Source organism: Kogia breviceps, chromosome 10, assembly GCF_026419965.1.
Source record: "Kogia breviceps isolate mKogBre1 chromosome 10, mKogBre1 haplotype 1, whole genome shotgun sequence".
NCBI lineage: Eukaryota > Metazoa > Chordata > Mammalia > Artiodactyla > Physeteridae > Kogia > Kogia breviceps.
In genome coordinates, this window is record NC_081319.1 from 43493989 (window position 1) to 43610248 (window position 116260).

Consider the following 116260-nt stretch of genomic DNA (forward strand, 5'->3'; position numbering starts at 1 on the left):
CTATGGCCAGCAACACAAGATCTTATAATCATGCCTTGGAGAGTAGAAGAAACTGGTTTCTGTCCCAAGCTAATAATGGTGGAGGAAAAGCAGGGAGGTTGGAAACAAGTGGTGTGCTGGAGCCAGCTTATACTGACCCAGGTCGACATCTCTTCCCAAATCCGCCTTCAGGTATGTCACATTGATAGCTTGACATGGGCCATGGTGGGAGTATTTACATCAGATAAATCAGAATATGCTACAAATAAGGGATTTCTTTTTTCTTGTGAAGAGCTAACTGTTAAACTATTTACCAGCATACTGACGATTGGAAATATAGAGATAGAGGTAAGAATGGGAGCTGGGAGAAGCCTTACACTCTCCCCTCCTCCCACACTCACTCAAGGGATCCTGTCCCTGTACTCTTACAGGGCAAAGGAGATATTACTCCAATTTAAAGAGCTGTCCAGTGGAATACAGACTGGGGTAGGGACAGGTAAGCTGTGCCTCTATACCGAAGCCAATTCTTTTTTTTTTTTTTAAACAATATTTCTGTATGGTGGCTGCCTGAGGCCAGGATGCAGGCAATTCAGCTAGGGTTGAAGGAGGGCAAATCATCTATTGCTAAAAGGCACTAATATCCAGTCCCGATTCTAGATTGAAGGACCATAACCTGACAAGATCTAATGAGTTGATAAAATGCGAGAGGTAGAAATCATACTAGTGTTTCAAGGGAGTTGTATTGCCACAGAAACTTCAGTCCAGGGAAATAAGAGCCCAAGATTGCTCAAACCCAAAAACAGTTTCCAGGGCTCACTGGTAACCAACAGAAAGTACAATAAGCTGTTCATTCCTTAGAAGAAATTGCTTCCCAGTGCTCCTGTCTCATGAGGGAGTAAGACAGTGGATGAGGAATGCTCCCAGAAGCAGGACCAAGAAATCCTTCCACTGTCAAGGCCAGCAGTACATACTCTCAGGTATACTGTGGACTGGCACTTCTGGATGTGGTTTTTCTTTTTCTAAATGTTTTTGTTGTTTTGGCCGTGCCACGCAGCTTGTGGGATTTTAATTCCCTGACCAGGGATTGAACCCAGGCCCTTTGTAGTGAGAGCTCAGAGTCCTAGCCACTAGACCACCAGGAATTCCTCTTTTTCTAAATAGAGATTTTTATTGAAGTTAACATGTTTATCTTATGCTATTGTCTATGGGATGGCTGGCCTTTGGGTACTGGGCCATGAGGAGCTAACTTTGGACAGATTAAGAAGAAAAAATTAGCCAAGTATCGTGAATTTAACTTTGACTTTGTTTTTGGTGCTGGGGATACATCTGTGAGCAAGTAGAGTCCATGCTCTCACAGGGCTTACGTTCTAGTGGGGAAGACAGGCAACGAGCAAGTACATATATAACATAGCAGAGCACGGTAATTGCTGGATGGGGCTGGTAATTAGATAGGTTGGTAAGGGAAGAACTGAAGAAAATGTGGGAGTGACCTATGTGGATATAATGGCTGAAGAAAAAGCAAGTTCCAAGGGCCTTTGCCCTGAGGCAAGAGCATGCCTGGTGTGTGTAAGGAACAGCAAGGAAGACAGTGTGGCTGAAGCACAGAGAGTTGGGGTGAAGATGAGGTCAGAGAGGAGTAAGGGCTAAATTATGTAAAACCATGGTAATAACGTCTACTTGGAGTACATAGAAGCCACAGGTGGATTTTGAGCTCTGGCTGCTGTTTGAGAATAGACTGCAGGGGACAAGAGTAGAAATGGGGGCAAACTGTAAGGGTACTGAAATAATACTTGTGAGAGATGATGGTTATTGAATAAGGTTGATAGTCGAAAGTTCCCTTTCTCTAGAATTTCCTTTTCTGTTATCTATGATAGAACCCCTAATCCTTTTACAACTCAGCTCAGATAATCCAAGTCCAAGACAGAAACACCACAATTCAAAGCAGCAGATAGTAACTACTTCTGTGAAGAGGGAGGAGACTCTAACCTAAGCTATTCAAAAATTTTAACTTGTGAGCTATAACACACACACAGAAAACTGCAATTAGATATATATGCTTAGCTTAACACATCGGTATAAAGACAGCACTTATAAAGAGAACCACCTAGGTGGGAAATTCGAACATTGCCAAAGACCTAGTCACAATGCCTCCTTCCGCCTATTACTAACCTCTACCCTGACTTTAATGGACAAATCCCTGCTTCTCTTTATGCATCCCTAAACAGTATATTTAATTTTGCCTGATTTTGAACCTCATAAAATCATATAGTATATATAGTTTGGTGACTGGCTTCTTTCACTCAATATTATGTTTTTAAGATGCATCCATAAACTTGTACAAGGCTATATCTCATTCTCATTACCACATAAAATTACATTTTAAAAATGTACCACAATTTATTAATTTATTCTACTGCTGATGGACATTAGTTTGTTTCTAATTTGGGCCTATTATGAACAATGATAATATGAAATCTTGTTCATGTCTCCTAGAGCACGTGTGCATGGATTTCTCTAGGTTTCATACCTACCAGTGGAAAACTCAAGTCACGAGTATATGTAAAGAGTTTAAGTAAAGTTAAACTGTTTTGCAAAATGGTTGTACCAATTTACACGCTCCAGCAGTGTAAATTAAACTTCCTGTTGCTCTACATCTTTGCCAGCAGTTGATATTTGTTAGATTCTAAAACTTTTATAAATCTGATAGGTGTGTAGTGATATTTCACTATGGTTTTAATTTGAATTTCCCTGATTACTAATTAGGTTGTGTGCTCTTTCATATGCTTATTGATTATTCAGGTTTCCTCCTTTGTGATGTGCCTTTTCAAATCTCTTGCCATTTTTCCTACTGTGTTGTCTATTTTGCATTGATTTATAGATGTTAATAAAAATCTCCTCTGAATATTTGACTTTTGTTGGATGTGTTTTATATATTTTATCCACTTGACAGCTTGCCTTTTCATTCTTTTTAATGATCTATCTTCATGAATTTATGTTCTAAATTTTAATGTAGTCAAGTTTATCAGCCTTTTTAAAATTTCATGGTCACATAGTTTCTTGTATTATCTTCTAAAACATTTATAGATTTGCCTTTCAAATATAGATACCTCTGGAGCTGGTTTTAAGTATAAGTAAGGTCAGATTCCTAGGTACCATACAGTTATAGGTAGGGGTCTTTATCTTTTTGGGGGGGACACAATTCAACTCACAACCTGGGACAAAATATGTAAAAAGAATATCTTTGAGAATAATATCATTTACTTAATAAAAGTAGTCTGATGGTTGGGTACATTTAATTCTTCCACAAAACACTGTAAAAGTAAGCCAGTCCCCAAGCTTTCTGTCCACCCAGCTGTCTTAAAAACACTTGGGCAAGCATCCTCTCCGAGGGCATTTTTATCGGCTGCATGAGATTTAGCTGTTGAGGTAGCTGCATGGTGAGTATGTGTGCTCTCTGGCCCAGTGCCATTTGGTTGCACTCATCTTTTAGATACAAACCAAGCATCCAGAGAACAGCTGATCTGTACTGGGTCAGCCTGTGCCCTCAGCTATTCTATCATCATCTTATTAACCTGCTTCTGTGGGTGCTTGCAAATCCCAACAAGCATTTTGAAAGTCTCTTTGGCCTCTGCTGGGCCAACTGTGATAGAGAAAGGATAGATTTTTCTGTGAGGCCCCAGAAAAATCTGTGTCCATGAAGCCTGTAAGGGGGACCAGTCTTTAGTCTTTGTCATTGAGTAAATGGGAAATCTTATGAAGCGATAAAATACATATCAATGAATTGACCTGATCCTTGTAATCACGGCACGGAATGTCCCAAGAGTTAATAGACGATCATGGCTCTCATTAAGACCCTTTATGTCTTATGCTATCACACGAACTTCTTAATCTCCTTCATCTCAAGACCTGCCATGTGACTTTGGCCTGAATATCATCCCTTGACAACCCTTCCTCCATTCACTACATAAATCCAGTGAATCTTTTGGGCTTAACTCTCATTATGTCTTGTGCTTAGAGCAGTGCCTGTCATATAATAGGTACTTAAAAACATATGTAGGATGTATTAAAGAAAGTATTGGCCTTACCTTTTGTCTCCCAGATCATCTTTCTCAAAATGTCTCTTTATTTTTGATTATACTAATTATGGAGTCCTGGTCCGAGGGGAATGTGAAAACCTCCATCCTTAAAGTCTATGAGATGTGAAACAGGCTCTAGAATATATTCAAAAGCTGTCTTTTGACCATACAGCAGAAAGGTGTGGCCATTGCCGCTTCAGGGGAGAATATTTTCGTCATCTAAATTGGGACAGGGCATCACTGAGTTCTACAACATGAAATGCAAAGGCTGCAAAGACTGTCCATTCTGCCCCCCGCCACCGTGGGGAAGTGGTTCAGAGGGGAATGAGTTTGGCCCAGGTCAGCCAGGCAAGCAGTGGGAGAGTTAGTTAGGATGAGAACAGGCTCCCAGGACAGTGCTCCTTCCTGCCTACACAGCCTGAACCCAAACTGCAAAATATCAGGAACTCTGAAAGTGAAGAAGTGATTTATGACGTGTCAGTGTCATATAATTTTTTTAAATGATGCTTTAGGATATAACATTGGTTTTGACATACCTTTAAAAATATTAATTTTTTTTTTTTTTTTTTTGTGCTACGCGGGCCTCTCTCTGTTGTGGCCTCTCCCGTTGCGGAGCACAGGCTCCGGACGCGCAGGCTCAGCGGCCATGGCTCACGGGCCCAGCCGCTCCGCGGCATGTGGGATCTTCCCGGACCGGGGCACGAACCCGTGTCCCCTGCATCGGCAGACGGATTCTCAACCACTGCGCCACCAGGGAAGCCCCAAAAATATTAATTTTAATGGGTATCTCAGAGGCCTTTCATGACATAGACCACAGGTATTACCCTGGGCTGGAGCAGCTGTCTGGCAGCTCTCAGCATGCAGTCATGCAAAATCCTAAATAACACTGCCAATCTCTATGTGGTGTTTCACAGAGGATGACCTTGGACCTTTAGCAACATCCTTGCCATATATCTTTGGAAGTTCTGGTCCTGAGGTGTTTGTCTTGGTAAATATAAGCTCTGGTCACCATCAAAATAAAAGGACCAGGGACATTTTCTGGAAAGTAAGGGAACCCATCATCTGATATTGAAAATTAAAAGGGAAGTCACAGTAGAGATGCCCTTGGCTTCTGACTCCTGTTGGTGTGTGAGGGTTTCTCCAAAGGTGAGTACCAACTGTATTCCCTGCTCCATTCTGACATTGTGACCAGTGGCATGCCTTGGCGAGGCAGTGGTGGTAAGTTGTCACAGAGCAGAAGGACACATCAGAGCTGAACATGCCCATGCTGGAGGGTCCTCACTAGGGCTCAGTGGCTTCCTTAGTGGCAGCCTCCCCTTCGTTTTGTATCGAGCTAGATGTCCTTAAGTTGACTTGATCACTACGGCCTCTAGTGACACTGTCGTAGGATGGTGGGAAAGATGTGGCAGAGGCAGTTTCAGATTTGTCTGGGAGCACACAGTTTTCATTTGCCACAAATGCAACAAAGCTTTCATCTGGGAGTGGCACAGCCTCCTCCTCAGCCCTGGGCACAGGCGGGGGATTGGCGATCGTCATGGAGCGCTGCAGCATGTAGCTGCGATAAGCCTTTTGGATGACAGTGGCTGAAATGTCTTCTTGCTTCCACCGGAGGGTGGTTGCTATTGGTTCATAGGATGCTTTTGAAAGATTAGTTGTCATAAATTTCTCCTCCATATTTGCCTTCAGAGAATCCAACTCCCCAGATTCTCCCAGAACATTCTTGGTGAAGGTAAACAGGATGTCCAAACAATGGATCTTATCTCCAGAGACCAAGGGCAAGTCCATCTGGATTAATATATTCCCATTGGGTTTTGGGATTCGCAGGGGGCCAGAGAGCATGTCTGCAAAGTCTGAGAGGGCAGAGAAGGTAATGAACTGGGTGGCCTCCGGGTCGAACTTTTCCCAAGTCTCATAGAACATGTCAAAGTCATCCTCGCTCAGGGGCTCTGTACTCTGCTCTGTGGCCACACTGAAGTTTTCCAGAATCACTGCGATGTACATGTTGACCACAATGAGGAAGGAGATGATGATGTAGGTGGTGAAGAAGAGGATGCCCACAACGGGGTTCCCACAGTCCCCTCTGGTGCCGTTGCTGTTGGGCAGGTTGGGGTCGCAGTAGGGAGGCCCCGTGTTGAGGATGGGGCTGAGGAGCCCGTCCCAGCCTGCCGACGTGGTGATCTGGAAGAGGCACAGCATGCTGTTGGCGAAGGTCTGGAAGTTGAACATGTCATCAATGCCAGCCTCCCACTTGACGTAGGCGAAGTTGGCCATGCCGAAGATGGAGTAGATGAACATGACCAGGAAGAGCAGCAGCCCAATGTTGAAGAGGGCGGGCAGGGACATCATGAGTGCAAAGAGCAGTGTGCGGATGCCCCTGGCCCCGCGGACCAGCCTGAGGATGCGGCCGATCCGGGCCAGGCGGATGACTCGGAAAAGCGTTGGGGAGAATAAATTTCCAAGTGATGTAAGAATTGCAGAAAACACCAGGCCTTTAAAAGTGAGGGGAAATGATCTAATTAGTACTTCCAACCACGAGCCCTGACAAAGTTGGCTGGATCACACCCCCTCTTCTCTGCCTGGTATGGACCTCCAAATGAGCATTCATATTCAGGGACTCTGGACCCTCTGAGCCTGGCACAGTGGATGGCATAAGGTAGGGGCTCAGTAAGTGTCCATTGCATAAGTCCTGTCTCCCTCGAATAAGTCTCACCTTTCCCACCATGTTCTTATCTTTCCCTCCAACCAGATACATTCTTAGTCAACCTACATGGTCAAAACCCAACTTCTGCAGCCTAGTTCAGCTGGAAGTGACTGCACCCTGTTCCACACACTCACAGTCCTTTGTCTGTTTCTGTCTGTAACACAGACCCGGCTCTTCCCTGCGAATACAGCCTTTGGGTCATGCCTTTACTTCCACCTTGGTTCTGTGCTCTGTGAAGGCTGGGACCCACTGTGATTCATCTCCCTATCTCCTACTGCGAAGATTGACTCAGTTCCTGGCACATGGTCCTGTGGATAATTGTACAGAGCCTAGTGTTAATTATAAGGGGCCTGAGGACTTGGGCAACTTGCTGACAGCTAAAACAGAATTGTTTTGAATGGCCAGCTGTCTGCATAATAGATTTTATTTGTTTCTTTCATTTCCAGCTGTATTTGAACTCCATGTTAGGGCCTAGAAATGGGCTGGTTTAAGGTCATTTATAGCTCCCTAACCTGAACTATGAAAAACAGTGTGTATATCTCCCTATGTGATATCTAACTTGAAGATTTGTGAAGCTTGGTCTTGGGGACCTGTGGAGGCCTGTTAAGACCACCAAAGATTAGGCAAGGCCTTTAGGTCAAACAGGATTCAGAACCTCTCAGGAGAAATGGTGAGGGGTATGACAGAAGCTCTCTCTCCTTGCCAGGATGCCCTTGATCCCATTCTCCTATTTGCCTTTTGTCCTATGAATATGGGTGGTCACAGTATTGTGTTGGAAGGAGGAAGGAAATGGAGAATTGGGATAATTATAATTTTGTATTATGAAATCTTTATGAAAGCCCCCCTCTTATAGTCCAGTTTAACTGGGGCATTTTCCCATAGTGTGAGATACATATGTGTTTTTATAATCTACTAAGATTCTGCCAGCCAACTAGCCTACCTTTACAAGGGAGAATGAGTCTTCACACTTGTAACAATTAGACAATCAATACATGTCTTACAGGTGGAAAGGAAGACGGGGAGAGGGAGGGAGAGTAGAAGAATGGCTAGTGGGTTCTTGCACTTGTTTTCGAGCTGTCGTTATGAGTGATTTCTGTCCAGTGATGGGTGTTGCTGTGTAGGTCATAGGAACTGGTAGTTAAGGTGTCCCCATGATAGAATGGAGTACTCAGTATATTTTATTTCTATAGTACTGATATGGGAAGCCACATAAGCTAGCTCCCTTCTCTAATATAAAATTTTAAATGGTCTTTAGAGTCTCTCACTTTGGAAGACAAACAAACAAAACAAACCTCCCCCGCCCCGCCCCTGGAAAACCCAGCATCAATAGGAAAATAAAACAAAACAAAAAACAAAAAAAAATTTAAACTCCCCAAACAAACACAACCCAAGGCTGTGTTTCAGCCCCAGGATAGAGAGATTAAGTGCTGCTGAGTTGTATTCAGATGCTAATAGCTCTTGATGGTAAATCAATGGAAAATAAAATCTACAGCTTTGCCTTAGACATGAAAAGTAAGCAGGTCATGATATAGTAGGTCAGGATATATTTACAATGCAAAGTAAACCTAAAAACAAAAAAGAAAAACAAAGTAAACCTGGCATGCTGGGATTTGGCCTTTATAGGATCCAACTTTGGCTAAACCACACGAAGGCCAGGAACAGTATCTTGGTTGGTAGGAGGCTGTTAGTTTATTGAAAAGAACATTAGCATGGTCTAAATTCAGCTCCACCCTTTACAAACTATATATGACCTTGCATAGCTTTCTTAATCTCTGAGGCTCCATATTAAATGTATAAAATGAGTATAGTAACACTCCTTCCCAGGGCTGCTGTGGAGATCCGTGGATCCCAGCCCAGTGCTCAGAACTCAGCAAGCACTCAATTATGGTGGCTCCAATCCCCACTTTAACCTCTGACTCCATTCATTTTCTCTGAACACCGTTGGCCCCCAAATACTGAGCCTGTCATTCAACAACACCCAAACTAGGTCATAATAGCATTGATCTCTTGGCATTGTTCCCTTGACTTTTCTGTCACTCATATTCCCTAAGTGGACAGTTATACAGAGATTTAATTCCAGACCCTTGACTTAAGAATCTCCTTTGAACAACCTCCTCCTAGTCTTTCCTCACTCTTCTGGCAACCACCTCCTTTTCCAGAAAGTATTTTATGACTCACCTCACACCACTCTGCTTTGAAGGCCATAAAGATAAGACCCATTGGAAACTCCACCATCTTAGGTTTTCTTGTGAGTGATTGTTCCCTATCGGCTCCCAAATTTCTGGCAATGGCTGCACACACAGTAGGTGCCTCAATACCCTTCATGGCAGCATGGAGAAGGCTAGTGGAACCTCTGCATTTCACTGAGAGGCCCGGGACATTTTAAATCTGCTGCTCTTGCAAAGCAGCAAATACTGGGCTCCTCTAACATACAACGTAGGTTTTTAAAAGTTTGTTAGCTGTCCCCTTGGTTTTGAAAGAGCAGCCAAAACAAGCCCAAGCAGAGGCTGGGTGTCCCCACATGTGATGCCCACTTACTTCCAATGGAGAGGACCACAACAATGAAGTCAAACACATTCCAGCCATTGGTGAAGTAGTAATGCCTCAAGGCAAACATCTTCATGACACACTCTCCCGTGAAGACGGCCACAAAGAACTGGTTGATTTTGTTTAGGATTTTTGTCTTTTCTTTACTCTGCTCATCAGTCTCCACCATCATGGTGATCATGTTGAGGCAGATGAGGACCATGATGATGATGTCGAAAGTTTGCCTGGTCACGATGTCAAAGACAAAGCCCTGGTACTTGTTCTGAGAAAACAAGAGATGGTACATCAGGCCTTTTGGCAACATAAACCAGGCATCTGGAGAGGCTGTGTTCTTCACAGATGGGTTTTTAAAGTGTGTCTCTTTTGTCTCCCTCACACTCCACATCCCAACAGAAGCAGAGTCCTAACCCTCCAAAATCTCACTCTTAGTTGTTTCTACCTCATTGCCTCTCCTGGCCCCATGAAGTCACTAGGCACTTTGTCCTTGTCCATGCTCTTCCCTCCCTCCACTTGCAATGTCCCTCCAGTCCTTTCTCTTGATCATCTAAATCCCCATAGCCTTGAAGCTGCTGCATATCACAGGGAGATAATCTCAGTGCTTTGTGATGACCTAGAGGGGTGGTATAGGGAGGATGGGAGGGAGGCTCAAGATGGAAGAGATATGGGGATATATGTATACATATAGCTGATTCATTTTGTTGTCCAGCAGAAACTAATACAACATTGTAAAGCAAGTATACTCCAATAAAGATGTAAAATCAATCAATCAATCCCCATAGCCTTGAGTGATCCATCTCTCTTAAGCCCTACTTCCTCCAGGGAATCTTCCTCAATCACCTCACACTGCCTTGCTCTGTCCCTTCTTTGGGCTCCCACAACCTTTACAGTCAGTCTTGAGTTCTAGTGTTTCACGTATACTTCTCTTTTCTACTAGACAACGAGCTCTTTGAGCATAGAGCCATGTCTTATTAAATTTTGTGTTCCTGTAGTGCCCTGCATAGAGTGAGAGTTCAAGAACTGCTTGAAAAAGTATTTATTTGAGGGTAAAGTCAAGTGTAGTGGTGCAACTGATTCCTGCAAATGTTCTTTTTATTCCTGGGCTGTGCAGATGTCGAAGCAGGTCTTGGTTGTTTGCATTCTTGGAGAGAGGCAGAGTGGCCTGGACAACCAAGAGATCATTTTTAGGGGGCTATTTTTATGGTGTTTAAAAAATTCTTCCTGGTGTGGCCCTCTAGACTTTCCTGTGCTGTTAACATCTTACTGGTCTGTGAGCTCTTGATTCCAACCTCATCCTCCACCCTCACCTTCTCAGACACTTCTGAGCTCTGTGGAACTCACCTGCCTTGATCTGCAAACTTCTCCTCCTACTCAGTGGCTGCTCACTCTCCTCACACCATGGACCCCAGAGCTGGGGGCAGAGCTGAGGTCCCTCTTGTTCCCCATTGTCACTCCCAGACCTTTGCTCCTCCTGTGTCTTGTAAAACCCTTCCTCCTCTGATGCCTGTGTCTTCAAGTTAGCCTTCCTTTGCCCCCTCTTCATTGCTACCACTTAATGACCTCCTGGTCCCTCTGCTTCATTACTGATGAGTGAGACTCTTGGCCACACTTGCCCATTCTTGGTTATTAGCTCTCAGTTCCTTACCTAAATCTCTAATGACCTAGTTTTTCCTAACTTAGAGAAAAATCTTCCTGAATCTCACATCTCTCTCCAGCTACCAGCCTACTTCTCTCTTCACTTTCACAGTTAAATTTCTTGAAGGAGTTGTGTGCAATCACTGCTTCCCATTCACGCCTCAGCCTACTCCAACATAGGTTATGTCCCCATCCTGCCATTGAAACGGTGCTTGTTAAGATCACTTGTAACGTCCAAAATACTAGTTTGGCATCGCTTACCACCCCCTCCACCTTGAAACTCTCTTTTCTTGGCTCCCAGAGGCCTTACTTCCCTGGTTCTTTTCTTGCCTTTCTGTCTGCTCTTTTTTGAGTCTTCTTTACTCAACCTTTAGATATTAGAGTTCCTCAAGGCTTAGTCCTATGTATCCTTTGCTCTTCACCCCATTCTTTCTCCCTTGGCAATTTCTCCAGCCTGTGAATTAATATGTGTGTGATTTTTACTAATTGTTTTCCTGTGTCACTGGACTGTCATCTCTGTGAGGGCAGGAACATCTCACTGCCCTAACCCCAGTGTCTGCATAGTATCTGGAATGCAATAGATATCAATAGGCAGATGAATGAATGGATGACAGAATGGACAGCTCTGAATTACACACACTTCAAACTGAATTATAAAGCCACTCCACTAGGTTGATTACATTTAATTCTGTACAAAAGGCACTTCCTGAATGTGAACTATGTACAGGGCTCTGCATGAGTGGCTGTGAGGGAGAAAGGAACCTGTTGTGAGTCTCACCAGGGAGCTCCCAGGAGCCACAAAGGGGAGAAGGGCTGTGACAGAGGCTGGTTCCTGCTTTCTGCTTCATGGTGGGGATGGGTTGCTACCCTGCAGGATTTGAGCAAAGAATCAGAGTGGGTCTGGCTCCAGGCATAGCTGCTGGCTCATGTCTTTTCTGGGATGCTGAGCAACTTACAGTTTTCATTTCATCACAGAAAATGGCAAAAAAAAAAAAAAAGAGGCCCATTCATGACTTCTAATTAAACAGAGCAGGGAGCATTACTAAGTTCTGGGCATCAAGTTTGCCCTGGATATTCAGCTGCTGGGGAGTGGAGCAGCTTTCTAGCTGCTCTTGGCTTAGCTTGTAGGCAGGGATCACTTCTTTGCAATCCTCAGGGCTCTCAGAGATGATGAAGTGGGTGACTGATGATGTGATATTCTGGAGCCTATTATTTTCCTATAAAGTGGAAGATGTGAAATCTGCTTTTAGTGATTTCTATAGTAGGGAATGTTATAGAATAAAATTTCCCAGTCTTGTGGAAGCCTTAGTCTCTGCTATGGATGAAGCATAAGATTTAGAACTTGGGCTTCATGTGTGGCAAGGAGTAGTATGTACATGCCTGTGTTGGAGGTCCCTATGTCATCCGAGGCTGGCCCTGCCATGAACTGGCACCCATGCACCTGCGAAGCAGAGTCCTGTGCCAATGCTCAGCTTACCTGACCAGCTCAACCTGTTGGGACCCCTCAGGGAAGAAGATGGCCCTTCCAGTGCCAATAATCTAGTGAGGAGGAAACTGGAGCTGGGAAGGTGAGTCTTAGGTGGGAGTGGGCATTTCTCTTATTGCTTGGGCTTCTTTCTTGGCTCTGGACTTTGTGGAGGGCAGATGATCAGGCTTGTCCCACTGTGGGGTGGGTGCCAAGACGTTGCCTGCCATGTGGATGCCGTCCAGGAGCTAGGATGGGCCAAGGCTCGTAGGCCCTGGAGAGCAGCCAGATGCAATTGCTGCCTGGACCCTGATCTGCTAGTTTCCCTTTTGGTATCCCTAAACCTCAAAGTCTTGTTTAAATGTTCCAGCCTTGCCTCAGCTATGCTAAAAGGAACAAAGGAAATAATGTTTGCTATGCCTGGACCAGAATATTAAGGAGAGAGCCATGTTCCTCCACTAAAGCTATTATAGTGTAGATAGTTAGTTAGTAATATACACCCCCTCCCATCCAAAGGGATGGCTAATGTCAGGAACACAGCTGGGCTATGAGGTCTTGCTTCACTTATCCATATGGAAGACCTCCTCCAGTGCCAACCTTGGAGGATCTTGGGGATGGCTTGATTAGGAGACATGATGATTTTGTTGTAGGTCTTCCTGCCCAACCACTGACTTCCACTCCTATTGCAGTGCCTGGAATTTCAGCATTAGGTTCCTACCTTTATATTAAGATAGTGTCCTTTCCACGGTCCCTTTTGGAAATGCAGCTCACCCTGTCCCAAGGAAATTGTCCCAAGGAAATTGTCTTCCTTGAGAGGAGGAAGCTATGGTGGCCTGTGGGATTGGCTGATGAGAGGGGAGAAGCTGAGATGTTATAGAGAGATGGAGCAAGTATGTAGGGAAGGGTACTCCAAACTGTCATGATTTTGCCAAGGGTTGACCCCAGCACAGAACACCTTGGTGTCTGTTCAAATGTGGATTCAACATCAGTCCAGCCACCAGAAAAGGTCAGCAGGGACCTAACTGCTTGCTTCTCATTAGGTCTTAGGATCCTTTTCCCGTAACCCCTGCTTGACTCTGATTGGCTGGGTTTAGCCTTTCACCTACATCTTCTAATTTTGAGCCTGTTCCTGCCCACTGGACATTGGAGGGATACTCCCTGAGCCTTAGGGACTCTCCCTCAGGCTAACTCAACTCCAGTTATCTTCATCTTATGAGGTATTTGGAAGAACACCTCTGCCCCTACAGAGGTCTGAACATCTTATCACTCCCCATTGTAACACTTCTTATCAAAATGGAGAATAGTAATATGTTTGTGATCACTGTTTCCAAGTAAAGCATGTGAAAGGTCATAGCATTTTCTTTTTCTCCTGTAAATGTTTTTAAGACTTTGTGCTCATGAAGTTTTTAGTATCTCATGCAAACCCCATGCTTTGATTTAGAAATTCTAATGTCTTGGACAACAGAATGTATGTCTCCCTGATTCATTTAGGGGAAGGCCGGTACCTTTGCTGAAGGTCCTTAGGTTTTGCCCTTGTGTGGGGAAGGGCTAATGGGATTGTGTCATGGAACTCTGTGAATAAAGGAATCACAATGGAGTATGCCTCTAAGTTTTGGTCAATCTTTAAACACTAGAGTAGGACAATTTTTGGTTCCTATTGTGTCACCTGACCATGACCATGACTGGGCCCAGGATCCCAGGATGGTTGGGTTTGGCCATTTCCTCTCTGCCTTCCTGTAGGCATGGGGTAGAATGTGGGGTGAGGCTGGCAATCCTTTGCAACCTACATCAAAATGCATAACCATAAATGTTTCATCTCAGGGCTCTAACCATCCTTACTATCATTTAGCCTAATCTGTTCCTGATCTGGTGCTGGAAATTTAAGCCTGTTGGGCAACTCAAGTACTTCCCTAGACAGGTCTGTCTGGAACACCTGCAGGAGTATGGTCACTCCAGAAGATCAGAGTTGCTTCTTGCAGACTTTTCTTCCTTGGGCCTGGGAACTCTCATTACCTCATCCTCAAACTCAACCCAGATCTCCTCCTCCACAGAGAGCATTGGCCAGACGCCTACCAGCACAGGCATGGGCTGTCAGGTTGGATTTCCAGACACTCTCTGCTAGAGAGTTGAGCTCTGGGGCTCACCAGGGGCCGTGGGATGGGCTTCTGGGGCTTCTTGGAGCCCAGCTTTTTCAAGGCGTTGTAGTACTTCTTCTGCTCCTCTGTCATGAAGATGTCCTGGCCCCCTAAGTGCAGAGAGACAGGATAACACACACCACTGTTATTGCCCCCAGATGGCAGCCTTCAGCCCTCTCTGGGCCCAGACCCCAGACAGGGGTGAAGCCTGCAATCAGGGTGCAAAGGTAGGTGTTGGTGCTAAAGGCCAAGATTGGGCTCCTGGTCAGGCATGGGGGCTGTGACTAGTGTTGCTTCAGTCATGAGGCCTGGGGACCGACAGTAAGTCTAAGACTCATCACTACCACAGAAACGCCTAAGCCCCACTTATCTTTTTTTTCTGTTGGTTGAAGTTGTCAATGATGACCCCAACGAAGAGATTGAGTGTGAAGAAGCCGCCAAAAATGATGAAGATGATGAAGTACAAGTACATGTACACGTTGTCCTCCCACTTGGGCTGCATGTTCACCTGTGAGCAGACAAGTGGGGGCATGGGGACAAGGGGGCATCATCTTAGCTTGTGTTTACCCCAAAGAACCCTGAGAGAAGGACCTGGCTGCAGGTGGCTTATTTTGGAGGTGATCCCAGGAAGCAGAAGTGAGAGAGGGGGAGGCTGGAACAGGATAAAGGCAGCACCACTACCATGGGCAACAGGCACTCCATGCTCTAAGGACTGTAGAACACACTTCAGAATTGTACCTCCAAGAGACAGGGAAGTGAGAGCTTTTATCTACAGACCCCCAGAGCTTATCTGTGAGGGTTGCCCCTGTAGACTGGAAGTCCTCTGCCCTTGGGGGAAGAGCTGCTGAGCCAGCTCTGAGGCACTGAAGAAAATCAAATCTCAGACAGAATAAGAAACAAAGGATGAGAGTGAACTTAGAGGTGGGTTGAGGGGATATGGGGCAGGGCATCAGCGGTGTCTTGTGCCCCAGCAGGAAAGGGTCCTTCCCCAACAGCACCCATCTCTTCCACCTGGCTGCCGTGACAGTACCTGAAATTCCACTGTTCTAGCTAGCCACTGCCCTCGTCCCTGCCTCTGCCCAGGGAGTGCCCTCATGCACAGTCCTTTAGATGTTATCTGATAATTTCCTCAATGGTGAACAGAGGAAGAACTTGAGAAGCCTAGGAGACTAGGTCAGCTTAAATATCCAACAGAAGGCCAGCTGGACACTGCTCCAGGGGGGATAGTGCCAGACTGCAGGGTGATCGCCTCTTCCAGCACCAAGGCCACCTTAACCCCATTTCAAATAGACTAATGTGGGTGGGAGGCACAGAGGAGGAGGTGGTAGGCACCACAAGCTGAGACTCACTTCCCGGGAATCGACAGCTGCATACATGATGTCCATCCAGCCTTTAAAGGTTGCCTGGAAACAAGGAACAGAGGCCACTCAGTGTCTGCCCATCCATCTACATTGGCTTCTGTTTTGATTCACTTATTTGTCTGTTTTTCTCATAGAGCATTGGCTCCCCTGGAGCCAGTTCTGACATGTCTCTGATTTCAGTGCCTGGCACACCATAGCTACTCAGGGACTAGTTGTTGAACGAATGCATGAACAAAGGGTGGAGTGCAGGAAGTTGTGGGTAACTGCATGACAAATGTATAAGCAACTGCATTAACACTGAATGAACAAGTGGATGAAGGCAAAAGATGAATGAATGGAAGCATGAATGTTATCGACTGTCATCATCACAAGCATTATCTATTATTACAATAGACTGGAACATAATTTATTACCCTCTAGAAGACGATCTGCAATAGAAGACTGTTCAGTCTGTGTGGCTATACCAGGTCTATTTTGTACAAGTAGTGAATTCTAAGTCATCACCTGATATAGCCCCATGGCAGGCCGATCCTTTTATTCTATTCTATTAGCCCAAATTGGTCTAATTGCACTACTGGGAGATCACACTCATTGGTAGGGCCCTCTAGCCTCATGGTGCAGTCTGTAGGAACAGGGAATAATCTCACTTCACACTGAGTGCTACCCCTTGCAAAGTCTCCACATAGCATCTTCTGGGAGACCCCAGGCCCTCCACTTTATCGAGCAGCCAAAGGAAGAGACATGGTTGATCTCAGGACTCACCACCTGCAGAAGTGCGAGGTAGCCCATTGCAACATTATCAAAGTTGACCTTCACATTGACCCAAAAGAAGCTTCCAGTGTGGTTTTGACGTTCACATTCAGACATGTTATTCACAGTAGTCCAAGGCACAAGAAGAAAGCCTTCACTGGTCTTGTTGATGCATTTCTGAAACTTCCCTGCGAAGAGGTTCACACCCATGATGCTGAAGATGAGCCAGAAGATGAGGCAGACGAAGAGGACATTCAGGATGGAGGGGATGGCGCCCACCAGGGCATCTACCACCACCTGGGGGGAAAGGCAGAAAGACCTGGAACCCCACCGATGCCACACCCTTCCTGCCCGATCCCAGTTCTTTCTACCCTCACTCGGGCTGCTTCATGAGCCAGTGGAAGCAAGAGAAGTGGGTTAATTAGAGCCATAATTCAGACTCAGAAGACAGAGACACTGGGCAGTGAGGATGGGTTTATACATTCTCTCTAAAGTTCATTCAGGGCAGGTTTCAGTGTCTCTCCTTAGGATTGAGGAGATGGACACATTTACAAGCACATACATACTCATTTAGGGGTGCCAGTGTGTGTTTTGTACTTGCACATACAGACTTCTAGAACTTTGCTTTATTTTATAAACTATATGTTTATAAAATACAGTTTATAGTATGCTTTGGTCAAGAATCAGTGAAAACCCAAATCCATATTCACAAACTTGCTTATTTGTAAATTAGCAACCTGGAGATAAAATAAAATAAACATCAAAGTATTTCAATCATAAGCTCCTAGTGTTTGTAAAGATACAAGTTAATTTTAAAAGTCCACTTTTGTTTTGAAGGCACGATGTCTTCTTTGAGATAGTAGTGGAGGAAGAAAGCAAACCTTGCTTTCTGTACCAGAATACATTCATAATTATGTGGAAGGGGAGGGGAGAAAATGAGCAGTCCCTCATCTGCCATAAGACAAGGGCCAGACTTGTGAGCATTCCATCCTGAGGAAGACAGTGAGGGCGAGGTGGCGGCTGAAAGCCTTGGATGAGGAGAGGAATGGATGAAAGGAGAGAATCCATAGGACCAAATGACTGTGCTGGGTTGGAGAGAAGATGCATTCTAGTGGGTGGTGACTGAGCTGCTGAGCTGCTGATGTCACTGCATTTAAATGGAGTGTCAGAGGCAAGGCTCATTTGTCATGGAAAGATGAAGAGCTTGGGGTGTTCCGGAGATTTTGGCAATAAGGACAAAAGGCAGGGTGGGGAGATTGAGGTAAGAGATGCTTGTGACGCCGTGAAGCAGGATTACCTCACTAAGAGCAGGAGAGAGTGAGGTCTGAGTCCTTGTAGATGTGGTATTTGAGGTGAGAAGGGAAGAGGGCTTACAGAGGGACTTGAAGGAGAACTAGGAGAGTTAGGATACTGCAGCACCACCAACGTGACAGCAGAAAGTGGGGACCCCTGAGCTGACCTGTGGGGGTAGGGCCTGGAGCTCAGGGTCAGTAGTATGGAGGGTGTAAAGGGGGAATGGGTACAAAATGCTGCAGACCAGAGCAGTTAGGATATAGGTCTTACCCGCATGCCTTCAAATCGAGACAGGGCCCGCAGTGGCCGCAGGGCACGGAGCGTCCGAAGGGCTTTGATGGATGCCATATCAGAATACTGCAGCACCTTCGCTATAAGGCTTGTCAGTGAGATCTGAGTGCGGGCAGAGAGCAAAAGCATCACCCTAGGGTTCCAGAAAGTTGACCCTGGTGGATGGAGACAGGAAATCCCTCCCATTCCCTACTCTGTCAGAGCCATCATCCTGGCTCCCACCTTATTCTGAACTCCAATGAGATGTATAGTGAGAGTCCAATCTCTTCTCTTTCATTAAAGATTTCATTCATCATTTATCTGAACTTCTGGCCAAGAAAACCTCAGTCTCCCACATTGCCACCCCCTTGTACGTAGGTGATCAAGCTCCCATTGTAGTAAATCAGCCTTCCCTTTCCTCTCTAGAGGCACCAGCCAGGTCCCAACAGCCTTTAAAATTTGATTGACTTTCAGAGACTTGGAGAGATGCTGGCCCTTCATGGGGGTTAAGTCTATCTTGAGGAATATAAAGTGAGTCTCGATTGTACATTCTGAGAAAAGTGAGGAAGAAAGAGTCCTGGGCTGGGTGGGGTCTAGTTCCCTCTCAACCCTGATATTTTTGTGACCTTTGTAAAATGAGGAATCAGAGTAAGAGAACTCCAAGCCCCTCACAGCTCTGCAGTTTTTCAGGAAGAGTGACTGGCAATGGGGCCAGGAGATTCAGCTTTGACAGGCAGCTGAGATATAATGACTGAGTTGTGAGTCCCTGTTGGTTGGTCAGTTTTGCATTTTTTTTATTTATTTTTTTTTTTTGGTGGTATGAGGGCCTCTCACTGTTGTGGCCTCTCCCGTTGCGGAGCACAGGCTCCAGAGGCGCAGGCTCAGCGGCCATGGCTCATGGGCCCAGCCGCTCCGCGGCATGTGGGATCTTCCCGGACCGGGGCATGAACCCGTGTGCCCTGCATTGGCAGGCGGATTCTCAACCACTGCGCCACCAGGGAAGCCCCTAGTTTTGCATTTTTTTAAGTGTTGGACCAACGACTGCAAAGGCACAAACTTACATGGAAAAATGGTCACACCTTCCAGGAACTTTGAAGGTGCCAGGGAGATACCCTATGCATTGGCTTGAGCTTGCCAGAGACTGTGACCCAATCCTGGGAGACCCCCAACTGCACCACGACTGGTGGGCTGAATTCAGGCTCAGCTTATCTTGACAGCTAGGAGGGGATGTCAGAAAGGGAAGGGTTTACATTTGGGTACTAGAGCCCCAAACAATGCCTGTTCTCTGAATGGTGGCTTATTCCACCAGGACAGAAAACTGGAATGGAAACAACCCCCTTGCTCCAACCAGGCAAGGCTCCAGACACCAGCAGGTGGCACCCAGCTGCCTGGCTAAGTGAGAGCAGGAGGTTTGGGGCCAGTTCCATGCTGGGCCCTGTTAAGTCTTTTGCTCAGCCCCCGGGAAGGCTGCCGCGTGTGCAAAATCTGCAGTTGGGGCAATTAGGAGCTGGGGCCTCTCCAACAAAGCCCTCCCATCCAAGGCCAGCTCCATTTCCACTGCTCAGGCCACAAGCCTCCCAAGTGGTCTCTAGGCTCCCGTATTGCATCCATCCCATCCATTCTCCTCTGCAAATTTGATTGTGATCATGTTTCTCTCTTACTCCCAACCTTCCCTGATGCTTTATCATCTCAGGATAAGCTCCAGACTCCTTAGCCTGTATTATATGGCCACAGCCTGCTTTTCCAGTCATATTTCACCCACGTATTCTACCCAAGTCAAGTTGGTCCCTAAATGTACCTGTGTCTGTGCCTTTGCCCAGGGTCATTCTTTAATTAAGATTGACCACCCCCAGTCCTTTTTGCACTTTGTTGCTCCTGCTTATTTTAAGCCTTATATCTAATGCCACCTCCTATATGAAGCCTGCCCAGCTACCCCACCCCCAGAGTGGAAGCAGGTTCATGTCTCTGTGTCCCTAAGACACTATTTCCAGCAGTGCTCACCACATCCTCCCTCATCATATGTTTATTTCTCTCTGTTGTCCTATCTGCTGGAAGAGTAAAGTATAAACTCCTGGAGATAGGGAATTTTTATTTCTTGGCTTCTATTCCCCCCCCCCAGAGCACTTCATAAAACAATCCTATATGCAGTAGTTATTGATATAAATAAGCATTTGATAAATTGAAAAAATAGAGAGAGGCATGTTGGGATGGATGGATGGAAGGAAGGAAAGAAAGAAGGAATAAATCTTGATGGAAAGTTGAATGATGGTTGGATAGAAGAATGGACTAAATGATACAAAGATGGATATAAGAGTTGAAAGGAAGAATAGAAGAAAGAAAGCAAAAAAGAAAGATAAAATATAAAATCATGGATAGTGGATGAATGGGATGGATGAATTGAAGAAGGATGGATGGCTGGATAAATGATGGATGAATGAAAAGATAGAGAGATGGAGAGAGGAATGGAAGAGATTAGAGAATGATGGAAGGTTGACTGGATGGAAGAATGGGTGGGTGGATGGATGAATGGAAGAAAAAGAGATGAGTGGACAGATGGGTGGAAGAAAGGAAGGATAGATGGATGAGGTAAAGGAAGAATAGAAAGATGGAAAATGTGTGAACAGAAGGAAAATTGGATGGAAGGTGCTTGAATTAGTGAATAGAAGGTTAGATGACTGGATAGTTCAATAGAAAGACAAATCAAAAGACAGAAAGATAGAAGGGTTAAGGACAAACTGATAGAGGGATGGAAGGAAGGTTAGGATGAATAGATGGGCAGAAGGGAGGAGGGAAAAGAGGAGTGAGAATAGATGGATGGAAGGAGAGGACTGACAGGATAAACAGAAGAAGTAAACATGAATGGATGTTTGGAAGGAAGGAAAAAGGAAGGGTGAATGGTTGGATAGATGGAAGGAGGGATGGATGGTCAGAAGGAAGAAATAGTAGGCAGATGGATGGATGGATGAGTGGGTGACATCAGGGGATCAGGATTGAAACTAGTGAGACCTACTTAGGAGTGACTGCCCCTAACAAGAGTGGGTAGCTGTACTAAAATTTTCCTTTCATTTATGAATAATTATATGATATGCACAAAATTATCACCTGTGACTCAGATTGCAGGCCTCACACCTAATCCCTGTGGTACAGTGGCCTGATGCTGCTAGCGCATTGGTATCAGGAAAGAAGAGAATTGGGTGCACAGACCTGCTGTGGAGGACCTGCCAACACAGGAGGCTGGACAGAATGTTCTGAACTGGACGCCATCCAGCTTCAGGAGGCAAGCACCAAATACAGACACATTTCCTAACACCTCTGATGTGCAGACCTTGGCACCGGTGGCTGTGGGAGTGTGGGAAGCAGAGGCAAACATAGCACGTGCCTCCCCCACCTGCAGGGACCCTCAGATGTGCAGCAGTGAACAAATAGCTCAGGCAGCCATCCTGAAAAGCCAAGGCTGCAAGGGCCTGGATAGATAGAGGACTGTATGGTTAAGAGGAGGAGGAGCTCACACCAGGCTTTGGGGGCTAGGAGAGCTCTTAGGAGAATTTATTGAGGACCTCTCCTCACACCCTTGAGGAATCTCAAGTTTAATGTGTGGGAAGCACTTGGTAAATCCCCTAATGCAGGGCTAGTGGCCACAGGTTCCTCTGAACACATGAGCTCCAGCTCATCACTTCTCCAAAGGGACCCTTTTCCCCTTTTAGTGCCACTGGGGAGACACCAATGGTTTAAGCTCAGTGGTTCTCAATCCTGTCTACCCATTGGACATGCCCAGGGGCTTTTACAAAATACTGATGCATGGACTCCACCCAGGACCAGTAAGACCCCAGTCTCTGGGAAGAGCAGTGTTTGTTCACTGTGTTCTTAAGAGTTGCCCAAGAAATTCTAAAGTGCAGCCAGGGCTGGGGATCATTGAGTCAGTGGGAGGGCAGGTTCTCTGTGCCAGGAAGTCCTCAGCATCCCTAGGTCTAGAAGCCCTGACAATGGATGCAAGGTCATGTGCCATCTTGCTTTGGATGTAAAATACAGAGGTAGTAAGTGGTCTTTCTGGATGGAAACCTAGGAACTGAAGACTCACCTGAGTGTCACTGTTGTGTTGGAATCATGCACTGCCTGGATGTTACCTGGATCACAGGTATGCAAGGTTATTCTCAGACCCCTTGCTAAGACTTCTCTTTGGAGTCACCCTTGAAGGCCAGGCCTCCAAGCTTCGTTTGCACTAGTTGCAGCCATCAGCAAGGGGAAAAGACCCCAAACTCCCACCAGTGCCCACTGAGACACTCACATTCACAATGAGGAAGTCCAGCCAGCACCAGGCATTGGTGAAGTAATTTTTAAAGCCATAGGCCACCCATTTGAGCAGCATCTCAAACACAAAGATAAACGTGAACATCCTGTCGGTGTACTCCAGCAAGGCCTTCACCGTGGGCTTCTGGTCAAGGTAGAAATCTTCAAAGGCCTGGAAGGAAAGGAGCAAAATGGTAGGTGGCCTAGACCCAGAGCACTGGGGCCCAGGGACAGGGAAGGACCCAGTCAGCCCCTAAGAGAGCTTTGGTAACCAGTTTGCCTGCATCACTTTTTTTCCTCTGCTCTGGGAGGTAGGGTGGGGTAGTGGAGGAGGCCCTGCGAGGTACAAACGAGGACTTCCTCGGAGCCAACAAGGACACACAGCCCTGCTTATACTTTGCAGGGGAGCTAAACATAAGTGAGAAAGGAAACCTTCTCTAATTGGAATTTGGAAGTGAACCAAAGGGATTGCTAACAGTGACTTAGTTTAAAAATAAAAAGCAACAAAGGATGTTCAAGAAAATGAAAGTAAGACTCACCAGTGAACTCTGAAAAAGAATGCTGCATTTCATTGGTAATCAAGGAAATTCAAACGAAGAGAAGATGCCATTTTTCTTTTATCAGATTGATGAAGAGGAAAGGGCATGGGTGGGAGTGGATGGTGCGGGGGAACCGCGCAGTCAGTTTGGCTGTGGGGAATCAGCTACTCTCATATACAGCTGGGTGGAGTGAAAACTGGTTCCGTTTTTGGGACCCCAACTTGGTAATATGACACAAAGCTTTTAGAAATCCAGCAATTCTGCCTTCAAGAATGTATCCAAGGACACTAGATGTTGTTGGTGTCCCACCTAGATCCTGTTTAAGGAGCCAGTATGACCATCCCCAGCTGCTGTGAACGTTGGTTGCTAAAGGCTGGTGAATGCCCCTGTTGTCTGAGGACACGTCTCTGGGCTGAAGGGAAGTGCCTCCACCTTAGGAGACTATATCACCCCTCTGGGGGCAGCCGAAGCCAGTGTCTGACCATCCCCTTGCCTCAAGGTGGGACAGTCCCGTGAGGCCCTTTATGCTTCAGAGTTCCTGTGGGATCAGGCTGAGGCTGGGCTTCATGGGAACCCATGTCTTTTCCCACCTCCATTCCCTGTTCTGTCCTACTTCCTTCACATGCTCCAGCTCAAACAAACTGCACAAGAATTCCTGCTCCTGGTTCTACTTCTAAAGCTAGACCTAAGATGGGAAATAAGCCAACGTTTCCAAAGGAGTGTGCCTAGGATATTCGACGCTTATTAGGAGTGAGCTTGGGGGTTAGTTACATTGCAGCCATTTAATGAGGTAGGAAGACCATATTACTGAGAAAATTTACTGAGAAATTACAGAATGCACAAATGTGGTTTCTGTTTTGGAATATTTATGTATTACATGCATAAGAAAGATGGGAAGGAAATGCACCAAAATGTTTTCAAAGTGAGATTCTCTTTGAGTGATAGGAAAATGGGTGACATTTTTTTCTTTGCATTTTCCCATAATTTCCAAGTAATTTTTTTTCTCTTTACTTTGTCAGATAAAAACTCATGCTATTTTTTTTTTTAAACGTACTCAAAGTAAAAGCATAAGGAAGACTAAATTTGGTGCCAGCCAGTTCAGTCCCTTGGCGAAGGAGATGGGGAGGGGAGGGAGAGCACTGGGGTGGGGCCAGCAGCTGGTTTAGGATGTGAGCTTCCTGCCAGAACGGGAGCACAGGGAAGCAGCAGGGGTGTGTGGAGAAGGGGAGTAGAGAGACAAGGGAAGGAGGTGATGAAGAAAGCACTTAGTCCTCATCAAATGATTGAGGTTATCATTTGCAGGATAAAGGGAAGGGCAGGTGTGGAGAATGCACTGCCCAGCCTCCCTTTGCCCCGCAGTGTGGCCTCCGCGCTCAGGACTGTGCTGAGACTGCTATTCTAGGGGCGTCGTCACCACCCTGTGCCAGGGCAGTGGGCACCATCAGACGCTGCCACCCCCTCTCCAAGATGGCAGGCCAGCCTGCTCCGTGAGACTCTTCTCCCTCAGCTTTGTGCCCTTGCTGGCCTAGCTTTCCTTCCACCTCTCAGATCAAACCTTCTCACCTGCCTTTGCTCCTCCCTAAGGCTGAGACAACACCCTGAGCAGTTTGGGCTCCCTTCCTGGGAAATATGGCATTTAAGTGGGTACCCAGATGGTCAGTAGATTGTTTTCAGGGAGTAAATGGCACACAGGGAGCAAGACAAGTGGAAACACTGGGAACCATGAATCAAGAGAGTGGGATGTTAGTCCTCCCTTTAACTAATGAGCTGGGAGCCTGGGCAGGTCCCTCCATGTCTTTGGGCTGTGACATCCTCATCCATAAAATGTGGACAGCCAAGGATGAGTCCCTTCCTGTGTCTACGTCTACCTTGGTTCATTGGGAAAATTAGTTTAGACTGTGTAGTGAGCCTACGCCATGGTGCAGAGAGAACATCCTCCTTGTCCTACAAAGCTCGACACCCAGCAAGGGGCTTAGGAAGTGTCTCTTAACTCAGAATCTAGAGGACTGTAAGGCCTTTTTTTTCAAAGTGTGGCCTGTGGACCAGTGTCAGCATCACATGGGAGCTTGTTAGAAATGCAAATTCTCAGGCCCCATCACAGATCTACTGAATCAGAATCTGCATTTTAACAAGTTCCCCGGGTGATTAAATTTTGAGAAGTGCCCTTGTAATGATTTGCCATGCACTTTAAGTGAGTGATAGCAGTACTTGCAAGCGGCTTGATAGGGCAGGGAAGGATGATCCTCTTCGTACTGGACCCTCAGAAAAGGGCAGTGTGTTGGGAGGTCAGAAGGTGGAAAATCAGGGACTTTGGGATCAAATGAAGGCAAAGTTAGGTTTTCCTACTGACAAGCTGGGTAACCTTGGACAAGACCCATAAACCCTTTGAGTGTCGGTTTCCCCAACAATAAAGTAGGATGTATACACTCACTGCTTGAAATCCAAGCAACCAGGTGTAACAGGCCATGACATGGGCCCCTCAAGCACCTACCATGCCCTCCTGCTAAGAGGAGTCCTCTTGCTGGGCTGCAGCTCGCCTTCCAGCCACACGTTGGGGACTTTCAGCCCAGGAATCAGGGGAGCCCACTGCTGCAGTTCCAGGGCCTTTGGATGGTGGAGACTCCACCTGGAGGGCTTTGTGGTATGGAACCCCTACCTCCACTTACCAGTGCTCCACTGCTGAGCAGGATCATGAAGATGATAAAGCTCTCAAACCAGCTGTGCTCCACGATGAGGTAGCAGGTCTTGCGCACCTGCCAGCCCATGGTCCATGGAAACTTGGAGCTGTTCACTTTGCAGCAGGGACAGTGGCGAATGCAGCCTGTGGGGAGAGGGGACTGATGGTGAGTGATGTCCCACTGGTAAAGGAGGCGTGTTTTGACTCCAGCCCTGAAGGGAAACCACTCTGCAGGGAAACCCACTTGCCGCTATATTGGAAAAAAAATCTTTCCTGGAATATGAGAGAAGTGGGGTCCCTTTCAGGTGGTCTCTCCATCGTGCCCTTCAGGTGTCCCTCTCCACCACTGGTCTTGCCCACTCTCACCTCCTCCCAAGCATCTTCCTCCCTACAAATGATAGCATAGTCCTTATCCTTATCCCACCCTCTCTGGAGCTTTGACAAGACATGGGGCCTGAGCCTGGGGGTGTCTGAGGGGCTATGCCTTGAGCCTGTGCTGAACTGAGGGTCTCCATGTGGCTGGAATGGGGCCTGGGGGCAGCCCAGCTCAGGGTCACGTGAAAGTGGAAACTCAATTAAGTGTTTGTTTGTTTGTTTAATTATTTAGGCCACACTTACTTTCATAGTATGAACTATATGTTTATTCACTTATTGCACAAATATCTATTGAGAATATAACAGGCTTCACTGTTCTAAACATTGAGGAAAAAGAAGAGTAAGATGCAGGTTCTGCCTTTAAGAGTCACATAGGAGATGCAGGGACACAGATGCATCATGGCCCTCCTCTGGGTCCTTTTATGTACCAAGTCAAGAGTTTATGGTGGTGGCTACCTTTTCCCTTTCAACCTCAAGAGGGCTGGTTTATAACTCAGTGAGGTGTTTTCAAGGGTGATGACGAAGGCACAGCATCTGTTTGCCATGTCTGATGTGGCATGAGATGCAGATCCCACCACTCAGCTACTGCGAGTCTGGCATTTGTGTTTGATGCTGGGCCCTCAAGCTTGGGAGTGAGGAGCAAGGGGCACTGCTTGCCTGTCTCCCCTGGACCCCAGGCCAGAACCCTGGACACAGAGGTGACCAGATGAGTACTTGTTGAGCTGGATTCTGGCCCTAATGAATGTCAAGTGGAGGAGGTCTGTGGCTGCCACTCTACCTTCTGTGAAGCAGTCTTCTGGTTCATCGAGGTCATCCGCCAGCTCAGGGATCTTCCTCAGGATCTCCTCAGGATCCAGGCAGTCCACGGTGCTGCCTTCTGAGGAGCTCATGTCGTCCACTCCCTGCAGGGCAGAAGCCCCGGCAGTGAACCCAGCTCTCTGAGGGGCCCAGTGAATCTGCACACTGTCACCACAGGTCCGACTGGCTCAGAGCTCCGAGATGCAGAGAGAGCCCCTCAGGGCTGGACCCATCACGGCATCCCTTCTGTTTCGGTGCCTTGCCAGCTGAGCCCCAGAAGAGTCATGCTCTCTGAAGAGCCCCAGAGGTTCAGCTGTGTGAGGATTTAAACCTCCAGGCCCCTGATGGAGGGCTGGGGATGGCCCGAGACATGGTAATTACACCCATAAAGACTCTCAGCCTTTACTGGGCTTGAATATTTAATCATGGAGCAATTCTGCAGGGGCCCTGCTGCCCTCCTGGCAGCTTCAGCCCTGTAATGTCTCCAGATGAATTCAATTAGGAGCTGAAGCTGCTCTCATATTAGTAAACCTGATCGCTTGGCTAATGGACCCAAATGGTGGGGTGGGTCCCCATCTGTCACTGTCAGACCCTCTCTGCCTGGCCAGGGTCATGGACAAAATCAAAACAAAAACAAAAACAATCCCCAGTGGTAGTGTACTGAAAACAGCAAGTAGAGAAAACTAGCCAGGGGAGTCCTTCAAATGCTCAGCAGAAACATGTTCTCCATGTGTAGAAGATGGCAACCCTCACCCAACTGGAACCAAGAGGCTGGTGTTCACCCAGAGCCCTCAAATCCCTTCTCATCCCACCCTCTTCTCTCACCCCGCTGGGTCAGCCTTGCCCAGAGGCACACAGCCAGTGGCTGGCACTCCTCAAGCTGATGGGCTTGATTACTTTGGGATGAATTATGTCTTCCTTATCTTTGCTTACCCGGTGCCTGTCACCATCGGCACTCAGTGGCTAGGTGTCAAGTTAAATTCTTGCATTTAATACAGTGCTATTACAGATGCTAAATCTTTAGAGATACCTCTTTCAATGTAGCTTGTTTTCTTTAAAGATTTGTAATGAAACCACCAAGTTTATTTTTACCTCTTATAAGATCTTCTTCCTGCTCAGCCTATGTAAGTCTGTCAGTACAGCACTCAGTACAGATAGCCTCTCCCCGGCACCAGTCTGCTTTGGGCCCGAGAAGACAGTGTGGACAACAGAAAGCGGGGGTGGGAGGTGGGAGATGGTCACAGGGAAGACTTCCTCACCCACAGCAACTCCCACTTTTATCTGCTGTCTCTGAAAGATACTTAACTTTCTCTGTGCACTGTCTTTTGTTTCCTTTTTTCTTGGCTGTCAGTTTCTGGGCACTTATTCCATTTCAGGCAGGAGCTAAACATTTGACAAGCAGCATCTCATGAAGCTTCAAAAGAATTCTACCAAGTAACCATTACCACTCAGCTTCCCAGATGGAGACATGGAGGCGCAGAGGTTGAGGAACAGGTCCTCCATCCCCCAGTCTATGGAACCTCATTCTTCCCGGTGAAATCATGCTAATTAGCCCAGAGGTTTGGAAGGACTTTAAAAATTCCCAAGATGAGACATGAGGCTCTGCGGTTGAGTGTAGTCTGGAATACCCCACGCCCAGCCCTATCCTCCAGTCCCCTCCATCCCACTGGTCATTGTCCGGCAGGCTGTTTAACCTCTCCAGGAAGCTCACATACCTACCTCTGTAAGGCCCTGAGCAGGAGCCTCGTCTTTCCACTTCTCACCTAGGTATAGAGCCAGGTCCTCAGAGGACATTCCAGAACCTGAGCTCCTGGGTGGCAGGTGGTCCTCATATCTCCCAACTTGTTGCAGCTGCTCCTGCTAGTGAGAGAAAGTCCCAACTTGGGTACCTGGGCCCACCCTCAGCTAACCAATTCTAACTTTGAAGAGATGTTGCACATCATCATCTGCCAGAGCCAAGGACCTAACATATGCAACAAACATACATACATACAGCCAGATAGATCTGTGTGTAATGTTTGGCGTCATTACTTACAAGTTGTGTGACATTAGGCAAGTTATTTAACCTCTCTTATTTTCATTTTTCCCATCTGCAAACTTGAGAAGGCAAGATCTACTTCATTTGGTTATTTTGATGACTAAATATGTTCATACTTGTGAAGCACTTCACAAGCAGTGCTTGGCTCCATAGATGTTAGCCATGACCATTATCACTTGTCCAGGGGTCAGAGTAGTAGTGAACTTTGCCCTTTGGAGACCCCAAGAACCCCCAAAGTAATTGAAAATGACTCTCAGTGGAGACAGCGTCACAGAGTTTATGTCCTTTACTCTGGGGATGGTGATGCCCTGCCCTCGGCTGTCACCCAGGCAAAGGCATGTAAAATATGGCAGCTGATAACAGCAGCTGCTGGAACACAAGAGCAGTGACAGCTGCAAGGGACAGAGGCTAGGGGAGAGCTACAGACTCAAAGCACAGCTGTCTGAGGCCACTTAGTGGCCTGGCCCGCAGCGCTGTGTCCCTGGGTCCCACAGGTACCCCTGCCTTCCTACATTGTGGAGATGTGCATGCCCTGAGTTGCTGAGAAGAGGTTAACGAGGGTTGATTTATCAGCTTAAGGTAGAAAGGAACTATGAGAAGCATTTAAAAATATATGTATTACCCGAAAATATGTTCAAATTCTTTGGTGCCAAAGGAACAAGTGTCATTTCCCTGTGACATCCCCTGTCAGGAAAAGCTGGATGAATGAGTCACATAATGATTAGGAATTTTTAGGCTGCTGGTGAAGATGAGACGAGACTTGCTCTTGGACAACATCCTGTTCTTAGAGCAATCTTATTAGCACCTCCTGCACAGAGCCTGGGTTGGGTGGAGCAAATGGGGCAGCTATGTGAAAGACAATTTCAAGCAACTCCAAGTGGCCTGGGGCTCAAGCAGTGCCCCTGCTCCCTGCTTGCCTGGTGAATTCTGACCCTTTCCTTCCAGGCCCTGATTAAATGTCACCTCCTCCAGAAAGCTTGGCATAGCCTGTGCTTCCTTATATGAAGTGGTCTCATGCCAGGCTTGCCTGGGGCTCTTCAAGGCTGTGCCAGCCCTGAGGTTGGAAAACCTCTTTATCAAAATTTCCCTACTGCCCCTTGTCACTCCAGCCCTAAGTCCCCTCCCTGCTTCCTGTGGCTGTCCCGTGGGAGAACTCTCACCTTCCCTTGGGGGATCACTTCCTGCTGGGTGCTCTGAGCATCTTCCTCATCATCATCCTCCATGTCATCGAGGTCAGACTCGCCCTCGGCAATGGGCACAGAGACCCATATGTTAGGATTGGTGATGAAGTCACTGTGGTCATCCCTGGGGCCTCTGGGAGTCAGGAGCCCTCCAGGGCTCCCCGCAGCAGTGTCAGCAGTAATGTGGTTCTCAGCTTTGGAGGTGGAGAGTGGGAGTTTCACCACCAGCTGGGGCTCTGCCTTGGGCCGGGGGAGCAAGAAGGGCCAGTTGAGGAAGCTGCAAAGGGCCTTCTTGGTGCGCCAGCCTAAAACCTGGATCCTCGCCAGGGCCACCTGCAGGTTGTTCACCTCCCCATCTTCCTCTGGAGCTGTGAGGTTGTCGGTGCTGAAGGAGTTCAGCAGCAGGGCAATGAACAGGTTAAGCACCTGGAGAGAAGGCGTGGAAAGGAAGATCACTCAATCAATGAGCTGACCCCCCTCCGTGGCCCACCAGGTCAGCAGCTGAGTGGCAAGACAGCCACACTGGGGCCTCTCCCTGCCCACCCAAGATGCTTTCCTTCTTGGGGGAACAGACATTCTGACAGCAACTGAGAGGAACCTCGGGGATGCCCCAAGCAACTTGCTTCACATGGATAAGGCTTGGCAGCACATTCTCCACCATAGAGGAGGGTCACCCCTGCTGAGCAAAGGGACATTCAGGGACAACAGAGAGAAGCAGGCATGGGCCTGCCCAGGACCACCCTCATTAGCCATATCCTGGGTTCTACTGCCCACTCTGGAATCCTGGGCACATCTCCTCGCTGCTTCCGACTTCGTGTCCTTCCCCCTTAAGCAGGGAGTGGGGACCCCCTACCTGTCAGAGTGGCTGTGAAGAGGAAATGGCACAAGGATGTAAAAGTGCTCGGAGAGGCAAACTTCCTGCCTCAGGGTCAGGGGCCTCTGTGACACTGAAGGGATGGGGAGCTCAGCCTGGAAGAAAGGAGTTTTGTCCAGCCCCCTACTCAGGAGAGCAGGCAAAAGGCACCTTTGGCTCAGGGACCCTGTTGGGAAAGACTTTGAAGAGTCTGGATTTGTTTTTTCATCCTCTCTCTTGGTTTAGCTTTCTCTTATCTGTAAAATTCTTACGGGAAAAGAATTCAAGTTGGTTGACTTCCAGAGCAATAAGAAAGGGGCTCCTGCAAGACATGGAAGTAACCCAAGTGCCCATCAATAGATGACTAGCTTAAGAAGATGTGGTCTATATATACAATGGAATATTACTCAGCCATAAAAAAGAATGAAATACTGCCATTTGCAACAACATGGATGGACCTAGAGAATATAATGCTTAGTGAAATAAGTCAGACAGAGAAAGAAAATTACTATATGATATCACTTATATGTGGAATCTAAAAAATAATACAAATGAATTTATATACAAAACAGAAACAGAATAGACTCACAGACATAGAAAACAAACTTATGGTTACCGAAGGGGAAAGGTAGGGTGGAGGGATAAATTAGGAGTATGGGATTAACAGATACAAACTACTATACATAAAATAGATAAGCAACAAAGATTTACAGTATAGCACATGGAATTATACTCAACATCTTGTAATCATCTATAATGGAAAAAAACCAAATCGCTATTCTGTACATCTGAAACCCAATATAGTCTACCATATTACTCCATCTTCTGATATTCTTCACAAGTTCGAGGCCCATTTCATCACCAAGTGGTGACCTCCTCAGTAGAGGGCAGATATTAGACTTACCTTGCATTCTATTCCAAAAGTAAAGCATCCTCAGAGATAACACGATATTGTAAATCAACTATACCTCAACTAAAAAAAAAAGAAAGGGGTTCCTAAAAATAACACCCTCCCCTCACCCTGGTCAAGGCTGGGAGAGCAAAGGCACCCAGAACTTGAGGGAGTGGAGACAACTGAGGACAAGAAGCCAGACTGGGCCAGAGAAGGGGTGCTGGGGCCAACTGGGAGAAAGGCCTCCAGAGGTGCTCCCCCCAAACCTGAGAGTGGATTTTGTTATTGTCATGGCGTTGTATGTTGTCCATGATCCAGCTCCTCTCCTTCCTCTTGTCCCATTGTGCCTCCCCTCCTGCTCCTAGCTAGAACCTATGTAACTCTACTCCCCCTCCCACAGAAATACCTTCTGAGAACCCTAGAATGGGGAAGGGAAATTTTCCTTCAACAACTTCTTTGGCCCAGAAACTGCACTAGGCAATTTGTGTATGTTGTTCCTGTAATTTAATTCTCCCAGTAAGCCCATAAGTAAGAACTATTTTCTTGATTTTAACGAAATTAAAGCTTGGGAGATTGTCTCTTGTGCTGGGTCACCCAACTTTACTAGAGGTGGAGCTGGGATTCTACATCAGGTCTTTCCTACTCTGTCATATGGGCTTATTCCAGCTGCTTCCCAACAGATAGTTCTTATGTGTCCCACACAGCTTGGAAAAGTGTGAAGACTTTTCAGTCAGGAAGGTACAATGTGGGCAAGACATGTGCAATGTCAAACTTTCTAGGATAACATGGAAGTCTCCTGCATTGCCCATGCACTCACCACCAGGTTGCCCAGCACCATAACCGTCAAGAAAAGGATGAGGCAGATGGACTTCTGGCCGACTTCCATGCAAGCCCACATGTTCTCAATCCACTCTCCACAGAGGATCCGGAAGACGATGAGGAAGGAGTGGAAGAAGTCGTGCATGTGCCAGCGTGGCCATTCTTCATTGGGTGCTGAGATTTTGCGCCGGTTGTCACGGAAGTTGTCCCCAAGGAGCTGCTTGCCAATCAGAGCAAAGACGAAGACAATGATGGCCAAGATGAAGGTGAGGTTCCCCAGAGCCCCCACCGAGTTGCCGATGATCTTGATGAGCATGTTTAAGGTCGGCCATGACTTGGCCAGCTTGAAGACCCGCAGCTGCAGAGAAACAGAGACTGTGTCAGGTCCTGGTGGCTGCTTCCATCACCGTTCATCTCAAGTCTTGGCCAGAAACAAAAAAAGCACAAGGTAGCTCATTCCATTAACATGGGTTGATCCCGGGAAGCTGCTTTCAAAGACCTTTCTTCGTATGTCACCAGTTACTCAAAAATATGACCAACCCTCTATGGTCCCTATGTACTACTAATGTGCTCCACTGACTGTGGCAAAGTCAGGGGTCTCATATTGGGGTGTTGGTCATGTGACATGTACTCTCTTCTATAGCCACAAGCCTCCTGAATGTAGATCTATTCTGTGCAGTGGAATGGGGTATGATGGAGCTCATAAATGTGTGAGAAGAGCCCACCTTTGACCTGAAGAGAGGCTAGCTTCCTGCAGGTAGGGCACAACCCACTGCATTTGAGAGGTATTGACTACCCATCATCTTGGGGCACTTCTCATCCTGAGGCCTTGGACAACATCTTTTACCCCCACCATCTCTGAAATGGCAAGTATCTGTGATTTCATGAACCTGGGATTCATATGCTTATTTAGTTGACCAACCAAACTACCTACTTTGTTGGACACCAGCCACGCACATACATAGCACTGTACTAGCCTGTGAGGTATATGGAGAGAAGTCTGTGGACTCCTGTCCTCATGGAACTAACGGTTTAGTTGCAGAGATAAGGCAAAGACCCAGAAAGTCTTCACTGTCAACCCAAATGTGCTAAGTCCCACAGGAGTACAAAAGCACCATGCATAAAGATGTCTAAACATTTAAAAAATACATTTGTGTGGTTCTCTAATTTGTTAGAAAGAAATATGTGAGCTCAGCTGTCATGGGATATTTATGGAGCCCTTACTAAGAGCCAGGCTCTGGCCACGGAGCTGGGATGCTGTGCTGGACACAGTAGCAGCAGTTTTATCACCCAACACAGCAATAAGTCCCAAGGTTTAATCCTCTCATGCAGGAAGCTCCATAAGTATTTTTCTTTGTGATGGGGGTGGTCTATATCCACCTTAGATCTAATCTGGAACTTATTTTCATGAGGATGCTTTACTTTTGGAATAGAATGCGAGGTAAGTCTAATATCTGACCTCTACTGAGGAGGTCACCACTTGGTGATGAAATGGGCCTCGAACTTGTGAAGAATATCAGAAGATGGAGTAATATGGTAGACTATATTGGGTCCCCCTTGGGTTCCCCTTTCCATCAAAAAGTTACTAAAAATGCTAGATAATAAAATCTTAAGTGCATTAATGATCTGTCAATAAAGTAAGTAATTCTTTAGCCAAAAATTAAATAACTATGGGAATTCAGAGATATAAACAGATTGCTGAAGTCAGCTTTTCTCTGAAGACATTTGCAAAACTGATGAATCTGAGCATAAGTTTTAATGGTCTCATGAGGCACAGCAAGCAGGAAACACATCCCAGGGCTGCCTAAGGTAGACAGTATAACAGGAATTTCTCGCACCATTAAGGCAAGATACCATAAGAAATATCTCTCAAGACAAGGGCATGGGACTTCCCTGGTGGTGCAGTGGTTAAGACTCTGTGCTCCCAATGCAGGGGGCCTGGGTTCGATCCCTGGTCAGGAAACCAAATCCCACATGCATGCCACAACCAAGGAGCCAGCGAGCAGCAACTAAGGAGCCCTCCTGCTGGCACAACCAAATTCAAAAGAAAAAAAAGACAAGGGCAAATTGAATGGCAAATTTTAGATAAAACTGAGAGAGGTTACTGACAGAAGGCACTCACTGAAAGAGATTCTAAATGATGTACTTCAGGCGGAAAGAAAGTGATCCCAGAAGGAACGTATTATGAGCAAGAATGGATAAACAGCAAGGAAGTGCTAAGTATGAGAGTGAATCTAAACAAACATTGAATGGACACAACAGTAAAGTTTCACGGGGTAGGGCAGAGACTGGCTATATGGTCACCATTCACTTTTACTCCTCTCAGACACAAAGGAAGACTGTTTTCCCACTTTACTTGCAAATAGTTGAGGTCATATTATTGGGTTCTGGCTGATGAAATGGAGATGGAGACAGAAGTAATGTACAGTACTTTCAGGCAGAGCCATAAAACATCATGCACTTTCTCTTCCCCTCCCATGGCCACCATGGAGGCCACCCATTGAAGATGGTGGTGACATCACACCATCCTGAGTCACTGAGTCACTACTTGGAGCAGACAAACCAGGAGAGTTTCCTAACCAGCACTGAATATGCTGTAAACATAAACCTCTATTATGTTAACTCACAGATTTAGAGATTGTCATTACAACTAGTTGTACTTCTCTTGAGTAATGTAGAAATTGGTACATTGCAGAGAGCCATTTCAACACATCGGATATGTGGCACTGGCTTAGCGATCACGTGGTATACAACAAGAAAACTGATAGAAGAATCCTTGCAAAGTGTTGATCTGTGTTGCAGGGGGAAAATGATTGTCTGCAATAATTCTGGGGCAGATCATGAGCCAGTAGCGCTAGGCAAAGGGTCTGTAAAAAGAACCTTAGGTATCATGTGTCAGTCGTAGTTGGTTACGTTTGTCAAGACATTACAAGAAAGAGATGAGTTCAGGGAATATTTGGTTGATTGATAAGAAATAAAAGGAAATAGAAACCAGAAGTTTAATGTATAACTGAGTCACTTTGCTGTACAGCAGAAATTAACACAACATTCCAAATCAACTATACTTAAATAAAATAAAATAATCCAGAAGTTTAGAGTCTTGAAGGTTTAGGGAAGTACATTGCTTTAGATCTCAAAGACTGAGCAATGGGATTACGTCTTTATGTGTTCAAGACCAGCTAAATTTTTCAGTGAAATGAAGCACATCTTAGCAAAGATGCTATTAATGGTGTAGCCACCATTTGAGGCAGAGAGAGGCAGGGGGACAAGAGAGCAAAGAAACAAAGTGGAACTGAGAACTTTGTCAAAGAAAGCACTCTGGATGTATAACACACACAGAGGTCTGAAACCATCTAAGTTTTGAAGGAATTGTATTGCAAAAGAAACCATGAGCCCTGACTAAAAAAGCTTTTGACTGTGTAAACTTTGCCATCTTTCCACAAGCAGGAGGCAAGATTTGAGGTTGTACAGGCCTTCAGATATGGCACAGTCACTTCTAGAAGGAGTCCCACCTAGAGCTGACTGGCTTGCATCAGACTATGACATGAGTGAGGAAAAAACCTGTATTGGGCTAAGCTACTGAATCTTCAGTAGTGTATGTATAAATCTGGAATTATTTATCATCAATTAAGTCATAGAGCTTTTTAAAAAGATAAAAAGATAAAATTAAAATAATTAACACGATAGTAAGTTGGGAAGGGGTAACTGGAATAAAAAGTTGTCTTGAAAAGTAAAGATTTTAGCTAACTTTTGACTTTAAGTTAAAAATACATGCTGTCATTTCTAAGGTAACCACTCAAAGAATAAAAACAGAGTATTTAGTTTCCAAACCAATAAAGGAGGAAAATGGAACAAGGAAAAACAAACAGTTCAAAATAAATCAAGAAGAGAGAGAACAAAAATGCTAGAACAGAGGAAACAAATAGAAAACCGAGAATATAATGATAGATACACATCCAAATATATCAGTATTCATAATAAAATAAGTAGATTAAATGCTTTAGTTAGAAGACAAAGAGTGGATTGAATAAGAATCCAAAATCTGACTGCATACTATTTACAGTAGACATATAACAACCTTAAAGATATGCAAAGGCTGGAAGTAAAAGGATAGATAAAGATATATCAGGCAAATTCCAAACTAAAAGAAAACAGAGTTGTTTAATTACCATCAGGCAAAAGAGATTTTTAAGGCAAAAAGCATTTCTAGGGATAAACAAGGTCAATTCTCACTGATAAAAGTTTTGCTCCACTGGGAAGATATTAATAACTTAAAATATGTATGCATTTAATAACAGAGCCTCCAGATAGAACCATAAAGAAAAACATCATGCCGTAATCATGGTGAAAGATATTTTTACACACTACCATCTCAGTAATTGCTAAAACAAGCAGACAAAAATAAGCAGGGATATAGAATATCTGGACTACACAATGAACTTTCTCTACCCAATGGATATATATGCAGAGTATTGCACCCTACAACTGCAGAAGATGCATTCTTTTCAAGTGCATAAGGAACATTTTCACTATGCTGAGCCAAAATGAGATTATTAATAAATTTCAAAGCATTAAAATCATACAGTGTATATTTTCTGAGTATAATACAATTAAGCTAGAACTCAACGGCATAAAGATAACTAGAAATATCACATACATTTCAAAATAAAGAACCATGCTTCTAATTAGCCTTTGAGTCAAAGGATAAATCAAATTTGAAATAAGGAAATATTTAGAACCAAACAATAAGGACAATTCTGGGCCTTCCCTGGTGGCACAGTGGTTAAGCATCCGCCTACCAATGCCGGGGACACGGGCTCGAGTCCTGGTCCAGGAGGATCCCACATGCCGTGGAGTAACTAAGCCCGTGTGCCACAACTACCGAGCCGGTGCTCTAGAGCCCACGAGCCACAACTACTGAGCTCACACACCTAGAGCCCGTGCTCCACAAGAGAAGCCACCACAATGAGAAGCCCGTGCACCACGACGAAGAGTAGCCCCCACTTGCCGCAACTAGAGAAAGCCTGCGCATAGCAACAGACCCAATTCAGCCAAAAATAAATAAATAAATTTATTTAAAAATAAATAAATAAAATAAGGAAAAATCTACATATTAAAGCAGTTCTTAGAAGGAAGTTGAAGTCTTCAATGAATATATTGGAAAAGGAAATAGGCTGAAAATTCCGTCCTAAGAAGTTAGTAAAGAATAAAATATGTGGAACGGAAGCTGCAATTAAGATGCAGGATTAATTGAAATAGAAAACATCAATGAAGTAGAGAGGATCAACAAGCTAATAGATGGTTCTTTGAAAAGACATTAAATTGATGATCTTTGGCGAGACTAATAAAAATAGATAAAAGAAAGCACAAATCACTATTTTTAAAGAAAGAAAAGGATAACATAAGTACATGTGATATGGAGCATTAAAATGTAACAACATAGCATATACAACTTAATGTCAATAAAATTAAAAATTTAGATAAGGAGGAAATTTTTTTAGAAAAATATAACTTACCAAAACCAATTTGAGAAATTGAAAATCTGAGTAGTTTCACAGCCATTAAGAAAATTAAATCAGTAATGAAAAATCTTGACTTACAGATGGCTTAATTAGTGAATTCTACCAAACTTACAAGAAACAATAATTCCAGTCTTACCCAAAGATTGGGTGTAGAAGAATAGGAATATTCCTCACTTCTTTTTACAGAGATTAGCATAACCTTGATGCCTAGATACTAAAACCTAGCAAGGACAATGCAAGTAAGGAAAATTACAGGCCAAATATTACTGATCAATATGGAGGCAAAAATTATTAAAAATTATTAGCAAACTGAATCTTCCAATGTATAAAAAATGTATCATGATCAAGTTGGATTTATCCCAGGAATGCAAAGTTTATTTAACATTAGAAAATCAATTAGCATAATTCACCGCTTTAACAGATTAGAGAAAATCATGTGATTATCTTAATCATGCAGAACAATTGTCTGATAAAATTAAACATCCATTTATGATTAATATTCTTAACAAAAGAGAACTTCCTAAACTGATAAATTAGTTTTAAAAAACATCTTCTTAAAAATCCTGCCACAAATATCAGACTTGCTGAAATACTGAAAACATTTTCTTTGAGATCAGGAAAACAGCAAAAATGTGTGCTATTAACATATCTTTTCTACAGTGGACTGGATGTCCTAACCAGCACAGAAATGTAATAAAAAGAACCAAATTGTATAAGGATTAGAAAAGAAGCAACAAAACTCATCATTTGCAAATGATATGATTCTGTTAACAAATTTAAAAGATTGCATAGATAAATCATGAGAATTAATAACAGAGCTATCTGGATCCAAAAATATTACATAGCAAAGTGCTAGCAAAAAAAATAATAATAATAACCCAAACCCCAGAAAAGAACATTTAAAAAGAGGTTTCATTTGAACTAGCGTAATGAACTAGGGAAGATCTAGGAATAAATCTAGCAAAAGATATGCAGGAAGTCCCTTATGGAGAAATTATAAAACTATTGAAAGACTGAAATAAATAGATTGTGTGCCATTTTGTGGATCAGAAGACTACATACATAAAGGTTATATTTCTTCCCAAACTGATCTATAAATTACTGCAGTCCTAATAGAAAAAAAAAAACCCAAACCCAACAATTTTGTGTGTATGTGGGTATGTAACTTGGCAAGTTGATTCTAAAATGAAGTGCAGGGGCCACAATATTCTTGAAGAAATAAAACAAGGTGGGTGACTTGCCTTACAGACACAGACATCAGGGGGACATCTCTTTTGTTAAGAATAAGGGAACCCATTCTGCAGAAGGAGTCCTGGAGCTGAGTTGGGAGAAGAGCCAGGACGGGAGGCTAGTAGGAGGCTCCCCTGCAACAGCAGGCGGACCCTCAACCACTGCGCCACCAGGGAAGCCCAGGGGGCAGTTTTTGAGTTGGGTGAGACATTGGGGCTGTGATTTGGGGACCAAGGGAATCAGAGGATGATCAGAGCTGGGACTCTGGAGTCAAGCAACCTGGCTTTGAAGTGCAGGTCTGAGGCTCACTCAGCAGCAGGGAGACTTTGGGCCACCATTTAACCACTCTGTCTCAGTTTCCCTCATCTATCTGTGGGGATAGTAAAAGCAACTCTCTCAGGGTGATGTAAGCATAAAATGAGATATGTTATGTCAAGGGTTTAGCTCTGTGCTTCATGGATTGTCAGAACTCAAGAAACAGTGGTTGTTATGATTATCATTTACTGTTACTTGGTAAGAGAACAAGAGGGTGCTAGGAAGTCTCCTCTTAGTGCAGATGAGGGGACCCAGGCCCAGAGAGGAAAGGGCACACCCCCACTTTGAGTAAGTGCATAGCACCACATCTCTGGCTCCCAGGAGCCATGCCCTGCCTCCTCCCACAGGGAACGAAGAGGAAGAGGGAGCTGGCTGGTGGGGTCCCCAAAGGACAGAGTCCATTTCCAGTGGGGAGCCTCCTTGGATGTCCTCGTGGAGGTTCCCCAAGTTGCCAAGAGAGTACATTACCAGGCGGAAGGTCCGCAGCACCGTCAGGCTTCCCTTCCTGACCGCACCCAGCTCTATCAGGCTCACTGTGACGATGATGCAGTCAAAGATGTTCCACTTCTTCTGGAAGTAATAGTAGGGATCGAATGCTATGATTTTGAAGACCATTTCAGCAGTAAAAAACACGGTAAAGACCTGCGGACAGAAACAGATCCATCTCAGCAGGGTCTGTGGGGTCGGGGTACAATGACAAATAGAGCAGGGGGAAAATGTGTTTATAAAGTGGCAAATCCCTTTACCTCGTTTTTATTCTGTTTCTATATTATCTGCAGGCTCCTGATGGATTGGGGATGGGAACACTCAGTGTGGCAGCAGAGAGAAATCTCTGGACCAGTGCTCAGGGAATACATGTTAGTGTTTCCATGCTTCAGTGTTTCCGTTTGAATGGTGTTGGACACGGAGTAAGTGGGTAATCATTAGGATAATAATTATTATATAATTATGTAAATGAGAAGTCAGTCTGGTTCAGTAGTTTAAAAGCAGGGATCATGGGGCAACACAGACCCAGAGAAAAATGTCAACTCAACCATTCCTAGCTTGTATAAGCTTGGACAAGGAGTGCATCCTCTCTACCTCAATTTCCTCATCTGTATAATGGGCTTTAAGTGAGATAATGCATACACAATTCTTAGCAAAGGTCCTGGCAGACAGTACTTCATTAACCAATAATAGCTATTAGTAAGAACAATAATAATACATTGTCTCTAAGATTCTTTCAGCTCTGAGTATCTTTAATGGTCTTAAACAGGATAGAATTCTGGCATTGAGAGAAGTCAGGGCCAGTCTTGGGTCACACAACAACCAGCAGGGAAGGGTGACAGGTAAGGAAGAAACCAAAGACCAGAGCCAGGTGTTTTTCTCTCATTTGTTCTCATCAGAGCTTCTCGCCAGCCTGGGAAACAGAGGTAGTTACATCCCTTTTACAGAGAAGGAAGTGGCTAAGAGTTTAAGGGACTTGACTGATGCCACAAGACGGCAACTGTGAGATGCAAAGAGCATCTACTGAGTGCCCTTTGTAGGCAAGTCAGCATGGTGTGGGGGTGGGGCGGTGAGGTCCTGTGCCCTAGAGAGACCTGGGTCACCTCTGGCTCCACCTTCCCCACCTGTGCTACCTTGGGCAGGACACTGAACCTCTCTGAGTCTTAAGGCTCTCTTTTGTGCTGCGAGGGTGGTGATAACCTCATGGTGCGTTGTGATGCTGAGATAACACTTATAAAGCACCTGACTCATCAAAAGCACCACACAGTGCCTGCCTTTCTTTCTTTTTAAAAAATGGCACTGGGCTCTGTCACAGTGGTAAAGGCCTTTGGTCTTTCTTGCCTCAACTTCTCCAACTGTAAAACAAGGTGCGGGCTCACAGGTCTCTTCCATTGGACCCTTTGGGATCTATGACGACTTCTTGGCCATAAGCTCTCCCTTCTCTTTCCATTTCCCCTTTTCATATCAACTTTACATAGAATGTGTCCTCTTAGCCTAGGTGCTGCTGAAACGTAAGGCATGCTAGCTCCACAGTATCCCAGAACCTACTGGCATCATTTTCACATCCCTGGATTCTGGGAAAGGGGGAGATTTCTAGAGAAGAGCAGTCACATTTCCTCTGGGACCCCTCCTTCCACCTAAGTCTGAAGCCTACAAGGAGTTAGAAGAGCTGTATGGTCCTGGTGGACCTAGTAAGCCACCTACAGTGGAGTGGACAGTGGTGTGGACATGGAGGCAGGACCCTGACCTTCACAGCTTCTGCTTTTCTTGTGTGCATGTGCACACACACACACACACACGCATGTGCACACACACACACACACACACACACACTCTAGCAGGTCCTGTGATGGGGTTTAGCACCCAGGAGTTGAGAGGTGTGAGCTTCAGAGCCAGTTGGCCTGGGTTCAAATCTCGATGTTGTCACTTACTCACCTCTAGGACCCTGGGCAAATTAGTTAACCTCCCGTGCCTCCGTTTTTCCATCTGTGAAAGGGGATAATAATAGTACCTACCATATCAGGGTTTTGTGACAATACCATGAGATAACCCATGAGAAGCATATCTGGTCTTGAGTAGGTGATCAAATAAAGTTGGCTATCGTCACTGTTCCTGTGGGGCATAGGCTGAGGACAGTTCTCCTCTGAGTCTGACACTTTACTCAGCATGTAGGGAAATCCAGTATGGACTCTGTCTTGTTCAAAAAAATTATACTACAAAGTTATAGAGGAAAATTTAAAGGAAAGTCCTGTCTGAACCAGATTTTTTAAAAAGTTCTGACTCCCTGACACTTTTGTGATAACAGCAAGCATGATCCCAGGTTCCCTCTCTCTCATTATCTTCCCCTCCCTCCCTCACCCTTCTGCACTTAAATGACAGCATTGAAAAACCATAGACATTGTGTTTTGCAGTCACAAAAGCAATAAAATTGGAAGGAAATTTGCAAGTCCATAGGTTGTCTTTAGATGGGAAAGTGGCATTTATCATCATTTCGAGGTAGTGGCAGCTGCAATGCTGAGAATTCAGGTGGCTGTCCTAAGCTCCGTAAAGGCGGGGCTAGCTGCCCCTAGGTCAGGGCTCTCTCTCTCTACTTCCCTGTGCTCGTTCATCCCAAAGCAATTCCCAGCCTCTCAGCCTGGTCCTCCAGACTTGACTTCCTGCACTCAGTGTCTACACATCTCCCACACTGCTCTCTGTCAGCAAGATCAACACTCCAGTGAATGAGGGCATGCTGCTACCCCACCCAGAGCCCCACAGCTCTGACAGCACAGGCAGTGGCTGCCAGGGCACTCACAATGTTGCCAATCTGGAGCATGGCTTCGAAAGTGGGACTCATGCCGTAGTGCTCCATGGCCATGAAGATGGTGTTCACCACAATGCACAGGGTGATTGTGAGCTCTGCAAAGGGGTCCGTCACAATCGCGAAGAGAAGGGTCTTAAGCTTCACCCACATGTGGCAGCAATCCCAGATCAGATATTTCTGAGCCAAGCTGGTCAAGCAGGGTGGGCACATCTGTTTAGACTCCTCGAGTTCTGCATCACAGGTGTGGTCAATGACAGCTGTCAGCCGGGCATGGACTCAGACCCCCACCCCATGGCCAGCCTCTAGACCTTGTCATTACTTATAACTACCACCTCCCATCTCCACTTCAGCCCTCACCCTTTTCCTCCTTTTGGAGCCCCTGTAGTCTAGCAACTGCAACCCAACCTCTGTCCCCATTCAGTCCTCCAAACCATGGACCGTACACTTTTTAACCATCCATCGCATAGGTCATGTCTTTGCTTCTCAACTTACCCAGCTTACATTTCATGTCCACCCCCTTGATACTCCCTTGCAGACACCTCAGTTCCCTTGCCCTCTCCCCCCTCCATTGTACTTGCCTGGCACAACCCCAACTCTGAATAAACCCAACATGGAGATGACTCTGTACCTGCACCCAACCAACTGAACCTGGTTGGAAAAAACCCACAACCACGCTGACTGGTCCCAGCTTGTCACTGCCCAGAAATCCTGCCATGTTTCTCCATTTCACTTCTTCAATCTTCCAGACCAGCATTTCTCTCTACCTTCCCTCTCCTCCAACCTCTCCCTCCTCCTCCACCTCTCTAATCCTCACTCTCTGCTGATGAGTAATTATTAAATAGTTATCCATGAGCAAAAATAACAAACAATACTGTTGTTACTAGAATAGGTACACATTTCTCAAAACACAAACTCAGTTATGCAAGAAATGTAGCTTACGGGGTTTTTTCTCCCGTAACTGAATTAAATTTATACTTCAAGTCTCCAACCAGGGGACTTTGTTTTGGTTAATTCAACGTCTGCTACTACTTCATTATCTGAAGTTGTGTCTGAGTTCTGGGGAGCTGAAGGTTGGTGGAGGGTTGAGCTGGTCCTAAGTCATTGCCAAGTGTATTTCACTTGAGTCATCAATGTTCCCATCTGGTCATTGGTGGTGGGAGAGCCATGGAGATGGCTGTTGCATCTTTGCCTCTCACTCATCTCCTCTGCAGCCTTCAGTGGGAACAAGGTGATCATCCAGATACTCTCCTGTCATGCTGGGGCCAAAGGGCACCCTTTGAGGCTGCCTCAGTTCTTCTCTACCCAGGTACATTACTGGCCCATTCTACCCTACAGTTTCTGTGTCATGCTAGGCATGAGGGTCTCTGTCTAAGACTTGCCGCCTCCGGCTTCACCTAGAAAGTAAGGTACAGATTGGCTCTGTTTTCAAATCCCTCAAATATTTTGTTGTTGTTGTTGTCTGTTGTCCACCATGCCCTCCCCTGCAGTTAGAATTCAGCCCAGGGCTGGGAGGAGAGCACACAGGGCCCCTTCTCAGGGACACACCATCCATACTCCTTTCTCCATCCTCCAGCTCAGGATATTTTAAATTTGTCCAAAGGAGATGAATAACTGGATATAACTAAGGCCATGTTTTCCATGCCCTGAGGCAAAAGAAAGCCTGGATAAGAAGACAGGTCTTATACTCAGGGTGAGAAGGATATAGCCGTGCTCTTTGGTACTTGAGTGCCAGGTGTCCATTCTCTTCCTCCACCCTGTGGCTTGGTGTAAGCAGTTAGAATTTAGTTCCATCCCTGGGGAGGCTGAGTGGATTCCCACCTGATTGATGGAACCCTGAATTGACAAGGATTTAGTTAAACTGAAGGATTAATTTACTTAAGTTGCCTTCTAATGTTCAGCATGAGCTTGAGACAGAAAGTAAGTTATAACCATAAAAGTCACTGCCATGAAACACATGGGAACAATTATTCCATGTTTGAAAATTAAAGACTGTTAAATTTCTTGCATACCTGAGTGGTAGCTTGAAATTCTCTGTGCCTGCTGGATCACTTTTTAAAATCTAGTTTTGTGAATACATATGAAACAGATGTTAATTTGAACAAGAAATGAACTAGAGCATTTCATTCATTGGATTCTATCATTTTTGAAAATTTATCCACATTTTAAAAACCACACTGATAAAGGGTAATGGGGACAAAGGCATAAAAATGAGGAGTATCCCAGGACACAGAGATGGGTGCCCTTTGACACAGGTTTGGGGCATCGCATCTCTGCTCATATGGGGACTCCTCATGGCACAGTGAATGGAAGTTCCAATGAGCAATACTTACCCTCGAGGACAGAGGTCATGGTACTGACAACACTCATTGCCCTTTGGGCTCGGAAAGGTTTGTTCAAGTATTCTGCTGTCAAGTAAGTCTTCTGTCCTGCGTCAGATGCCTGCTGGGACACAAACAGGGTCAAGACATTCCCCTAAAGTCTTCAATGGCAAAAACAGATCACTCAGCCTCTTATTGGCCTGTCTCGGGTGGTTGCAAGCTGCCCAGTGAAGCTACGGTCCTCTGCAGTCATGCTTGGAGTAAAGGGGCTACTCCATGAACTTGGGGTAAGAGCTCAGATGTGAGGAACAGTGTGACACGGAGCTGGGGTGCAACCAGAGCCTGAGTTCGTAGCTAACAGATGACCTGGCCTCACCTGAGGCTTTGCAGAGTCCTTCCCTAAGACAGTTTCCTGGGCACCAGGGTGGGGAGGAGGCTGTCTCAAGGGTCTCTGAGGTTTCTACCAAAGGGTAGTGGGAGTTGCAGGAGCATCAGGCCAGGCAGTCATTATTGGACTTCTGCCAGGCTGCGCATATGACATTTACAGAGAATTTCTACTCCACGATAGGCTTCCGTGACCTCCCTCCTAAGATGCCCATTTCTCTCCCCAACATATGACCCAGTTCCAATTCCACATGGTCTCTCTCTTTCGGAGGGAATATTTGTGTGTCTTGATTGTTCAATTCTTAGTTTCTGACACAATCCTTTTGACTCTTCTCTCTCTGGGTCTTTATTGGAAGTTCTGTCTGGGTTCTGTGCCAGGGCCCTAACTCTAGTCACACATTTACCCTGGATGTGGGGAGTCCCAGGCCCATTGTAGCTGACTCAGCACTGCATTAACCATTCAGAATCCAAATTCATCAAGCTTTTATTGAGCATTTGCTGTAGGTGAAGCTCACAGGTATACAGTACATATGAAGAAAGTTTAGAAATTTCTCAACCATGAGGACTCAACAAAAGGTTCTAGCATCTACTGCTGTTATTAATCAGATGTGTACATAAATGAAGGCACTTTGTAATTCCATTTAACCCTTCAGCCATTTAGAAACCTTTTTATAAGGTCTTTATAAGGGGAGACATGGAGGCTTGAAGAATTTAAGGGACTTGCTAAAGGTGACTCACTTGGTAAATGGCTGTGACTGATGTTCAGGTCCATGTGACATGGAAGGGATTAAAGAGTTAATCTTGCACTAGCCAGATAATTTCACTAAAATGAATCAAGGCTGGAATATCCAGGAAAGTGGTAATCCACAGAGCAATAACACAGTTTCCTGAATGAGGCATTTTCTAGAGTTAAAGTACCTCCAAGAGGACCCTGAAGCCTGGCTTTGACTTGAGGACTTTGGGTTGGTGATTCTCTTGGTAGGTCTTGGAGAGCTACCCTCTACTATCTCTGCCCTGCTCTGTACCCATGGAGGGTGACCTGAGCAAACTGCATCACCCTCACCCTCTGGTTCTGGTCAGGTTTGGCCAGTGGGAGGCACAGACAGGAGGTCAGAGGCTGGGAGGAAAGAGGAGCTGGCTATCTGCCAGCTGGCTTCTTCCCTGCTGGGCTGTGGCTGGGCCACCTTCCATCAGGCTGCCTCTCACATAAAGGGGCAGGTCTTGCTGGGCTCTGGTCCTTCCCCTCACCCCTTCAGCCTAGGCTTATTACAGCTTCCCACTGTGGCTAGTTCCTCAGTGCCTCACTGCCCCTTCTTAGTTCCTGAGCCCAACGCACATCTCTGTAAATACTTCCATAAACCCTCTCCACTTGCCCACTGCAGTGGTTCATCTGTTTCTTGCTGGGACCCTGAACCCCATGCATCCAGTCAGAGATGGAGCTAAGGTAACACTGTAAGACTTATCCAAGTCACTAGAGCCATATAATGGTCAGCTCACAAGTCAGTTTGTAAACCACTGTGTGTCCTGGGCTGGCCAGAGGGCGAAAAACAACAACAACAACAACAAAAAAACAAAATGAAAAAACACTAGAAGCATCATTACTGAAGCTGGAGGGAGAGCTTAAATTAAATCACAGCTTCAATCCAATGAGGAGTCCCTGATTTGCCATTACACACTGTGATTATTCTATTAAGAGTGCTGGCCAGTTCGTCACTGTTGCCTAATTTGTGCATTTTGGCAAGTTATTGCTTCTCCAACTAAAGTCAAGGATATTTTGCTTCTGCTAAGATCTGTCCGGGGCCTCTCCCCGGATTTATCTGAGTCTTAATTGTCAAGCCCAAGGTAGTTTGCACAGAGTCACAGGCAAGAAGAGAAGAACCTTTCATTTTTTTTCACACTCATCCAGGAAGCAAACAGGCCTATTTCTAAAGCAGTGATAGTGAGTAGGGACAGAGAAACTCTGGGGGAAAAAATGATATCAGTTGGAAAATAGTCTGTATCACCGTCCTGCAGAGTAAACCAGAAAACCTGTTTGATCTCAGTTAAACCCAATCTCTCCCTCTGGGTCTCACCTGCCTTGTCTGTAAAATGGGGTAGATGGGAGGTGCTGGGCAGAGTGATGTCTAAAGGATCCTTCCATGGGTGACACTCAGGGCTTCTTGGCCTGAGGCCTCTAGCTGGAGAGCAGCCCCAAAGAGTCTGGAGCATTCACAAACTCACCGAGACTTTGATGGCTCCAGAGGCAAGCTCACCAGTGGGCAATGTGGGGAGTCCATCTTCTCCATGCCTTAAGCCAGGGTTGGGAGTTTGAGGCAGTGGACTCCTAAGGAGGGGGTCTTGCTGGCTTGCATCCCTACCCAGCAGCAGGGAGCCCCGATGGCTTTCACGGTCTCCAGGAAAGACTCCATCATCTGTGACCCCATCAGGGAATGAGATGTCTCGGCCAGAGGCCTGGAAATGGAACACACTGCCAAGGCTAGCCTGGTGTCTCCCAGAGGTGAGGCCTAGGAAAGACTGGGCATTGCCCCAAAAGAGCAAGAAAGAAGGCAGGCTGGAAGATCATCCTGCAGGCAAATCTGGAGCCCAGCACTTCCCCACTACCCACCCCCACTCCCACCTCCCTGCCCTCAGCCTCGTGACCTTCCCATGGAAAATTAAAGACACAGACCTATGGGGTATTCTAGGTATACATGGGGAGAAAAGAGAGGAAAAGAATATTCTTGACACAGCCTGGGAAAGGTCCAAGATCAAAAAGAGATTACAAGGTGCTCAAGATCAGCAAATAGATCATCATGGCCAAGGATGTGTCAGAGGACAACCCTGTCACCCAGATGGGTCAGTTGTTTGCCAGCCTTTGGCCATGGTGCTGGACAAAGGTATCTTAAGTTCCCTGCTTCAATGCAAAGTTGTGACTTCAGCAGACAGTTATGTACACCAGTACAGGAACAAGCTTAGTAAAGGGTTGTTGAACAAACAAGTGCTCTTATTTTCTGAAAATTAGGTTCGACAATTCATTAGATCCAGCCTATATGCGTGTGAGAGTTTGTTTTGCAAAGGAGGAGATAAGAGCTTTGTAATATAATGAGCTTCTAGGATCCCTGGAGGCAAACTTTGAACAGTCAAGAATGGGGAGATTGAAGGGAGAGTTGCAGACTAATTTCCTGGAGGAATAGTGCCATTCCTCCAAATCAATAAACATTTCCCATCACAATCTTCCTCCCAGGGAACTGTGTGGCATACAGTTGCCAGAGGAAAGGAGCTAATTCAGAGGCCCAGAGCCCCTGGAGAGTTAGTGTGCTGGGTTGGCTAGTTCCCACGACCATGATCTTGACCAGACAAGTTATCAATTCTGTCCTCAGCTCATAGAAAGTGTTTCTAAAATCTAAATACTGACTTCCTATCAAACTCTGATCATAATGCTGAATTTTTCCCCCTTCCTTAATTCCTTTTATTTACTAAATTACTAAAGTTGGGACACTTTGTCAATTAAAGCTCTCCTGACCTATCCCCCTCTCCCACAGAAGTGAAATTTGCTTTCTTGATCATTTGGAGCCCAGTCCTGTTCAACAACCATCACTGTAATTCAGTATTAAAGTTCCCCACAGCACTAGGGACTTCCCTGGTGGCACAGTGGTTAACAATCCTCCTGCCAATGCAGGGGACACGGGTTCCATCCCTGGTCCAGGAAGATCCCAGATGCCACGGGGCAACTAAGCCCGTGCGCCACAACTACTGAGCCTGCACTCTGGAGTTTGCGAACCACAACTACTGAAGTCCGCGTGCCTAGAGCCTGTGCTCCGCAACAAGAGAAGCCCACGCACCGCAACGAACAGTAGCCCCCACTCACTGCAACTAGAGAAAGCCCCTGCACAGCAACAAAGACCCAACACAGCCAAAAATTAAATTAATTAATTAATTAATTTAAAAAACAAAAAACACAGCGCTTTTTGCCTAGAATATATGTCCAAGGACATTGAACTCATAAAAATCCACGAATCCTTAGTAGTTTTGAAACAAAGGAACAGAATTGGCATATCCTTATTAAACATGGGACAACTGAGTTATAGGCACTTGGGCACTAAGCAAACCAAGAAACTAAGAAGAAAATTTTGGTCCCGTATTTGACAAGCAGTGCCTCCTTGGCCACCAACTAATATTTCACAATTAACCTATTTGACAAATGGTGGACAATGAGCTCTGAATCTAAGTATCGGACGTGCCTTAAAATGCATCCTCCAAGCAAACCAACTGGTTTCCTGTGTGTTCCCTGAAACCCCTGCTGTGTCTCCCTGCTAAGTGCTACCCCCAACCTCTCTCTCATTACTGCTGGTCAGAAAATGGCTTTTTATTAAAACTTCCTATGGTCTATTTACTACAATAACACACCTGGGAAAGAAGGAAGATGATGCCTTACTGAATGGACTCCAGTCAATCAGTTAGTATTAAGGAAATACCCAAACAATGCCTCCCTGTCTTTGCATAAACATATCTCCTTCCTGCCTGGAAAATATTCCTCCCCAAACCCTCCAAGTCCTCAATTACTGGAGGACCCCCCCTACTCACTATTTACTATTCACTTAAATTATCCCCTCCTCCATGAAGCCTTTCCTGATACAATCTCACCCTCATAAGAGTAGATGTTTCCTCTTCTATTCCCCCAAACACCATCTATGTGTCCCTAATAAAGCACTCAACACAGCTCAACAGTTATTTTTATATCTTCCTCCTCCACCCAAATGGAAGTCCTTGGGAAATGGACTGTGTTTTAGTCAACTCTTTATAACAAGCACCTAGTGCTGTTGAATTAACAAAACATGGTTCCTCTTTTTCCTTTTGAAGGTAAACCTAGCTGGAGACACAAGCACACAGACACACACCAGACAACTATTGGACATCCAAGTGCTAATCTGTGTGAGGCTGACTGAATCGGAGAAATTAAAGCCCAATTCAGAGTGTCACTGACATGTCCACGGAAGCTGTGATTCATCCTGTTCCATGGTTGTCAGAGCCCTAGTCAAATACCCTTTGAAACAGCTTCTGAACTATGCATTGTCCATATCAGGTGCTGCTCAAAAGAGGCAGTGCAGGGAAGGGAAGGGCACAGACTGTGATAAATGCTGAAGTGTCGGTGTCACTGAGGTCAGCGTGCATGGGAGTGTGTCTGTGTATGTCCATGAACACGGAAGTCTGGGGGTTGTAGAGATCCTATTCCAAAAAGTAGGACATCCTTCAGAGGAGCACAAGGAAAAGAGATCAGGAGGGAAGTGAGCATCAGCAGCCTTGAAAAATAGCCATGTTGATCCCCTTTCCCATACTGTTATTGTGGGATCTACTCTACCACAAAGGGGTTATTATCTCTCAGGCCTGTGGAAAGGGTATATTTGGGGTACATAGGACTTTCAAGGGAGAAGGAGCTGGTGGAAGGAAACTTGGTGAGTACAGGGAATCTTGGAGTAGGAGGTAGCGGGTCTTCATGGTGGGGAGAATTGCTACAGGGTCTGAAGTGAGGTACTGAAGTTATTCCCAGGCTGGATTGTTATCACAGAGACAGGTGCTGGGATCTCCTGTGCCAACAATGGGTGAGAATTTGAGCTGCAGGGGCTGAGGCGTGAGGTCAGAAAAAAGCTTGTAAATGATTTCAGCACCACGAACAAGGGCCCCACTCCTGCTTCAGAACTGCAGATCAGAGTGTCAGAAGGAAGCTGACCTTGATGTTCACAGGTCCACAGACACCTCAAGGTCAGCATGTTCAAGGTCACCTATAATCCAGGGTTCTTCTCCAGTGCTACTGCCTTCGAATCACCACCTACCTAAATGCCCAGTCGGGAAACCTGGGAGGCATTTTGGACTTCTCCCTTCTTTTTCAACATTCCACAGTCCCAATCTTGTTTATTCCCTCGAGTCCCCATAAAAGTCTTTATAATCCACCCTTTTCCCCATCTATGATGCCCCTGTCCTAGTTTAGGCCACCATTGGTTGGGGGGGCGTGGCAGGCAGGGTCTGGATTATCAAAACATCCTCCTAGTCTCTGTGCCTCCAGATATCTCTCTGCTACAAACCTCTTCCCACTTCAGCATATTGTCCATGGCAGCTGGAAAGGTGGGTCACCTTTAAGGCACAAACCTGAGCCCCTTACCATTCTGTGTTCATTGTAAGACTCAGTCTGGGGTGACTTGTTGTCGTCTGTGGAGCCCTCTGACACGCTTGGCTTCATTCTGTGCCTTCTCACACTGGCATTTTTGGAGGCAAAAGGGGATCCATTGTGGGAGTGGAGAGAGGCTGTGTCAACCCCCAGGGCTGCCAGCACCTGAAAGGAGAGAACAGCAGTATCTGGATGAGGTTAGCATAAATGTGTGTCCCCCAGACATGCGGTGTCACACAGGTGATGGCATCTAAACCAGAGGAGATCAGGATTAGGACCTGGGTGGTGGTTGGATTAAGACATGGCAGGAAGAGTCACCTCTGGGTCACCTCCTTCATTCACACCCTGTAGTAAACGCTGTTGATGCCCTGTCCAGATCTCTTTTACCAGGTCAGTACCCTCATCTCAAGCTGCTTGAATGTTAGTTACTAATGGGTTACAGCTGCAGGATTTGCAGAAAACTTTCTTTGACTATACATTTGGCTGGAGCAAGTATGGAGGTACAGAGGGCCAGCATTCTTGCGTCCAGGTAGGGATAACCCTGTGGAACAAGTCATGCTCTGGAGCTTCCCATGGAATCAGGCCAAAGGTAGTATCTAGCTGAGGCCACTTCCTTGTTTAATTCTTCCCCTGTCCCATCCTGCTTCCTTCAGTCTCCTCCTAAGAGCACCCCTCAGTGAATCACTTGCACAGGCTCTTCATTCATATTTTTTTTGAGAAAATCTAACCTAAGATGGTCCCTGAGATAAGATGAATTTTCCTATGGTTCCCTAAAATGACAGTCTTACTCTAAGAGGCTAGTCCAGATATCTGCCCAACAATGTACAACCTGCAACAGATTTCACAAAGATCCACCCCTCACTGACCTCCTGCTCTGTCCGGAGCATCTCAAGGGCCTCCTGGAACTTCTTCTCCTTGGCTTCAATTTCATCAATGGTTGCCTGGCGCTGCTCCTCATATGCCATGGTGACCACAGCCAAGATCAAATTGACCAGGTAGAAAGACCCCAGGAAGATAACAAGCACGAAAAAAAACAAATAGATTTTCCCAGAAGCCCTCAGGGTCTGCAGATTCAAAAGAAAGAAGAGAGACTTGTACCTAGAGAACTTGGGCCCCTGACATGGTCAGGGTCCTCCAGGAAGAATGTAGCCATGCAGCCAATGCCCCAGCCTCCAACCGAGTCTGTATGGGGACATGCAGATCAATACCTGCTGGTAGAGGCGTTCCCAGGAATCCTGTGTCATGAGGCGGAACAGTGAGAGGAAAGCCCAAGCAAAGGAGTCAAAGCTGGTATAGTTAAAATCTGGGTTGTCAGATGTTTTAAGGCAGAAATAACCTTCAGGGCAGTGGCTGCAGCAAGAATAGAGAAGGTTGTCAATTGCACAGCCTCCCACTTACTGGGGGCTAGACAGTCCAGGGCTGTGGGAAAACCTGAGGGTTTGAAGTCAAAGACTGGAGTTCAAGGCCTAGCCTACCTCTTATTAGCTGAGTGACCTTGGACATTCAGTCTCTTTAGGTCTCAGTTTCTCTTGCCTATTAAATGGGGACGATAATGTTAGGGAATTACTGACTGAAACCACCCATCCTGGCCAGGTTAGAACTGCTTACGTGAGTTGTCTCACAACAAGAGGTCTCAATAAGGAACACAGAACCGACAAGCTGCTGCCAAAACCAACCAGAAGAATTTGGGAGGGGAAAAAAGGACGGAGGAGGCGCCAACCCATAACAGTCCTGCAAACCTCCCAGAAACCCTCGTGATGGAAACTGTCGTGACTGAGAGAAGTGTATGCAGCCAGGAAGGGCCCTGAGTCAGACCAAATATGGGCACAAGCAAAATGATTGGCCAGAGACAACCCAGAAAGCTAACTCCACCTCCATAAATCCTGAGACCGGGAGCCACGAGGCAGAGCAGTTCTCCTGGGTTCCCTACCCTGCTGCTGTCTGCTCAAGCACTCATTTACAAAAAAGTGTTTTATTTTGTCAATATGCACATATTTCCTCAGACGATTCTTTTTTTTTTTTTTTTGGCTGCGTTGGGTCTTCGTTGCTGCACACGGGCTCTTCTCCAGTGGCGAGCAGGGGCTACTCTTCGTTGTGGTGCACAGGCTTCTCATTGCAGTGGCTTCTCTTGTTGTGGAGCATAGGCTCTAGGCGCGCGGGCTTCAGTAGTTGTGGTACGTAGGCTCAGCAGTTGTGGCTCACGGGCTCTAGAGCGCAGGCTCAGTAGTTGTGGCACACGAGATTAGTTGCCACGTAGCATCTGGGATCTTCCCGGACCAGGGATCGAACCCGTGTCCCCTGCATTGGCAGGTGGGTTCTTAACCACTGTGCTACCAGGGAAGTCCCTATGATTTATTTCTGAGTGTTAGACAAGAGCTCATCTCAGGGCCTAGAAGAGGCACCCCCCCGACCCCCCCCCCCCACCCTGGTAACATAATACCTTCACGTCAGAGTTTCATGCAAAGAGAAATGGTCTGGAGAAGGCTAGCTGGCTGCCCAGACATGACCCCATAAGATGATGAGCTCTTTGCAGATTGACATCAGGGGAGGCAGAGTCAGTAAAACCTGAGCCAATTGGCATCACCTGCAGAGCTGTCTTTCAAAGGAGGACTCACAATTAGCCAAGCTCACTGACCAATTACATGCAACAATCAAAACACCACTTTCCAATAACTGAGCACGTACTGTGTGCCTCTCTCTCTCCTAAGTGCTTTAAAACTGCTACAATTTAATCATCTCAATAATCCTTTTTTTAAAAACAGATGTGGAAGCTGGGGTTCAGAGAGGAGAAGTCAGCTGTCTAAAAGCACACAGATGCCAATGGATTTATTTAAAAGGAGAAATATAACTGTCAAGTAGTTTATGAAGAGTGACCTATGAAGGAAGGCCAAATTGAAGATGACTGCCTGGTGACCACTGGAATGGGGAGGGCTGCACTGCCCTCTCTCTCATAATAAGAGGGTGAGTTGGTATCGGGAAGCATCTCTAAGCTTGAGGCATGTGAGTGCTCCCCTGCACACCAGTGAGATGACCTGGTTGAGGAGACGGTAACGCCTTTTTTGTAGTTCGGGATTCTACTTCAGGATTCCTCCACCAACACCAACCCTGGGGGGTCTTCTTATTCCAGACATCCATACAAACACACATCCAGGAACCCACACAATTGATTAGGGCTTGACAACCTTATTATAACTAAATCCCAATTCTGTCTCCAACCTTGGTTGGAGATTTGAGAGTTTCCAGACTCTGTAGACCCACATATAAAGACAGTCTCTTGGTTCTGCTCTCCCAAGGAGCTAGTTAACCCATTACCTGTAGGTTTGCTAGTTAACACTAAGGGCAGCCTATTTCTATGTCTGCCGTAGAACACCACTATAGCTGCTACACATCAACAGCTAACTGCTCAGATAATTAAATGAGACCACAGTGTAAAGGCTCTTGCAAGATGCCTTCAGCATAGCAAATATTGTATGTAAAATGCAGAAATAAATTTCTTGGTGTTTTTAATCTGAAGCTACCAAAAAGATGGACTAGAATAATGTATGTGAAAGATGCTGAAAATCATCAAATATTTCCTGGTACTTGTTCTCCACTTTGAGACCCTGGACTTTCTCCCTGCAGTGTCACTGGTCAGTGTGTGCTTTTGCTCAGGGCTCTGGCTTCTCTGCAGCTCAGCACAGAACCCAGGTTCGGTGTCCACAGCATGCCTCTCAGGGCTCACTCTGCCCATCATCTAAGCTGGCCTCTACTTAACATCCCAGCCCTATCCACTCCTTCCCTGCCTGGCCAGGACCTATGCAGCAGGATAGCTGGTCTCTCTCAGAGTTGGAGGGGGCTCCCATGGATGGACCCCACAGCTTTACCACAGTCAGTGCGTGGGCACTGTAGAACCATCCTCATGAGAAATGCCATTATCCAGACAGAAGGAGGACACTGACGGGTCCTCGGTTTCAATTTAAGTCAAAGGCAAATGAAAACTGACATCAGGACAACCCTCTTCCTGAACTCAAGAACCAAATGCCAAGTGCATTTGTGAAGAAAGAGGCCAAGGGGTCTGTGTTGCTCAAATTCTCCTATTAGTCCCACCTCTCATCTCTAGCTGAGATTGTTTTCCGGGGGAGCTGATGAAGGCAGAACTCCATAAAGTTCCCACCCAACTCCACTTGTGCAATATAGGGCTGTTAGCCACTCAGGGAGGGGGTTGTGTGGGCTCGGGGTTCCAGACCCCCTCGCCATGGAGATGGGAGGGATGAGTCTTTCTGATCTCTTTCTGCTCACACCTGTTCCTGTGGTCAAAGCAGCAGGCAGACCTGAGCGGCCCCCTTCCCCTTTGCTTTGTCTCACTTTCTGTTCTGCCATCTAAAGGCTCCATCCGGGCTTCCCTGGTGGCACAGTGGTTAAGAACCCGCCTGCCAATGCAGGGGACACGGGTTCGAGCCCTGGTCTGGGAAGATCCCACATGCCGTGGAGCAACTAAGCCCGTAAGCCACAACTACTGAGCCTGCGCATCTAGAGCCTGTGCTCTACAACAAGAGAAGCCATGACGATGAGAAGCCCGTGCACCGCGATGAAGAGTAGCCCCTGCTCGCCGCAGCTAGAGAAAGCCTGCACACAGAAACGAAGACCCAACACAGCCAAAAATAAATAAATAAATAAATAATTTTTTTAAGAATAAAAAAATAAAGACTCCATCCAAACCATCTCTTGTCCATCCAGCCTGGAGACATCCTGTTTGTCCTTCAATCTCATCTCAGTCACCACCTCTAGGAAACCTTCCCTGACATCCTCCCTGCCTCACACCATCACCTCACTGTATTTCCCCAGCCCAGGGAGCCTCTAGGACAGCACTGGTACTTCACAGCATAGCATCTTTATGTATATGCATCAGAGCTCACAAACTGGCAGATTGCTAGCTGAATTTGCATTGCTGAAATATTTTGTTTGGCCCACAATATGTAGACATTTTCTGAAACTGGTAGCCAATGTTTATAGTTAAGAGAGTTTACATAAAAATTGAAATTTTCTGTCTCTCTTTTAAAAACTTGTACGTTCTGGAAACAGTGGACCCACATTTCCACATGACAACCAAAAGCTGAACTGAGAAGTGGCTACCCCTTTAGATGGGGCATGAACTCTCATGATCATGGTTCCCACCCAGCCTACTCCTCACATTTGTTGTTATGTGTCTGGCCTCTGTTAGAATTTGAAACTGCAAAGTCTGATACATGTGTTTCTTCCTCTGCTATGTGAGGATAATGAAACCCATGTGATAGAGTTGTAATTAAATGTAGAGCATTTGACATAAAACATATTTAATAAATATTTGTTCCTTCCTGGGGCAGATTGTTTGCAAAAATGACCACAATTATTCCCATCCCTGTCTCCACACCCCTTTTAATATGATGTCGCAGGTTCTCCCAGCAACAGGTGGAGTCTATTCCCCCATTCCTTGGATTTGGACTGGCCTGTGCCTTGCTTTAGTCAACAGGATGCAATAGAAGTGACATTATGCCAGTTCTAAGCCTAGGCCTCAAGAGACCTGGAACACTTCCACTCTTCTCTTGGAATTCTGCCTCCACTAGAATCTGGGCTAGTCTGATGGGGGGTGAGAGATCACACGGAGCAGAGACAAAACACCCCAGCTGAGGCCATCCTAGATCAGCCAGACCCCTGCTAATCTGTCCACTGTCTGCAGATGCATGAATGAGCCCAGTCAATATCAGAAGAACAGTAGACTGATCTCAGCTCAATGTGCAGATCTGCAGAATCCTGAGCTAAGTAAATGGCTGGTGTTTTAGGCCACAAAATCTTGGGGTTGTTTGTTACACAGCAAGAGCTAATTCATACACTCCCTCCTCATGAGCCTGGGATGGCAGAGGCCATGACTTATTAATTTCTACATCTTCCTCAGGACTTGCAACCCAGGCTTCACCAGAAAAAGCTGATGACAAGAAGGAGAAAGGGCTGCTGGGCATTGGTGCTATGTCATGGCTTGGGCACTCACCCTGAATCAGATCCATTGCCACACAGTAAGGGATCAGAAGTGCCTGGTTTGTTGGTGTAGAAATCTGCAAAATAAAGGAAGAAGTGAAAGCCTCACATGGATCTCAACCCTTGACTTAAGCCTTGAGTGGTGAAATCAACACCTGTTGAGTCTTCTGCCAGAGTGAGTAGAGAGCCCTTGGCCACATGCCCTCATTGGATATGCTGGGACGCCTGGAAGGGGAAATGTCTCATCTGGGAAGAGAAAAGCTGAGCAGTGGCTTCAGCTTTGAGCTTCCTCCAGCAGAGGCAGAATGACCTGCCTCTGGATTTATAGCTCATTTCCTTGTAAAAGGAAATTTGGCAACAGAGAATGGAGGGCCCAAAAGTAAAACACAACTCATGGGAAGCATTTCAGCAGAAAAGAGGAATCAAAATATATGTCTATACAGGTATGCAGAGGCTTCACACCCCCTGCCAACCAGACCTGGGTCCCTATGACAGAAATTCCACTCCCGTTTTTCATGAGAAGAGTAATTGGCCGTCTCGTTGACAACTGTGCAATTCTTGACACATTTGTTCTTGAGGTTGCCCTTGAAGAGCTGCAGGCCCACCAGGGCAAAGACACTCAGGCAGAAGATGGTGAGGATGGTCACATCAGCCAGCTTCCTCACCGAGTGGATCAGGGCTCCCACGATGACCTTCAGCCCTATGGGAAGATGACACTGATACTCTCACGTGGATGAGGTTCCACACGCAGAACACACACGTGTGCCTAGCACGCTTGCATCTTAGCCATCCTACCCTCTCACTACACACAGGTGTGAGGTATTTTACGAACTCTAGGGCAGTTCCAAGCCCAGTTTCTCATCTGAACCTTGCAATAAGCCTGAGAGGCAGGCAGAGATTATTGTCCCATTGTAAAGATGAAGCAGCTGAGATCCAGGCAATGCATTTCATCTTAAAGCTAATAAATTCTGGAGAGTAGCAATTCAATTTAAAAAATAATTGATGAGTACCTGCTATGTTCCAGGCACTACACTAGGCATAAGGCTACTAACTTCATTCCAGTCATTTGGTATCTGTTTTTCTGTCCTTATCTCAGTCCTGGGAGGCAGCTCGAGGCTGGGGACACACGTACGTCAGTGTGTGTGAGTGTGTGTGTGTGAGTAAGTGAAAGAGAAAGAGAAAAGAAGGAGGAGGAGGAAGAAAGGAGGGAGGGAGGGGAGAGAGAGACATGCAAGGGAGATAGAATGAGACAGAGATACAAAGACACAGAGACGGGCTTCCCTTGTGGCGCAGTGGTTGAGAGTCCGCCTGTCGATGCAGGGGACACGGGTTCATGCCCCGGTCTGGGAGGATCCCACGTGCCGCGGAGCGGCTGGGCCCGTGAGCCATGGCCGCTGAGCCTGTGCGTCCGGAGCCTGTGCTCCGCAATGGGAGAGGCCACAGCAGTGAGAGGCCCGCGTACCCCCCCCAAAAAAAAACAAAAAACAAAGACACAGAGACGAACATAACAGTGTGAAGCCATGAGAGACACTGAGAGTCACTGAGGAAGAAACAAAGAATCTGAGAAGAAGCACAGCGCAGTAAAGATGGGGCCCCTGCTTGTTTAAGGAAAGATGATTTGTTGCTCTGGCAAAGGAAAACACCTTCTTCTGGAAAGCAGCTTCCCAAGTAGCAGAAAGAGCTCTAACCAGCGAAGCAGACTGCGATCTAGGCTTGCATTGTCATTTTGGTCAACAAATAACCCATTGAGCACCCCCTGCCCCATGTGGTCCCCTCTGGGAGCCGAGCAATGGTTAAGGCACTGGCCTGTGGTGGGGCTGTCTGATGAGTGAGGGAAAACTCCACAGCATTATTGAGCAGGTGGGCACACAGAGGAACAGCCCCTCACAGAAGCCTGGGAGTGGGGGTAGGATGGGGTGGAGGGTGGGGAAGATGGGAGGGACCAGGGAGTCTCCTTGAGGAGATCAGAGCATGGCAGAGCCCTGAGGATGCCCATGAGTTGAGTGAAGAGATGAGGAGGGATTTCCTGACAGAGGAGCAGCATGGCCCAGGGCTGGGCAATGAGCAAAAGCTTTGAGTGTCTGTGGAACCACAGGCAGATTCTGGAATGTGGTGTGAGGTGGGTACAGGAGAGAGATGAGGCAGGGAGAGGAGGAGGGTCAGGACAGACCAGGTCTTGTAGACAAGACTCAGGGTCTTCCTGGCTGGGAGTAGGTGAGAGAGGTACCAAGCAGCAGAACTGACTACTTATTGCCGTGATTTTCTTCATGAAGAAGCTTGTCCAGTGGAAGTTAGCAAAGACTTTTCAGCCGTTCCCTGCAGAACCAGTCACAGAACTGTGGAAAAGGACTTCCACTCTAGCGTGAGTATTTCTATTTCCCAGATGAGGGCATGGGTTCTCAGAGGTGAGGGAGGGGAGATAACACATCATGCCACAAGGGAGACGCATTGAGTCCCATCTCAGGGCTGTTACCTGGTCTCTGGCCTCACTATCTCCTCCATCAGCCCAGTGGGAGATGAGGAGTATCACTGGGCTACTTACTGGAGGCCCGGTAAGATAAGCCCTGGTACACTATTTTTGTTTCTGAATGGTCTGTAATCAAGAATTGTCTAATTATTTTCTCTTCTGTGGGTCCAAAGAGAGGGCTGAGGCCCAAATTTTCAGAACCATGGAAATGGGGAAGATACTCACCAGAGCCTAGGACTGTCTTTTTCCTTCTTCACTGTTTCCAAGTTTACATTTTGGTTTAAAGTATAAATGAGAATCTGACTGGAGGCTTGCCTGAACCCCACAATGAGAACATAAAACGAGGACTTGACCTTCTTGTCCTTTACGGACACCATGGGGTACTCTGGACAGAGTGCTGGCTGAGAATCAGGACATGAGGTTTCCAGGTCACAAATGCCTCTAGTGATGAGGATTTGGGATAGTGTTTTCTACTCTCTGGGCCTCAGTTTCTTTGTCTCTTAAATGGGGACTGTAGTCCATGTCCCAGAAATTTATAGGGCTCTTGTGAAAATCAAAGTGGGACATTAGGCTGTGGAAACCAACATAAGCTCTATGAGTAAATGTGCTGGTTAAAGCAGCTCACCTGGAATCACAGACACTGTTTTTAAAGCTCTAAGGACTCTGAACGTCCGCAGGCCTGAGATCCCTTGGAGATCTATGGCTTCACCAACATACCTGTAGGACCAGAAGTCAGTCAGTGTCTCTGCAAGAAGAGGTACTTGGGAATTCATGCAGCATAAATAAGGACAATTTGGGGTAACACCAGCCTAGAAAGGACCCAGGGCAGACACTGAGAATCTACTAGCACTTCCACTTATAGACTGACATGAACACTGATTTAACTAAGGCAGTATTGTCCAGAATGGCCCCTTTAAGAAGATGCACTGTGATCTAGAAGGCTCCGTGTGCTACATGTGTGGATGGATACTCAAGCATGTGGGTGTGGCCAACCCATCTTCTCAGGCACTGGTTCTCAGGTAAAGACTTTCATATCTGGTAGGTACAAGGCTGAGCCTTGTCTGATCCACTTTGACAAGCCAGTTATCAGCTCAGATCTGAGGTCTCCAACTTCTCCCTGAGTGTATGGGACTAACCCTAGAAAATGACTCCCAAAGCAACAGTCTTTGGCAAAGAAACCCTAGGCCACACAGTCCCGAATGAGGAAGCTGGACAGAGATAAGGAAACATCCCCAGAGTGGCAGCCTGGAACACCTACAAGCCCTACACAGATGCACGTACAAGTCAGTGTGGAGAAATACTCACGCCAGGGTGATGACACTAAAATCCAGCCAGTTCCAAGGATCTCGCAGGTAAGTGAACTCATTTAGACAAAATCCTCTTGCCAGTATCTTTATCAAGGCTTCAAAGGTATAAATGACAGTGAAGACATACCTGGGAGGGAAGGTGGAAAGGGAGTATTAATTGTGACTTGGAGAGAGCTCAGAGGCACAGCGGCTGTGATTGTTCCAAAGGAGAATGTGCAAAGATCATCGACAAGGTGGGGAAGGGGAAGAACGGAAGGTAGGGAGATGAGACGCAGACGGAGGAACTCAGAGGAGTCACACATACGGGTGGGGTGGGATGATCGGCAGCCTCTGCTGCTCTGAAGGTAGGCAGAGGGCAATGGCAGGTGAAAACCTCTGGCACCATGAGGTTCAGAACAGAGTTCCTCCTGTTCCATGAGGCTCCCCGAGGATTTCTGCCCTGAGGGAAGCTGGCAACTCCTCTCTCAACTTGTTGATGGCTGAAAATATGGAAGAGGGAGGAGGCCCAACTACATCCCTCCTCTCCAAACTTCTCTACTTCTGACTCTTTTCTTCTCATACCGTGCCTGGTCTCCCAGCATTTCTGGCCTCAGGGACCCCGGTCTGTTTACTGTCTAAGGCAGTAAACAACTAGGTGTCGGTGTCATGGAAGAAAAAAGCATCTGAGTTCACACACATTTTCTCAGGAGGATGGATCCTGTTAGAGGAAGTCATTTCAAAACAGCCACTCTGCTGGGCACTTTGTGGGTTTGGATTTGAAGAGATGGATCTGAAGCTTAGGTTGAGAGTAGGGTAGTGTTTCTCGAGTGTTCAGAATCCCTCCATCACCATCAGCAGTGGTTCTCAGACTCTAGCACGCATCTGACCCCCTGGAGAGCTTGTTCAAGCATCTGATTTCTGGGCTGCATTTCCAGAGTTTCTGACTCGGTAAGTCTAGGGTAGGGCCCAAGAATTTGCATTTCTCACAAGTTCCCAGCAGAGCCTAATGCTGATGGCCTGAGGAACTACGCTTTTAGAACCACTGACCAAAGGGATTCAGATGCATGCATAAATCACACCTAATTTTGGATACATTACATTTTAAAAATTATAAAATTCTAAAGGTAAACCCTGGTATGAAAAATGAAAAGACTTTTGATTAAATATGGCAGATTGAAGACATGTATTTACCTCCAACCTTTTGGAAATCCTTCTTAAATGATAGTAAAAAGAATTTTTTAAAAAGCATAAGTTCACTAGGGCAATGATAATGGAGAACATAACAGCACTCTGGAAATTACAGTGAAGACAGATGAGTGGTAACTGACAGAGCAGACCCTAGAAAGCTAAAACCTTAGCTGGAAGTAGGGAGTTCCCAGAAGCAAGCCAACCCGCATGGCAGAGCTGCTTAGGACTTAGGGATGCTAAATACCTCTGAAAGTGGGGCCTGGGGAGACAGTGGCAAGAGGGGCTGAAAGGGCAGTTTGAAAATCTTTACAAGAAGCAGTTGGGCTTTCTAAATCCCACGGCACACCAACCATTCAGGGAGGAACTGTCTTCTCTGATCTGGAAATAGACTGGATTGAACAAGAGGGAGAGAGTTGCATCCTGAAACAGGGGTATAAAGGAAAAATTTACATATGTACTAAAAGGCAGACAACCTTCCCACCCACCCACTTCTTCCCCTCAGTAAGTTCCTAGAAGCCTGTCAGTCAGGTTAACAGCTCAAGATGTTGCTGCACTTTTAATATGGACAGCCAGCCAATGAGCATCAGGAATCTGAAGGCTACTTCTACACCAAAGACTAAAAGAACTAAACAGGAAAGAAAGAAAAAGAAAAAAAGACAAGGCAGACAGAAGAAGAGTCAGGGAAAAACCCTTAATAGTTTTAGAGAGTTAAGAGATGAGAAGATACTGGATACATATAGAAGGCTATAACAAGAATATTCAAAGAACAAAAGAGAACTTTTGAAAACAAAAATATGATAGCAAAAGTAAAACATTAATAGAAGGGCTAGAAATAAAGTTGAGGAAATCTCACAGAAAGTAGAACAAAAAGAAATAAATAAGGGGTGATTAAAAATATGAAAATTAGAGAATTAGACTAATAGGTACAATGTCTGATTAACAGGAAATCTAGGGATTTCCCTGGAGGTCCAGTGGTTAAGACTCCACTCTCTCAGTGCAGGGGGCGTGGGTTCTATCCCTGGTCGGGGGACTAAGATCCCACATGCCATGCAATGGCCAAAAAAAAAAAAAAAAAAAAAGGACATCTAGAAAGAAATAGAGAAGGAAATAGAAAGGAGAAAATTACCTAAGAAATAATATAAGAAAATTTCCCTAAACTGAAGGATCTAAATATTTAGCTGAAATACCCACGAGTGTTCAGGAAAATGAATGAAAAAGGTTCATATCAAGGCACAACATCACAAAATTTGAGAACACTGTACACAAACAGAAGAGCCTAACTTTTTCTGAAGGAGTGAAAATCACAGGTCACATACAAAAGACTGAGAATCAAAATACCATCAGATTTCTTAATAGCAAAATTGTAGGTTATAAGACAGTGGAACAATGTCTTCAAAATTTTGAGGAAAATAATTTCTAATTTAGAGTTGCTTCCCCAGCTAAACTGTTTAGATGAGGCTAGTATAAAGATATGCCAAGTCTCAGAAAATTTATTTCCCACCTACCCATCTAAGAAAGTTACCAGAGGCTATGCTCCACCAAAACAAGGAAGTAAACAATAACGAGGAAAATATGGGATGCAGGGGAGTGACAAATGGAATCCAAAAGAGGATGGAGAAGGAAAAATCTCTGGAAAAGAGCAGTACATCAGGCCTAGGGAACATCTAGACCAGATTGAGGCAGCAGTTGAGGGACTCTAAGAAGGATTTCCCCAAGAAAAATGGAAACTGATGGATAATCTGATTCATTCAAGTAAATTTAAGCAATAATTAAACCTCTGGAGAAGAGTTCAGTGATAAAAATATAGAAATTAGTGATAAATATACAGAAAACTGAGCAAATGAAGAAATGAAATTCTTATTAACTCCAGAGAAAGCAAAAAGGAAATGTAACCAAACTATACTGCATGATACAGTTGTGAATAGTATTTCATTAGCAATACTATTATATAATCATATATGTAGTCAATGTACATATTGACTGAAATAATCATATATGTAGACAATGTACATATTGTCTGATTATCTAACCAAAAATTATGATATAACTATAATGGGAAAAGGAGTGTGAGAGAAAATGAGTGTTTGTATGTGGATCTAATCCCTTTTTTTTTCCATAACAGAAAGTTAATATCTAATGTGGAAAAATTTTAAAAAATAGTAGTCTGAGTATATTTTTAGAGCTAGAGAGGTATCATAAGAAAGCAGTAAACAAATGGTGAGAGTGATTGCCTCTGGAAATATGGAATTAGGGGTGAGGAGATGATAAACATGAAATTGCTGTTTTTGTTATAATCTTTATGGAGCTATATGACCTTTTAAACCATGGATCTGTATATCTTAAATAAAAGTAAAAATCAGATTTAAAAGTGCATAGCAGTAATGTTTCTTTCCTATCTGTGAGAGGAGAAATAGTGTTTGAAATCATTCACAAAGAAATCTATATCTGGCTGGGTAGCTTCTTGAGCTGTCAGCTGCCATAGCTTGTCGGGTTTCTCCCCACTCTTTATGTTTTCTAAATTAGAAAATCTTAACTCAGAATTATAGGTTGTTGGGAAGCTTTGACAGATATTTTGGCCTTTCAGGTCAAATGCAGATCCAGAAATTATGGAGAGAGTTCTCTCCAAAGACTATTCTCAGTGTTTCACCAGAGGACAGGTGTCCCAGCTTAGTGCTGCTGAAAGCTAGAAGGTTAAAGGTCTCGGCTTGGGAGACAGCAGCTGATGGAGTCACATCCTCTCTCTGGTGACATTTGGCTCACAAGGTATTTCTGCATGTTCAGTTGTAGCATTTGGATGTGATTTTTAATATGCAAAGACATATCTTAAGTGTTTTTCCTAATGAATGAAGAAAATCATTGGTACTGGGGAAAAGTCAAACTCTCAGCCACTGAGCCATTTGCACCACTGTTCAGTTTTAAGAAGTCATGATGTCTAATCATTTAAAAATTCTGATATTCAGACCCTGAAGTCAAAGATCCAGACTATTCAAAATCCTAAATGTATAACTGAGACATGCCATGTGTATTCACAGAAATAGTCATTTTAAAAGATTTAATTCCTTGCTGGAAAACACTGCAAACCTTTTCTTGCTTGCCAGCCAGAGCAATTCAGGTAGAAAAGCATCCTGTACTCACTTGTTTCAGCCCTGTAGGCTGAAGAAACATATAATAAGTGGCCACGATCAGTTTGTAATCACAACTTCCATGATGTCCCTCAACAGCGAATCAGGGTCTGGAAGTATGCTATGGACCCTTGCTATTTTCACAAATAATGTACATACCACATTGGAAGCAACATCTTCCATTGGTACAGCAATGCCCTTCCTTGCTGACCATCTAGCTGGAGCTTCTTCAATATCAATTCAACTATCTTTTTAACTGTGGTAAAATACATATAAAATTTACACTTTACCCACTTTTAAGTATACAAGTCAGTGGCAATAAGTGCATTCACAAAATTGTGCAACCATAACAACTATCCATCTCCAGAACTTTTTCATCATCCCAAACAGAAACTCTGTACTCATTAAACAACTACTCCCCATTCCTCCCTCCCCTGCTCCCTGGCAACCTCTGTTCTACTTTCTGTCTCCATAAATTTGCCTATTCTAGGTACCTCACATAAGTGGAATCATACAATATTAGTCCTTTTTGTGTCTGGCTAATTTTACTTAGCATAATTTTTTTTTTTTTTTTTTTTTTTTTTTTTTTTTTTTTTTTTTGCGGTACGCGGGCCTCTCACTGTTGGGGCCTCTCCCATTGCGGAGCACAGGCTCCGGACACGCAGGCTCAGCGGCCATGGCTCAAGGGCCCAGCCGCTCCGCGGCATGTGGGATCTTCCCGGACCGGGGCACAAACCCGTGTGCCCTGCATCAGCAGGCGGATTCTCAACCACTGCACCACCAGGGAAGCCCTTAGCATAATATTTTAAAGGTTCATCCATGTTGTGGCATATATCGGAATCTCATTCATTTTTAAAGCTGAATATTCTGTTCTATGCACATACCACATTTTGTTTATCCATTTATCTGTTGATGGACATTTATCCATTTATCTGTTGATGGGACATTTGGAAACAACCTTTTAACTACAGTGAATAATACTGCTATGAACATTGGTGTAGAAGCTAACACCCCTTTTTAACTCTTGTTTCATAGTTTACAAACTAATCTTTAATTAAACCAGAAATCTCGGCTTTTAAAATCAGTTTCATGATAAATAGGACAAAAAGTCATTGACCACTTCTCCCTCACATATATGGTGAAACTATACTGACAACTGATTTATTCACAATTTTATTCAACTATAAAGTACAATGTCTGCTTGTTTTCATTCGTAACAGTCATTGATTTTTAAATGCCAGTCACATTATAAGAAATCCAGTATTTCTGATGAAGGAATTCTATTGATTATTTCTTGCTTTTTTTCCAACTACAATATTTGTCATTGATTTTGAAGCTGGTTTCATCTCTTACTGGCAAGGGTATAATTGTGCTTGTTTTTGCTATGAGGGCAAATGATGACTCTATAGTTTTCATGTCTTTCAACTTTTAACATTGAATTTTTACAATTTTGTACTGGAAATCCTTATTTTATATTTGTACTAGAGACAGTCAGTTGGTTTAAAAGTGAGGTTGATAAACTTTATTAGAAAATAATATGGAAGTTTTGGTAGCTTTCTATTATTACTTGATAAAATGTTGAGATAATAACTTAGGTACTAGAACAAAAGGCTCATTGATCCAATAAAATTTAATTATCATTATTCATTGTCATGCTCCCTGTTTATTTATTTACTTTTTATCTGCTTTTGTGAGATTATCCACATCCATTGTCCACTTGTCTCATGACATATAGATTCAAGCTTTATGTTTGTGACAGAGTCCATTCACTACTTATAGGATTTATTTTTCTATTTTCATCAATATTGTTAATTTCTGCAAACCACTTTTGAAATGATGGGTTCATTTTCTGAATTGTAATATTATGTAGTGGTAAAGATGAGAAATGCAAGTTTAACAAATGTAAATGTAATGTCATAGGACAATAAAATATGTTAGTTACGATAAAGTACCCATGATTAATTCCATGTTAACCAGTATGAACTGTCAGTCCTTGAAGTTCATACACTGCTCTAAAGAACACAAAAGTTAGAAATTCTATGTAAATTACAAATAATGTTACATTTCAGATTTTTTAATTACCTGTGCATAAAATGATTGCATTGCTTTTTCTTCTGAATCTGTCAAATGTTTTAGAGGCCACTGAGAGACTTCTAGTGACCAGTTGAGATCCTTCTATCACATATTGAGAGACGCTGCAGGGGATAGAGAGCTGAATTGCTCTGCAGAACAGAGTGAGAATTTGGAGTTCTCGGGGACAATAGAGAAAGAAGACAGTGAGGCAGAGAGATGGAAAAGCAACCCAAAGGGACAGCTTATGAGAGAAGATTATAAGTCAGCCTCATTCACCAAGATGGGTCAAATGAAGTGCTGGCAAACCGAATCTAGCATTGATTAAGCTAGAACCATTAAAAGAGATTAGCAAATTTATTAATGTAACCTACTATATTAACAGATAAAAGACTATTGATAATCTTAATAAATATAGAAATATTGATAAAAACCAACACTCATTCAAAATGAAACTCTTAAACCAGAAGTGAAAAGAAATTCCCATAACTTGATAAGGAGTAATTATGAGAATCCCATAGTTATCATGATAATAGTAAAATATTAGATGCATATTATTTAGAATCAAGAACAAAAGAAATATGCTCACTATTATAGCTTCAATTCAGCATTGTGATGAAAGTCCTGGCCAGTTCCATAAGACAGGAAAAATAAACAAGTGGTATAAGAATCATAAAGGAAGAAACAAGTTCATCATTATTTGCAGATGATATACTTGTTTAAATAGGAATTGTTAAAGAGTTCTGCAGGGTTGCTGAACGCAAAACCAATGTACAGAAATTTAATAACATTAATTTACTTTAGCAATAAAAATAAATATTCAAAAGGGAAAGCAAAATGATAATGTACCTAGAGATAGGATATGTAAGAACTTTATAGAAGATGTCAAATGTTATGGAGGAATATAAAAGGAGGCATATATATATTGGGAGATACAATTATATATGTCAATGTGGCAGTTCTTCCTGTGGTAATAGATAAATTCAATGCATTTACAATCAAAGTTTCAACAGAGTTGTAAGACAAGAACTTGAAAATCTGACCCTTAAATTGATATGGAAAAGTAAAGAAACAGGAAGATAATTTTAAAGAAGACAAATAAGGAGGGGTGCTATGATCAACCAGGTCAAATCTTATTATAAAGCTTTTAGATTGTATGGTGTTGACTCAAGGAGTGACAAATAGCTTACTAGGAAAACAGTATGCATGGGAATCTGGTGCATGACAGAGGTAGTAGAAGGAATCACTAGAGAAATGATAATCTATTAAAATTGATGTTGGAATAATCTTTATGGAAAAATATGAGAAGCCTATTACATATCATACACATACACACAAAAGTCTGGGAGGATGAATTATCTAAATGTAGAAAGAAATATGACTTTTAGAAGGAAATACAGGAGAATATATTATGGAATGTTAAATAGCAGTAAAATATATACGAAATGGATACATACATACATAGTGTTTTTTCTGGACACGCAGGCTCAGCGGCCAGGGCTCACAAGCCCAACCGCTCCGCGACACGTGTGATCTTCGCGGACCGGGGAACGAACCCGTGGCCGCTGCATCGGCAGGCGGACTCCTAACCACTGCGCCACCAGGGAAGCCCATACATAGTGTTTTAAAAAACGTTTTTCTTCCCTAGAAATTCTATAATTTTAGTTTGGTATTTTTTTTTTCCATCTAACAGTTCTCTAAACGAGGTTTTAAAAATTATTAAGTGGAGGGCTTCCCTGGTGGCACAGTGGTTGGGAGTCTGCCTGCCGATGCAGGGGACGAGGGTTCGTGCCCCGGTCCGGGAGGATCCCGCTTGCCGTGGAGCGGCCGGGCCCGTGAGCCATGGCTGCTGAGCCTGTGTGTCCGGAGCCTGTGCTCCGCAGCGGGAAAGGCCACAGCAGTGAGTGGCCCGCATACCGAAAAAAAAAAAAAATTATCAAGTGGAAAGGTCTCCTTTTTTTTTTTCTAATTATGTTATTATTTTCTCATTTTATTGTAGTGTGCTCAGAGAATATTTTCTTTATTATTTTACTTTTTGGATCTTGTTAAGGTTTTGTTGTTTAATATTGGTCAATTTGTACAGTTATTTTTCAGGGAATATAGTTTGAAAGATATTAATTAGATCTATCTTACTATGTTACTCCAGTTATCTGTATCTTTTTTTTTTTTTTTTTTTGCGGTACGCGGGCCTCTCACTGTTGTGGCCTCTCCCGTCGCGGAGCACAGGCTCCAGACGTGCAGGCTCAGAGGCCATGGCTCACGCGCCCAGTGTGGGATCTTCCCGGACCGGGGCACGAACCCGTGTCCCCTGCATCGGCAGGCGGACTCTCAACCACTGCGCCACCAGGGAAGCCCCAGGGAAGCCCCAGGGAAGCCCCATTATCTGTATCTTTACATACTTTTTTACACATTTGATCTGTCATAGGGCTGAAAGAAATTAATTACATTTCCCTATGCCTACAATATTCTTGTCTATTTTTGTCTATTTTATTCTTGTCTTGTATATAATTTTTGGTTTAAAAACATTGTTGCCACATTATTTGTTGCAAAAATATACATTACTGTTTATGGATTATTTAGCATTACAAAGTGTCATTTTTGTCCTGTTTAATAATCTTTGACCTAAATTCTACCTTCTCTGATGTTAAGATCATGCCTCTTGCTCTGTTTGTCTTTGCCTATATCTTTGCCCATTCTTTAATTTTGACCGTTCTGTATCACTTTGAGTGTTATATTTTTTAGTCAACATAGAGTTCAATACTGCTTTGTTATATAACGACTTTTTTTTAAACAGGTGAGTCAAATCCATTTATATTTATTGACATGATAGATTTATTTGATTTTTGTTTATATTACTTTGTGTTATGGTTTTTAAAAATTTATTTATTTTTGGCTGCATTGGATCTTCATTGCTACGTGCAGGCTTTCTCTAGTTGTGGCGAGCGGGAGCTATTCTTCGTTGCAGTGCGGTGGCTTCTCTTGTTGCGGAGCATGGGCTCTAGGCGAGCGGGCTTCAGTAGTTGCACCTCACGGGTTCTAGAGCGCAGGCTCAGTAGTTGTGGCTCATGAGCTTATAGTTGCTTCATGGCATGTGGGATCTTCCCAGATGAGGGTTCGAACCTGTGTCTCCTGCATTGGCAGGCGGATTCTTAACCACTGTGCCACCAGGGAAGTCCTTGTGTTATGTTTTTAATAGTTTTAAAAATATTTCATTGTCTGATATTTTTTATTTGCTTTATTTTTTTCTGTATGATTCTGAATTTAGAAGAGTTTTTATTTTAGTTCTGGTAGTTGCCTTAAAATATACATTTATAATTCTAATCAAAACTATGTAATACATTGCCTTTACTATGCTATCTCTTTAAATAATATCTCTTATTTCCATTAATTCTCTTTCCTTTTCCCTCTGTTTTATCCATCATCTGATTGTATTAATAATATCTTTTTCCTGCTTACCTTTGTACTGTTAAATGTAATTATTTTTCATTCCTTGAGGTATCAACTTTAAAGAACGCTCTTTAATTTGTTGCTACTGTAGAAGCGACAATAAGTGAACATCCTCTGCTCCCATGTTCTTCCCTCTTTCTAGTCCCAGTTTTTGCTATTTGTACCATGTCAACATTTTCAGGGCCTCTGGAGTTTTAGGGGGTAAAATGCCTTGATCCTCATTTTTATCCCTCTCTGCAGGCACTGTCATTTAACAAGCCCTCGTCTGCTGAGTCATTTACCGTCCTCCACCCACTTTCGGTCTTCTGAGATTGTTTTGACATCTTTTGTCCTCTGTGCTTTCCTATTTCTCTTTGTTCTTGTATATTTATACTGTTCTTATTCCCATGCTGTCATTTCACTGGCATTTTGAGAGGGTTGGGGTAAAACATATTCATGCTATCTTCCATATTTAACCAGAATCCCCAAATAACTCTTACTTTTGATAGCAAATGCTTTGCATTACAAGTTAAAAGGGATAGAAATTTTACATACTATATCATGTGTGTGTATATATATAGAGAGAGACAGAGAGAGAGACAGAGAGAGACAGAAGCAGAGACAGAGAGAGAATAAACTACAATTCTAACAGCAATTTATCTACATAGTTACTGTCTTCTGACATATTTTTCAGTATTCTGTATATTCTGTATTTAATGCAATGGTCATTTATTTTAAATTTATTTTGTTTTAAAGCTTTTCATTATGATATGTAACATACATAATGAAAATGCACACAAAACAAAAATTAGTTGTAAAATGAATGCTTGTGTATTAGTCAGCTTAGGCTGCCATAACAAAATACCATAGATTGAGTAGTTAAACAACAAATATTTATTTTCTTACAGTTCTAGGGGCTGGTGCCAGTGTGGTCAGGTTCTGGTGAGAGCCCTCTTCCTGGCTTGCTAACGGCTATTTCTGGTTGTGTCCTCACATGGTAGAGAGATAGTTCTGGTGTCCACTCCTCTCTTATAAAGGTATCAGGTCTACTGGGTCACAGTTCTGCCCTTATGACCTTATTTAACCTTTATCACTTCCTTAAAGGCCCCTTCTCCTGTACAGTCACATGGGGGGCAATTAGGGCTTCAACACATGAATTTGGGGGGACACTATTCAGTCCAGAGCAGCTGTGTGACAACTAGTCATGTCACAAAAAGGAACATTTTGAACACCCATAACCTCCTGCCCTAGAGGTTACTACTATCCTAATTTTTGATATTTTTTTGCCTTTTTAATTTATATTTTTACCTCCTGAGTATGCATTCCTAAACAAAATAGTTAAGTTTTGCTTGTTTTTGAATTTTCATATGAATGGAATTATATTTTTGTAATCTTTTGTGTCTGGCTTTTTTTGTTCAATATTATGTTCTTAAGACTCATTCTTGGTGTTGTGTGGATGTATAGTTTATTCATATTCATTGCTATACATTATCTCCCTTTAAGAATATAACAGATATTTAATATATCCAAAAATGTATGGACATTTTGGTTGTTCCCAATTTTTTACTTTTATGGGGAATGTTCATGAACTTTTTGCAGCTGTATCCTGGTGCCCATAACTACATATTTCTGTTGAGTGTATGTACCTAACAGTATAATTAAAAGATCACAGTGTGTGTGTGTTTTCACCTTTATTTGATAATATTAACTGCTTTCCAAAGAGATTGTACAGATTTACATTCCCACCAGCAAGATATGAGTTTCTGTTGCTCCATATCTTTCTCAATATTTGGCACTGTCACAATTTAGAATTTTCCTCATCTGATGAGGGTATAATAATCTCTCAGTGTGATTTTATTCACATCTCCCTGATTAAGACAAAGGTTAAGAATATTTTCATATCTTTATTGACTATTTGGATTTCTACTTTTATGAAATATCTATTTAATTTTTTGCTCATTTTCCAGTTGGTTGCTCTGACACATTTCTAATCGATTTGTAGGGGCTCATTATTCCAGATGTAAACACTTTTGAGGTATATGTGTTGCAAATATCTTCTACTCAGTAGGCTTACTTTTTCACTCTCATAAAGTGGTCTTCTGATGAACAGAAATTCTTAATTTTAATATCCTAAAATGTATCAGTGTTTTCCTCTGTAGTTAGTGCTTCTTATATAATATGTAATAAATCTTTCCCTAACCTGAGGTCATGAGACTTCTCTGTGGTTTTTGTTGTTTGTTTTTGTTTTTTTAGTTTTTTTTTTTAAACCTTCAAAAAGCTTGATGTCTTTGTCTTTCACAAAGAAATTTAGATCTTAATCCACCTAGAACTGATTTTTGTGTTTGGTGTAAAGTTGGATGTTCAATGTAATTTTTCTGTTGGGATTCCTAATTCTTCAGCATCATTTACTGAAGACTGCCCTTTCCCTATTCTGCAGTGCCACTTTTGTCACCAATTCAAGGTCTGTATGTGCATTGGCCTGTTTATGGGCCAACTATTCTGTTCCACTGGTCTGACTAACCTTACACCAATGGCATACTGTTTCAATCATTAGAGCTTATAGTAAATCTTGATATCCAGTAGAGCACATTATTTTCTCCTACCTTGTTTTTCTGTCTCAAAAGTGTCTTGGCTATAATTGGCTCTTTGCATTTTCATATAAATCTTAGAGTCAGTTTGTCAAGTTATATAAAAAAAAGGCTGTTGGGATTTTGATTGGAATCATGTTAAATTTATTAGTCATTTTGGGGAGCCTTACAATATTGTGACTTTGAATCTAAAAATACAATATATCTCTCCATTTATTGGGTTTTCTGTAATATTACTTAATATTTTTATAATTTTCTTTGTAGGGATTTTACTCATACTTTGATAGTCTTATTTCTAGAAACTTGATATTTTTAACTGCCAGTGTAAATGGTATTATTAAAAACGATTTTATTTTCTGTTTGTTGCTAGTATATATACAATTGATTTATGTATATTAATTTGTACCTAGCTACTTTTCTATACTCTCTTATTAATTCTAATAGTTTACCTCTAGATTACATTGGCTATTTTATGTACACAATTATATTAACTATAAATCACGGCATCTTTGGTACTTCTTTTCTTATTTTTTTCTTTGAATTTTATTTTTTTATACAGCAGGTTCTTATTAGTTATCTATTTTATACATATTTCTTTTCTTATTCTTATACCTTTTATTTCTTTTCCTTGCTTTACTACAGTGGCTAGGATCTCCTTTACAAAGCTGAATACAACTGATGTAACAGAGATCTTTGTTTTTTTTCCTTCTGATCTCAAAGAGAAAGCTTGCTGTATCTCACAATTAAGTATGATGTTGACTTCTTTCTTGAAAATGGTTACGCTTTGTCAGAGTACAGCAATTCCCTTCTACTTCTACTTTTCTAAGAGTTTTTAATCATAAACAGATATCAAACTTTATCAAATGACTTTTCAGCATCAATTAATAGGACCACTTGATTTTTCTTCTTTAATTTATTAAAAGAAATGGAACATATTTTCTATTGTAGCATGTATTAATTTATAGTCAGCAAAAGACAAAAATTAAAAAGTTGGAAAAAGAGAAAGCTCTATAAAGCTCCTGTTATTATACCAAAAATATGCCCTGCTTGAGCTGAGCAGGGGGCAACCGTCCCAGATGGGTTGGTGAAGAATGTTTTTGGAAAGGCCTCACAGTCTGAAACTACAGAGATTCTATCATTAACCCAGAGAGATAGAATAATCACAGGAATTTTATGGTCACTTTGAGGTATACAAGCCAACAGCTTCATTCATGGGTTATTTTCTGAATATGTTCCAGGACCATTTGCTCTTAGTTCTGCATTTCTTTCTCTTTCTGAGTAGGACTTCCCTCAACTGCATTCAGGTGTGCACCTAACAGGTGAGTGTGGGGGTGGGGGAGGCAGGGGGTTCATCTGCCCTGGCCACCCCAGACCAATGAAATCAGACCCTCTGGCTGGGACCCAGGCATCAATATTTTTTAAATCTCCCCAGGGGATTCCAATGGGCAGCCAAGGTTGAGAACCACTCATCTACAGCATTTTTTTTTTTTTTTTTTTTTTTTGGTACACAGGCCTCTCACTGTTGTGGCCACTCCCGTTGCGGAGCACAGGCTCCAGAGCGCAGGCTCAGCAACCATGGCTCACGGGCCTAGCCGCTCTGCAGCATGTGGGATCATCCCGGACTGGGGCATGAACCCGTGTCCCCTGTATTGGCAGGCGGACTCTCAACCACTGCACCACCAGGGAAGCCCTATCTATAGCTCTTTGAATCTGAATATCATATGTGTGTTTATGAAACAAAGTCCACAGAGAAGATATCTAAGCATTGCAAAGTCAGATAGGCAATAGGATTCCACATTACCCAAATGAGACCCAGCAGGATGAATAGAGATAAAAGTCACCCAGTGAAGGAACAGAAGGAGAGGACAAAAGGAAAGGCACAAGAATGACAGCAAATCTACTCACTCCATTTTCTCTGGAAGTTCGGTTTGGGTCATGCCCACACAATTGACCAAAATAGTGATGGTTATAAATAAACTGAACCACCTGAGAGGCCTGTGTTAAGGAAAAGCTGAGAGTCACCAAGTTTTCCTGAGGTCACCTCTGATCACCTTGATGCTGAACTGATTGAATCCATAACTCTTTAGCTAGGATCAACTTTATGTTCTTGTCACATAATAACAGCTGACACTGAGTGCCTACCCTCGGCTGAATACTTCATCCACATTATTTCTAATACAGCTAACCTACAGGTGGATATTATTACCTACACTTTGGAGCTAAGCAAACAGGCTGACAAAGCTTAAATATTTTTCCAAGGTCATATACCTAGTCAACCATGGTGCTGAGATGTGGCCTCAGATTGTCTGAAAACAGAACCCCGAGAAAGATGAAAGGAAATAGAATCCCTTTTCCAAAATGTCCTTCTGCCCTGACACCTGTATTTCACTATACAATATGGCCTGAAATTTCATCCTGCAAATGTCTTTTTTCCTAAAAGACAAGGAGAATGCAGTAGCACCTCCCTTATCCATGGTTTCATTTTCTGCAGTTTCAGTTACCCGTGGTCAATGGTGGTCTGAAAATAAGCTTTAAATTATCCACCATTCTGAGTTAATGTGATGACATCTCAGCCTTCCCACTCCCTCCCACCAGGGATCCCCAACCATCAACATTGTTTGCTTCTGACACCCAACCATCGACATCGTAATGGCTCCATGATCCAGGGTCACCCAAAGCACATGCTCCTCCCTCTGACTTATCATCAGGAGGTCAATAGTAGCCTAATGTCCTGTCACAATGGCTACATCACTCGCCTCACTTCATCTCATCACGTGGGCATTTTATCATGTCACATCATCACAAGAAGAGGAAGAGTGCATACAGTACAATAAAGAGAGAGACCACATTCACCTAACTTTCATTACAGTATTTTGCTGTAATTGTTCTGTTTTATTATTGTTGTTGTTAATCTCATACCTAATTTAATCTCTTGCTTAATTTATAAATCAAATTTTATCATAGGTAGGTATGTATAGGGAAAAACATATAGGGTTCAGTACTGTCTGTGGTTTCAGGCATCCACTGGGGGTCTTGGAATGTATCTCCCATGGATAAGGGGGGACTACTATAATCCTAGGAAGTTAGAGATAAGGGGAGGGCTACACGCTTTCATGGCAATCAGGTTCGTCAGATTGTTTTTCCAATTTAGCTGAGATCAAGCACACTGAGGAAATGGACATCTGGTTAGGAATGGAGGCAGGCACAGGGGAGTAAAATGCCGGCTCAAGGAGAAGATTCCAAACAGGATTAGGCTGTTGAGGAGAACTCTGAATAGCAAGAGGGGAGAATCTTAAAGGAGAGGTTGGGGGCAAATGGATTACAAGAAGGGGATAGAGACACTGAAAAGTAAGGTGAGTGGAATGGGGTAAACAGATGGGGCAGAAATGTTGGTGGCGAAGTCCAAAGATAGATTTCCCCCATTGGACATTTTTCTGAATTCCTAACAATTACTTCCTAAAGAAAAAGCCTGAAGATATAAGCTTGACCTACAGAGTGAACCACTCATCTTTCATAATTTCAATTTGAGCAGAAGTATCTATTTTAGTTTTCTGTAAATGCCTTTAATGTGCCCTGTTTTACAGTTACTTAGGAACCCATCTATTTTGAAAAGGGAAATTCTACTAAATAAACCACATTTTCCTGTTGACTTGCAGTTAAATTAAGAAATGTGTTTAGGTGGGGGGGGAAATGTTAACCCAAGGATTAAATTAAAATCACATCTCCAACTCCACAAACCTTTAAAGAATTATGATATATTCTGATAATATTACTTGTGAAAACATTCAGAGCAAATTTGATTAGAATTATAATTTTGGTGAAATATTAATAATAGGAGATTGAGAATTCCATACCTTGAATAATACGTGGGGGGCTGGAGCTACCAAGTTCATGAGATTTAAATATATAAATGCAGACTTTTGTGAGAAGGAGACCCTTAACAGCTTTTCTGTCCAGCTGTGACTCCACCCAGCAATTATTTATTCATCAAATCTCAAGATAAAAAGAATATTTACTGGTTACTTGGTTCTTTAAAGGGATTTTATTTCTAATTAGTTGTTTCTTACTTAACTAGATGTAATTCAACCAGGATGGAAGAAAAGGAGTTTGTATATTTGCTGTTTTTCTTTATTTGTAATTTTTATGTAATTGTATATTAAAAAAAAAAACCTATGTAGAGATGACATACTTAGAGAAAAAATTACCCTAATTCATTTCCATTAACTGCCTACTTCCTTATTGCTGATACTGCCCTAAGCAGGACGCAGGCTGGACCTTTTAACTAGCTGTGTGACCTTGGGCAATTAATTTAATGCCTCTGAGTAACAGTTTCATCATATGTAAGCTGGAGGTGCTAATCCCTTCTTCAAGGGTTTCTGTACCTATGACAGTGTTGATGCTTAGGAGGTATTTAGCAAATAGGAGCCTATTATTATTATTAAATACTCTCCTACAGCATTAGGAAAGCCGAGATTGAATTAAGAAAATATGATTCCCACTGGTTGGCCATAAAGGTAAAACATGTAAAGGGAAAAATGTAATGTAGTGAGCTACCAGCTCACTGAGTGCTGTCCAGCAATCCAACAGTCTACCCCAGAGTGCGAGGCAAGAGCTCTTTTACTAGACACCCGCTAAGAGGCTGGTTACCATCTGCCAGGCAGCCGAGGCAAGGCTGGTCTTGCAAATCAACCTCCTAGAAGCCAAGGCTGAATTTGTTATTAGGAACTTCCAGTTTGGACAGTCGCTAGGGAAGATCCTTGGAAACCAAGCCAAAGTCTCTTGTTTGTCCTAGTTTGGCTTGTCTTAAACAAAAAAAAAAAAAAAAAAAAAAGAAGAAGAAGAGAAAAGTTCAAGGCAGCTTCTGAAGCTACATAAAGCAATTAATTTAATACAGACATTTGACCAACGTATTTCTAACCATTACTACATTCCTCAATGGCATGAACTTTAGACTACTGACATTTTTAACCTGCCAGTAGTTTGGGGGTAACATGCTGTAGGCAGTACCCCATGACCAGTGGGGTCCCATTGAGACACTCTTCACTCTGCCCGTTGCAGTCTGTTCTCTTTGCCTTCTCAAGAGTTGCTTTTTTGCCAAAGAAGCAATCACTCTCCAGCATGGTTAGGGCACAGAATATCAACCCACACCTATCATATCTGCCCAAAGAAGCCTAGGGACCCTCTTACTGGTTATTATGTTGTGGGAAGAGCAGGCCACATATGATGAGAATGTACCTGGGTGTATCAGCAATCTCCCCTTTTCAAGTTGTGCATCCACACATGTATCCAGACTGGTCTAGTTGAATCCCACACCAGGTGTGGGTTGCATGAACACCTCCTCTGTCTTGGGACTGCTTTTGGGTGTTGAACACATTAAAAACACAAACTTTTTTTTTCAATTTGATGATCTCGTTGTTTTAGCATTCAGTTGGAGGAAGGCTCTATTGTTAACCCCCAAAGAAGGTATGTGACACAATGGGCACCGCCTGATTCTAACATGTGGAAGGAGCAACTGTGCAAAGGATATGAGTGGACGGACACTTTGATGGCTGTTCTTCTGATCAGGTTGAAAGGACTGAATAACCACAGGGCCCGAGTGGCACTAAACCGGGAAATGGTCCTCCCTTTGTTCAGCACCATAAATGTCTAAAACAAAACACAACATAAAGCTGATTCACTTTGTTGTACAGCAGAAACTAACACAACATTGTAAAGCAATTATAATCCAATCAAGATGTAAAAAACAAAAAACCACAACAGAGGGTGGATCTCCAGTGAGAAACATGCATCCTCCTCCAGCCATGGGTTTGAGCATAAGTGAGATCATCTCAGGCTCAGGAGTAAGTAGGGCTCTGGGAACCACGGGTCAATGAGAGGCAAATGGAGGGGCAGAGAGTTAGGGAGGCTCAGGGGCTAAAAGCCATATCCTCACCCTTCTAGCAAGACCCCAGGCCCCGCGGCTGACTGTGCATCAAGATGGGCCTCTGAGATTGCCCAGTGAACAGGCAGCTGACCCAGGGTTGGTGAGATACATCATGCCCAGGGAGAGCATTCTGGCAGCAGGGGGGTGAAGTTCTGGTTGCATTTAATTCCTCTCCTGATTAGTGGATCACCCCTGTTCTGTGATGGTCCTTCTGTTCTCCACCTCCTAGGTCTCCCTTTTTAAACCCTCTACTGGTTCCTTCCTCTGAGCATTTTGGGGGATAACGGCTCTTGGCAGGTGAGAGGAGAGAGAAAGCCATTCCAGTGCCTTTTTTATTTTCTCTACAAACCATATTTGAGACGGCTGATTCCTGCCCCTCCCAACCCCCAAACATGCACATACCACTTTTTCAGCTGTATAGAACATCCAAGATAAAATACAAACAGGATAATTGTCATGAAACTGTTTAAACTGGTGGTTCTCAAACTTTGATTTTAGGACCCTTTTGTACTCTTGAAAATTACTGAGGACCTTAATGATCTCTTGTTAATGTTTATACCTTTTTGCATATACCATGTGTGTGTGTATGTATATATATGTGTATATATATGCATGTATATATATGTTTGTACATATGTGTGTATATATATATATATATATATAATATTAGAAATAAAAAAAGATAGGACCTTTTAAAACACAGGAGTATACAAACATACATTCCAGTAGCTGTTAGACAGATGTGATCCTCCATCAATTGCCTCTATGTTAACTATTGTATGTTCAAAAAAGAATGTGAGTAAAAAAGACAAATGACATCTAAGTATTACTAAGAAATAGTTATGAACTCCTGAACCCACTAAAAGGGTTTTGGGAACCCCAGGGTTTTGAGATCATACTTTGAGGACCACTGGTTTAAATCATCCTGATTTCGGTTCCCCTTCCCTATTCTACCCTCCTCCCAGCCTCAAGATCTCTGCTCCCCACTTGCATAGAAAGCCAACACCTCTGGAGATCTGAGGCCAGAACTCATCCAAGGGAATAGCCAACTTCCTCTGAAAACTCCACAGCAGTTGTCACTGCTTTTGAGGATTTGGATTTAATTAACCTCCACCATGAATACCATAGAGATTCAAAGAGAGTATGGAGGAGGTGAATTACATATATTTTTCACTAACCGAGTCCAGCTGACAGCCACATCACCCAGGGTGCAGGAGGAATCCTGGGCTGGGTGGGACAGAGGTTTCCTCTCCCAGAGCTGAGAATGGCCATTCCGGCCAGTAGCCCTTACCCGGTGTGTGCTGTAGAAGGGGTCCAGATCCTCCAGTGGCTCTCCGACCAGCTCTGCTGGGAGCTTGCCATAGAACTTGGGCAGCTGGTTGTACGCTTTTAAGTCAAGCTGGGGCCGAGGCTTCTCTTCCTGGTCCTTCTGTTTCTTGGACTTCTCTTTGGCTTTCTTTGCCTCCTGCTTAGCAGCAATTCGTTTTTCAATCTCCACCAGAGACTCTGGGGTGAATCGATGGAAGTTGGTAGTTTCCAGAGACCCAAAGGGGAATTCCATCTTCTCATTCTTCTTCAGGAAGAATTTATACTCTTATGAGAGTGGACATAACCACAGAGAGGTAACAGCCTGCCTGCTGGCTCTCTCCCTCCCACCTTGCTTGCTAGAACTGCTTCCCCCCCGATCCCCCACCTCTCCAGTTCCTTTCTTAATTCACACTGAGCTTCCCCAGGACCCCACTGCCCTGCAGCATTCTTGAGGGAGGCTGGTTAGTTCATCTTACTCCACGTACCTCAGGGTGGTATCTATGCTGTCCATGAGCTTCTAGTCTTTGTTCCTTCATATTTTTGTACCCCCTGCCCCCCACCAGATCCAGACATACTGCCCTCTCTCCTCATTTCTATGACCACTGAGTAGCAGGCACTTTCCTGCATTCAGCAAAGACGTTGGTTCATGATCTACTTTATCTTGGGTCTCCTCCTACTTTCTGATCACAACCTTTTATTTATTGACATTTTCAATGCTTCTCCCCCTCTCTGAACTCCATTTGCATTCCCCAGGCTTCTTTCTCTTTGTCTGTGGCTGAACACTTCTTTCCATATCCAGATCAGATCCTGTGGCCCACCATTTTGACCACTCCCTTGTCCTTAACCTAAATACCCAGCCTAGGTCAATCTAGATGAGTCTAACTCAGGTTTCTCTGAATCTGTACTGTTGAGGGGTGATGAGGAACATCAATGCCACTTAGGAATCATATGGTTTCCCTAGGCAGCAGTTTCTTCTAGTCTGATATTTCAAATACTGTTTGTCTTTCCTGACTGCTATTCCCCATTTCCCCTTCCAATAAGACAATGACCACATTGCCTACCTCATGAAGAAAACACAGTTCCTTCAACTTCATGTCCCCAAACCTCCAACTTACCTGCAATCTACACCCTTCTATCTCCTGTCACAACCGGGAGAACATCACCCCTCATTCTGGCTAAGGTCAATCTTTTCCTTCTGTTTTGGACCTTATCCCCTCCCTCATTTCTCTTTCCTGACTTGTCTGCTGGTTCCCTCCTATCGGCATTTAGAGATGCTCAAGTATCCTTCAACTTAAAAAATTTTTACTTAGTACATAGCCCATCCAGTTCTTCCCTCTTCTCTCCTCCCATTCTCTGCTGAGCTTCATAAAGGACTCATTTCCACTCACTGTCTCTGGTCATTCTTCAGTTTTAGCAGCTTCACATTTGTGTCCACTATCTCACTAAAATGCCTCCTTGCAAGGGCAGCAGAGACCTTCTTGTGCTTAAATTCAGGGAGAATTCAGTTCTTATCTTGATGGTGTTATTGGTTATTTTGACTACTTCCTCCTTCTTGAAATACAGTCTCTCCTCAACTGCTCTGACACACTCAATCTCCTTTTCCTCACTTTCTCCCATATGTGACTATGACTCTAGGGGATCTAAATTATTCTTTTTAAAATTCTGCATAATGATAATAATAACATCGATAGCACTGATAATAACATTTACAGAGATTCACTATATTCCAGATTCTGGATTGAGCAATTTGCATGCATTAACATATTAACCATCACTGTACCCTATGAGGTATTATCTCTAATATATAAATGAGAAACCAGAGTGGCAAAGTTAACTTTCCCAAGATCACATAGCTAATAAGTGGCAGGACAGGTACTCTCAATCCCAGGTCTGTCTGACACCACCTCCTGAGAGCGTCTCATCCATTCTCGTGTCTTCAGTTCTCATCTATATGCAGATGACTCCCGAGTCTTTATCTCCAGCTCTTATTATGCCCATGGGGATCAGGCCCAAATTTGGCATCTCCACTTGAATGTCTACTGGGCATCTCAAACTCAACATGCCCCGAACTGTACTTATTACCATCTCTCCACCCCTTTCTAGTACCTGCCTCTCCTCTAAGACTCTCTCCCTCTGTGAATGGCCCCCAATAGCCTATTTCTGTGCTTGTCCATAACCTAGCTATCATCATGATGTCCTTTCTATTTCATTCCCACATCCAATAAGACATCCAGTGCTGTTGATTCCATCTCCTTAGTATCTTCTCTCCATGTCTCTTTAGCTTCTCCATCATACTGGTTGTTAAATCACTGTCATCCAATGACTCCCTATGTATATTTGCTTCCCCTTTAGTCCTTTTTCATCTATTCTCCAACTGTAACCAAATGATCTTTCTAAAACGCAAATCTGGTTATATTATATTATTATTTAAAATCCTTCTATAGCTCCCCACAGTCCTCAAGATAACCCAAACTGTGTGCTTACCTCTCCAGCACTGTTTACCAGGCATACCATTTTTATTAGTTTCTCCTTGAGTCTGACCCATTCTTTTTTATGTTAAGAACTTTCCATGTTCTATTTCCTTTGCCTGAAATTACTCCCCCACCTTGCTTTGCCTGATTAATCCCCTCTCATTCTTTAACTGTTGGTTTTCAGATAACTCCTCCATTTCTGACCCCATATGAAGTCTCTGTTAGGCTTCCCATTTTGTGCTGCTGTAACTCACTGCATTTTCTCTATAAACCTCTGATTTGTAATTGCTGTTTGCTGTTTGCTACTTCTCTCACTAAATTGTAAGCTCAGTGAGGGAATACATTTATCCTGTTCAGCACTGATTCTCCAAGCCATACCACAGTGTCTGGCATTTAGTATATACTCGGCAGATATTTATTAAATGAATAGTCGTTTTGAGTTTTAGAAAAAAAGGAAGAGAAAGCACTGGTACTTGGATTGTGAGACCAGGGCGGGAAGAAACTGACCATATTCCAAGTTACTGGGGGAAAAATGTGGTTTCTGTTCACTAACAACTTAAGGCCGGTGTTCCTAAAATCCACCCTGATTTGGATAAAATTTGTTCTTCAAGGTGGAAGAAGAACAGTGAGGGCTGAAACCTGGAGGTCTATGGGGGTGAAGAGGTGTTGAACATTACAGAGATGCTATAGCCAGAAAGGAAGAAGAACAAAATCTGTCAGTGTCACAGAAGAGCAGGAAGAGAAGTTTTAAGAACTGCTGAGCCTTATTCTATGGGTGGGAATGGTTTTAGTCATGGGGATTCAGGGGAGCATGAGTAAGTACCATGGGGTGGAAAGGATGTGACTAGATTGCTTGATTTGCTAAAAGAGAGTGGTTGGGTACGGGTGTAACTACAAACATGATTAATCTAGTTATGAGAGCTACCCAAAAAGTAGAACCAGATAATAAGCTGCTTCAGATTCTGCTTCCATGACTTGGATGCCTGGTGGAACAGCAAGCATATTATCAGGATATCACTAGGACTGAGAATGTGGTTGGACATTTCATGGGTGGATTGTGAATGTGACTAAGCTGGTGCTGAGAAACAGTAACCAAGCCATTGACACATCTGAGTGAAACTGTATTGTGCATGGTGCTGAGAGTGTGGTTTGGCTCTTTAGTTAGTGTAATGAGCAACCTAGCTAGCTTTAGCACTAGGGATATTGCTGGGGTCTCTATGCTAACGGGAATATGGAATTAACTGTCCCTGTTTTGAGGGATGTGGCCATATTAGTGAAGACTTAGAGCAGTCCCTAAAGTGTCAGCATTTTAGATAGCTGGTGATACTGATATGTGTCTATCTGAGCTGTCCATTGCCCTGAAAATTTTAATTGTTAGGCATCTGATTGGAGCAACAGGGAAACTGGACATGTGACTATGCTATCCAGAGAAGAGATAGAATTTGAAGTAGTGATGGCACTGAGAAAGTGCAATAAGCTGTTTCTGGGGATGAAAGTGAGACCACATTATCCATGCTCCTGCCCAGTAGTCAAAGATTGAGCCTCAGCTATGTGGGACAACAGAAAGATATCACTGAGTTGTCTTTGAAGTTGAATAGTCCTGAGTTGTCCCTGGTGCTAAAGGAATGGGGCTATGGGAATCTTTGCTGAGTATAATTTACCTCCGAATGATTCAGAGATAATAGCTAGCTGATCTGTTGTCCAGGGATGGAGTACAACAAAAAGTATTTACAGTGTGGAGAAAACGACATACACCAACAGTCTTGATGAAAGAGCAAGGCAATGCCTAGTATGCCCTTGAGCTGTCCATGGTGCTGAACAAGAACTGTGGGGATGGGTGAGAGAACTGAGTGGGAATGGCTTTCTACCAGGCTTGGTGAGTAACGGCTGTAGGGTTCAATGAGTGTGTCAGGCTATAGTGCTGAGAATAATCAAATTTCTGTGGGAGATAAAGTGGAAGAAAGGAGTAATTCAAGGAAAAAAGAAATGTGAAAGTTTGGGAGAAAGTGCCTAACAAGCATTTAATCAAAATATCTCTGCCCAACAGAACAGAGATCCAAATGAAGCTGAAGAGGAGAAAAATATTCTTTTCTTAAGGGTCTTTGTCACACAACCTCAACCCATTGAAAACAGAATCAGAATGAAGGAAAATATTTTTGTCAGTAAGGAAGAAATCAAGTTCCTCATCTCCTGATCTGGAGTGTTATGGACCCAGAAACTCAGGATGGTGGATTGAGTCAGTTCTAGAGACTTCAAGTTATAATTAATCAAACAAAAACAAAACAGAGAGGTAGTGTGGTTTTGTTAAAATATGACAAACCCACAGCCAACATCGTCCTCAATGGTGAAAAACTGAAACCATTTCCACTGAGATCAGGAACAAGACAAGGTTGCCCACTCTCACCACTCTTATTCAACATAGTTTTGGAAGTTCTAGCCACAGCAATCAGAGAAGAAAAAGAAATAAAAGGGATACAAATTGGAAAAGAAGAAGTAAAGCTGTCACTGTTTGCAGATGACATGATACTATACATAGAGAATCCTAAACATGCTACCAGAAAACTACTAGAGCTAATCAATGAATTTGGTAAAGTAGCAGGATACAAAATTAATGCACAGAAATCTCTGGCATTCTTATACACTAATGATGAAAAATCTGAGAGTGAAATTAAGAAAACACTCTCATTTACCATTGCAACAAAAAGAATAAAATATCTAGGAATAAACCTACCTAAGGAGACAAAAGACCTGTATGCAGAAAATTATAAGACACTGATGAAAGAAATTAAAGATGATACAAATAGATGGAGAGATATACCATGTTCTTGGATTGGAAGAATCAACATTGTGAAAATGACTCTACTACCCAAAGCAATCTACAGATTCAATGCAATCCCTATCAAACTACCACTGGCATTTTTTACAGAACTAGAACAAAAAATTTCACAATTTGTATGGAAACACAAAAGACCCCGAATAGCCAAAGCCATCTTGAGAACGAAAAATGGAGCTGGAGGAATCAGGCTCCCGGACTTCAGACTAACACTACAAAGCTACAGTAATCAAGACAGTATGGTACTGGCACAAAAACAGAAATATAGATCAATGAAACAGGATAGAAAGCCCAGAGATAAATCTACACACATATGGTCACCTTATCTTTGACAAAGGAGGCAAGAATATACAGTGGAGAAAAGACAGCCTCTTCAGTAAGTGGTGCTGGGAAAACTGGACAGCTACCTGTAGCAGTATGAAATTAGAACACTGCCTAACACCACACACAAAAATAAACTCAAAATGGGTTAAAGACCTAAATGTAAGGCCAGACACTATCAAACTCTTAGAGGAAAACATAGGCAGAACACTCTATGACATAAATCAAAGCAAGATCCTTTTTGACCCACCTCCTAGAGAAACGGAAATGAAAACAAAAATAAACAAATGGGACCTAATGAAACTTAAAAGCTTTCGCACAGCAAAGGATACCATAAACAAGACCAAAAGACAACCCTCAGAATGGGAGAAAATAGTTGCAAATGAAGCAACTGACAAAGGATTAATCTCCAAAATTTATAAGCAACTCATACAGCTCAATAACAAAAAAACAAACAACCCAATCCAAAAATGGGCAGAAGAACTAAATAGACATTTCTCCAAAGAAGATATACAGATTGCCAACAAACACATGAAAGAATGCTCAACATCATTAACCATTAGAGAAATGCAAATCAACACTACAATGAGATATCATCTCACACCAGTCAGATTGGCCATCATCAAAAAATCTACAAACAATAAATGCTGGAGAGGGTGTGGAGAAAAGGGAACCCTCTTGCACTGTTGTTGGGAATGTAAATTGATACAGCCACTAAGGAGAACAGTATGGAGGTTCCTTAAAAAACTACAAATAGAACTACCATACGACCCAGCAATCCCACTACTGGGCATATACCCTGAGAAAAACCAGAATTCAAAAAGAGTCATGTATCAAAATGTTCATTGCAGCTCTATTTACAATAGCCAGGACATGGAAGCAACCTAAGTGTCCATCAACAGATGAATGGATAAAGAAGATGTGGCACATATATACAATGGAATATTACTCAGCCATTAAAAGAAATGAAACTGTGTTATTTGTAGTGAGGTGGATGGACCTGGAGTCTGTCATACACAGCGAAGTAAGTCAGAAGGAGAAAAACAAATACTGTATGCTAACACATATATATGGAATCTAAGAAAAAACAAATGTCATGAAGAGACTAGGGGTAGGATGGGAATAAAACACAGACCTACTAGAGCGTGGACTTGAGGATATGGGGAGGGGGAAGGGTAAGCTGGGATGAAGTGAGAGAGTGGCATGGACATACATACACTACCAAATGTAGGGTGGGTAGCTAGTGGGAAGCAGCCACATGGCACAGGGAGATCAGCTAGGTGGTTTGTGACCACCTAGAGGGGTGGGATAGGGAGGGTCGGAGGGAGGGAGATGCAAGAGGGAAGAGATATGGGATCATATGTATATGTATAACTGATTCACTTTGTTGTAAAGCAGAAACTAACACACCATTGTAAAGCAATTATACTCCAATAAAGATGTTTAAAAAATTAACATTGGTAAATAAACTTTAAAAAGAAAAATAAAATAGCACTGGAATTGGAGAGAGGAAGCTTGGGTTCTGACACTAACTAGGTTTTTTTGAATTTTCTTACCCTCATTTGTATGATTCGTGAACTGGAGATGCTAACATCCGCCCTGCCAATCTGACACTGTTGTTGGGAGAATCGTGTAATGTATGTGAAAGCATTTTGTAAGCTAAGTGCTGTGCAAAGGCACAATGTAACTTTAAAATTTCCCATTATACATGTGATTTAATAGCCAATAGCCATTTAGCCTATTTCTATTCCACACCACTAGTTCTCAGCATACAAACTAAATAAACATTTGAGATCATTTACAATTAAACACAATATGAAAAACTCATAATGTTTCCACTTTATTTCTCCATCCCCCAGCTTTAGTGTACGAATACTTTTTAATATGGTTCAGCTGCCCAAAATAAAAGTGTTTCTTTAATGAGATAATACAAATTACAGTATACTCAAGAATTTGAAGGGAATTCATGCTGTGGATAAGAGTTTTTATTAAAAACATATAGAATCTTTCTTCTTTCTCCTACTCCTATTACCCTCCCCAACAGAATTCCTATCCTCTTCAACAGGTCCCTATCAGAGTATATCATTAACAGACCTTCAGAATTCTTCGGTGAGGGAGGTTGACAAGCACTGTGAATTCTTATAGTTTTTAAAGCATGTCCAGGTATATTTAAGTAAGCTAGAGATTTCATGAGTGCTGGTGTCTTATGAATCTGGAAGTAATGCGATGGCTTTGACTCATTTTGAGGGTGATCTTGTGAGGAAACTAAGGTTTTGTCTAGTTAAGGACAGGTTGACTTTGCTGTAGGAAACATCAGGATTGGGTTTGATCATGCACCTGGCAGAAGTATTTCTCCCTGATATGATTGATGTGTTCAGTTTCCTTCTCGATGCAACTCCTGGAGGAATAAGAGGATTGCCTTTCATATTTATTTTGTTTCTTGACTCTCTAGGGAATGAGGCAACAGATCTGTGTTCTCTTGGCTACAGTCAAATATGAACATGGCCTTGTGCCTTTAAGGTTCAGAGGTTCTCGTCAAACTGCCATAGCCTGGAAGTGTTCAGCTGAGCTGCTGAAGGGTGAGTCAGGAAGACTTAGCTCTTTCTCATTTTGTCAAATATTCAGAAATTCTTCCATTCTTAGTAGTCACTAAAGGCTTAATGTCCATTTAGCTCTTTGAGATGTTGTGGAAGATGAGGTGGTGAGGAGGAAAGAGCACTGGGCCAAAAGTTAGAAGACTGGAACCGCAGCCACAGGTCTATAATAAACCTTGCTCAGTCATTGCATATTATCTTTATCTGGATTTCAGTTTTCTCATCTGTACAATGAGGGAATTGATCTAGGTATACACTGAGGCCCTTCCATCTTGACAAAAAGCCATGTTTCTTGCTCTGGGGGCCTTTCAGACTCCTTGGGGAGAAAAGAATCCTAACAATTAGGAAATAATTGCAAAAAAATAAGGGCTAAATCATGTAGTTCTGGCCATGGAGTTTTTAAGCCATAAAGACAAGTGCCTGAAAGTTTTGAAGAAGAGCAGGACCAACCTAGATGAGAGAAACTGGTGAAGGCTTACTGTTTTTAAAGTGTTTTTATGACTGTATGTATCATAATATGGATGTCACATACTCTAGCTGGGAGAGGCACAAGTGCACTGTGGGCTAAGAGACCCTAAAGAATAGGCAAATTCACACCCAGGCTGATGGCTCCCACTGGAGTATTTTCTCTCTTTGTCTGGCCTTGGCTGAACACCTCCTGAAAGCAGTGGCACCTATATGAGGCCCCTTCCATGAGGCAATTCTATGGCTGTTAATATTCTTCTTAAACATTAATTATTTTAGAGTCAAACATGTTTCTCATGAATAATAATCCCCCTTTTTCTTTGCTAGGTTTCTAAAGAAAATATATGCAAATTCTGACAGGTAGAAATGGGTTTTGGACAAGTTTCTAAGGCAAGAGCACTGTGAATATTATGTAAATGCCAACCAATATAATGTAGCCCATCAGTTTATTCCAGGGAAGCAAAAGGTATTCAGAAAGTCTGGTGCTGCTGCATGGCTCTTGGCATTGAAGGAATCTTTTTTCCACAAATCACATTCTGATTTGGTCCTCAGATTCTGCTTTCAAATGGCAAATTCTGACAAAAATAGTATGTCTCCTTTTAGGCCACTGATTAAATGTCACTTCCTCAGGGAGGCCTTCCTTGATCTTGCCTTTCTAAATTAGGTACCTTCAAGATGATGTCCCCAAGAATCCTTTCCTTTCCTGACACTTATCACAGTTTATAATTAAATTTGTGTGTTTGTTTAATACCTGTCTGCCTCAGTCAATTGTAAGTCCTGTGAGGGCAGAAACAAATTTATTCTGTCCACAGCTCCGTGGACCCCAGTGCCTGGCACGGTGTAAAGCATGAAGTACTGTCACTGGGTAAAAATGGGGTCTCAGTGAAACTGTCACATTTTAAAACCTATATGGTGCATGCTTAGTGTTTCAGATCTTTAAAATGCACTATGTGATTTCATCTAATATTTGATTTCTCTAAAACTTTTTAACACATTTTTACCTCTCCCTCAATATAATGAAATATTTTCCATTGGTTAAGAAACCGGTATGTAGAGAGGCAACGTGTAATGGTTAAGTTCTTGGATTCTGGAGCCAGACTATCTGGGTTTAAATCTCTACTCTACAAAATTACTAACTGTGGGACCTTGGGGAGTTTACTTAACTCCTCTGTCCTCAGTTTTCTCATCTATAAAGCAGGCATAATAAGAGCACTAAGAGATTATCACAAGAATTAAATAAGTGCTTAGAACAACGCTTATCTATAGTGCTTAGAGCAATGACTAGAACATATATTAAGGAAACATATATTAAGTTTGCTGTTAACATTAGTATTCCCCAAGGGAACATAATTATTAAGTAGTTGACCCAGAAGTGCTACACAATCCATCTGATTTCACATCAAAACATATAATCTCCCTGAAGGACAACTGTCTCTAGATGACAGGTAAAGACTCTGAGACCCAGGTGGATAATGGATCTTGCCCAAGTCCTCCAACTAGAAAGAGGCAGAGCTGGGACAAGAACCCAGATATCCATCAATCATGCTGTCAGTTTCCCCAGGATTCCCTTTATCCTGCCCTCATACTGATGTTTCACAGAGCCAGGACTGGAATAGATGGGAGCAGGAGATATAGTGCAGTGTCTGGATGAGCTCTGAACCAGTGGGCCAACCAGGACATTCCAAGCTGACCCTATTACTAACCCATTTCTATAGATAAGGCACTAAAGCCTTGAGGCTGACATAGCCAAGGTCAGAGCCTATTGGTGACCTAAGTCATTATTCTTATCTGTTCTGTCCAGAAGGTAAAGAATAAAAATATTAACACTGATTCTTTGGGGGGATTATTTTTGGTGATTTCTTTAAAATGGAGGGGTAATATATACATACAGAAAGTAAATAAGAGGCACTCATCTTAACTTTACAGTTTGATGTTTTTTTAAAATATATGCAAACACCTGTGTAACTAGTACCAAGACCAAGATATAGCACATTTCCTGCACCCCAGAAGACTCTCCCATGTAAACACTACTCTGACCTCTGTCATCAGAGTTGGCAATTTCTAGGTTTCTCTGATTCTTTGCCTATGTCTCCTCACTGCACCCCTCCTTCCTCTGTGCACAGTAACCTCCCCTTCTCCATCTATCTATAGCCCACCCACTATTCAAGGCCTTCCTCTGCCTGAAGCATCCCTAATTTGTCCTGCCTGTCAGCTCTGTGAGCCCCTCAAACAATAATAATAGTAATAATAATGCCATGACTCACTCCATCTCCTTTTCCCTAGGACTGTGTCTAATGCAAGGTCAAGCTCACATCTGCTGTTGCATCCATGCTGGGCTTTGAGTGCCTTGGCCCTTCCCTACAGAATGGGAACAAAGCATCTCCAAGAGGGCTCCCCTCTTGTCACCTCGAAGCCAGTCAGTGCCATGTGGCAGGGGGAATACCTCACAATGTGGGTCCCTGCTTCTTGTGCCAGTAACCAGCTATGTGACCTTAAATAATGGTGGGCTTTAAGAATAAGTCACTAAAACTGAAATTTCAGGTCTCAGTTTCTTTATAAAATGAGGGCATTGGACTAAATAATACTAGGAATAGTAGCTAATAGGCTGGGCTAAGTCCTTTATACATACCACTGTTTAAAATTCGCAATCATCTTGTGAAATAGGTATTATTATGGCCATTTCACAGTTGAGGAAACAAAAGGAAGGGGCAGAGTTGCCTGATGTGCTAATAAATAGCAAAGCTGGGACACTACCCAACGTCCAGCTCCGTCGGCAGGCCTGTGCTCTTAGCCACTGTTCTCTCTACCTGCCTGTGGTCACTGTGACCTCTTCCTGCTCTTCTGATCCAGTTCATGAAACATGACTCTAGTCCTCTCTGGAGCATCAGGGGAAAGCACGACAATTAATAGCAAGGAAAGAAGAGTGACCATGGGGGTCTAATGAGCAAGATGGACCACAGTGCCATCTTCCCCAAGGATTAAGAGTTCTAAGCTCCCAGAATTAATACCAGTAGGCAAGGGAGAGAACACATTTGCTTGAAGCAGGAAGGTGAGAAAAGGTGCTATTGTATTTGAATCTTCTTCCCACATGATCCAGAACCCCGAGCCATGATTTTTATTCAGGAAGCACTTACTGAGTTGTTAGTGTGTACAAAGTTGTGATGGGGGTATACAAATCAAGGATGCTGAGATCCTGCCATTCAGAAACTCACACTCTGGTGGGCGCTGTAATAGGGGACATACACCATACGAAGAAACATAAATGAAACAGTGAGGCAGAAGCAGAGAAGGGGAAATAGGGCCTTAGGGGAGAAAGAGGTCTATCCAGGACTTTGAAGGACAGGTAAGATCTGGTCAGGAAGTGATTATGCAGAAAGGGCAAGCCCTCTAATGAGCAATGTACTAGAAAGGGCATAGCAATTGCAGAGGAGGAAGGGATATTGTTTCTTTCATGGGCCCAGGAGGCATGAACTCCAAGCTCATGTTATTGGTTTGTATGTGGGACCCAGAACAGGTCTGTTCTGGGGTGGAGCGGGTGCTAATGGGAACCATGGGGCTGCTGCTCATAAGAAAGCTGATGTCTCAGCAGTCTTTTTGCATGATTGGGCTCTGACACAAGGGAATGCACGCCCAGAGTCAGTGATCAGTGTTTTTTCTCCTCCTAGTACAGCATTTCTCTGGCAATATTTGTTTGTGAAAGACTCTTTATCCACCATTTACCATTACAGACCCTTCTCTTTTTCCATTTCCTTCTGATGACGATTTTCTTAAAATTATCCTTGCAAAGATCCACTTTCATGCCTGGGGCAAAAAAAAATGCTGATGTTTCACATTAAATGCTTGTTCATTACTATTATTATTATCATCATCATTATTATTATCACCATTATTTGATTGCTAAGTGAGTGGATAGGGAACTCATAAATTACTTTTTAAGACCGCTCTAAAATCCTCCTAACATTTGAAACCAACTTTCTGCTATTTCAAAACAAATTCTTCCATCAAACTGAAAGCAATTCATTTCGCACCATCATTTTCTCCTTCCTCCCATGCCATGCGGCTGGAAAGCTCAACCTTTAGGCTGCTGTTACTCAAAATACACATGTGGGATTGCTTCTGCCTGCTGCATTTTGCAAGTCTAGGTACTACATTTTAAAATCATAGCAGACTTTTCTCTCTTTTTCAGGTACTGATCCAATCAGGTAATCTCAAAGAGCAAATCATGATCAAGAATCAAACGTACACTAAGTGCCCTTGAACTATGGGAGGAAAAATAGCCAAAGAAAGCCAGAACCATAGAAACTTCTGATTTCTGGATTGCAGATTCAGGGCTGAAAACGAAGTAGAGGTGGCTTTGGTTCAACCTGTTGTCAGCTTTCTGAACATGTCTGAATTCTCCCTGAAGCTTGGAAAACACCCTTGGTCACCTGGGTTTGTCTTTTTTCACCACAATCTTAAAACAAGCATTCCTCAACCTTGTTGCCCATCAGAATGTTCTGGAGAGCATTGAGAAAATTATAGATTCTTAGCAGTCACTCCTATACCTTCAGATTCAGTAGGCCTCAAGTGGGTCCCAGGAGTCTGCTTCTAAAAAGTTCTCCTGATTATTCTGATTTGTGACCAAGAGTGGAAACCACTGCCTTTAACCTTACTCGTATTTCTCTAACAAGAGGACTTGTTGCCTAAAGTTTGAGGCAAAGCTTATCTCTGAAGGAGTGTATCACCTCCTACCCAAAGACCATGCATTCTCTGCTTTCTATGTCCATTCTTATTTAAATTTTCATCAACACTACTAGGATATTTGTCCTCTGTTACCACAGCTTTGGTAAAATTTCTGAAATTACACTGGCTAATAAAACATCTCTTTATATCAATGTGACTCTTTGAAGAGCATAAGCCTGACATTAATGTGGCATATATATTTGATAGTTTTTGGATTTAGCCGTATTTTTTCCCTGATTCTTCAGAGGAAGGGAAGCAGCAGAGTCTTCTACAAAAACAGATTCATTTTAACTATTTTCTAAGAACTATGGATGTTTGGGGAAGGTCATGTATTCAAACAGCCTACAAAACATGCTTCATTTTTGGATCATGGACAAAACCTGTAATTCTTCCCATATCACCCCAAACAAATCTTTACACCATTAGCCATAGACAGGCCCCCGAGTCCCACAGTCATACCTTTGCTGCTCAGTCTTGATTGTCTTCTAGATGAGAGGTCGCCTCTTCTACTCCAGATCGCCTCCACTGGAAACCATGAGCTCCTGGAACATACATTCAGCTTAACATCAAGCATGGTAAGAAGACACTGACCGACGTCTGTTCTGCCAGGAGGCTATGAGCGACTCTGGGAGGGGAGGCAAGTCCAGGACCCGCAGTTTTGCGAAGACTTACACTTGTTTGTCCTCAGGGAGGTGGTTCAGCCTGTCTGCTGGGAACCTCACTGTTGTTCAACTGGAAGTGCAAGGAATCCTGCTTTCTTGGGTGTCATTCCCTTTTCCCGTCACGAGATCCACCCTGGCTGCTGGTGCTCCAGAAAGTGTTCTCCTTGGATGGAAGCAGGGCGTGGGGAGGGGGTGGGGAAGATTATGTGTGATTAGATGGTAAAGTAACAAATGTGATTTTAAATGATCTCATGGGAAATGCTGAAACCTGAGGAAGCAAAGAAGCTGCACTTTAGATCACAGTGCCTCTGGCGTCCACAATAGCCGCCCAGGCTGGAGCAAAGCTGCCTTGAATAGCCGGACAGGCAACTCCCCACCGTTGACCCCAGAGAGCAGGGCTGCACGGATTCACAGTGTGTCTTCCTTGTGTCTACATTCTGCCTCCAGAACAAACACTCACATTTATTAAAATGTTTTTGTTCCCCTTTCCCAACTAAAACTTTAAAATTTTATTTTTTGTATTTTGAAAATATTTAATTGAAAAATGTATTTGAGTAATTTTCCCATTCTTCATGTATACTTAGAAATAGATCAGGTCTTATGAAAGAACAGTTTGAAATGAAATTACCAAAAAGGCCTAAGACCTCAGATTTGGTAAAAGAAAAGAGCAGGAGAAAATAACCTGTCCACATGGCCATGGACCAAGAGGGAGGGGGAAGTGAAGCCGAGGGGTGTCAGCCCATCCCGACTACTCTGAGGCTGCCTGGTTCACCCTGGGCTGGCGTGGGAGTCATTCCTCAAGGCCAGTTTATATTGCAAGAAACTGGCTGGATGTTTTATTGCATTATAACTTCATTTACACAAAATTTCCCAAATCAAACAGAAAACGGCTTTTTCAGGTCAGGATTAAGTTCTTATGAAGTGCTGGTCTCCCCCTGCAGGAACCAAAACTTTCAAAGGGACAGGCCAAGAAGGGCCGACACCCCTGCTCTAAGGCATAGCTCGTAGAAAGGCTGGAGGCTAGAGGGTTTGGGCATCACAACAGCTCCGTGGGTGTAGGGAAGGAGGATGGCACTTCTTCTGCCCCTGGCAACCTCTTAAAGATGCTTCTCCTGTGGTCCACCCAGGCAATGGCATCGGAACTGCCTGAACTCCTCAAAAGATTAAACTTCCAAAGTATTTATGGGTCGAATGACATGATGTCATTCGACCCATAAATGTCTGGGATTTACTGCAAAATAACTCAAGAGGGGAAGGGTGAAGATGAAACAAGATTGACCATGAGTAGATAATTGTGGAATTGGGGTAGGTAAGGATTTATTATGCTATTCTCTCCAGTTTGGTGTAGGCTTGAATCTCTATGAGAAAAAGTTTTTAAGAAGCAGACTCAAAGATATAGAGTAGCTACCAGTGGGAAGAGGAAAGGAGAGAGGGGCACTATAGGGGTAAAGGGATTGGAAGTACAAACTATTTGTATAAAATAAGTTACAAGGATATAATGTACAACACAGGGAATATAGCCAACATTTTATAATAATTATAGATGGAGTATAACTTTGAAAATTGTGAATCACTATATTGTACACCGTACATCAACTATACCTCAATAAAAATTTTTTTATGCTTTAAAACATGTTCATACAAAGGCATAAACAACAGGCTGTTATATTTTATGAAAATATAAAACTATTCTAGCTATCTGCAGAGAATATTGTCTGGGAGGTAAGACACCAAAAGTTTATGTGTTTGTATGTATATTGTAGAATTATGAGTAATTTTTCTTTTTTCCTTTTTCTTTTTTTAAACTTTCTTTGTATTAATTTTTTTTTTTTCTACAACAAACATGGTACTTTAAGACAATATTTGAGGACCATGGTTAGGGCTCCACCTCCCAGGATCTCTGTTTTGCCAGTCCTGGTGTGGTGAGTAAGAGGGAGTGGATTGGAGCAGGGAGTCCTTTCATTCAGGACTGAGTGCCATTATCACCACGTGACAGAGTCTGCACAGCAAGAAAAGGGCTGCTCTCTGCTTTTAGAAATCACTCTTTTCCCACTGTCTTTTCTCCTCCCAGCCGATAGCCCGGGCTTCAGAATTCTCAGGAGCGGCATCGTCTGGGGAACCAGCTCTGGGATGATATCAGGGAAGGTGGGCTCTGCTGCTGATACATCTGTGTCCTTGGACAAGTCATCCAATTTCTCTGCACCTTGTTTTTCCCATTGCCACTCCACCACTCTCCAACACACTCTCCACACAGCACCTGGGATGTTCCTTTTAATAGAATCTGATCAGAAAACACCTCTGCCGAAAACCCCTTGTCTGCCCATCGCTGTTACAAGTAAGTCCCAGATCCTAGAAGTAGCTCGTGAGCTCTCATGATCTCTTAGCCTCAGGGTGACAATCCCCCACCTCACCCCCATTTCCATGCCCCAGTGATACTGGGCCACTTAACAGACGCTTGAACACACCACACTGTCTTCCAACTCAGAGATCCTGCAGATGTTCTTTCTTATTTTCTTATATATTTCCTCCCCTTCCCTTCACTTACTCATTTCTAGTGATCCTTCTTCCTCAGACTGAATATTACTCCCTTGAGAATAGATTCCCTGACTCTCCAAACCAAACTCATTTTATACCCTCATATGAAGTTTTTCATTCACTCAACACATATTTATTGAGTACCAACTAAGTGCCAAGGGCGCACAGTCTAATCGGGAGACAGATATCGAACAAATAATTCTGAAAATGACCACGATAATGTGTCTTGTGAGGACGTATCCCATGAAAATATAAATTCAGACAGACAGCGATCAGTGATTGGCTCCCCTCCTTGGCGGCTGGCTTACCCTGGTCACTTGGTGAGATGTGATAATGCAACACACATTCTACATGACTGAACTTTTTGGGCCTCACTTAAGGCCTGATGACAGGATTTTACTCTGTGACCAATTTATATCACTGAGAATATAAAGCATTTCTTCAAGTCATTTGTTCAATACCTAGCTGCCCTCATTCTGTATTTACTTATTTTATTAGTGCTTCAAAAGAAACTATGATGTGTTTTTGTTGAGTGTTAAGCTTATAGAAATGAAAAGATGAAGTTCGGCTCCCATGGAGCTTACATTCTAAATTGAGGGGAGGGGGGGCGCAGAAAATAAGCTAAGAAATTAGTGAATGCATTATGTGATGTGATTTTTAAATTTTTTAAATTGAAGTATAGTTAATTTACAAAGTTGTGTTAGTTTCAAGTGCACAGCAAAGTGATTCCATTACACATATATATATATTCTTTTTCAGATTCTTTTCCATTTTAGGTTATTACAAGATATTGAGTACATTCCCCTGTGCTACACAGTAGGTCCTTGTTGTTTACCTATTTCATATATGGTAGTGTGTATATGTTAATTCCAAATTCCTAGTTTCTCCCCCACCCCCACCTTTCCCCTTTGGTAACCATAAGTTTGTTTTCTATGCCTGAGTCTGTTTTTGTTTTGCAAATAAGTTCATTTGTGTCTTTTTTTTTTTTTTTTTTTTGGTGGTACGCGGGCCTCTCACTGCTGTGGCCTCTCCTGTTGCGGAGCACAGGCTCTGGACGTGCAGGCTCAGCGGCCATGGCTCACGGGCCCAGCCGCTCTGCGGCATGTGGGATCCTCCCAGACCGGGGCACGAACCCGTGTCCCCTGCATCGGCAGGCGGACTCCCAACCACTGCGCCACCAGGGAAGCCCCATTTGTGTCATTTTTTTTAGATTCCACATATAAGTGATATCATATGGTATTTGTCTTTCTCTGTCTGACTTACTTCATTTAATAGCTGCAACCATGTTGCTGAAAATAGAATTATTTCCTTCTTTTTTATGGCTAATATTCCATAGTATATATACACCATGTCTTCTTTATCCATTCATCTGCTGATGGACATTTAGGTTGTTTCCATGTCTTGGCTATTGTAAACAGCGCTGCTTTGAACATTGCAGTGCATGTATGTGATGTGATTTATAATAGAAATATATATTTGATCTTCATCTCCCTGTTTCTGGCACAGAGCTCCTAAAACCCTTGAAATTTCCTAAGTGATGAGAGCCATAAAGGTGTCTCTTGCTATGTTAATGAGGTGACTTTTGGAGTGCACCTAAGGATGCAGCTGGTTGCAGGGAGAACCATCTATGTATCAGAGGATTGGAACTTTTGATCTCACCCCTTAACCTCTGGGGAGGGAAGCAGGCTGGAGATTGAATCAGTCCCCAGTGGCCAATGACTTAATCAATAGTGCCTCTGTAATGAAGCCTCCATAAAAATCCAAAAGGATGGGGTGGGTTTGGGGAGCTTCTTTGTTGGTGAACACATGGAAATTTGGGAGGGTGGGGCTGGGACAGGGCATGGAATCTCCGTGCCCCTTCCCCATACCCTGCCTTGGGTATCTCTTCCATCTGGCTGTTCCTGAGTTATATCCTTTCATAATAAACCAGTGCTCTCATGAGCAAATGGCTTCCCTGAGTTCTGTGAGCCATTCTAGCAAATTAATCCAACCCAAGGAGAGGGTGGTGGGAACCCCTGCTCTATAGCCAGTTGGTCAGAAGGGCAAGTGACAACCTGGGCTTGCAATCGGCATCTAAAGGGGAGGGCAGTTTTGCAGGTCTGAGCCCTTAGCATGTGGAACCTGATGCTATCTCTGCATAGATGGTGTCAGAATTGAGTTGAATTGTGAGACAGCCAGCTTGTTGGGTGTCAAACCAGACTTGCTTGTTGCTGTGAGGGAAACCTCCCCACACACACACGTTGGACCTGGGTGCTCACTTTTAGTGTATTAAAGGAGAATCATTTTCCAGAAAGTAACATATTTTGCAAAGATTTCTTTTGCTCTAGACAACCAGAGAATTATTTTTCACCCCCTCTAACTCAATCTCCATTTCATCCCAGGAACCTTCCTTTCCTCAGTAGACACCCAAGGAGGTCTTCTTCCCCAGTAAGTTACTACCTTCCTTCTGTGTTTCATATATCTTGTGTTCATCACCCTAAGAAGTTTTATTTGTGCTCCTTGAGAAAAGTGTGGCTGTCTCTTCTGGCATGCTTCACAGTGCTAGCCACAAAGTAGGTCAACAAGAGCCCTTTCTGTGAGCCTGGGAGTCCTTCCAGGGCAGGGTCCAGGACTTATCCTGGGTCTCCAGCCTCGGGCACCATGCCTGTCTGGATAGAGAGGTACTGAGCTCAGGCTAATGGAAGGAATAAAGGAATTTTTCCTTTTAATCCATTAGCGAGTTGTCATGCCTTCATTTTTCTAATTGTTTTGAATACAGATGACGTTTTTAGCCTGCTATTGCACCAATTCCTTACATGGTCGAGGGCTTTGCAGCTTATACTTTACTTTCAATAATGATACTTGATGGATATCTGGTGGATCAAATGGCCCTTGTTTTACACGTGGGGAGACTGGGCATGGAGAGGTTGACCCCCAGCTCTGCAGTATGAGGACACAGATGAGAACACAAGGTCTCCCACTCTAAGGCTCTTGACACCACAGGCTCCCCAGATGTGATTCTTGCCTCCTTCTGTTACTGCTCCTTGGACAAGCCAACTCTTTCAGGCAGTAACCATCCCCAGGAATCACGGCAGTTGGAGAGAGTCATTGCCACTTTCTTGGTCTCTCTGCTCTCCGTGCTCCTCCAAGCCCCAGCCCATGATGTGCCTTGGACACAGACTGAGAGGGTGAGGAGGAGCCCAGGGGTGAGGGCGCTCTGTGGAGTCTGGCCTTCCTGTCAGAACTCCAAGTACCAGGGAAAGAAGAGCAGCTTGGTTTCCATGGCAACCTGCCCACTGGGTCCCTACAGCTGCAGCCCCTCTCTGGCCCCCTGAGGTGGGGGCTGCGGGTGACCCGAGCCAGTCCTGTGCCTACGTCGGCTCCCATCAGGCTCAGGCCTGAGGCAGGCTGTTCATTCTGAGCTGGAGCTTTGCCTGACACGGTTCCCATGGGGACGGCAGTGGGCACACGCTGCCTGCAGTCAGATCCCTGGATCGGAACTGCCCTGCAATTCAGGCAGCTCCTCTAGAGCTCAGAGACTTTGGAAGAAAGATTGAGTTTCAGATGCCTTAGTCCTTTAACCCACCCCTCAGCCGAAGGTGGATTTAAGAACTTGGCCCAGTGGGGCTGTGTCATGTACAGGGCATTCCCTCTATGCCAGGGCCTGGGGACACCAAGATGACTTGAGGCACAGACCCCACCCTTAAGGGGAGCGAGCAAGACAGTCCATCAAGCTGGCAGTGACAGTGCATCGGGGGCCAGCAATGTGGGACTAAGAACAAGAAACCGGAGGGATTGCTCAGTTCTGGGAAACATTTCAGAAGGGGAGCAGGCGGCATTCCAAACAGAGGGAGGGGCTCCTGCAAAAACGTAAGAGGAAAGAATATCCTGTATGAAATAGCAAAGTTCCAGGTGTTGGGGAAAGAGCTGAGAGGAAGCTGCACGGCTGGGATATGGGCAGGAGCCCCGCACTGAGCCCAGCTCGGGCTGTATCTTATAGGGAAAGAGGAGTCATTTTACACAGGAAAGCAACATGGCTGGACTTAGAAAGGTCACCAAGGATGCTGTGAAGGGACCGATTTAAGGAGGAGGAGATTAGCAGTGGGGAGGACAGTGAGGTGGCTGCAGAAATTCTGGTGAGGTCGCAAAGGCTGGTGACTAATCTTTCAGAGTCAGGGGCCTCCTACCCGCCAGGTGTGGCCAAAGGCGTCAATTCTGTACCTTCGCGTGGAGATGGCAGGAACCAGGAGCCGGGAGACGTGGTCGTCAGCTGACAGATGCCTCACCCACCTCCTGCCACTGGTCAGGAAGACTCTCAGGGAGGGAGGTCAGCCTACAGAGGAAGGCCCTGGGTCAGCACCTGTGAGGAAGGGGCGGTGGCAAGATTGGGTAGGAGGAAAGGTCAGCTGTGATTGCCCCATAGGCAGCTCTGGAACTCAGATGCACGTCAGAGGCATCCTACATCAGACAGGTGGGCAGGTTTTTACACCCTCCCTTAGTGGGTCACTAGAGGTGGGCCATCCCTAGAAGAGCAGGACCTGGAGGCAGCTGCCTGCCGCTGAGGTTGTCCCAAGAGCTGGGAGCTGCCTCCACCTCCAGTACTGCCAGAGCGGGGTGGGGGGTCCTCAGTGCAGGGGACTTGTGCACAGTTCATACCTCGCCCACATCTACAACTTTGTCCTGGGCAGCTCTCCCAGTTGGAAAATTGATGGGTCTGGGGTAGGAGGTCTGGAAAGTCCTCTCAGGCTTGGTGCCTCCCGAGTCAGGGAGATGATAATAACAGCAAAAATAACTATCATTACTGAGGGCCTATGACATGTGTGCAGACTCCAGGCCTTCACACTCTACTTATATCATCTCGTTTCATCCTTTGAGATAGGCACACATATTATCCCACTTTGAAGAGGAGGTTGCAAACGTCAGAGAGCACCTAAGTGGCAGAGTCTGGCCCCTGTGCAGAGTGTCTCACCTCCAGGTGGAATGGCCTCCTTCTTCACTGCAGCTCCCACAACTGTGCTGGAAAGATTGAGGGACGAAAATGTGAGAGTCATGCAAGTGCAGGCCCGTCCACGAGGTGTTGCTACCTGGCAGGAGCCCCAGGTACCAGGGTGAGGCTTACAGCACACCTTTCCCAGCCACCTACTGCCTACTCAAGCATCCATGGCTAGGGCCTGGGACTGTCCTTGGGGCCTAGGGAGTGGAGCAGTGACACATAAAAGAAAAGATACCCTCATTGAGAAATGCACTTGTCAGGTTTATAAGCAGAATTCCATTCAGTCAAAGTGGAGGAGGAGTGGGGAGCCAAGCACTGAGGACCTGAAATGTAATTCACTTGGTAATCTTCCTCCAGTGCCTGCATCCCCTTCTCTTCCCGTGTAAGCACCGTCCGTGAGGTGGACTCTGTTCCTCCTTCTCCACCTCCTGACAGCTAATTCTTTAGCAAGATGGTCACCCCCATTTACTGAGTGGCCAGTACAGGCGAGGGCTTATGCCTGGACATCAGCTCACTCTCACAACAGCCCTGAGAGACAGAGGCTGTCGCCTCCACTTCATAGAGGGGTAAATAGAGCCCCAAATGCATTAAGTCACTCGCTTGAGTCACACAGCCATTGCGGGACAGGACTTGAATCTAACTAGTCTGTCTGCTCAACCGTGGTGTTGAGGGGATTGAGAGAGGGTTCAGGTAAAGGGGCCAGGATTAGAGAAGGATGTAGTCTTGTGGGCTACAGCAGGAAGGAGAGGAAAGTCATGCAGAGCCACTGGGATGTGGGGCCTGGTTGTTCCGGAAGCCCCGGCAAGGCGAGCTTCAGAAGCAGAATCTTGAGAGGGGGAGTTGGAGTTGTGGGCAAAGGGCAGTTTAGATGAGCTGGCTTGGTGACCATTACAGGGGGTCTAAGAGCAGGTTTAGAAGGCAGTGCTGAATGGCACCCCACTGGGGACTACTCAGGACACCTGGTCTCCTGTGGCTGAGTCTCGGGGCTCCTTGGTGTTCAAATGGCCAGGGAGGTGGCAGTAAGGGAAAGATGAGATGGGATGGTTTAGAGCGTGGTTCTCAAATCTCAGTGTACATTAGAATCACCTGGAGGGCATGTCCAACTAGATTCCCGGGCTCCACCCCAGCCCAGGGTCATGTTCTCTGTTCCTAACAAGCGCAGGTCCCGGCCCTGCTGTGAGGAGCACTGGTTTGGTGGTTTCCATGGGCCCCTCCTCCCCAGCATTCAGCTTTCTGAGGCTGAGATCAGCTTCCCAAGTAGGGCTCCTCTCCCAAGGGCTGGCTGCTGTTGACTCAGGCAGGAGAGAAATGACCCTCTTGCTCCAGGAGCTATGACTGGGAGTGACTGCCATTTTCAATATGCTTTTTGTGCAGACTTTACAGGTAATAAGCCTGGATATCAGAGAGGTAGTCCCAGAGGTTACACAGCTAATAAGTGCTAAAGCCAAGATTAAATCCTGGAGCTTAGCTGATACCCAAGGGGATAAGGCATAGGCACTAAGGACGCCCTTCAGGACCTGGAATGCCCATTGCTCTATGGGAAGGTATAATAGGATATTTGTTTGGGAGGTCTGGGGTTCTGCAGGCCTGAGATTCGTTGAACCACGTCCCATCCTGAGATAGGAAGGTGGCTGGGATGAAAGAGGGACAATTTGCATAGGGTCTAGGATTCATCTGGGAGGAAATGGATTGATACCATGACTTTTCCCCTGGGGTTCCAAGTTGGCTGGATGAACTAAGTACAGTGAACTCACCATTGAGATTCTTGAACTTTGCATGAGCCAGTGGCACTGGGGAAGAAAGACACCCTCACAGGGAACAGAACAGAGCTTGGAGTTATATGAATTTAAATACTAAAGGAGGTGTGATTTTATTTTGTACCCCGAGTTCCTTGCTACAATAGGATTGGATGGGGGCGGTGCTGGCAGGAGAAGTGCGCTGTTGCTCACATTATCTCTGAAATAGGTGCACATTCATTAAAATGACAATTGTTTTAGAGTCATAATTGATAACTACTTTCATAATTTCAAAGTAAGAGAAAAAAAATAGGTAGAAGAAAAGATGCCTAAATCAGCAATGGCAGTGAAATCAGAAGGCACCAGCCTGAGACAATGGCATTTCACTTTACAAAACACTGTTCAGAGGAGAATGCATTGCCTGATGTGGATTCAGTAGAAGTTGGCCAAAGAAATTCTTATAAGAAGAGAAAACATTTGGGATCTCAAACCTCTTAGCCCTCGGCTGGAGGAAAAAGTCAGAGCTGGGCTGGAAGAAGCAGGGTGTGCTCTAAGAGCTATGCCAGACCCTGGAGAATTGGGAGCTCTGAATATAACTTAATCTAAGTGGACAAAGGAAATACAGAATGGATGTTAATGGATATTTCAATCCAAGATGGAATATGAGTCCAAGGAGCATTTCAGTATAATATATATTTAATTGAAATGAACTACATATCTTAAATCAAAAATGATGTTAGTGATTCCATGCAGGAAGAGAATTGCTCTGTGACCTTCATTTTCTCCCTCTCTAATGCTTATGTGGGGAAAGAACTGTTAGCTCAAGTATTTGCTGAATGAATGATTGAATGAATGAAGTTGCATTGGTAAAGGAGGTTTCTGAAAATGTACTTTTAATAATGCAGTTAATTTCCTGTGCTTTGCAGGTTTTCTACAGTGAAAAGAAATTACTTCAGTAGTCAGAATAAGATTAGAATTGGGTCGGGGACAGGTTAGAATCCGTTCTCTTGGGGGATAGTTTCCTGTGAGGGGCAGTGAGATACCTACTCTCCCAGGCCAGAGATGGTGCCCTTCTGACCTGTGGCCCAACCACTGGGAGAAAGATGAAGACAGGTGCTGGTCAGCAAGGCTGGGGTGGTGAACCAGCTGGGACCGAGTCTCTCTGTATCAGGAGTTGTGCATGGAGCTGGCGTTCCAGGGGAGGCACCCAGATGACCGCTCCCTCAACAAACTCACAGTTTTGGCTGTGAAGGTTCATGCACTTGTCACATGTAATTCTAGAACAACCTGTCTGCATCTGTGGCCAGTAAAACAGCAGAGCTGGAGCTGAGCTGAAGAAGGGCAGCTGGCAGATGGGTGGAAACTGTGTCTTTTGAGAAACAGTTGTTAATGCAAAGGAGGAAGGTGTATCCTGGCCCACAACCCCTCTCACTGGTCAAAAATGACTGGAACATGACAAACCATCTCAGATCTCCCCAGGGTATGCTTCCTGGCACTCAGAGCCAAAAATTCACTGTAGGATTTCACTGGAGTGGGGGTCATGGCAGGCTGGACAGGCTGGAGCTTTCCTGGAAGGGGCAGGGCTGTATCTGGGCTCCTCTGGATGGGGAGGGTAGAGAGCGAGGATGGATGGAGACCCAGCAGTGGACCAGAAGAGGGGCAGCCAAATGTCATTCACAGGAGTATCCTGTCCAGCAGCCCCTGTCAAAATTGCCAGGGGTGATCCTAAAATGTATAGTCCAGAGCCCTATTTCTAGAGATTTCTTCTTCTTTTCTTTTTTTTAGGTTTACAGTTGATTCCAAGAATCTGCATTTTTCACAAGTACTCTGGCTGATTCCGATGCAGTGTGTCAAGCATTAGACTTTGGATACTGTATTAGCGTAGGCTGTCATGACAAAATACCACAGGCTGGGTGGCTTAAACAACAGAAGTTTATTTTCTCACAGTGCTGGAGGTTGGGAAGTTCCAGATCAAGACTGGCAGGGTTGGGTTTCTGGTGAGAGCTCGCCTGCTGGCTGTCAACAGCCACCTTCCCGCAGTGTTCTCACCTGGCCTTTCTCCTGTGCACATGTGATCTCTGGTGTTTTTTCTTCTTCTTCTAAGAAGTCCAGTACTCTCAGCTTAGGGCCTCATCCTTATGACCTCATGTAACTTTGGTTATCTTCTTAATTATCTTCTGTCTCCAAATACAGCCACATTGGGAGTTAGGGTTTCAAACTATGAATTTTGGGGGACACAAACCAGTCCACAGTGGGTGCCACTCCTGTGGAAGGGAAGTGGGGCCTGGATACCTGGCCGAGGATGGTGGAGGATGTTCAGTGAGATGGGCCAAGACTGGCAAAGGATCTTCTGCAGGGAGATGACTGATGTTAGTTCTGCCTCCTGCTTCAGACCATTTGAGGATCACCAGGTAGCAAGCAGGGGCTTTACTGCAGTATAACTCAAGTAATGCTATATGACTTTATTTTTCTAACATTAAATGACATATGTCCATCCCTCCGAGGAATGAGAACTTCATCTCAGTCATTCCTGGGGTGCTTCCTCTCTCTACCTCCTCCCAAGAGCGAGTGATCTCTCTCCAGGCCTTCCTTACAAGGTCTGGAGCATCTGGGAAGGGGCCCTGGCCTTGCACCTGCACCAGTCACCATGATCATGCTCATTGTTTAAACCTGCATGGTCTCTTGAAGGTGGCAACTGACTGCTTGGTGCCCAGCTTGGTAAGACATCTTTTGCCAGGGCTGGGACACCTAGGGTCTGGAACGTAACTTCCCTTGAACATCATAAGGGTATTTTGCTCTGGTTCTGCCCTGACCCCTGAACACCCTCATTACTCCTAGCTCAAAATTTCTCCCCAGCCAAACTGAAGAGAGTGCACAAAGCACTGAGGTCTCTATCGTTCAAGAAAATCCCCTTCCTAGTTCCAGGGAACGTTCACTTAATTCTTAGACCCAGGCCATTGATCCTGCACCACTCCATGCCTCTGCTCTGGGAGGGGTGATCTTCCGTGATTTGTGGCCAGCAGGCCTGTGATGGGACACTGCTGTACTTCCTCCTTGGGTAGGGGCATGGGAGGAACAGGTGAAAGCTGGTGATTTGGTGGAAGCTGAGAGTTTGTACTGCAGAGTTTAATGGTCTCTCCCTACCAGCTCCCTTGGAGTATTTAGGTCTCTGGACCCTGAGGCACAATATGCAGGATCACCCAGCCCTGGAAGGCGAGAAGGAGCCAGGGAGCATATTTCCTAACTGTCTGAAAAGTAACGGAACCAAAAGAGATCCAGAGTGTCTCCACCAGAATGAGAGGATCATAGAATGTCAGCGCCAGAGAGAACCAAGAGCTCATCTAATCAGTTTCCTTGTTTCACAGATGAGGAAACAGAGACCCAGAGAGGGGAAGGTACTTGCCCAAGGTCACACAGCAGGCCAGTTCCAGGGCAGGAACAGATACCCCACACCCATGACTCCCACACTGGCCCTGCTCTTTTCATTCTCATCTGATGTGGGCCTGGTTCCTCTGCTCCAACTATATCTTATAATTTACTTGGTTCTACTAACCATAAAATTACCATGTACTTCATCAGAAAATGTGTGGTAGATCTAGAAGCCCTAGGGAAACATACATACACACGCATACATATATGCACACACTCTCAGACACCGAGGTAACCCCTGTTAGCATTGGGAGGCCTGTTCTCCCTGCACACAGGGTAAAAAGCCCAGCCCAGAGCTCTGGTGCCCCGCCAGTGGGTAGCTTCACACGTCCTCCCCCCTCTAATGATAAGCGTGGATCACAGCATCCAGCCTTCACCATCAAGCTCAGAATGGGAATGGGTGGCCACCAGATGCAGTGTTGGGGGAGAAGATCCAAAGACCCCTCCCTCAGCAGCATTAAAACTACAGTGCTTCACTGAGATCTTGTCCATGAGCCATTAGGAAAGTGGGGAGCGTTTCATGCATTTCTTTGAGACCCGGCAGCTGTGCACCTGCCCTGGGCAGGGACATAGTCAGCACTGACTTCTCCAGTGAGCTGTTCTCACTGGAGAAAGGTTGAGGAAGGTTGAGTCCATGATGGACAGTGAAAGCAGGGAGAATAGCACCAACACTAACAGTGATCCAGCTGACATTGCTTATTACATGCCAAGAGGCTTACATGGTTATTGCACTTAATTACCAGAACAAAATGAGGAAAAAACAGGTGGTGGAGCTGCAGGTGAGAAGGGAGCTGCTAAGTGACATCCGGGGAGCTGGGATGGCCAGGAGGACCAAGAGTGGCTCGCGGGTTCCTCTGATGAAATATTCTAAGCAAGTTCTGGGTCATCCCCTGAACTCACCCCCAAAACCCTTCAGCCATCACCTCGGAGCCTCCCTGGTTGGGAAAAGCAAGTGTGTGTATGTGTCCTTCTGGCCATGGCTAAACAACCAGGGTGGAGAGAGAGCACGGGAAGGAAGCTGGTCCTGGCCTCCAAACCATGCTCTCCCTCCTTCCCATACCTGGGGGGCTCTTCCTGACCTCACTGGTGCCGGGACAGCCCCAACCAGGCATTGGAGCAGAACGAGGCAGCTCTTGGAAAAGAGGGAAGGGAAGGTTCCCTTATGCAGGTATTTCTCTGGGGAGCAGTGCTGGGGTGGGCACAGATGGGCCTCAGACAGTCAGACATCAGAGGCAGTGCTGCCCTCACTGCCTTGCCAGGGAGTGACCCATTTACTTGGGTGTCAGTTTGCTGCAATTATTCATGTGACTCCCCCTTCTTGCTGTTCCTCTAGGCCCAGCACCATGGGGGCTACTGCATTTCTCCACGACCAACCTTCTGGGCAGCAGCAGGGGGGCCTGGCAGGTGGACCCTCAGCCAGAGAGATGCAGAGGAGGGCTGCGTGGGGCCAGGACCCACAGGCAGACTCACCAGAGGGAGGACGGACACTTACTGTCCCCGGGTGATGGGCAGCACACCCAATCTCTCACCTACAAGCCTCCTTGAGCTCTCATAGCAGCCCTGAACCACTAGTGGTTTTATCTTTCTCATTCTAATGCCAAGGAAACTGACATAGGGACAAACTTTTATAAGACAAAATGGAAAGGCCAGGCAAGACACTGAGGTGACCAGTTTCTTAAAGACCTCTGCACTGTCCAGGGCACTAGAGAAACCCATTCAAAACTCACCTAGGAAATGGACTCTCAGGAGAATGTCCATCCAGAGGCTTGTGGGGCTGGGTCCTAGGATGCAGAGCTGTTTCTTTGGCAGCATCCAAATGATTTCCTAACAATCAAAGACAGGCAACAAGAGTCAAGGAATGAAGACTAAAGGAATGGGATTGGGGATTCCTTGGGGGAACCGGACTACTCTTTTGTCATCTATGTATCCCCATCAAAACCCTTTAAAATCTAACAATATACATCAATAAATACTTAATACATAGTAATGTTAATACTAATTGAGCCATATCTCACTTAAGGATCATAATTGCCTCATGAAATAGGTATGGTCATTATTGTCTTTTTTTAAAAAAAACATCTTTATTGGAGTATAACTGTTTTACAATAGTGTTAGTTTTTCCTTTACAACAAAGTGAATCAGTTATACATATACATATGTTCTCATATCTCTTCCCTCTTGCATCACCCTCTCTCCCACCCTCCCTATCCCACTCCTCTAGGTGGTCACAAAGCACAGAGGTGATCTCCCTGTGCTATGCAGCAGCTTCCCACTAGCTATCTAATTTACATTTGATAGTGTATATATGTCCATGCCACTCTCTCACTTCATCGCAGCTTACCCTTCCCCCTCCCCATATCCTCAAGTCCATGCTCTAGTAAGTCTGTGTTTTATTCCCTTCCTACCACTAATCTCTTTATGACATTTTTTTTCCCTTAGAGTCCATATATATGTGTTAGCATACGGTATTTGTTTTTCTCCTTCTGACTTACTTCACTCTGTATGACAGACTCCAGGTCCATCCAACTCATTATAAATAACTCAGTTTCATTTCTTTGTATGGCTGAGTAATATTCCATTGTATATATGTGCCACATCTTCTTTATCCATTCATCTGTTGATGGACACTTAGGTTGCTTCCATGTCCTGGCTATTGTAAATAGAGCTGCAATGAAAATTTTGGTACATGAGTCTTTTTGAATTATGGTTTTCTCAGGGTATATGCCCAGTAGTGGGATTGCTGGGTCGTATGGTAGTTCTTTTTTTTTTTTTTTTTTTTTTTGTGACTTTATTTTTTATTTATTTATTTTTTTTTAACATCTTTGAGTATAACTGTTTTACAATAGTGTGTTAGTTTCTCCTTTACAACAAAGTGAATCAGTTATACATATACATATGTTCCCATAACTCTTCCCCCTTGTGTCACCCTCCCTCCCACCCTCCCTATCCCACCCCTCTAGGTGGTCACAAAGCACAGAGGTGAACTCCCTGTGCTATGCTGCAGCTTCCCACTAGCTATCTAATTTACATTTGGTAGTGTGTATATGTCCCTGCCACTCTCACATCATCACAGCTTACCCTTCCCCCTCCCCATATCCTCAAGTCCATGCTCTAGTAGGTCTGTGTTTTATTCCCATCCTACCACTAATCTCTTCATGACATTTTTTTTTTTTTAGATTCCATATATATGTGTTAGCATACGGTATTTGTTTTTATCCTTCTGACTTACTTCACTCTGTATGACAGATTCCAGGTCTATCCACCTCATTACAAATAACTCAGTGTCATTTCTTTTTATGGCTGAGTAATATTCCATTGTATATATGTGCCACATCTTCTTTATCCATTCATCTGTTGATGGGCACTTAGGTTGCTTCCATGTCCTGGCTATTGTAAATAGAGCTGCAATAAACATTTTGGTACATGACTCTTTTTGAATTATGGTTTTTCTCAGGGTATATGCCCAGTAGTGGGATTGCTGGGTCGTATGGTAGTTCTATTTTTAGTTTTTTAAGGAACCTCCATACTGTTCTCCATAGTGGCTGTATCAATTTACATTCCCAACAACAGTGCAAGAGGGTTCCCTTTTCTCCACACCCTCTCCAGCATTTATTGTTTCTAGAGTTTTTGATGATGGCCAATCTGACTGGTGTGAGATGATATCTCATTGTAGTGTTGATTTGCATTTCTCTAATGATTAATGATGTTGAGCATTCTTTCATGTGTTTGTTAGCAATCTGTATATCTTCTTTGGAGAAATGTCTATTTAGTTCTTCTGCCCATTTTTGGATTGGGTTGTTTGCTTTTTTGTTATTGAGCTGCATGAGTTGCTTATAAATTTTGGAGATTAATCCTTTGTCAGTTGCTTCATTTGCAACTATTTTCTCCCATTCTGAGGGTTGTCTTTTGGTCTTGTTTATGGTATCCTTTGCTGTGCAAAAGCTTTTAAGTTTCATTAGGTCCCATTTGTTTATTTTTGTTCTTATTTCCATTTCTCTTTTTTTTTTTTTTATTTTTTATTTTTTTTAACATCTTTATTGGAGTATAATTGTTTTACAATAGTGTGTTAGTTTTTCCTTTACAACAAACGGAATCAGTTATACATATACATATGTTCCCATATCTCTTCCCTCTTGCATCACCCTCTCTCCCACCCTCCCTATCCCACCCCTCTAGGTGGTCACAAAGCACAGAGGTGATCTCCCTGTGCTATGCAGCAGCTTCCCACTAGCTATCTAATTTACATTTGATAGTGTATATATGTCCCTGCCACTCTCTCACTTCGTCACAGCCCACCCTTCCCCCTCCCCATATCCTCAAGTCCATGCTCGAGTAAGTCTGTGTTTTATTCCCGTCCTACCACTAATCTCTTCATGACATTTTTTCCCCTTAGAGTCCATATATATGTGTTAGCATACGGTATTTGTTTTTCTCCTTCTGACTTACTTCACTCTGTATGACAGACTCCAGGTCCATCCACCTCATAATAAATAACTCAGTTTCATTTCTTTTTATGGCTGAGTAATATTCCATTGTATATATGTGCCACATCTTCTTTATCCATTCATCTGTTGATGGACACTTAGGTTGCTTCCATGTCCTGGCTATTGTAAATAGAGCTGCAATGAACATTTTGGTACATGAGTCTTTCTGAATTATGGTTTTCTCAGGGTATATGCCCAGTAGTGGGATTGCTGGGTCGTATGGTAGTTCTATTTGTAGTTTTTAAAGGAACCTCCATACTGTTCTCCATAGCGGCTGTATCAATTTACATTCCCACCAGCAGTGCAAGAGGGTTCCCTTTTCTCCACACCCTCTCCAGCATTTATTGTTTCTAGAGTTTTTGACGATGGCCAATCTGACCGGTGTGAGATGATATCTCATTGTAGTTTTGATTTGCATTTCTCTAATGATTAATGAGGTTGAGCATTCTTTCATGTGTTTGTTAGCAATCTGTATATCTTCTTTGGAGAAATGTCTATTTAGTTCTTCTGCCCATTTTTGGATTGGGTTGTTTGTTTTTTTGTTATTGAGCTGCATGAGTTGCTTATAAATTTTGGAAATTAATCCTTTGTCAGTTGCTTCATTTGCAACTATTTTCTCCCATTCTGAGGGTTGTCTTTTGGTCTTGTTTATGGTATCCTTTGCTGTGCAAAAGCTTTTAAGTTTCATTAGGTCCCATTTGTTTATTTTTGTTTTCATTTCCATTTCTCTAGGAGATGGGTCAAAAAGGATCTTGCTGTGGTTTATGTCGTAGAGTGTTCTGCCTATGTTTTCCTCTAAGAGTTTGATAGTGTTTGGCCTTATAGGTAGGTCTTTAACCCATTTTGAGTTTATTTTTGTGTGTGGTGTTAGGGAGTGTTCTAATTTCATACTTTTACATGTAGCTGTCCAGTTTTCCCAGCACCACTTACTGAAGAGGCTGTCTTTTCTCCACTTTATATCCTTCCCTCCTTTATCAAAGATAAGGTGACCATATGTGTGTGGGTTTATCTCTGGGCTTTCTATCCTGTTCCATTGATCTATATTTCTGTTTTTGTGCCAGTACCATACTGTCTTGATTACTGTAGCCTTGTAGTAGAGTCTGAAGTCAGGGAGCCTAATTCCTCCAGCTCCATTTTTCGTTCTCAAGATTGCTTTGGCTATTCGGGGTCTTTTGTGTTTCCATACAAATTGTGAAATTTTTTGTTCTAGTTCTGTAAAAAATGCCAGTGGTAATTTGATAGGGATAGCATTGAATCTGTAGATTGCTTTGGGTAGTAGAGTCATTTTCACAATGTTGATTCTTCCAATCCAAGAACATGGTATATTTCTCCACCTATTTGTATCATCTGTAATTTCTTTCATCAGTGTCTTATAGTTTTCTGCATACAAGTCTTTTGTCTCCTTAGGTAGGTTTATTCCTAGATATTTTATTCTTTTTGTTGCAGTGGTAAATGGGAGTATTTTCTTAATTTCACTCTCAGATTTTTCATCATTAGTGTGTATAAGAATGCCAGAGATTTCTGTGCATTAATTTTGTATCCTGCAACTTTACCAAATTCATTGATTAGCTCTAGTAGTTTTCTGGTAGCATCCTTAGGATTCTCTATGTATAGTATCATGTCATCTGCAAACAGTGACATGTCTTCATTTTTAAAATGATTAAAGCTCAGAGAGACTGAGGACTGGGGCCAAGGTCACCCCGCTACTATTGGGTAGCATGGATGTGAGACCCATGCAGCTGCCATTGTCTGCCATGTTTTTGGCTCAGAGACAGCAGCAGAGTCCTTGCAATGAGGATGGCACAGGGCTGGGAGTAGACTGCACTCACAGACCCAGCGGCACCCTCTCTGGTTCAAATTTATCTATTTCTGGTCATTTTAAATTCAATTTAAATTCTATTATTTCATTCTGGGAATGGAATACATAGGAAATGTTGTGTCACCCTTCAAAGTTGATGACAGAACCATTGTATCAGTTAGAAATTCCCCACAGTCACTTGAAACAGAGACTCACTAAAGATTGGCTTAAAGAATCTGCATCTCTTTTTCTCTAACGTAATGTTATGTGCAGAAGTAGGTGGTTCAGAGCTAGTGCAGCAGAGCCATGATCCCCTCAGGTCTCACACTCTTTCTATCTTTCTCCTCTGCCATCCTGAGGACGAGGCTTCTATTCTTTAGTTTGCCTCATGGTCACAATATGACTACTTAAGCCCCACCATCACATCTTTATTCCAGGCAGGTTGGAGAAGGGGGTGGTAAAGGATAAAAAGGCATATATCAACTGATTTAGCCCCCTCTTTTAAGTAGCTTATCTAGAAGCTTCATTCAGCAATGTCCCTATAACTCATTGGCCAGAACTTAGAGCAAGTCTACTCCTAGGTTCAAGGTAGAATTAAAACTGTATTTTTTAAGGTGAGCACTTAAAACCGTATTTTTTTAAAGGTAGGCACTTTGACACCTCTAATAAAATCAGATTTCTTTTACTAACAAAAGAGGAGAGTGGATATTGGGTAAACCCCTCACCACCTCTGCCACAACTTTACTTTGCCTTGGCTACTTCAGTCCCAGTAGTTAAGGACAGCCCTGGGGCACACTTTCATAGAGAGTAAGCTGTAAGTGGCTTGTCCATCAGAAACCTGAGGTGAGTCAGGCCCTGCTCTTAAACTCTTTCCAGCAGTAGCCTCAATAGCACAGCCTGTCTCTGGGCTGGCCTCAGGTAGGAAAGCACCTATATTGGGGGAGAATAAATACCTTTGGCTTGACCATGTCCCATGGCTGCTGTGAGCCTCAGAGGAGCTAATGCATGTGACAGCACCTCATAAAGTATGATGTCCATGGCCTCACCACTAAGAACCAGAAGCACTGGCATACCTGGGAGCTTGCTAGAAATGAAAATTCTCAGTCCCCCTGCAGCCCTACTGAATCTTTATTTTAACCAGGCTGCAGGTGATTCAGGTGCATTAAAGTTTCAGAAGCACTTCCCTCTAGAGCCGTGGGACTGAATCACAAGGGAGGCCAGGTGACAGGAGACAGGTGTGCTCACTTGAGACCCTTCCTCCAGCCTGATGAAGTATCTTGGGAAAGTCACTCGCCCCCTGTGGCCTCGGTCTTCCCAACCGTTTAGAGGAAGGGTTTGCACCAGACCCTTGCTCCACAAAGTATGGTCTTGATCAACAGCATCAGCATCACCCTGGAAGAAATGCAGAAAACCAGCAGTCTCCCCAAACCCAGAGTGACTGAAGAAGAGTCTGCATTTTGGCAGCCTCTCCAGGTGATGCACCAGTACACTAAAGTTTGAGAAACCCTGCAGTAGATGCTCTGTGTGCTCTGAAATGAGAAATCAAAGTCATTTAGGCGGCTGGTCCCAGGTTCCCAGCCTGTGATGTGGATGATGGGAGACCACTGATTCCTGGAGTTTCTTGGGTTGGGCTGAGTGGGGATAAACTCCCTTTGAAAGCTCAGTGACTGGCGGAGCACAGGGTGGTGAGCCACGCGGCTGGTACTGTGGGTGCCTGGGCTAGGTCTGGAGCCGGGATCAGACGTGGGGCTTCCTCATCAGGTGCTTCTCCTCTGGAGCTGGATGGGTACCTGGAGCCAGAAGCGCAGCTGCAGGCAGCACTCCGGTGATGGCTCTGGACCACACCTCCCTCCTGCCCTTCTCCCTCTCCAGGGCAGACGTGGGCACACCTGAGATGCATAGGTGAACAGCGAGCACACCACGGAGTCAATGCTGCCAGCTTTCAGCTGGAGAAGGCAGCGGAGCCTACCTCACCAGTCTTCTTGCCCCTGAGCACTTCGT

At 44.1% G+C, this 116260-nt stretch overlaps 1 protein-coding gene across 1 annotated transcript; it reads right to left on the reverse strand.

The window, feature by feature from the left end:
• Window positions 1-4966: 4966 nt before the first annotated feature.
• Window positions 4967-95416, reverse strand: SCN10A (sodium voltage-gated channel alpha subunit 10). Its single transcript, XM_059077131.2, has 29 exons — window positions 95316-95416; window positions 95103-95185; window positions 81221-81502; window positions 79525-79652; window positions 75912-75992; window positions 61632-61760; window positions 60952-61043; window positions 58338-58559; window positions 57873-57936; window positions 53077-53218; window positions 52735-52932; window positions 51863-52033; window positions 47947-48240; window positions 45355-45463; window positions 43016-43254; window positions 40204-40377; window positions 32667-33026; window positions 30084-30530; window positions 28605-28745; window positions 26866-26989; window positions 25702-25856; window positions 22495-22668; window positions 18210-18332; window positions 16659-16943; window positions 15885-15938; window positions 14906-15043; window positions 14545-14649; window positions 9295-9565; window positions 4967-6544 (listed from the first exon to the last, which is right to left on the reverse strand). The coding sequence occupies exons 3-29, from the start codon at window positions 81488-81490 to the stop codon at window positions 5337-5339; spliced, it is 5898 nt and encodes a 1965-aa protein (XP_058933114.1). The 5' UTR covers window positions 81491-81502; window positions 95103-95185; window positions 95316-95416; the 3' UTR covers window positions 4967-5336.
• Window positions 95417-116260: the final 20844 nt, after the last annotated feature.

Excerpts from the sequence above, each read along its gene's own strand:
- SCN10A (XM_059077131.2), bottom strand. The coding sequence starts at position 81,490 with ATGGAATTCCCCTTTGGGTCTCTGGAAACTACCAACTTCCATCGATTC. Across the intron at positions 58,560-60,951 it reads AACAGTGTCTGTGATTCCAG|GGCTGAAGGTCATCGTGGGA; the intron begins GTGAGCTGCTTT and ends ATCTTCCCATAG. Across the intron at positions 52,933-53,076 it reads GGGAACGCCTCTACCAGCAG|ACCCTGAGGGCTTCTGGGAA; the intron begins GTATTGATCTGC and ends TTGAATCTGCAG.